Below are 144,179 nucleotides of genomic sequence, written 5' to 3' on the forward strand. Positions count from 1 at the left end.
TTAAAAGACTTGTTAGGGAAAGGGACTTTATCATGTTATATAAAGCCAAAACACAGACGTCTGGGGAAAAAAAAAGAAGTAGTGACAGGGTAATAAATAATTATCTCACACGGATTGACCTGTGCTTAATCAAAGTGAGTGTGGATGGAAGAACTGGAGCTTTAACGAGCCATATTTCATTTGTGAGCATAACTATTGTCCTCACAGTGCTGGATTCACAGAACTGCACATATAAGTTACCATTAGGGAAAACAGGAAAACTATACACTGTACTCATTAGTCTGATAGAGCTCTTTCCTAATTCACAGACATATGCTGTTTTTCCATGTACTCATAAACCATCTGCTCTGTTCTTTGCTTACATTTTGGCCTCAGCACAAAACAGCTTTTATTTTCACAGTTAAATACTCCCATATAGAGCAATATATGTGGGAGAATGGTAGCTGTCGATATCTGTTTATGAGATCAAGAAATAAACTTGTCTGTATAGATAATATTGCATTTTAATCATATTATTAAATCATTGACTATAACTTTCCTAGCCTTTTCACTTCTCGCAGGGACAGAAATTTTAACAGTGATAGCAGGAGAGAAAGCTAAAGGTAAGGTTTTAACATTACTTAACATGATTTAAAAGTCTTACAGTTTCAATAATTTACAGTAGTATTAGTATCAGATAAAGAATTTCTAGGAATGCACAAGAAAAAATTCTGCCCTAATATCTATCCTTGCAATATCAGACTTTAGCTCATAACTTTTACCTTGATAATATCTTAGACTGAGGCTGCAGCATCAACTATTGACTCATTTCTATACAGAGCTCTTTTAAAAGTGCACAGTTTCATCATAGGTGCCAAGTACTTCTTCACAGTCTTTCATTTGCTTAGTCAGAGAGATTTCTGTAAGTAAAATAAAGATGTGTTTTTGATGTGGATGCAGTGATATCCACATAAATCCTACAAAATGCAGTGTAGTGATGAACACAGTCTCAAAGTATTCAGGGTCCCCTAATCTTTATTCTGGGAGTACATGAGAAGGCAGAGCAAAGGGTCCTTTGAGGGGTGTGCAGGATATATCCAGGATCTCCTGCCCTGGATGTGAGCCACATGACTTTCTCTCAACCATTCTTGACTACAGTTCATTACCTCAGGAGACCCACCTATACTGTGTTTGTTTCCTCAGCCCCAAAGCCCCTGACAGTGCCCTTGCCCCCCTCCCCCAGCTGAGACCTGACATCCCCTCCACTTATGTCCCATCCACAGCAAGTCCCCCTTGAAGCATCAGTGAGATCAGGCCTCAAGACTTCTCCTGAGAACATGCCAAATGCCAAATTTCGATGGTTTCAACTCAAAACCAGGAATCTGACCAGATTTTCTTGAAAACGGGCCCAGTTTCATTTAAAACGTGTTACAGACTTCAACAAACAGAGTCTGGGTTTTGACTTTCTTGTGAAACTTGAAACCACATGTGTTCTGCATGGTTTAGGTTTTTGTTGTGAATATCTTACACAGCTCTATGGGAATAGCCTTTTCTTGTGGGCTTTTAGCATTTCCTATCCCAGCCAGAACCATAAAAAGCAAAGCCTGGAAAATATGAAAACTTCAATTATGTGGAAAAAAAGGGGACTTAACTTTTTAAACCTCAGACAGTGTTTGTGTTTGTTTAGAGTGGAGAGTGAAGTTTTGAATTAATTCATGTTTTATTTTAGCTGTTAGCCTTAATTAGGTACATTCAGGAGAAATCACTTCCCCTCTAATATAAAATCATGGAGCCTGTGACACATGGAAATTATAAACACTTTGAGTGACTTGGGAGATGGGTGTTGGTTTTGCAGCAGCCAAAGAGCAAATATTTACAGTACATTATGCTTTGCTTCACTTCTAAGTTATTATCTTCCCCTTTGGAATAATCAATTTGCCAAAGACAGTTTTCTACTAATGTTAGTGCCCTCTTCATCCATTTTGTTGCAGACAATTATTTTTCCCACATTTATATATTGAAATTTCTTGCCCTAGTTCTCTGCAGAGTCAAATGAAAACTGAGGAAATTCTTAATTTGTCATCTCTTTTGTCCCTGAATCACACCATGGCTTCTGATAAACTGTTCCACTTCTGTGAGTCTGTCTTTCTTTTTTCACAATAAAAACACAAATACTTAATTTCTCAACAGAGATAATAATTAATTCATCTCCATAATAGGATCTTAAAATAAAAATTTATATGTAATGTTAAGTAGTGGTATCATAATTACTTATTCCAAAAGCCCAAAGAAGCTGTTACTTCACAGATTAAAAATATTCCCATCTTTGGTCTCACAGTGCTCACTTATGGGAAGTTATATACAAGAAAAGTAATTCTATGACATAAAGGAGATGAAATAATTACATATGCCATTTTTATTCCCCTGATATAACTTCTGCAGAGCATGATGTGCTATTATGTGCTTTGCAATAAAAGTGCAGCAACCTGGCTTTGCGCTTACAATAGCTAAAACCATCTGCGTACGTGTAAAACCTTTGCTGGCAGGTTTCCATGTGCGGTTCATGCATTCCTTCGCCTATGCAATTTGAAGCTGTCAAAAACTAATTAAATAATTATGTGGTTGTTACTGCAGCTGTGTGTATTCTTCATTACGTTATAAGGCTGTGGTTTGAGGCACTCTCCTGCTCTAGGTTTCAAAATATTAGTAATGGAAGGTGTGTTGTCACTGCATGTTCAGCTGCTGCCAGAAAAAGCAGAGAGGGAAGGGAACAGCCTTTCATGTCAGTCTATCATTACACTTCATGCTGTATGTTCCCTTCATACAGCACAGAGGTGAAAATACAAATTGACTTCTTGCAGCCCCTTCTTGTTGGTCAGAATTTGGCATGGTCTGTCCTGAGTAGAAGATGGAGAAAAGCCATTGCAGTACTTCCACAGTGGGTGGGTGCATATCTGTAGCCTGTATGTTGTTCTGTAGTGCCCCTCAGCCTAGCAAGGTGATCTGGAGGCTGACAGCAGAAGGAGAAGAGAGAGGTTGTGGAGAAGATCACTTCATCACCTCCTTGGCCAAGAAGGACATTGCTGTCAGTCATGCTCTTGACTCACTCCCTGACACCAAGGAAAACATTCCATTGGCCCAACTGCCCTAACAGTAAATCATGGATAACTTTGTATTACCTCCTCCAAGAACACATCAGCAGAGCTTGGTAATGACAGTGATTCAGCTTGATCTAAGACTGAGGGTGCTACCCAGATGCAACATGGTATAACAATATTCTGTCATTGTCAATGATGCTAGATTACCACATCATCACTCAATAACACTAAATTTTTAGTTGAAGAATAAAGAGCTGTCACTGCAATAAAATAATCACCAGTCATTCCCTCACCCTTCTGTTGGAAATTATTCTTGTACACAGAAAAACAGATCTACTATTTACATTGAAAAGAATAGGGTATATGAGTACTGAGAGCCAGCCCTGCCTCATGTCTCCTGCCCACAGGAGAAAGAGAAGGGTAGCAGTCCCAGTGAAGAAGGGATCAAATCTCTTCACAGAGGAAGACATTTCTCAAGACTACTTGATGAGTCCACTGAGGCAGGTAAATCCAGCTAACACTGCTCTTTCCAGACCAAACCAGCCCATATCAAAGATGTTTTCCACTGCTACAAAAGATATGCCCTGTTTGCACATGCACTGTATAATTTACATTTGTCTTTTGGAGGAACAGTGGGTAACAGTGGTTTTACTGCTGCAAAGCTGCAGCAGTAAAATATGATAAATTGGAGACATTCTGCAGCAAAGCAGAATGCCTCAAATTTATCATATTTTTTGAGCTACTTTACTTTTGGTAAGTTTTTCTTCTAATTTATGGAAAGGTCTCATTATCTGCAGTTGTTTGCTTGGCTGAATGTTCAAAATACTAATACTGTTGAAAATACTAGTAAAGGGAAAAATCCAGACGGTAATTTTCTTAGTCTTATACCTGCCATATAATACATGAGTGAAGATCCCCTCCTTCTAACGTCTTCAGACGATTTATCACTATTAGTCCAGATGCTACACTGCTTTCCCCAGTGCACTTGGCAGCCATGACAAAGTGGCTTAAAATCATCTGTTATCTCTAGCAGCCTTTTTTCTAGAGCCTTTCTCAGACTTTCCTTCAGAAAGCTTATAGGTGAGTCATGGTAAAATTCCCGAAAGCTAAAATTAAAAGAAAATAAGCTACTTTTTCTGAAAACCCAAGCTGGAAGCTAATGACCCTTCCAGTTTCCAAGGGATACCAGGCAGCAATGCATGTCTTTGGGTCCCTCTTGTGGTCCAGCAGCAACTAGCTGCCATCATCAACATAGCTTTGCATGATCCCAAACACGCAGACACACAGAGAGACACACATGCTCCCAGAAACATGGCCCGATCCAGCACAGACAAAGAAAGGGAAAAGGTGCCAGTAATCTGTGGTCCATGTCCGTTTGTTATCATTACCAAAACTATTGAAATTCCAGGGAAATACTACGTACTACAGAGCTACTCCATTTTTTATTGAAGTCTTCTTGATTAATAATTAATAATTATTATTTATGAAACTATTATAGATTACAACACAACATGCATAAAGGGTATCAGGATATGACTGTGTTTCAGATAACTTCCAGATAAACATCCAAGATAGTATATCTGAGCTTTTGAATAGATGTATACTCAAGATTTTGTGCATTCAAGATTTGTACATGGTATATTTCTATATTCAAGATTTTGTAGGCACTCTTCTTCTGAAGCACAGCCTTTGGGATTACTACAAAAAAAGTCTGTTTGGGGCAATATAAATTTAGTTTTGGGGATATCTTTTCAATTATTAAAATATGAAAAATAAACTTACCCAATTTTTTGGAGTTCCAGTATGTTGGTAGCATAACAACCTCAAAAACAGCTTTAACATCTAGGCTATAGCTTGAAATCACAAACTTGGGAAAGACAAGAGAAAGATGGAGTGAGAAAATTTTCTTTAAAATGGGTGGCCCTGGCCAAAGCAGCAACCTCTTTTTGGTACCTGGCTCCATCCAAGCACCAAGAGGCAACCAAGCACCAAGAAAGGCAAATAACATCAGGTCCTGGGGATAAGGTGCTCCAAAGGAGATTCAGTAGTGTTGGCTCCTCTCTTCACCTGCTCTTGCTACTACTGCAGTTACTCAGAAGGCATAAAAGGGTCACAGAGATATAAAGCAGCATCTGGGCAAAGAAACCAGTGCAACATCTGAAGTCATAAAGGACAGCAGCATCTGGGATCAAAGTGTGCTTATGAAGGAGGCTAATCCCAGAAAAAGGCTGCTTGTTGCACCCTTGTTTTCTCCATCATCCAGCTGCCTGCTCTGGCCATACCAATGTTCAACCTTGCTAACTAATGGGAAATGTGACAACTTCACATACTTTTTACTGCCCAAATACCTGTCACCTCAGGGCCTCAGAGGTCTCCCACCCCTCCCAGATATAAGTGTACAGTTTTGCCCATATTCCTAAAAAAAATATATATGATATGGCACTCATCCCTCCTTGCCTTTGAACAGCTCCCCAGAACTCCCAAACACTCCTCTGAGCCCTCTTCTCCTAACTCCCACTGACCCCTCCCAAATTCCTTCACCTACCTGCACCATCATCCCCACCATCAGGTCTAACACTACCACAAAACCACACTTGTCTGCCCACAAAGAGTTCTTTTGCTTTCATCCACAGGGAAGTAAAATTCAATTTTGCCTGTGCCACACAGAAGCCTTTAACTACTCGGAGTTTATTTGTAATGTTGGCTCACTGTTACTTGCCACAGAGGAAACATTAAAGAAAAAAACTATTTTCTCCAGACTAAGGGCAAATGTACTAGTACATATATCAAACATCCATCAGTGTAGTGTGGAACAACTTGCATCTCCAATTTTGGCAACCAAACTCCCTACACACTTTCTTGGGAACTATAAACAGCAATATACATCAATATGTTCAGATAGAACCTCATTGTTTCTTTCCAAATAATCCTCTAATCCACATATCTCATGACCCAACATTAGAAAGACAATCTTAAAGCTTTTGGCTTAAGACTGTCCACTTTCCTAGCTTCCCCATTTCAGAAATATTTACATCTTCCTACATTCCTGATATACTCAAGGGGCTTTTTAAACTTGCCTAAATACAAATAACCTGATGCATGTGAAAAGATAATACAATATATTTCTAACACTGGACAGTCTGTAACACTGGACAATGCATATTTTGAAAGGAATAAAAACAAAAAAGCAGAATTAGTCTTTTATGTATTATTGTTGTTCTGCTTCCTTTTAGAGGAAGACCTTTCCCACATAAAGATAATGGGCCTCCACTGCTTGGAAAACCACGCCATAATAATGCTAACAATTCCTTAAATGCCAGAATTATGTAGTTGAGGCTGACTGGAACTAAACCTGCATTTCCTTATGTCCACTGCCCTCTTAAAATTACATTTGCTTGGAAGAGGAAACTAGTCCAAAAATGTTACCTTATTTCTCTTTATTCCTTGACATACTGCTTGTCAAGAGAGTGGATCTCATAAGTGAAGTCAAGACTGGCAAACACCTTGGCCACAGACACCACAAAGTGATTGAGTTTAAAATCTCTGTTGACAGGATGAAGAGTGCTCGCAAACCCTCAACTCTGGACAGGAGGAGAACAGACTTCAGGCTGCTCAGGCAATTAGTAATCAGGTCCCGGGGGAAAATGTTTTTGAAGTGTTGACATCCATCAGTACTGGCCACTTAAACATTGCCTCTTTTAAGAGCCATTCCCAACAGTCACCAGTCAAGCTGGAGAGGCAGAAAACCAGCTTGGCTAAACAAGAATGTTCTCTTGGAAATAAGGCAAAAAAGGAAAGTGGATGCCCAGTGGAAGCAAGGTCAAGTGACATAGGAAGAACAGAGAGGTGCTGCTGCTGCTTTCCACTTCAGGGAGAAAATTCATGCAGCCAAAACTCAGCTGGAGTTACAGCTGCCAAAACTGTGGGGAACAGTAAAAAGAGTTTTTTTCAAATATATTAGTGGCAATAGGCAGTATAAAATAGCATCAGCCCATTGCAGGATGAGGATGGTCACCTCACAAACAGAGGCATGGACAATGCAGGGGTATGTAATGCATTCTTTGCCTCCTGTCTTCAACACAGATGGACTGTTCTGGGTTCTTCGCAGGGAATTTGTTGCCAGAGAAATGGTGACACACTGCTGAAATGGTACTGTGGAGGGAGGGAATGGGGGTTTGGCAGTTCTCTGCTGGGGGTAGGCAGTCTTTGCCCGGCTTGGTGAGGAGATGGTTGTGGTTCTGGGTGCTCGACTGCTCCTGCTCAGGGGCTCGGTGTTGCTGCAGAATTCTCCTTGCTGCCTGTCCGTGAGCCCACTGCTTACAGGAGCTGCTGGCTGACCGGGACCTGCCATTCCCAGGGGACGCTCACCATCTGTGTGAGTGTTTCAGGGGAAGACTGGGCCCTCCCCTTCCTCTCTCTGTCCAGAGAGAGGGTCCCTGCTGTTGGTTGACTGGAACATCAGCAGCTGCCTTTGCTAGGATACTCACACTGTACACATGGGAATTACTGTTACTGCTTTGTTGTTGTTCCTTGCTCTTCTTACATACATATATATTTTCTACGTCTTCTTACATACACATATATTTTCTAGTAAAGAACTATTATTCCTTTTCCCATATTTTTATCTCAAAGCCCCATAGTTTTGAAATTATAATAATAATTTGGAGGGAGGGGATCATCTTTCCATTCCAAGAAGGTTCCTGCCTTCCTTGGCAGACACCTGTCTTTTAAACCAAGACACAGACCAAGGCGGGTCTCAGAGTCCTGAGATGGAGGACCATAACTGCAGGAATTATGAACTCCTGGTCAACCCTGAAATTGTGCAGGATGTCCTGCTCCAGTTTTATCCCTACAAATCTATGGGTCCTGTTGAAATTCATTCAAGAGTCCTCAAAGAGCTGCAATTACAAAATCTCTCTGGATGATTTTTGAGTGGTCTTGGGAAACCAGAGAAGTCCCAAATGATCAGAAGCTGGAGAACACTGACCTGACTTTCAGGAAGGGCAAGGAGGACCCAGGAAATGACAGGTCTGTCAGTCTCACTCCAGTGCCTGGTAAAGTTATGAAGAAGTTTATTCCAGGGGTACTGGAAAATACCTGAAAGACAACGCAGTTATCAGTCACAGCCAGCACAGCTCATGAGAGGGAAGTCCTGCTTATCGACCTGGTTTCCTTTCATGACTAGGTAACCCACCCAGCTGACCAAGGGAAGCCAGTAAAGTTTTTGATACTGTCTCTCACAGGATCCTTCTGGACCTAATGTGCAGCCCACAGCTGGATAAACACATCATGGGATGGGTGAGCAGCTGGTCACAGGTCAGGCACAAAGGGTTACAGTGAATGGGGTGACATCAGACTGGGGACCTGGCACTGCTGGGGTTCCACAGGGCCCCATCCTCAGCCCTCTGCTCTTCAACATCTTCATAAGTGACCTGGACACAGAACTGCAAGGGATACTGAGCAAGTTTGCAGATGATACAAAAATGGGAGGAGCTGCTGACTCCCTCCGGGGCAGGGAGAGGCCCTGCAGAGAGACCTCCACAAATTGGGGGTCTGGGCAATCACCAGCCATATGAAGCTCAACCGGGGAAAGTGCTGGAATCTGCATCTGGGATGGGGCAACCCTGGATGTATGGACAGATTGGGAATGAGGTGCTGTAAGCAGTGCCATGGAAAGGGACCTGGGGGTCCTGGCAAGTTGAACATGGGTCAGCAGCGCCCTGGCAGCCAGGAGGGCCAACCCTGTCCTGGGGGGCATCAGGCACAGCATCACAGCTGGGCAAGGGAGGGGATTGTCCTGCTCTGCTCTGAGCTGGGGCAGCCTCACCTCAAGTGCTGGGGAGAGTTCTGGGCAATAGTAAACTATTAGAGAGTGCCCAAACATGGTGAAAGGCCTTGAAATGTAGCCAAGGCCATTTGATCTGTTCAGCCTGGAGGAGACTGAGGGCAGACTTCATTGCAGTTACAACTTCTTCAGGAAGGAAAGAGGAGGGGCAGGATCTGATCTCTCCTCTGTGTTGACCAGTGACAGGACCCAAGAGAGTGGCCTGAAACTGTATCTGGGGAGGTTTAGGTTGGATATTAGAAAAAAGGTTCTTCACCCAGAGTGAAGGGTGGTTGGGCACTGGAACAGGATCCCCAGGGAAGTAGTCAGAGCACCAGCCTGATGGAGTTCAAGAAGCATTCAGAAAATGTTATCAGGCACAGGGTGTGACTTGGGGATGGTGCTGTGCAGGGCCGGTAGCTGGACTTGATGATTCTTGTGGGACCCCTCCAGTTCAGCTTATTCTGTAATTCTGTGGACTTGTGACCTCCAAAACAGGCTTTCTTCAATTTTCTTAGCTATGTCCTCTTGCCAAATCTGAAATCTTTTTGGGGAAGAGTTGGGGGACTTCGCATATTTACATTAGATTTTCAGGCATCCAACAGCCTCAGCAGAAAGCAGTGCTTGTTCACACCAGACACTACTGAAAATCCTCCACATTCCACTAGGGCACAAGGACAGCATCCATCCTCCAAGAGGATTGCAGCAAAAATCCCATCTCTCCCTGTTTATCCAGAGTGGCCAGAGACAGAAGCTACAGCTGTAGGGGCACAGGGAGTGTGCTGTCCTACCACAGAGGCTGAGTGCAACAGGACAAAGCACAGGTCCTTCTGTGATCCCACAGGCACCACTTCCAATACAGCTCTGTTCATATGTACCTGCACTGTGCAGCTACATGACATACTAAAGATACTGTCCAGAACTGAGTAATTTTCTGGGTCTTGTCCTACTGTGTAACTGTTATTGTCAGTGCTTCAAATGAGACTTTTAGAGGTAAAACATGGGAAACTTTTCCCCAGAAAGAACAATATTACAAAGTCATATTCTCTCTCATCTGCCTGTAGCTTTTCACTTTTAACAACTCATATTACAAAATCACAACTATAACTAGTTTACCTTAAAACTTAGAGCAAACATTTTCAGTTTAAATACATAAAGATAACACATGGGTCTAAAGATAACACATAGGCAGCCTGATTTTAGAGAAATTAAGGACCATCACTGAATCCCAGAATTGAAGGAAGATCGATATTTCTGACTACACAGAGTGCACAACTTTGAGCTCTTTACTGCCCAATTGTTACAGGCAAGCAACTTGAGAAAATCTTGATGTAAAAGGGACTTTAGCCCGTGCTGTTTGCTGAATTATGGCTGTTTTCTATTTTTAAAGTCAATAGAAACATATCTGTGCTAAAGAACTGAGTATCTGACTCCTCATGTTTACACATTCATATATATACACATATATGTAAGCACATGTACGTAGGCTATATTTACTGAAAGCATTTAATTCTTCTTACAAAGCAATGCTTCCTATAAACAGTAAATTAGAGAAACCAATACTATCTATACAACAAGAAATTTGCACAATAAGCAATTTGTCATGTTCTGTACCTATAATTTATTATAATATTCAAAAAATCCATTAACCTGGGAACTAAAAAACATGTGGGGGTCGTAAAACTATCCACTTAATAAAAGACTTACAATGTTTTTAGCTAACTGAGGAACTGGGATTTAGGTTGATGGAAAGGATTATTGCTTAATATTTTCCGTAACATCAGCAATCTTGTCAAAATCCCCTGGTTGCTCTGAGAGTAGGAGACATCTGTTTTACGGGGTGAGCACATATCCTGGAATGTCTGCCATCAGACAGCATCACAAACAGGCTTCATTATACCTTCACATGTTGAGCATGGTTTACACTTCACAGTGGCATGGAAAAATCCCATAGTCTACTTATTCTAGCAGAAGCTTTGTTGTAGACACAGTCTAACAAAGTCCCCTTGCCAGCATCCTTTAACTTATATGGTGAAAAATTGCAGACTGTATCAGCATGTGAACCATTTTGCCTTTTTCACTGCACCACAGGTTTGACATGTAACTTCCATCAGGAGGATGTGCCTGTGTAGCTGTCTCTCCTGTTCTAGCTTGAAGGTTGTGATCAGTGGTGCAGTCCAGTTGAAGGTTATTTTCTGGTGGCGAGCCCTATGGTTTCATACTGGAGCCCCTACTGTTTGATATTGTCATGAATGACTGGAACACTGGTATGCAGCGTGCCCTCACCAAGTCTGCAGACAGTACAAAAATGTGAGGAAAGGCTAATATGCCAGAAGGTCCTGGACAGCCTGGAGAAACTGGGTCACAGGAACCCCATGAAGTTCAACAAACAGAGTGCAAAGTCTTAACCCTGAGGAGAAATATCAGGGGCAGGTAAATGCTGGGTTCTGAACTGGCTGAAAACCAGCTCTGCAGAGAAGGGACTGGTGGTCTTATGCACACCAAATTTACTACAAACCAAAAATTTGAAGAAAAACATGTCAGCAGCTTCTGGAAAGGACATTACATGCAGGCTGAGGGATGTGATCCTTTCCTTCTACTCAGGCTTCATGAGTTAAATAGAGGTTTGGCCCAGTTCTGGGGTGCTCAAAACAAAAAAGAAGCATGGTCAGATTGAAGCCAGTCCTACAGAGGGACATAGAGATGATGAAGGGACTGTGGCATCTTTCATAGAGGAAGAGTGTGAGAGAGCTGGCCTCTTCATCTGTGGAAGACTCAAGGGATTTCATCAGTGTACATATGTACACAATGTGATTGTGCAGAGATGACAGAGCCAGGCTCTACTCAGTGATGTCACCGAGAGGACAAGCACATGAGCACAAATCAAAATACTGATTTCCATTTGAAAGTATTTTTTACTGTGAAGACAGTTAAAAGCCTGACAGGACTGCCCAGAGAGGCCACACCATCTCAATCCTTGGAGATACTCAAAATCCAACTGGATGTGTTCCTCTGTAACTTGCTCCAGGTTCCTCTGCTTGACAGAGATTTATAGACTAGGAAATCTCAAGATGTCCCCTCCAAATTCAGCCCTGCTGCAATTCTCCAACAGTAGTATTGACAAACCTTTGGAACTACACTGAAGTTTACAGATCCATGTAACTGGACAGACATGTCTTCTAACTCTATGTATATGAACAGAAGGTGTTACCCTTTCAATTTATGAGATTTTTCATCAGGACTTTTATTTCTCAAATTCTTAATTTTATAACAGATATAGGCATGTTTTCTGTCTGAGGGAAGTGACTCACTTCTGAGGAAAAGATCAGATAAAGAGGTCTTCTAGAGCTTTTTAAGAACATGATAGTTAGCTAAATATGTTTCACCTGCCTCTCATACAGTCTCCATACTTCAGAGTAAAGAAATTATTCAGGTGAAACATCATTAGAATAAGAAAGTCTTTCACAGAATGGTAAACTATTCTAATATATTCTGTTAGATGCTACTGACACAGAGGTCTTGGATGTGGTACATGCTAGCTGTAATCTAGTGATCCAGAGGAATGGCAGAAATCTCAGCCTGGGAGGGCAGGCAAAGCAGAGATTGCACAGAAATTGTGGCAAAAGGCTCTACTTACTGGATCAGTCTGAAGCCTGTGCTCCCGTTTCCCCCTGACCATGCATTGTCCTTATCCAGACCAGCTAAATTTTTAACCATGTTTTATTATTTTAACCATGTTTTATTATACTTTTATTTCACTGCAAAAGCATGTCTTTACATCAGGTATTCATGGGTGATTTGAGCTGTAATTTTCCAGCAATGTTTTTGAATCTGCTGCCATCTAGTGAGTAGACATCAATTTGAAATGTACGGGCTTTGCAGACAGCAGTCATTTTAACTTCTAGAACATGCAAGATTTTGTTCTGCTCTCCCTTCATATTAGTGTGTAGCTTGACCAACCTGATCTCCTTCTATGAAGAAGTGATGCAGTTAGGATGAGGGAAGAGCTGTGGCTATCTATGGAACTTACTAAAGACTTTAACATCATTTCACAAGGCATTCTGGCTGATGTCTTAGGTAAATGTACTGTTCACTGCATTAAAAACTGGCTGGGCCCATAGGGTGTTTGTGAGTAGAGTCATATCCAGCTGGCATCCTGTCACTAGTGGGCTCCTCAAAGCTCAGGGTCAGGGTCAGTCCTATTTAATGTCTTTGTCAATTATTTGGATTAGGAGATTAGGTGCACCCTCAGTCATTTCCCAGATGACACCAAGCTGGGTAGGACAGCTGACCTGCTGAAGGGCTGGAAGGCTCTACAGAAGGATGTGGACAGGCTGGATCATGGACTGAGGTAAACTGTATGAGGTTCAAATAATGTGAACTACCAGGTCCTGCCCTTGGGTCACAACACCACTATTCACTGCAACAGGCTTGGGGCAGAAAGGCTGGAAAGCTGCCTGATGGAAAAGAATCTGGGGCTCCTGTTCAACAGCTGGCTAAACACGAGCCAGCCCACGCCCAGGTGGCCAAGAAGGCCAATGGCACCATGGCTTGCATCAGAAATGTTGTGGCCAACAAGGCCAAGGCAGTGACTGTCCCTCTGTACTGACACTGGTGATGCTGCACCTCGAGTACTGTGTTCACTTTTGGGCCCCTCACTGCAAGAAAGATATTGAGGTGCTGGAACTTGTCCAGAGAAGGGCAAAGGAGCTGGTGAAGGGTCCTAGCACATGTCTTATCAGGACTTGAGCAGCTGAGGGAAGAGGAGGTCTTTAGCCTGGAGAAAAGGAAGGTCAGAGTAGATCTTATGGCTCTCTACAACTGTCTGAAAGGAGGATGTAGCAAGATAAAGGTTGGTCTCCTTTCCCAGGTAACAATGGGATAAGACAAGAGGAAATGGACTCAAGCTGCACCAGGAGAGGTTTAGATTGGATAGCAGGAAAAATTGCTTCACTGAAAGGGCGGTCAAGCATTGGAATGGGCTGCCCAAGAAAGTGGTGGAGTGACCATCCCCAGAAGTATCTAAAACACATGTAGATGTGACATGATTTAGTCGTGAGCACAGTGGTATGGGTTAACAATTAGACTTGATGATCTGAAAGGTCTTTTCCAAATACAAGGATTCTATGGATTCTTGGATTCTTTTCTTGTTCAAGGGAGAAGGTACCAGTGTACTCACACCACCACACAAAACGTGCAACCCTGTAGTTCTTCCTGCATGATAAAGAGAGAGAACATGTGGAAGTGGGACACTAAACCTACTTGGAGAGTAGGGGTACTGGAAGGAAAAGCAACAGCCAAAAAGCATTCACCCAGAACAATTACTGTACCTCTGTCTGTTGAGCCAAGTAGAAGGTGAGATTGTACTTTTGACCCTGATTAAGGGACTTCCATTTTGCAGTTCCAAAAATCAAGCAATAAAGATCCCAACCAGGAATAGAGGGGCCTTGCCTTCAGCCAGGCAGAGGACAACTGGTTTTACTGGACTGTATGCATTTGATGGCCTGTAATGTCAGCCCCACAGGAGTCTAAAGCTCTACTGGACACTGGTGCGCAGTATACACCAAAACCACCAGTTACAAAGAGGCAGAATCCGTCTCTGCATCTGGAGTAATGCAAGTATCCTGAGAGCTGTCCATGTTGGAGGCTGAGGTAAGCCTATCTTACAAGCAGCAATTGTGACCAGCCCACAGATCCATGTGTCCTTGCCATAGAATACCTCAGGAGAGAATATTTCAAGGACCCAAAAAGGTAGAGCTTTTGGTATAGCTGCCATGAGTACAGAGAGGATTAAACAGCTGTCTAGTTTGCCTGGTCATTCAGATGATCTTTCCATTGTGGGGTTGCTGTAGGTTAAAGAACAGCAGGTGTTAGGACAATACATCAGCTGCATACTGAACCAACAGAGACTCTGTGGTTCCCATACATAACCCAATCCAGTGACTGGAGAGTCAAGGAATCATCACTAAGACTCGTTCACCTTTTAATAAGTCCCTCTAGGTCAGAGCAAAAATGTAACAGAAAGCAGAGGCGAACAGTGGACTGCCATGTCTTGAATGATGCCACACTGCCACTGTGTGGTGCCCTATCAGACATACTAGAATTCCAATGGGAACTGGGGGCAAAGGCAGCCAAATGGTATGCAAACACTGATATCACTAATCTCTTTTTCTTGATCCTTTTGACAGCAGAGTGCAGGCCATAGTTCGTTTTCACATGGAGGGTTATCCAATACATTTGGAATCAACTGCTCCAAGGGTAGAAACACAGGCCTACCAGTTGAAGCAGATAGATCCAGCCTGGACTCAAACAAAGTGAGACCCCTGAAGACTTGCAATATATTAGTAACATTATTATGTGGCGCAACACAGACAAGGAAAAGTATGAGAAGGGGAGAACATTATTGCCAATTCTCTTGAAAGTGGGTTTTGCTATGAAACAAGGTACAGTCAATGTACTTGCACAGAAAATCCAGTTTGCAGGAATGAAATGGCAAGATAGGCATAATCATGTCTCAATGGATGTGATCAATAACATAACAGCTATGTTTTCACCAACTAACAAAAAAGAAACACAAGCTCTTGGGTGTTGGACGTTTCTGGAGAACGCATATTCTAGGTTACAGTCTGATTGCAAGCCCTCTCTATCACTTGACCCATAAGAAAAACAACTTTGAATGGGGTCATGAGCAGCAGTAAGCCTTCGAACAAACCCAGTAGGAGACAGTTCATGCATTAGCACTTGGGCCAGTCTGAAGAGGACAAGATGTTAAAAATGTGCTTTATACTTCAGCCATGGTTAATGGCCATACGTGGAGGCTCTGGCAGAAAGCTCTCAGAGGGACTCAAAGTTGACCCCTAGGGTTTTGAAGCCAAGGATATAGAGGATGTGAAAGCCATTGCGCTCCAGCCGAAAAAGAAATACTAGCAGTCTGTAAAGCAATTTGAGCCGCCAGTTGCTAATGAAGCACAGTTCCTTCTGGTGCAATTTTGATTGCCCATGCTCTTCTGAATGTTCAAAAGGAGACTTTCCTCTACACATCATGCAACTGATGTGACATGACTAAGTGGATCACACTGATAATCCAATGAGTTCACATGGGAAGCCTTAACCAGCCAGGAATCCTGGAAGTGATCATGGAGTGCACAGAGGGACAAAATTTTGGAGTGTCACTAGAGGAGGTGACTCATACTTAAGAGACCCCACTGTATAAGAAGTTACCAGAAAATGAACCAATATGCCTTGTTTACAGACAGATCCTGTCATGTTATAGGAAAATATTAAAGGTGGAAAGCTGCTGTGCTATATATTAAGTTGAAGAAACTGCTGATGGACAAGGTAAACTGAGTCAGTCTGCAGAAGAGAAAGCACTCCAGCTGGCTTTAGACACTACTGAAAGAGAAAAATGACCAGTACTTTATCTCTGCTCTGACTCATGGATTGTGGCAAATGCTCCAGGGGTGGCTATAGCAATGAAAGCAAAGCAGGTGGCAGAGCAGAATTAAACCCATCTGGGCTGTTGAATTGCAGTGAGTTATTGCTGCTCGTGTGGTGAACCTGGTTATAAAAGTACATCACATAAGGGTTTACGTAGCAAAGAGTCTGTCACTGAAGAATATCAAAACAATGAGCAGGTGGACCAAGCTGCTAAAATGAAAGTGACTCAGATGCATCTGGACTGGGAATATAAGGGTGACCTATGACATATATCTGATATGATATATCAAAACATGTACAAAGAGAAGAAACATACAAATGGGGCCATGATCAAGGCATGGATTTGATCACTGATGCCATTGCAGAGGCTACCCATGAATGCAAAGAATGTACCACAATTAAACAAGCCAGGAGATAAAACTTTTTTGATTTTGAAGATGATGGCTGAAATACCAATACAGGGAAGACTATCAGACTACCATGAACTTGCCATGGAAAGCACCATCTGCTTACAGTGATGGAAGTGACTATTGAATGGTTAGAAACATACCCTGTGATCCATGCCACTGCCGGGATTATTGTTTTGGGCCTTAAAGAGCAACTTTGGTGGTAACTGAAATAATTCAATCAGACAACAGGACTCATTCCAGAAGCAAACTTGTAGCCTGGTCAAGGGGCTCAACATCAACCAGGTGATCCTCTTTGCTACATTCCCACTTACGCACCAGCCTCCAGGAAAGCTGAATGGCTGTTAAAAACTACAGTGAGAGTAACAGGTGCTGGGACATTGGGCTGGTATGAAAGTAAACCAGTAGGAGAAATGAAGACCACCCAATTACCTTAAAAGACATTGCAGGTCAAGGTTACAATTTAATAGAAAGATTACAATAATGCAATAATACACATTAAAACTGGCTTAGATCCATAAAGTCAGACTACAGCCTGGAATCCTGTTGGCCAAGGTGGTGGTCCCAGTCCTATCAAGTGGTGATTGCAGTCCTGTTGAAGTGATGGTTGCAGTCAAAAGTGGTGGTCCTCCTCTGGATCTACCCAGGGGTGGTGGGGGTCCCCAAACACCAGAATTATACATAGTCAAGTTCAGATAGGAATGCTCAGTACCTCCCCCAGGGCAGGCAGTTTCACAATGGAATTATGTAATACTTTGAGTCATTGCAGCTGCCTGTTCTGCTAGTGCCATTGAGTCCATTATGGGCCATTGGCAGAGATGACCTCTTCAGGATCGGTGGGACTGTGCTGGTGTTTCCCCAGAAGGAGTTAGCATTGCAGAGTCATTTGTGAAGAAAAAGAAACCCTCCACTGCTCAGAGTGTTTGGCTCTTCTCCCTTATCTCATTTAACACCCAGCTTCTAGCCTGAGGTGTCAGCTGGGCAACTGCTGGGCATCTACTGGGCATCTACTGCAAACCCATCATTAACAGTTTGTCAGAACTGGTGTAGAGGGCACATCCCAGTGCTAAACTGGAATGCATCTCCAGTAACCAGGACATACATTCAAGCATTGTGAAAAACATTTAGCAGAAGCCACTTAGCTAGTTAATATTAGAGCATCTGCCACTTGACCTGCTGAATCAAGGTCCCTGCGCACTGTGGAAGAAGAAAGATCCAACCAGTATGTATGAGAAACTGACTAAAAGAAACAGTTATTCCTTCTTCAGGAAAGGGTAAACCTATTCATGGGATGGTTTTTACTCAGGGACCTGGATGGACTTGATAAACGCAGTAAGATGGGCAAGTGCTATGTGCACCTCAAGGTGATTTAATCCTGAGTGAAAATAATTCACTATTTGAGTTGTAAGATGGCAGTGTTACTCAACACTGTATATCACCACTGTACGGCTGCAACCTATTGAAGGTATTATAGCAAAAACCTCTTGCTGCTAGCAAAGCTAGAGACAAGAGCAGGAATTCATTGTCTTGTTAAAATTTACAGCCTAGTCCAAAGGGACCAGGGCTGGAGAATGTAATGGATGTACTTTTAAATTGTTGTAAAACGTGACTTGAGCTGGTTGTTACAGAAAGCCCTACAGCAGAAACTACTCCAAGGATGATGAAAGAATGAATACAATGAAGGATGAACATCATAAGAAGCAGTTGACAGGAAAAGATGTGTGGTAATGTCTAATCAAACAATTTGATGGCTGAGGATATGGTTGTTAATGTCTTTGAAATGGGTCTCAATGTTTCTACCAACCTCAAGCAGTGGGTTTGTTACATAACCTAGACAGATTGACTGTAGAATTTTAGGAAAATAGACAAATGAGTCCAGACCAAGTGTACTGCAGAACCTAGAAAACTTAAAATTTTGAATTTTGGAGGAAAATCACAGGTTCGAGGGGGGAAATATGTGGTAAGTGGTTCAGGAAACCTGTGCCTTTGCAGTTCTTCAGCCAATGGGGATAGTAAGAGGGCAACATGCCTCCTTTTGTCCTAAATGGGAATTTAGGACAAAAGGAGGCTTCATCCTCTAAAATCTCTAGAGAGAAACCTGATGGGGGTAGGCCCCAGTGGGCCCTTTCCCTTTATAAAATAAAGTTGCAGGACTCCTCTCTCCTTTGCGGACACTGGCTTTCCATGGTGTGATTTTCCACACACAGTGTGAGTGCAGCAGTGACCTGACCAGAGCTGCCTTCGGTGCCAAAAGACTCCAGGCAACACACTACTTCTCCCATCCTGAGTGACCACCATAACAGATGGAGCACAAAGTCAAACAACAAACAAACACAGTGAGCATTTTGCTGATAATTATGGACGTTTCACAAACATTTTAAGGGGAGGCAGGTATTTGATAAGGTGGGATCTTAAGATGACATAAATGATATGGAATAACTAGTGGAGAATGTTCTAGTTTGGGCTGGGGTAGAGCTAGATTTCTTCATGGTAGCTGGTATGGGGACAACGTTTTGGATGTATGTTGGGAAAAGTTTTGATAATACAGAGATCTTTTAGTTACTGCTGAGTAACACTTAGCATAAAGGCCTCTTCTGCTCCTCATACTACCCCACCAGCAAGAAGTCTGGAGACACACAAGAAAAAGGACACCGTATTTGGCCAAGTTCTTTTGGGGTGTAAATGGCTATATCCACTGTCTTCCGGAAAATCTCATCATAAAGTATCAGATAGGTTTTCTGATTTATCTGCAAGTGACACAGTCTATCACTGATGAATACAAAGAGCAACATTGTCTTCATCAGTCTATCACTGATGAAGACAAAGAGCAACACTTCCAACATTGCTTCTAGTAGCTTAGTAGCTTTTCAACATGGAGAGTGTTCCAACACTAAAATGCTGAGGTGACAAAGCAAGTATGGGGTGAGGATCCAAGAGCTGTCTGAGTCACAGTCAAAACAGGAGTCTACCTCTGCTTCCTACCAACTCTGTGCCTGGGCAATCCTATCCACATTAGCACAAGTATGGCAAAAATGTAATCCCAAACTGGCCCAGTTTGTCTCACAATTTCACATAAAAATGCAATCCTTTATTCCTTGGTGAACAAGCTTTCATAAAGGAAAATAGTATCTTTTCTACAACAGCAAAATAAAACAAAACCTATTTAAAGGATATATAAAATATTTCCTTTCTCAAACTGTAGAACAAAATGTCTGCATCAGATTGAAGATCAGTAGTCAAAAAATTCCAGAGACTACATTTCTTAAAAAAAAAAAAAATTGTGATGGCCAATTCTGTGTTTGTTCTTCAAGCTCAGTCTTATAATTTATATGCGTATGGCTGGTCTTACTTTATTTAGTGAGTTGTACTCTTTTACTATTCCTTAATTTCTCTCTCTTATTTAATTACTGATAAATTCAGAAAGAGCTGCTAGTTATCTTTCTTGTTTCAGGATATTTGTATTCCGCATGCTAAGTTTACTTTTTTTAAACAAAAACTGACTAATTGCATCTTCATGCTACCTATTTAGGAAAAAAAATCTCAGTGGATCAAAATTTAGGCTTTCCAAGCAAGCAGCATATGTGTTTAGGACACATGACACTTTTAGCCCATTTTCTCTTATTTTTGTCTGACCATAGAAAATGCTAGTATTTGAGTATACAATAATCCATCTAATTGAAATTTATATGTTAATCACTGACTTTTATAAAAATCATAGGAATTTTAGCTTCATAAAAATGACAAAAACTTTAGACAGTCTTGCATGGCTGCATTAGGCAGAAGCTTTCATCAGACCGAAGATTGTTTGACCCACCACAGCCACTATGACATAAGCAGAGCCTGACATATGCTGAGCTATGAAACATGCTGAGCCTGCAGCCACTCAACAATTTTATGGAAGAAGGAGGCAGGACAGGGTTCAGAAACGTTTTCATGTTTGGTATCCCAGCCACACCTGCTTACAGCAGTTGTTTTGGTAAGATATGCTATCTTTCCATGCCAGGCCCTTTCCAGAAAGCATCCTACCAGGAAAGGGTAATAGAAGGGAGGTCAAAAGTATATTTTGACTGTTAATGCAAAGCACAAGGCTGCAAGTTCTTATCTTGGAAAGGAACCATAAATTATTCTGGGAAGTCTCTGCTATTTACCAATCTTCAAAACCTATATACGTGTACACACATTTTGCTAAGGAAATTTGAACTGGAATGGGAAGGTGAATTCTCATGAGGACCACCTCGCAAGGCTTATTAAGAGTCCCTCTTTTCCATAAATATGAATTCAAAAGCATGGTAGAAAGAGACCCTTCTCAACAAGCCAGTAAATTAGGCCAGTAAATTAGCCAGTAAATTAAACTTGTTTTCTGGGAGAAAACTGCAATGTACATTATTCACCTCTTCAATGACCAAGAAGATCAATGGCTTCCTAGCCTCTATCAGCAATAGTGCGGCCAGCAGGACCAGGGCAGTGATTGTCCCCCTGTACTCTGCACTGGTGGGGCCGCCCCTCAAATCTTGTGTTCATATTTGAGCTCCTCACTGCAAGGGCATTGAGGTGCTGGAGCCTGTCCAGAGAAGGGCCATGTACCTGTGCAGGCCTGAGGCAGCAGAGTCTGGAGCACAAGTCCTGCACCACTCCAGGCTGAGAGAGCTGCGGGTGTTTTAGCCTGGAGCAGTCTCAGGGGAGACCTCTTTGCAGTCTACAGCTGCCTGAAGGGAGGGTGCAGCCAGGTGGGGGTCGGCCTCTTTTCACAACATCAGGTGCCAGAAGAAGAGGGCAGAGCCTCGAGCTGAGGTAGGGGAGACTCAAGTTGTACATCAGGAGTAGTTTCTTCACAAAAAGGGTGATTAGACGCGGCAACGGCCTGCCCAGGGAGGTGGTGGAGTCACCTTGACAGGAGGTTTAAGGAAAGACCTGACGCAACACGTCGGTGCTCGGCCACGCACGCTTTCCAGGCCCGCCGGGCCGGCTCCACCCCCGCGCCCGGCCCTGTCCCGCCCCGCCCCGCCCCACCGGGCACGGAGGGCGGGCCCGCCCGCTCTGCCGGAAGCCTCGCGTGGGTCGGGCGCGCCGGGGGAGCAGTGCTGCTTCCGTCGCGCCACAATGGCGAGCTCTGGGCGGCGGGCGGCCCGGCGGTAGCGGGCGGTGAGTGCCCTTCTCTTGGCGGCCGGCGGCGGGCCGAGGCCTTTCCCGGCGGCGGGCGGTGTCCACCGGCGGCCTGTGCCCCTCGCTCGCCCCTTTTCCTCCCTCTCTCCCTCCCTACATCTCTCGGTCCCCTCGTGCCTGGTCCTACCGCGGCCCCTCTGCTCGTGGGCTGTGTCCGGCTGAGGCGGCAGGTTTGGGTTATGCTGCGCCGCAGTCCCTCCACCGGAGTCGGGGCTCGACAGGAGGGGGCCAGGGACCCTCGTTAGCCTGTGGGAGGCGGAGGAGAAGTGAGTCGGGAGCTGCAGCGTGGCGGCAAGGGAGCCCTGGCCCGCCTGCCGTAGTGTGTTCCCTGTGCCGGTGTCCCAACCCCTGCGCCTGGGTCCCGCCGGCAGCCTGGGCGGCGCTGCCCGATGCTGCAGGCCCCGCTGGCAGCCGTGTCCTGCCCGTCTGCGACGCCGCTGACCCCCCAGGGCAGCCCCCTGCCCACACCAGGCTCGCACCTCCAGTCGCGGTCCGGAGCCGGAGACGAACGTAAACTTTGACTTTTCTGTTTCCTTCCCGTGCAGGGACGTGTCGCCATCCAGCCTGGCGGCAGGGTGTGGGCGTTGCTGCTGGGGATGACTCTAAAACAGGCTGGGTTTAGGTCACTCTGAAATTCGGGTTTGACAGCGTTTCTTGCCTAAAATAGGAATCAAGTGCACTTCGTGCGTTTGAAACTTTTCTTTCCGCTCTTAGTTGGAGCAGCTTCATTACCAGAGATGTACATAACTGGGTAAAATACTGTTCTTTAGGACAGGAATCCTGTTCGTTTTGTTGCTTGTGTGGGACCAAAAAACTACCTTCATTTTAAGAGGGTCATAAACACTAAAAGCCTCAGTAAAATGCAGACACTGAGTTTCTTAAGAGTGCCTTTGTGGCCTGCAGAACTTAAAAAAAATTAAAATGTGAAAAATCAGGTACCCTACTCCCATATTAATCATAACAGAAAGACATTTTGTGATATTTAGGTGCTTGAAAATGCTCTTTACAGTTTTATCTGCATTCTTGAGAATATATGTGTATTTTGAAAGAGAAAATCTGTTTTGTTTGGTTGTATGTGTCTATATTTAAATCATAAAATACTCAGTGTTGAGAAGACCACTGCCACTTAACATGTTTTACATAGTCTCTTCCTGTAGTTTCCTTTTCAAAGTCCACATGGTTTATTGACAGCATTGGAGTTAGACCTCTGGGGGAGTGTTTTGCATTAAGAAAGGGGGATGGATGTGCAAGCAATTCAGTGGTCTAGATGTTTTAGACAATGCTAAAATAATATGAAATAGGAGTGCTTAATACTGAGTGATGGTCTGCCTAAAATGTGCAGGAGAGCACATTGTTTCTAAGTCACTGTATCATACTTGCCTCATAACTATATTGCAACTTAACTTCGCATCTGCCTGTCTTCTGATGATCACAATTTTCATTCCTAACAAGGTTAACAGTGTCTACTGTAGGCAAAGAAGAATATTCTGATATGTAGAATGGCCTTGGGGCCATCCTTCCGTCCTTTTTTGCTTCCTTCAACCATTCTTCCAAAGCTTTCCTGTGCTAAGCTGAGGCTGATGTAGACTCTTAAAATTTTCTATCTGTTCTAAAGACCCTAGGGCCTGGAAAAGCCATAGGCTGTCTCTACATTTTATAAGCCACCCACAGGTGTTAAGACATACTAAGACAAGAGACCTAGCTGAGTTTTGGAGTGCCTTTTCTTGCCTTGGTTTAATCCAGGGCTTTGATTGTTGAGATTTCCATAGCAGTTAATACCCAGTGTTCATTCCTTGATTGGTTTTAAAATACAGCTTTTAACTTTTTGATTTCTAGGTGGGAATCGCTGAATTGAACAGCAATAACCATGGGAGATGCTGCAAAACCTTGCTTTGCCAAACAAAATAAGGAACAGGAAACTTTGTATCCAGAAGAATTAAAAGAAAGTCCCTTACAGATAGGCTACCAAGTCATGGATGAATATGGAAGTGGCTGTAGCAATAAAATAGATACCAGCCTGCAAAAGAAAAAGGGATCTCCAGGTCATTATGGAAGCAGTCCCAGGCGAGGGCCACGAAGTGTTTTGAGTAGCCCAAATTCGCTTAAAAACACAGCTTACTGTCAAGGGTCAAAGTTAAGTGATATCCAAAGAGACCACATGAAGAAGTGGGGATCTGATGATCACCATGGTACTTCTGACACCTGGAGAGAGTACCGTTCTGCTGCCTGGATTCCTGGGCATGGCAGGACAAGAAAGGACTCTTTTCACGAGGTTGAAGGTTCTGGAAACAGAAATGTAAGACGACAACTTCAGGAAGATTTAATGAGCAAAGATGTGCCGGACATGCAGAAAGGAAGTTCTGGTAATCACATTTCTTTGTTTTGCATAGCTATCCAGTAAAGTAGCTTACTACATGTGTTACTGAAAAGTAAAATTTCAAGATTCACTATTAAAGCAAAAAAGTGGTTTTGTTCTGTCATGTATTGCAAACTATTGACTGTTCTGTACTTCTAGCACTTCAGACAAATTGTTACAGCAAATAATACAGAACTTGTTTTATAGATTGTGTTGTCTTTATAGTTTAGCCTGTGAGTGATAGGAGTAAGTAGATTGCAGCATCTGTGTAGTGTCCCTGTTTGTTGTTTTTCCCATACAATTTGATGGATCTGTCAAGGCTGGTGAGAGATCTTTCAATTAAGCTGATAACAGGGTCAGATTTTTGGAGCTTCCAATGAGGTCTTTAACAATGTGTTGAAGATTGAAGGCAATGCCGTGTCAGTGTTGTGAGAACTCAGTACAGCAGTAACATGAGTCTAGTTCTTCGTATATATTTAACTTCCCTGTGAGCAGTTGGCACTAATACTCAGAGTACAAACCCAAAGCATTGAAATGTCAGGAACGACAGCCCTAAGGGAGGGTGAAGTGATTGATACAATAGTATTTTCATTGAATGCAAGTAAAGCAGAAAGAGGAAGCTTAAATAATATAGAGAATATAACTTGTGTGTGATGCTGCTAGCATGGAATGCCAGTTGACAAGAAACCTGTCTTATTTTATTTGAGTGGGAGCCAAAGACAATAGTGATCAGACCCTCTGCTGAGAAGAAGAGCTCTGGCTGGTTGACACTAGGAAGTCCAGCAATTAAATGTCCTTTCCTGTGGGAAAGCTAGTAAGCTGTCACTAAAAAGAAACTGCGAACAGATTCCCAGGGTCTCTCATTGTTAGAAGTAAGCTGCACACAGCTCAGCCTCATCTCTCTCATGAGGAGAGAGCAGGATGTTTTCACAGATTTTTTCTTCAGTTAAAGTTTTCTTTAGTTTCTTCTTTTACTGGATGTAATGGACTTTTTTCTGTGAAACTTCAGGAACTCACCGAAATAGATTTTTGGAACCACTGGCAATTATACTTGAGAACTTGAGAGAAGTGAGCTACCGATTACAGGAATGGGCATGTGTCTCTTAAAAGAGGAATTACAATAATTGGTGTGCAGTTTAAATCTTGGGGGTCAGATTTGGAACAAATAATATACTGTAAGCATTTGAAAGGTAACAAAGATAAGAAGTAGTAAGTATGCATTTTTTACTAAAGGTATGCCAAGCCCTAATTTTTTTATTTAAAATAGGCATCAGTCCCCTGTGGACATGGGAAAGGCAGTTGGTAGGTGTTGCTTGTACTAGTACTGTACTACTTTGGATACTCTTATGTGACAGTTCTGTAAGTAAACTAGTGGAAAATTGTCTGGATTCAATTAATGTAAGAGACTTGCAGAGCTAATTAGGTAACTATACTCAGAAACTACTGAAGATTTTGTCAGTTAAAGAAAGTAGTGAATGAACATCTAGTGAGTGAGGATTCTATTCCATTCAATGTTTGTTATACTACTGCAATGATGAATGAAGACAGCAGACCTATTAATAGTGTGCTCTGAAAATTGAATATGCTGTGGAGCTGGTAGGAATGGAATGCTGGAAAGCAGGAAGGTCGATTGAAATAACTTTGCACAGTTGGAGAAATGACCTACATATAGGATGAAATACAAAGGATATGTAAATGCCGTTGTTTAAGGCGGAATATTAGCTGTACAAATAAAGGAGGAAAAGTTACCATAAAGTAATATTTTTTTGGAGAAGAATCTGAAGTGATAGTGAATCAGAAGATGATAATGAGTAGTCATTATCATGGGGTTGTGAGACATGAAAAATGGCTCACAGTCTGAAGTACCCCTTTTTCTGAGTAGTCCTCCATCTAGTTTTGACACCCCACTTGTATGAATAAAATGGAAGCCGTGCAAAGAAAAGCAAGAAGGTTGTCAAGATATGTAGGAAACAGAAGCTATTCAAACTGTAAACAATGCCCAATATTTCTGCAAAATGAAGAGGGTAGGGAGGCATATTAACAATCGTCTGTGTAGGAAGCTGTAAAAAGCTGATGTAGTAAACTATATTGTTTCTTTCCAGTAGATGGGACACAAAGCAATGGGCCTAAAATTGAGCAAGAAAGATTCAGATGAGGAATAAAGGTCAAGTTTCTAAAGGTAAAGCTAGGGAGGTTCTGGAGAGGTTGTCTGGACAGCTCATGGAAAAGGTACTTGAAAGCCTTTAAGAACAGGTTAGGTGAGCATTGCTCAGATTTGACAGAGTTCGTTTCATCCTGCTGTGAAGCACAGGCATAGTATAGCTCACCTCTTGCGGTCCCTTCAGAAGTTCTGTGTCAAGTAGCAAAATTACTGAAAATGTTTCTTCTAGCATTTACTTGAAATATTTTGTGCAGTTGTCCTTTTCATTGCCTTCATGTCTTTTTTTTATTGTAGCTCATAAGGAAGCTTACCAAATCTCTCAGACACTAGTCTTTAGTACTTTATTTAATCATTAACCTATAATTAGATTGTCACTGTTGTACCTACCAAATATTAGAGGTATTTATTTAGTTTGTAAATTTTTTTTAAGTTACTTGGTGGCTACTGAAATAATTGATAAGTAGGTAGTTGTCACAGGCTTTTCTGTGAGAACATTGATATATACCTCCAAGTTCTATCCACACTGATTAGTTAAAAAATGTAGTGAAACAGATGTGGCCCATCTTAGGAATTTCAGCAGAAGTGTCGATGCAAAAATGTAGCATGTGGGGAAGGTTCAGAAGTTCGGACTTCTATTTCTGCTCCCTAGAGATTCCTTTGGAGTACTGCTTCTACACTCAGTTAGGCCTAAACTCTCTTTATTGCTGCTTAAACTTGTGCTACTGCTGAAAGAAAGAAATTATATTACCATCTTTGCCCTGATACTGTTTACACCACTAATACATGCATGCTGCATAGTGAACTGAATCAAATAACTGGTCACAAATACACAACTCTGTTGCTACCCTTTTGCCAGTCATTAGAGACAAAAATTGTGGTCATGAGAAAGAAATTTTTTAAAGGTATTTGGAAGAGGAGGGGTTTTTTTTTGCTTTTTTTAATTACTACAAATTAAATCCTCATGCTATGATAAAAGTTTGGGAGTCTAAGGAAGTGGCATAAACTTCCTTAGAAGAAGGGAACTTTAGAAATCCCAGGCATTGGGACATCCTGTATAGCTGTACAAGTGAAAGGCAAGGTGTGAAAATCTGATGTGTATATTTATTCCTGAGATGAATTTTACAGGTGTTGGCTTTGGGTCAATAGCAGCTTCTACTTCAAAAATTTGCTTAAAAGTAGAAGTGGTATTTAGCTTAATTTGTTCCAGACCTTTTGCTGTAAACACAGCAAGCTTTTTAAGCCTTATTATTATAATAATGATGACAGTTTTACATCTTTATTAAAGCAATATGCACATACTTAGCAAGTCCATTCTTTAGACTCTGTAGCCAGCAGTGGTGCTTACTTTTTTCCACTTGTTTATTTAATATTGTGAAGGTAGTACTGATCCATATACTGGTTTAGCTGAAAGGTAAATTACATTATCAGTGGTAATAATTCTTTGTTAATAAATTGTCATATATGAGCTAAGCCACAACAGTGCCATACCAGAGTGCTACTAGGTCATATAAATCATTCAAATTGGACTACACTTTTTAATTCTGTCATACTTTTAGTCTAGCTTATTTGTCTACCAAAGCCTAGCCAGGCATCCCAAAATCTTTGGACATATTCTGTATTATCGGTGTAATGACATACAGGTGTATCTATTGCATTTAGTTCTATTTTTTTTTTGCCAGTTTTAACAGAAGTATCTAAATAAGGTAATTTTCTTCAGTGGAACAAATTAATTTATTTATTTGTAGTTTGGGACAAAGGTACTATAGATTGTGATACTAGTATACACTTATCATTATCCAACTTGCACAGGACAAATTGTGAAACCAAACCAGGTAGGTGCATTGTGCTTTCTTTGACTCTCAAGTAGAATGTTAATTAAGGAAAAAAAAAATTAAATGCTGTGTGGCAATCTGCAGTTATTTGACATGTTTCCTCTCAAAATTCTTTATAAGAAATGAAGAAGCTTAGAAAACCAAGAAGATTGAGAAGAACGAGAAAAAATGAGTGTGATCATGATGAAGTGGAAGATCCAGTCATAGATGAATCTGTGCTGTCAGCAAAAGAACTTCTGGGACTGCAGCAAGCTGAAGAACGCTTGAAACGAGACTACATTTATAGACTGAAGAAGGTGCTGCTGTCTTTACTTGTACAGATAGACCTCTCCTATTTTTTGCACTTTTGTATATTCTAGATGGTACACTTAGTTACAGAAGTTTAGTTACAGAATTTAAGTAACGATATTGCTGTTAATGAATGGTAGAAAAAAGAGGGTTTTCCTTTTGGGGTTTTTTGCTAAAACATTGCTAACAGTTCAAGCTCAAAAAAATGGCTGCTCCTTTAGTTCTTGAAATTACATCAGATCTTAATTAAATTGCTGGAGTAGTTGTTTCTTCAATTAATATATTCTTCCATGGGCATTGGGTATTTTCTCCTGTAAACGATAAGGTGTTGGGTGTGATTGATATGATATCATTCTTCTGACATTATATTTGATGTGCAAACTTTTTGATGGCAAGAAGTGAAGAAAGCTAAAGTGAGTGAGTATACATTTCAGAGTTAATCCATTGAACTTAGCGAGAGTACTGAATGAAGTGAAAATAGTACTTTTATATCTATTTTAAGGGTGTTTTTTTACTATCTTTATTTTAGCAACCTCGAAGCTACCCATCAGCAAAATATACCTGCAAGTTGTGTGATGTTCTGATTGAGTCAGTGGCTTTTGCTCATAAGCATATTAAAGAAAAAAGACACAAGAAAAGCTTAAAGGTGAGTTTAGCCCAAGAAAAAAGTATAAATTGTAGTTTAATGAAACCTTTGTTACCCCATTAAAAATTATGAAACTGCACTACTCTTAAAACCATTCCACATTTAGCTTTTACCATGTTTCAATCTTTTTAAAATCTGTTGTATAGTGATACTAATGAAAACAGTAAGCTTGGGACCTGGACTTTGCAATGAGCAGTAGGAATAAGCAAATAAAGTTGGTATGGAAGAATTAGAAGCTATAGCTTATATGTCAGAATTAATATTTCAGTTCAGAAATACTGCAAAAATTAAGCACCTGTGGAGTATTACAGATTTGTTTATATGTAAAGGAAATAGGTTTGTTTTGAGCATAAGCTTCAAAATAACTTCCAGCATAACATCAATTTTACCTTTTTTTTTAACATCTACTTTCTCTGCTTGAAGTGGACAAAAATATGTCTTATGCAGATTTTCTGTTTCTTCCTCTTTAGCTCCTGCCTTTTCACACTTCATAGGTGTTGAAAGAATTGGTGATTTTTTTTTTAAATGTGCCAAATACATATACATATATATATCTCTGAATGTTACTGAAGCCTCCTGGAGTATCAGATTCTTTATTGCTTCCAATTATCTACATTACCTGGAAAATTTGTGGTGGTGGTATTACATGGGATGAGTTGTTGGCATTCATTTTAGCATGTAAAGCAACTCACGAAACTCATTAAAACATTGGTCTTATCTTGAAAGGAAAAGCAAGAAGAAGAACTGCTGACTGCTCTTCCTCCTCCAACGCCTTCCCAGATACAAGCTATTGGTGTTGCTATTGAAAATGTTGTGCAGGAGTTTGGCTTAAGTAATGAAGATCTAGAAGAAAGGCTTAACATTAAAACAATGATGGAAAACTTGCTGCGTCAAAAATTGCCAGGTATTATTTGCAATTTAAGTGCTAGATATGCCAACTTATTAAAAGCAAAATAACAACAAAAACTGAACAAAAAAGAAATCAACCAAAAAAAATCCCCAACAGCTTATGAAATGAAAACTGAATTAAAAACCTTGGCTCTCTAAATTCTAAAACAGCATGTTTAGTTACTAGTCGGTTGAACAACTTGATGTAGCAATATAAACCTGTTCCAGAATTAAATTACAATGGTCTTCGTGACCCAAACAGGCCTGTAGTAAAAAGTGAAGATAAAAAGGATGTGGGAAGGATTTGACCTTCATGATAAGCCTTTACCAACAATAGCATGGGAGGCAGGATTTAGTAACAGTTCAGGGCTTTGAAGACCTTTTTTCTTTTCCTGTGCTTACCAAAACCAGGTGTAGGTTTAAGATCTATTAGCAATGCTGTAAGTAGCTACAGACTTAGAGTTAGGCATAGTGTAAATGAAGTATAATTCTTTTTGTTGCAGAGTGTTCATTAAGATTATATGGCTCCTCCTATAGCAGATTTGGCTTCAAAACTTCAGACTTAAACATAGATACCCAGTTTCCTGCCAATGTAAGTAAGGCCATTTTATTAAGTATGTGTTAGTGGTTTTGAATGTGGTTTTTTGGGGTTTTGCATCTTCATGTAGACTATATTGTAAATATATTTTTATAGTGTGGTAGTAACACTTATTATAAAAGCCCCTTGGGTAAAACAGAGGCAGTCTGGTCTTAAAATAACATTCTTCATAGAACAGTAGTCATCAGGCAGTGTAATACATCTTTGTGTTTTGTTGAAACTTCTTCTGAAAACACTTAAAACATCTGTACTCTAGCAATCCTCTGAGACAGATGATTATTTATATTCTCTAACAGCTGGAAAAAATAACACTTCTGTGATTTTGTTTCAGTACTGATCCTGGCTTTGTACTGATATATTCACATATGCACATTTTGACTACTAGGTTATATCTGAGCCATGAAACTCATGGTTATTTGTATGTGGAGTAATTTAAGGTTTTTATTTGTCATGTTAATTGTTTTTATGCGTCTCTGTGCTTGAACATTGAAAAGGAATTAAGGACATGATTCCATACTTAAACTTACTCATTCTGTAGTTGATTTGGCAGTCACATTGTTAGAATTTAACATTTCCTTTAGGAAACCGAGAATGATCTAAGTTCATAAAGTGCATAGAATTCTAAAAAGTCATAATTCCAGTCTTTAACATGATGTAGGTCCACTGTGTCAGAATGCAGTGATATTTAAGCACACTGAAACAATAATTCTGTTGATGGGGGTTTTCTTACCATAACCAAATCTTTGATAGAGGAAAAAACTTCAGGAACAATTTCCTTCAAAGCAAGCAGAGCTCATGTTCCTTTTGATGCAACTTAATAATAGTGAAGTACATGTAGAGGTGGTTTTAAATTTGAGTTGTAGAAAATCACTCTCTTGACAGGTGGTTGATACAAAACCAGCTTTATTCCTTTTATTGACAGATGACTCAACCAGATGTTCTCTTAATTGTGCAAGAAAGTCTCCAGAACAGTGGTAAGAAAAAATTGCTGCCTTGTCAATTTCGTTAAACTATTCCTGTTTAGTATTGTTGAATTTCACCTCTGCTGAGCAGGTGTATCACATGCTATTTGTTTTTTAGAAAGATATGAGACTGAATAATACTGCAGAAAAGAATACATTAGGAAAACTACTTTTGGTTTGACATTCATTATTACAAGGGCTGAAGTCCTCTTATTTTTGATGATGTGAGAAATTTCTAGGGAGGCTTTCTTCTACATTATGAGTGAAGATGTCATTACACGTGAGGTAGACTCTGCTGTCCTTCCCCGCCTGCTCTATTAGCCATTCCTTGTACAGAAAGCAGCCAAAGTTCTTTAACATACGTAACAGAAACCCAGTAATGTACTTTCACATTGTGGTCTCTTTTCCTGTAATTACCTGCACGTGTCTGTCAGTGCACATGATGGCCTTGATGACTGCATACAGGCACATGGGTTTTTTCAGATAGCTTAGCTCTGCGCATTAATACAAGGAAATAAAGTTTAAGATCCTTTAAGAAACTGCCCTAACTCAAACCAATTCAAGCATATGCAGACAAGAAAAAAAAAGAAAATATTGGGCAGGGGGGAGGAAAACTCTATTATTTTTAAATGCAGATTGCAAAAAGTAGTTTCACTGTTTTCTTGCCTTGCTTTATGCCCACAGATGGGAAACCACACCATATGATTCAAAACATGTCTGTTTACTGACCTAGATTTTCGCAGTGGCATCCCCACCATCATTGTATGTGCATTTTATTATCTGGACCATTATGGTCTTTGAGAATGGGGTTATTTTTAAGTTTGATTAGAGGAAGAAGACCCAGATCTCATAAGAAATTAGGATCACTGTTGTATCACAAAAGCAAGTAATATTTGCATTAACATGTTGTGCAGAGTCTTCTCTGTGAGTGAGAAGATACAAGAATAGAGTATTAAATGTTTGATGTGCCTCAGCTGCAAAAGCAAGATAATTTTCAGTGAAATTAGGTGTCCAGTTGGCTAAGTAATATCACAAAAATATTGTCATTTCAGAATTTTTGAGTAAAGTATCTAAAATTGTTTGACAGTTTCCTCCCCTCCTGGCCCAGTGAAACCATAGTTTATCAAAAATTAAGTCTAGTTTGGATCAAATCAGCACCACTAAGAGAAGGGACTAGGGAGGCTGACAGCTGAATGATATAAAGAATAAGAAAAAAAAGAGAAAAAGCATAGCAAAAGGATATCATGTAGGAAAGCCTGTTCTATATTTACATAAAAGATTGTCAGATAACCAGGGAAAAGTTTCTTTCTATATAGTAGTGATGTAACACTGTTGGTTTTTTTTTTTTATTTTTCACACTAATATTGTTCCATAGGTGTTATAGGTCTCTCTGCATGCCTCAATTACTGAAGCCAGCTCTTAACAAAAATATACCTCCTTAATTTTACCTACAGTATATATATGAATTTTGAAAAGTTCTGGTTTTTCTCAGTGTTTTCCTAACAGTCCTTCATGTATAGACAATATTCTTCTTATCACATGTACTTTATTTTTCTCAATATAAGTCATTATATCAGAAGCTGAAATTCTACCTGTACTCCTCTAGTTCAGGTAGACGTATTTCATGATGTTGATAAAAAATACGTAGTTCAACGTATTTTTTATCAACATCATGCTTAATGTGGCTTCTTCTTTTTCTTTTTCCCATTTAGAATCTTTTACGGAAGTTGATGCAGATTTCCATGCTAGAGTACCAGTGGTGGTGTGCAGAGAAAAGCAAAGGTCTCGGTTGTCACTTTGTGTGTTCTAATAGTATATAGCAATGTAAATTATATTACCACCTGATAAATGACGTTTCTGTACTAAATTATTACAGTTCCATGGATCTTGAAACACAAACTAACACTCATGGGCAAGTCATTCCTAGCCTAGAATAAGAGGGTAAGGGTTGTTCTGTCCTCAGCTGTGTATTTCCCAACCCCTTCAACCATTATGGCTTCCAGCATGTACCCTTACCCTTCCATTTGGGATTATTGCTTAAGCAGAAACTTTCCTTTCTTATAGGTAGAGTAGATACCATATGAAATTATAGATTTCTGTAAGGATAAGAACAGTTTGCTTAGCTTCGCTTGTATTTTGAGAAAAGTGAAAAATATTTTATTTTGCCCATTTGATGAATGTCAATTAAGATTCATGAAACATTCTATGAACAGCTACTGATAAAAATATTACCAGTTATTTGGTGCTACCTTGATTTTTTGGTGTTTAAAAATATTTTATGTTATGTGAAAACAGCATAGAAACTGATGGTGGGTGTGGTGTGGGAAGACATTTTTGTTTCATGAAGGAAATGAGCACTGTAACTTTTTCAATTCAGTAAATTAATATTAGAAAAATACTTAAATTTGAATTGTATATTAAAGCACTTGTACAGAAAATTATAATCACATATTCTCAACCTAATTATAAATCTAATTAGTATTGCATGCTGCTTTTCATGCAGAGATGCTGTCTTTGAGAGGCTGTCAAGTCTTTCCCTACAGCCTTCTGCTACACTGTTCTGTGAGGTGTTTTCTGATCTGTGGATGTTACAAAACCTTAAAGATCTTTCATTTCTTTTTGGATTTTAGTGGCCTTATTTGTAAAGTGAGTGCAGGGAATGAGAATGCTTGTCTGACAACAAACCATTTGGCTACACTTGGAAAGCTGGAACCTACTATTGTACCTTTAGTGATTGCCTTCAGGTACTGGGCAAAGGTGAGAGTCATTTGTACTCCCTTATCTGTGAATAAATATTGAATTAACTTTGATATTATGCCTGTAGTTATCGTTTAGAAAATGATTGTTGAAACAGCCCTTGAAAAACAGTTGAAATAAGGACATAAGTTTTTATAAATCAATAATAGTATAATTTATAAAATGTACATTTTTGTGTGATAATGTTCCACTAAATTTCAAAAATGGAATTTTAAGCTTCTTTCAGTGGAATGCAGACTGTAAGTATCCTGCTCCATTACCAAACCAGTCAGAGGAATGTATAGGAGATGGAATTGCTAGTTTCTCATAAAAATGAAAAAAAATGAAAAAACTGTTGGTCTCTATTGTAGATGAAAACAACCTTGGGAATTAACATAACTTTTGAAATTGATGTGTCTGCAATTAAAATATCAAAAATTGAAAGACTACTGTATCTATGCAGAAGGAGCTATCATTTTTTGCAAATGTGGTCTATGCTGTCTGTTTTGCCAGTCTGTGTCCTAGGGCTCTTACACTGAAAATGTTATGGTAGCATGGCATACCATAACTGCAGTGAATATGCAGGCCTTGAGAAAAAATTGCATCTGGTAAGAGCTGAAAGATATCTGAGTTTCTGTAGTATTCAATGTGACTTCTGAACAGTAATTAAAACAATATTTTTCATAGTATCACTTGAAGCTTTAATGGCTGTACAATTTGTTTTTACAGTTATGCTGTGTTGATCGTCCTGAAGAGGGAGGCTTGTCACCTTATGTGTTCGCTTTAATGGTTATTTTCTTTCTACAACAGAGGAAAGAGCCCTTTCTGCCAGTCTATTTGGGATCATGGGTATGTGTACTATTACACTGATTAGTATAAATGAGAGGACCAGTTGCCTATGGTGGTATATAATCTGTCAGTTCTATGCTCCTCTGAGCAAGCCATAAGCAAGCCATTTCTGCAGGTTTTAAAAGTGTGAATTCATGTGTGAATTATCATCATTCAAGACTACACTTAACTTTAGTATGCCTGACTGTAAGGTTGCATTTCACAATCCTAGTCACTGGATTAAGCACTCTGTTGCCCCTTCTGTGAATAAGGGGAGGTGGGCATTGAATAATGCATTTTGCAACAATTTACTTCCTCATTTTTTTCAGCCTTTCCTCCAGACTGTTGAGAACTCAATCCACATAGCTACATCCCAAAACAACATCTTGGAATTTGCCATCTAATTCTCCAAAAAATAGACCATGGTTGGGGAACACACTGGTGCACTAATACCATCAGAAGGGATCGCATTAGGAGTTTACAGCATGTATTTCTTTGGTTTAAAAACCAAAATGCATCAGGAGTTGTATTATGGATGCCAATAATGAATCCAATTCTGGATTGACATCCATAATACAACTCCAATAATTCAATTCTAATAATTGAATTCCAATTCAATTATATTCATTGCACCCATTTTTATACTTACAGTGTCTTATGTTTAGCACACGTGTTCCGTTTCCTGTAACTAATTACAAGAACCTTTCAGTTAGCAATTATACCTACTACGTTCCTGACTCATTCAAAAGCACATGCACTTTCTGAACTGGATAAGAAAAATGTCCTGTTGTATATGTCCATATAATTATAAGATACATATTTATGCTTGTCTAATGTGCAAAGAAATGGTTACATGACACAGAATTACAGAATTTTCTGGCCAATCAGTTCCAGTGTTTGGTCATCCACACAGTACCTTGACTCAAGTTCTTCCTCATACTCAGGTGGAACATCTTGCATCAGTTTCTGCCCTTGCCTCTTGTCCTCCTGCTCAGCACCACCTGGATCCATCCTCTTGACACCCTTCCTTCCTTCAGACATTGATGAGGTTCTCTCTCAAGACCTCTTCTCAAGGCTGAATAAGCCCAGTTTCCTCAGCCTTTCCTCATAAGTGAGGTGCTCCAGTCATTTAATTATCTTTGTTGCCCTTTGCTGGACCCCCTTAACGAGCTCCATGTCTCTCTTGTCCTGAGGAGCCCAGAACTTGACACAGCACTCCAGATGTGCCTCACCTGGGCTGGGTAGAAGGACAGGATCACCCCCCTCACCCTGCTGGCACTGCTTTTCCCAATGCACCCCAGGACAACATTGGCTTTCTTGGCCACCAGGGCACACTGCTGGATCATGGACATCTTGCTGTCCACCTGGACCTTCAGGTCCTTCTCCACAGAGCTGCTTTCCAGCAGAACCACCCCCAGCCTGTGCTGATGCCTGGGCTTATTCCTCCCAAGGTGCAGGACCCTGCTTTTGCTTTGGTTGAATTTCAGACAGTTCTTTTCTGCCCATCTCTCCATCCTGTCAAGGCTGCACTCTGGGGTATTTGCTATTGCTCCCAGCTTTGTGTCATCATGACCTGCTGAGGAGGCCTCTGTCTCTTTGTCTCAGTCAGTGCTGAACAAATTAAACAACACTGAGCCCAGTATTGACTCTTGTAGGACACCCCTAATGACAAGCCCATGTTTAGACCACATGCTACTGATTACAGCCCTCTGGGATCTGCCATTCATCCATTCATCCAGTTTTCAAGCCACCTCACTGTCTGTATTTCCTCAGTTGTGGATACCAGCACACCCTTCCAAGAACACTGAGCTCTTGGGAGTTTTTTTGTAGAGAAGTATCGGGACAAGAGACAAAAAGGTTGGGGCATATTCTAGATGTGGAGCAGCTGTTTTTCAACTTTGGTCTACTGCAGTGTGGGGACTTAAAATTTAAAGTTCATGTGATGTTTAGCTCTATGTTTCTTTTTTTGTTTCCTCTAGATCAGAGGATTCTCATTAAACAAATTAACTAATTTTCATCTGAGAGAAGTCAAGAATGATGCTGTGGTTTGGGAGCATAACCCCACTGATGATTCTGATTTGCCACAAGAAACTTCCCCTAGAAGGGGCAAGGTCTGAACTTTTAAATTTGTTTCTGTAGTAGTCTAGCAGACACTGCTGTTCTCAAAAAAGGACAACTTTCTATTTCAGTTTTGTGCTTATGTTTCAAAACCATGAGCTGAACTAAGAGATTGCACACCTGCTTGCTTCAAGGTCTGTTGTGCTTAGCTTTGGTGCTAAGGAGCTGGCAGGAAAATAGATATAATTTCAAACTCTTTGATAAGACCTTGAATTTTAGTCTATTCGGGAGAATATAGTTTTATCTTGGAATTAGATTAAATATATGAAAAATATTTTGTCTTTGCTTTGAGCTGTTCTTGCAAATTATTCCTCTTCTAATAACTTTGTAGGAAAGAGTATCATGATGTGACTGCATGTTGTGAGAGTTAAAAATTCAGGCTAGACTTGGCTGAAAAACAGGCTGTATAATCCATTCTGTCCTGTGACATGAGATATGCTTATTTCTTTGAAATCTATGAATTATGGCATAAACATTTAAAGAAGCAATTTTTATTAATCACTGATGCTAGTCTTTACCATTGCTGCACTCTTCAATTTTGAAGCTTTATACTGTATCTTCCAATTTTTTAATTGCAGTTTTTATTGCAATTGCAGGAGTCAAGAACCAATGATAAATTCTGCCACAGTAGTTTGTGGATGACATAAAGGAAGCGTAGCAGTAAAACTGTTAAACACCTGTGTACTAAATATTATTTAAGGTTTTCTTCTGTAATTGACAGGTTCCCTTAGTGTTTGATGTAGGTCAGCAGTGTTCAGCACCTGTTGGTCAGCTGTGGCTTGAACTGCTTCGTTACTATGCTTTGGAGTTCAATATGGCTGATTTGGTTATTAGCATACGACTCAAGGAACCAGTGTCTCGTGAATTAAAGGACTGGCCTAAAAAGCGTATTGCTGTGGAAGGTATATAAATATCTCTCAACAAACTTCAAAGAACTGTAACTTTAATTTTTTGTGAGGTGCTGACTTGGCTGTTAATGTTGAGTGATACAACTTAGAAATTTTTAATATTGGACTGGTTATAATAGAATTATTTTTTTTTAAATCTATTTGATATTTCTATTGAGTATTATTTTAAACATTATCAGAAATAATTAAGTGAACTAAAAGATTGTTTTCAGCACAATTTGTAGATCTTGTGTCCCTACACAATATTTAAGAGTTACTAGCAATTCAGACTCTGTAAGGATGTAAGTGTATTCTTCTTTTAAGAAATTAACTCTTTCACTGCTGGCTCACTTCTTCTTTCTACTAGACCCATATTCAGTCAAAAGGAATGTGGCAAGAACTTTGAACAGCCAACTAGTGTATGTGTATGTTCTTCACTGTCTGAGAGCAACTTACAAGTATTTTGCCTTGCCTCACAAAAAAAGTGCAAATTGGAGCAAAATACCCTCTTCAAATGCAAACGAAGAGAAATCCCAAATGCTGGACCATGGAAAAGATGCTATAAAGCATGAAGATTCTGACTTGCAAAACTTGGTTGATAGAACAAACACGGCCATAATAGAAGATAGCATAACAGAGGATACACATATTCCCAGGGAACATAAAATTGGTCCTTCAAAACTGTGTGATGGCTCAGAAAGTTTCACAGAAGAAGAATTGGCTGATGATATAAGTCATCTGGGAATTACCCATGAAGACTCAGACTGCATAGTTGACGAAGTTATTTCTGGAGATAATGAGGATTTTAAACCTAGTTGTGAAGAGACAGAGAGTGAAAATGAAGATGAAGAAGAGGAGGAAGAGGAAGAACATGAACAACAAAAAAGACAGTGGCATACTATTTTGGCTGCTGAGCAGAGAATTGATGAAGACAGTGACAGTGGAGAACTCCCTGTTATGGTGAATGAGCATGAAGTAGAGACATGTAGGATTTCAGACTTAGAAGGTTTTCAACACACTGCACTTACAGAGAGTGATGAATTTGGCTTGGAGTGCAGTGGTATAACAGATGATAAGATCGACATTGATGAGTATAGTAGCACTGAAGGTACTGATGAGTTGGATGAATCCCCACAAAAATTCCTATGTTCAGCACAGAGTCAGATATCCCAAATGATTAACTCAGATGATGAAGAGGAAGAAGAGGAAGCACAAACTCTTCTAAATCAGAGAGAATGCAGTGCTACCATTAGAGCTGGAGCTGAACTAGATAACACATATACTGGATCTGGAGATGATGATGCAGTGTCAGAGGAAGAAGATGATTTTTCCATCCCTAGTAAATATGAAAAGAAACAATTCAAAGAAAGTGTAGGTGGACCTCTGAGGAGCAATTTGAGTCAAGAATATCATACTGAGAAGGGAAGCCATTCTGAAGAGACCACAGCAGTAGAGCAGTGCTTAGAATCTGAACTTTTTTATGAATTCAGTAAACAAGCTTTTACAAAGGGCAAGGTAAGCAAGCTGTATCAGAGCATAAATATATTGCTTGTGTTCTGTTAGAAGTTATATGAAAGTGTTGCTCCAATTTATTAAAGTACCATAGTTTTTAAAACTAATCTTGCTTTTTGTTCATGCAGTCTCCTACAGTAGTATGTAGCTTGTGCAAACGGGAAGGTCATTTAAAGAATGATTGTCCAGAAGACTTCAAGAAAATTGAGCTTGACCCACTGCCACCACTGCCACCCAAGTTTTCAGTTATTCTAGATCAAGTTTGTGTCCAGTGTTACGGTAAGTTTTTTCCTTTGATTATTGTGCTATAGAAAAAGAATCTGAAAAAAAACTGTAATGCCCACCGACTAGTGGTGTTATAAGGTGACAGTTTATTTCCTACATTGCCTCCAACTCTTGGATACAATTCTACAATTTGGCTTAATGGTAATGGCTCTTAAAGAACTGCTGAGTAGTTTTTATCTAGAGAACTAGAAAGTGTTTAGATTTTTCTTCCAACTAGCTGGTTGATTACTCATACAGGAAAATACATTTTCTGAGAATCTAATTTTGGGTGGACTTTTTGACTGATGCTTTTGTATTTGTCTGATTTGAATCATGTTGACTGTTCCTTAACTTGTAGTTTTCATAAAAAAAAACTTCAGTATTCTAGAAAAAAATGTGAAAAATATAGTTTTGTAACATTTCTCCACTTTTGTTCTTTTCAGAGTGACCCAACTTTCCTCCTTTCTCTCTCGCCATTTCTGACCAGACAAAATGCATTATTTGTCTAATTAATGTTTTTCTTTGAGCAGGTATTTCTCTTCTACTTCATCCTTGCTTTCTTTCCTTCACATGTGAATTTTCTCTTTCTCTTTCCCTTCCCCTGCCCCACTGTAAACCCCTCTCTATTTTCACTTGAATCTTTGCTCTTCGTGAAAACTAGTTACCTAAATTGTTGTCTTTTTTTTCTTCTTTTTTTAAAGATGATTTTGCTCCAAATAAAGTAGAAGATCATGCTCGGGAACATATAAGACAAAGCTTGGAAATCTTCATTAGACAGGAATTCCCGGGTAATTAGGCCATTTTATCTTCGTATTTATATTTTTGATTGTTCATACTTGAGTGTTTTCCAAGAAAACATAATTTCAGTACAATAAACACTTTAGTTTTGAATATTTAACCCATATTGTTGCTCAGCATTGGAATGCTTCATTACTTAATTTTTGTTCTAAGTCTTTTCGGGCTTTTTTAAATTTGAAATTTTTTCATTTATTATATATAGCACACATTAGTAGGAAGGAACAATGGCAAGTTAAGGAAGAAACAATCAAAGCAGAAGTGGAATAGTTTTACATTTGTTATTTTAACTATTAATCAGACTTATTTTTGTAACTGCTCTTACAAATAACAAGGTTATTTTAGTACTTCCTACTGAAACTTACTGGCCTTGGAATATTTTAAAATATGGGCACAAGATCTGGCCTGTTCACAGAACCTAGGCATTTGATTTGTTTTTCCTTTGTTTTTTTCTGGAGTTCTTACCTGTAACACCTGGACGTCAGTTCATGGTCTTTTAAAATTCAAAAAATACTTTTTTTTGGCTGGAGCCAGGTATATCCCTTTCCCTGAGAATCTTTGTACAAAACATTTTTCAGTCAGATGTCAGCTTGAACCTATATGCTGATGATTTAATTACTGGAAAACCTAACTTGTTTCTGGATTTGTCAGACTGCTTATTTGAATCAATAATACTAGAGATTCTTTTCTCATAAGCAAAGTTGATCAGAAAGTTTTCATGTACTACAGAAATACAATGTTTTCTCTCCTGTATTAGAATACATGCAGTGGTTTGCAGCTACATACAATTTGAGATTCTGTGTTATATATAATTTGATAATTTTTGTTGATATATGGATGTAATACAACCCATGCTTTACAGGAACCAAGCTGGATTTGTTTGGCTCCTCAAAAAATGGCTTTGGCTTCAAACAAAGTGATCTTGATATCTGTATGACAATAGATGGTCTGGAAACTGCTGAGGTAGGTTCAGATTTTGGTTTGTGGTTAAATAAATGCAGAATTTTCTTATATTGTGTATTTAGCATAACAAATTCATTATTTTATAAAAGCTTTTAATATTAGAAGGAAATACTAAGGTACCACTGAGGCAGATTATTTTGGGGGTGTTTACTGTTGCCCTAGGGATAAGAATGAAGTAGCCAGTTTTCTCCCAAATTCTGCATTTCTAGCTTTATTTGTGCAGATAAGTAACATTTTTGATTGCATGAACAACTGGGAATGGGAAACAATGGAAGAGCACATCTGTCTCCTTTCATGCTGAATATCAGCTTTTAAAAAGTTTCCATTATTACATTATCAGCTGTTGATTTTACATATGCCATTTTGAAAGAATTTCTTGTATTTGCATAATTCTGTATAACATGAAACATTTGATTATACAGCTTTAAGCTTAAGGGCACATAATAAAAGGTTGCCTAAAATACTTGCAGCAGATACAGCTTTCAGCTTTTTTTCTTAATGTCTTTTAGGGACTTGATTGCATCAGAATCATTGAAGATTTAGCAAAAGTTCTCAAGAAACAGTCAGGTAATTTTCTGGAAAATTAAAATAAGTGATTATAGTTTTGTTACTTCATTTGCTGTAATGACAGTGTTCTGGGGCACTGTGGGTGAAAGTCATTAAGATATAAATAGCATAAAAGAGTTTATGTTAGTAAGAGTGAAGTTGAATATTTTGAACGTTTGGGTTTGTTTGTATATATAGGTATTCAAGGTTATTATGTTATGGGACCACATCTGATCTGGACAGATAGTATGCTTATAACTTACACGCATAAAAATAATGATTTAAGACTTGAGGCTTCAGTTTAATAATTACGTACTTGTATGTGAAGTTGATAGTAAAAGATATTCTGATACAAGTCTGCAGTTTGAATCCTGCTTTTTTCTACAAGAAATCATGAATTTTATAGTGCTCGTTTTGGTGTATCTCCAATGAGTTGTAATGATCTATCATTTATGTCTTAAGCTTATTTCTCTATAAAGAAATTCTACACTCTTATTTAGACTATTTATTTTTTGAGGGGGCTAAACATAAATTTATATAAACTATGTTTATCAGATTGATCATGTTTGACAAATTTCTGAAATCAGTGTTGAAATGTAACTGAAATACAAATTTGGTGTCAACTAAGATTTTATTTTGTAGCCTTTTGGCTACAGTTGGAAGTTAAGTGATACTGTGTAGGACTGTATTGTAGCCATTCAGTAATAAAACATTTCATCCTAGGTTTAAGAAATGTCTTGCCTATAACAACTGCTAAAGTCCCAATTGTCAAATTTTTCCATGTCAGAAGTGGTCTTGAAGTAGACATCAGTTTATATAATACTCTGGTAAGGTTATCTCCTTTTTTATTTTATGTTGTGTAACAAAAAACTGAGAGTCTGTTTCTTGAGACTGAAGTGATGGTTTGGTTGAGGTTCAAAAAGCAACTGTTTCCAATTATCTGTTGCAGTTTTATGTTTCAAAGAAACCTTTTTGGTTTTGTTTGTTTGACTATGAGTGAGTCAGCTGCACAGTTTTGATTTCAGAGTTGTCCTTCCTAAGAGGTGTCCTTCCTAAGAAAATCTATTAGCTTTTCAGTAATAGTAAGAAAGAGTGCTTTAAGTATTGTAAGTCTTTTTCAAATGAGAGTCAAAATAAACTAACTGAAGATTTTTTTAGACTCCTCTTAGCATCATGGCTCTTGCCCAGCCTTGAGAACTGAAAGAGTGATTTTGAACCCAGCTTGCCTGAACTGTAACATATCAGAAAGTAAAAAAAAAAAAAACAAAAACAAACCACAAACAAAACCAATCCATGTATTCTTGGCCAAACTTTTTGAAAACAGATTTAGTTTATTTCAATGTGTCTAATTTTCAAAACCCTGTTCCTTGAAACAGCAAAGGAAAGTTAAGTCATAGAGACAATTTTTAGGCTTTCTGAAGGTTTTTTTATGAGCTCAAAGGAAGTCTTGAGGAGGATAACCACTAAGTGTGAAAGTGTTCTCCTTGAAGTTATGCTTTCATATGTGTCCATTGGTAGCTCTTACACATCTGGACTGAAATCTCTGGGTTCAAGTAGTTACCTTCTACCAAATATTTTGAAACTATAGTCAGAGATTAATGCTTCTTGTTTTGAAGTATTATTCTGTGAATGCTGCTTTGTACCACTTCCATACAGATCAAGGAAGTTGATAGGCTTTCAAAAGAGTGGGTGATAACCTCATTGTTGAGTGCTTCCTTTCTCAATATATATTCCTACTACACAGGGCTTCACATATGTATTAGTTGATGATGCACCTTAGAGTTTTTCTTTTTCATGTTTTCAGCTTATTTTCTTCATAACTTCAGAGCTTCTTTATTATCTACATGACTTCCTTATTTTTGTAGGCCTTGCATAACACCAGACTTCTGTCATCATACGCAGCTATTGATCCTAGAGTAAAATATCTGTGTTACACAATGAAAGTCTTTACAAAGGTAAGTATGTTTCAGGCATTCTAGAAGCAGTAGTTCCTTCAGCAAGGGATGGTCACCATGAAAGATAATAATCATGATTCTTTTTCTAGATATGTGACATTGGAGATGCATCTCGAGGTAGCCTGTCATCTTACGCGTATACACTTATGGTGCTTTATTTCCTTCAACAGAGAAATCCACCAGTCATCCCTGTTCTTCAAGAGGTACAGTATATTGTAAAGAAATGAGTAACTGGACATGGTATTGATCAGAAGGATGTCAGTGCTGAATGTGAAAGGCTCTTCTAATGAGTTTTAATATTACTCTTTCAGATCTACAAAGAACCAAAAAAGCCTGAAATTTTGGTTGATGGCTGGAATGTATATTTCTTTGATAAGCTAGAGGAGTTGGTGAGTAAATCAGGCTAATTGGAAATGTTGTCTGTAGCTTGGCGAATGAATAGAAATTCCTTTTAAAGACAGCGTTCCCTAATATAGAGGTTGAATATTGTGGTTTAACCCCAGCTGGCAATTAAGCACCACACAGCCACTCTCCCATTTCCCCACACCCCTCCCTGGTGGGAAAGCTAATTAAAAGAGAAAAAAAGTAAAATTTGTGGGTTGGAATAAAAACACGTTATTAATTGAAACAAAATAAAATAATAGTCCTCATACTTTTAATTGTTACAATGATGTTAATAATAACAGTAGTAGCAGTAGTAGTAATAATGGTAGTATTTAAAAGAGAGGGAGTGGACTATAACGCAAGAGAAACCAGAGATGCCCAACACAACTGCTCAGCAGCTGCTGACTGACGCCCAGCCCATCCCTCAGCAGCAGTAAATACCTCCTGGCCACTCCCCCTGAGTTCATGTACATGGTATGGAACATCCCTTTGGCTGCTTTGGGTCAGCTGTCCTGGTAGTGCTCCCTCCTGGCTTTCTGTGCTCCTGCTGGCTGGCAGAGCATGGGAAACAGGAAAGTCCATGACATTAGGGTAGGTACTACCGAGCTGCAACTAAAATATTCGTGAGTTATCAGTGTTAGCAGCATTATTCTTATGCTAAATACACAACCCAGACTATACCAGCTACTGAGAAAAAAATTCATTCTATCCAGAACAAATGCAGGAATAGAAGTGGAGTAGCTCCTGTTTTGAAAATCCTATTCCTGTGTCGTAAAGCTTTAGGAATATGGTTGGTCGTAATTCATCTCTGAAAAAAAAAACTCCAAAATCTGACAAAATAGATCACAAAATTATTTTAAGCTGTTAAGGATGATTAATTGTTCTTTGTCTCTTTGGATGAAGATAACTGCTACCACCTGTATATCTGGTCATATCTGGCTAATTTCCTTGAATAATTTCGTTTTATACAGACTCATAAAGTGAATTGATAAATTCTTTTCTTAAGAGGCAAAACCTAGTGCCAGAAGTTCTAGTAATTGTCCACTTTGGTTACTAATAGACTAAAAAATATACTGTTTAAAATCAATATTGGATTATGAATAAAAGTTATGAAAGGAAGTATTCTAGTGTAACTCCGTTGTTTTTCTGTATAAAATAAATGTTGAAAATATATAATGAAAATCATGAAAATGCTTAATGTAAGTACTGAATGTAACAATATTTTTGTCATTTTAGTCAGTTGTTTGGCCAGACTATGGGAAAAATACTGAATCTGCTGGGCAACTGTGGCTGGGACTTCTCCGATTCTACACAGAAGAATTTGATTTCAAAGAGCATGTCATCTGCATCAGGAGAAAAAATCTGCTTACAACTTTCAAGAAGCAGTGGACTTCCAAATACATTGTAATTGAAGGTAAAACCATATAAAATACAGGAATATACAGAACTTCTTTAATGTGAAAATTCTGCTTTTTTCACAAGGCTTATTTATTTTTCTATTACTAGATTATGAATTTTTAAATGCCCATGTTTTGAAAGCATCTCAAAATTGCCATTGAGTTTCAGTAGTGCTAAACATTATTCTTAAGGGATTTTTGGCTACTGAAAAGAAGTTGCAAAGCAAACTTTGCACTTTTCATTATTAAGTAAATGGCAGAAAAATAGATTCAACAAAATCCTTTGGCAAAGAAATTAGGTGTGATTCAATTGAGGTGTTCTCAAAAATACTAGGTTTAGCTGAGCCCGTATTTACTTAAATGATTCAACTCTCTATGATTACTGTTTATTATCGCTGTTTATTATCACTATGCTCTCTGACAGAGAAAATGCAGTTATATATTTTAGAAATAATCTGTAACCTGTTTTCTGGCCCATTTCATTTTCATGGAAAGAATTTCTACTCTTTTGTCTGCACATTGAGGAATGCCTATCATGTTATTTTCTACAGATCCCTTTGATTTGAACCACAATCTTGGAGCTGGATTGTCAAGAAAAAGTAAGTCTTCTGTTAACAATTTCAGTTACCAAGTGAAGATCTTGTCTTCAATATTATTTTACATTCTAGTTTGATATTTAAATGATTATTTTGGTTTGGGTTTTTTTTTCTTCCACAGTGACAAATTTTATAATGAAGGCTTTTATCAATGGCAGAAGGGTATTTGGTACCCCTGTAAAAATATTTCCTAAAGAATACCCGTCAAAAATGGTGAGTTACTTCTAAGAGGAGTATGTGTGAGCTCTTTGGCATATAACTTAGCGTTTGCAGGACTATGGCTACATCACTGTAAACTCTTTCTCTTAAATTTCCACACTACTCTGAATGTCGTGGGAGTTACCACTGAGTACTGTTTTGATGTTACTCGCATGTAAAATATTTTGGTATGCAGAATACTAGTCAAGTCAGAGCTTCAATTGTACAGATTTATATATTTTAATCCAAATCAAAACCACCTTAGCATTTCTTAAAAACTGCAGTTTTATAACAGTGTGCAGACCTGGTGGTGAGTAGGCTGCCTGTCAAAGAGATCAGTGACCAGTTAATTCATTAGATCTTTCAGGGTTCAGCTACAGACCCCAAGAGTATTCCTTTCTGTAACTCTTACTGCTGTTTTAACACTTTTGTATCTGTCTTGGTTTCCAGGTGTTTGGATTTTCATTTTAAATATATGATTTTTTCTACAGGAGTACTTTTTTGATCCTGAGGTTCTAACAGAAGGAGAATTGGCACCAAATGATAGATGCTGCAGAACCTGTGGTAAAATTGGCCATTTCATGAAAGATTGTCCCATGAGACGAAAGTGAGTATAGTATTGGCATCTGTGTGTAACTTTATTCTATTATTAACCTGAATTAAAATGTATCGGTACCTCTTTTGGCAGTGGTGGATAGTGTTGCTGCAAAACTGTTAAAGTATCAATACTGACTCTCCATTTTGTTAAATAGGAAAGGAGTAGTCACAGAGAATCTAAATATTCCGGAGAGCTGAATAACTGTGTGCTATGAAAAGTACATATGGATATAGTCTGTATTTTTATTTATTTAATAGCTTCTACTACCAGAATTTTGCTGCTCCTAGCAAGGCATGATTTTGTCAAATTCACAGAATCTTGCAATTCCTGTCAAAAGCAAGGCAAGAATGTCACAGCATTACTTTTCATAAGCACACATGTATGAGAACAATGTCCTGTTTTACATCCAAGAGAATGCTTCCTGTCCCTGAGTAGCCAAGTCCAATATTCAGCTCCTCTCTTCTGGCAACAGATGAATGGCGACGTGGCTTTTGCCATTCTTCCTCTTATGAAATGCCTAAACCTAAAACTCATCCTTTAATTTTTATTTTAGTTTAGTTTACTTATTTATTTTATTTTATTTTAGTTACAACAAAGCTCTTTAAGGACTTCATGTCTAAAAAACAGTGAAATCTTAAAACCTTTATGCTCACTTTTAAGGTGGATGGAAAAATCTAATCATTGTTTAGAATCTATTTATGTTAAAAGCTGTCATTAGAAATCATTTGCACTTTCCTGTAACTAAGTTTAAAAAAAAAGCTACTAACATCATGTTGGTTGAAGTGGCTGTTCCACTACACGTTAGAGACTTGTGAACTTACATTGTTGATGCTGTTAATTTGGCAATTTACTCAGCTTTAGCAATTGCAAGCACAGTAGCTGATGATAGTTTGAAATTAAAGAATGCCGAATGTGGTGTGAAAGTCTTCCCAACATCCAAACTGCTGTTTTAGATCTATTGATTTTTAATCTTGCATTCTGAAGTAAAACACCAGTTCATTACACATACTCAGCTACATTCTATACAACATTAGAGGAAAAGTAAATGGGATTGTGCATCTAAGAACAGAAACGCCCTGTGGGGTAAAACCACTGATACATTTGAATCCTCTGTTCAGCCATTTATTGAAAGAGGGAGTGCTGTCTATGAAGGGAAAACTTAGTTGTTTTCTGTAGTCTCTTCTCATGCATTCCCTCAGCATCTGGAGTTGCTGTATAAGAGATGTTAGAGCACATACCTACCTACCCTGCTCTGCTAATGCTCATTTGTGGACTGGACTCATTTATGATTTTGTCCTTTTAGTTTTGGGTTTTGTTTTTTTTCCTGAGCCTGATTCTCTTGGTGTCCTTAGCAGTCTCCTGTGGCAACCAGTTCTCTAAGTGCTCTGACTGATCTGTAAAACAGTGCTTTCCTGTATCTGTTTAAAGCTAATCTTAATAATCCAAGAACTTGCTGAGTGTGCATTTAAATCCATTTGCCTGTGTCCCTAACAAAGATGTTAAATAATATTGGTCACAATACAGACCCCTGAAGAACACCACTCATCACTAGTGTTGACACAGACATCAAGACATTGACCACAATGCTTGAAGTGAAACTATCTAGCCAATTACATATCCACTGAGTGGTCCACCTATCAAATCCATCTTTCCATTTTATAGACAAGGATTTTGTGTAAGACAGTGTCAAATGCTTTGCAGAAGTCCTGGTACATGTTATCAGTCACTTTCTTTACCCACCATTTCTGTAACCCTTATTTATAGAAAGCTACCAGATTTGTGAGGTATGATTTGCTCTTAGCAAAGGTATGTTGGCTGTCACCAGTTGCCTCTCTGTTTTCCACATGCCCTAGCAGAGTTTTCAGGAGGATCTGCTCCATGATCTTACCAGGCAGAGGTGAGAATGATCAACCTATAGTTCCCCAGGCCTTCCTTTTTTGCCTTTTTTTTAAAAAAAGAAGCTTTCCTTGAAGCTCGTGCCATTCTTTTGCCTTTCATTCAGTTTTGTGAAGTATTTTCCAAGTTTCTAGCCATTAGCAATACATCCAACTTGCCAAAGGATTCTGGTATCACCTTCAGATTTGGAGATTTCACTCCTGTCACCTTCTCTAGTCATGTATGACGTTAGATGAAACAAGTCTGATAGTGGTAGTGTTTCCTCACTACTAGACTTTCAGGTCACAGAATGTTAGAAGCTTCTCTCAACTGAAGAGACATTTAGAGTGAGTATGCAGTTTCAGAAGGAGAGAACTGAGTTCTGGTTGAGTCATACAAATAGAAAAAACCCAGAACTGTAGCCCTATTTTTTTGTACTTCTTTAGCAATTTGCTTGGTGTTTCTTCTCTTCCATTGTATGCAACTTAAGGAGACAGATTTTCAGTTGTTCTTACATTTTTTGAGTTACCATTATTAAAATTTAGGACTGTATTATCATCTAATTGTAAAGTTAAATTATTAAATACATGTAACATCATGAGTGATGAAGAGGAGCACTGTTTGGTGGAAGAGTCAAAGGAAAAGTACAGCAATTCGCTTTATTGATCCTGCTGAAGAATTATTTTGTCTAAGGATAGCACATGCGTTTTCTGTTTGGTCTTTTTTATTGAGTCTGTGTGTGAATGTAAGGAGTCTGAATTCTGCAGCACTTTTCTGCTCCTGCAGACTAAGACGGCGTCGTGATTATGAAGGTACACAAAGGTATGGAGAAATCAAGGAGAAAAAAAGCAAAGAGGACAAAGAAATGCAGAATAAACCAACAGAAAAGGAGAACTCAATCAAGGAGGGAAAGTTGCACCTATGTACACCTCAGAAGAGGAAACTAGCAAGGGTAATAGTGGAAACTGGGAGAGAGAAGACTCCCAGGCAATCAGCAGAGAAATGGAAGCGCCTGGAAGACAGAGACATAAGAGAAAAACGTTGTTTTATCTGTGGAAGAGAAGGTCATATTAAAAAGGAATGCCCACAATACAAAGGAGTTGCAGGTATGAAACTGATAAAGCCGAGTAGTTTAAATAGCACTTATGGGGTTTTTTTGTATTTTTAACGTAGTTGACTAACCGATAAGGTTTTTGCATCATGTAAATGTGGGAGGTTTTTTAATGTAGTCACATTTAACTATTTTCCCTTCATCCTCACCTTCCTTTCAGAAATGTGCTGTATCCTGGGAGATTTGGCATGATTTCTCTTAGCAGATAAGATAGTTGTAATAAAAAGGGTATGAGTATCAAATATGTTGAAATTGCTTTCATTGTTATCACAATATATGAGTTTGCCAACATTTCAAATTACTGGAAGCTTCTCTTCCAGTTCATCATAATTGCAACAGAAGCTTGTGTTACAGCTCTTCACATTACCTAAACCAGAGTGATTCTATATGACCCTGAAGTCAAAATGAAAAGTGTACAGACTTGCTCAGATTGAGTTTTGTGAATAAAATTAAAATGGTTTTGATTCAGCAGTTGAAGGGATACAGAAGTTCGTCTTATGGATCCTGACTGACAGACCTGAATGAAACACCGCTAAGCAAAAGTATATAATCATCTAAGTCATCTTTCAAATATGATTGATCACTCATCATGTGTGTTGTGAAGGAATACCTTTCTAAGATAAAACTGAGACTTAAGACAGTAGGTGGTATTTGTGATTAGCTTCCAAAGGAGCAAAGTATCACTGTTTCCCTGTAGGTAAACCTGGGTGCACTTAAGTTCAGGCTGGAAAAAATTTGTTTTACAAATTAGTCATAACTTGACCTCTTAAACGAACAGATTGGAGTCTTTTATATATTTTTCAAACCAGCTTTTCTCTACTTGCAGAAATATCCTGTCTGCCTTAGATCAGGAAACTCTTCATAGTCAGATGCATTTAGTGGAAGAGAGCATAGGACTGTGTTAAAATACTGGAAGAGGGAGGAAAATGGTGCAAGTATATTCAAAATTGTGAATATATTTAGAAGTATTCTTACTTTGATAGACTACTAGAAGTACTGGAGGGACAGAAGAGTTGATTAAAAATTGAAACCATGCTTCCTTCAGCTTCTAACCTTTTGAAGGTGTATGTCAAGTCTAAATTTAACTTTTGAGTTTGTTCATCTTTGACCTTATCTCACTAAACTTCTCTTCCAGCCATTCTGTTTGCTGTGATACTGAGTCTCTTAAGGTGGAGGGGAATACTCCTGAGTCTTTCATAGTCAATCATATTTAGCATTCATCACAGGAGAACTATTATTAGGCTGTACAGTATATATGTCTAAAATAATACATTCTGCAATTGGTGTTTTTATCTATGATTTGTATTTTGGGACTCAATATGTTTCAATTTGAAAGAATTGCTGTAGGTTGGGCTTTGTCTTTTATTGCTTGCTTACTGCCTCAAGTGTTCTTCCTAGTTGAATAAAGTACTACAAACAAACGGATCAAAGAGTCTAGACTTCACTCTTTGCATTGCTGCATTTTGTGAGACTATGGACACTTCACTTACCACCTTACCTTCATTCATTCTAAGTTCCCTGTCTTCTGCTGATTCTGGAGCAGGATACGAAGATTAATTTATTGTAGGTTCCTAGCTTAAATGTATGTCTCCACATTATGTGAGTTTTCCATGTTATAAAATTGAGGAAAATAACAATGTCCCACAGTCTACATTTTCTGATTCTAGATAGAAAATATTTTGGTGTTTTTCTGTTTTATGATAAGTGAAATGGAAACTAGTTTCCAATTAGCAACTCCTTCTTATGATTTTTTCAGATGGCTCAAAGTCAGAAGTGTTGTGCGGGTCCCCTTCTTTACCCACTGCTCTCAAACATGCTGGTAGATTAAATCAGGTAAACACCAAGTGCTACTTTGGTTTCATCTTTTACTTTTTATATGTTTTAAAGCCCATATAAAGTAATTAAGAAAAGCTTTACCTAAGCTTTCAAGGAAAAACTTCTATGTTGTGAAATCAAATACTTCAGTTTTGTTGGTTTATTGATATGTGAATGTTTTTATAGGGAGTGCTTATGCATGAAGAAAAAAAGAAACAAAAAGGAAAAGTATTTTTGAGTCCCCAGTCAGGTATGTATATCTTCATTTCAATTCAGAAACTATGTGTAAAAACCTGGCCAGCAGGGGAGGGAGGGGATTCTACCGCTCTGCTCTGCTCTGCTGAGAGCCCACCTGGAACCCTGCATCCAGCTCTGGGGTCCCAGCACAGGGAGGACATGGACCTATTGGAGCCAGTTCAGAAGAGAGTCACCAAAATGATTAGAGGGATGGAGCACTTCTCCTATGGAGAGGCTGAGAGGGTTGGGGTTGTTCAGCCTAGAGAAAAGAAGCCTTCAAGGAAGGCTGTTGTGGGCTTTCAGTTGTAAAAAGGGGCCTTTAAGTAAGGTGGGAAGAAACTTTTTAGCAGGGGATAGTAAGGGGTAATGTTTTAAAACAGAAAGAGGGTCAATTTACATTAGACTAAAAAAAGAAGTTTTTTACAACAAGGATGGTGAAACACAGGCACAGATTGCTCAGAGAGGTGGTGGATGCTTCACCCCTGAAAACATCCAAGGTCAGGTTGCATGGGACTCTGAGCAACTTGATGTAGTTGAAGACGTCCCTATAATTGTATGATTCTTCATCAGTCCTTATAGAAACTCAAGCTAATTTGCTGAACACAGTGGCAGCTTGAACAGGCTGAAGCCACCTGGAGAAGTGTACAAATTTTGAGTTTTGTATTTGAAGCAAAACTTAGGCATAACAATTCTGTGCCTTTATATCACTGACTCTGGTGGATTTATTTTGCAGCAGGGTATGGTGGACTTGTATCAATCTCTCCTGTTTCAGCTTACATGGGGTTGGTTCTCTGATTTTTCAGGGACAAAACATGCAATGCTTTCCTGTGAGGATTTCTTGCAGTAATTGTCTAGAATTATACATGATAAACTAACTTAGAGATTATCAAACCACATCCTTGGTTGCTAAAACGCAAAGTTAAAAATTACATTTAGAAGTAGCAGTGAGATTGTATTATAAAGGCCTTTATGTACTCCTTCTGAATCAGAAATGTTTTGCTTTAAATGCCTGATTAATAATGTAGCTTCCTTACTGCAATTTCACACACTTATTAACAAGTACAATGAAGATTTTAAGAATAGCTGCTTTTGTTTTAATTGCAATTTCTAGTACAACTCTGCAAACCTTTCAGCACCATGTATATGCATTATATACACTAATCTCTCTGCAGTTGGAGGGGGACCTAATTAGTTCTCTGAAATTTGTGAAGACTTGACTGCAATTAAGTATCTCAAATCAAATTATCAGTTTGTTGGGAAGACACGTTTTTTTGTCTTTCCTGGTGGGCTTTTTCAAATTTAGTTTGGGGATTTTGTAACCCAAAGTGGTTTGTCATAAGGTGTTTAGTTCAAGAAAATGCTAGTTCTCAATTTTGTATCTGATTATTTCCTACTTTCCTTTAGCAGGTAATGATCTTAAGTTGAACTGTGTGTCCTTTCATTGTAGTTTGACTTGACAGTAATTTTCTCCTGTCTTTTGTTTCAGTTCATTTATGTCCTTCTGGGGTTTTTGTGGGGGTTTTTTTTGTTTGTTTTGTTTTTGTTTGGTTTTGGTTTTTAAAAACCAACAAATAATACCTTTAAAGCATTATGCTTTTTTCCTCCCAATTTAGGCAGCCTTTCCAATAAATACATGACTCAGGGAAAAGCCTCACAGAAGAGGACCCAGCAAGAATCATGAGGGATATTAAGCACTGATAAATTGCAACACAGGCCCATTATTCACTTAAAAGAAATGTCTTTGGCTAAAGCCTCTGAATTCACAGGACAGCAGCATAGACAACCTTCAGCTTAAGTTCAATGAAATATGGGTGTTTTCTTTTAGATTGCTAGTACAAGCAACTGTGGATTTTAATACAGACTCCTGCTCTTTATAATAGATTGTTTGAGCATTTTAATAGAAAGCCATGATGTTTTGTATTTGTTTACTAGGTAATGCATTTAGAAAAGGGCAGGTACTAAAAATGAACTGTTTTCAGGGTTTTGTTGTTCCACCTGACCATTTTAAACTGCACTAAAACATGTGCTAGCCAAATAAATTATATTTTCTTCAAAAATGAATCTTTTGAAGGAGCAAATGATATTTATTAATGTTGATTGTTTACTGAATCCTTGTGTAAGTGTTTGAGATGTTTGTAGACTGCTATATTCTTGTTTATTTCTCCAGAGAACTAAAAAGATAGACACTAGTCATCATATTTTAAACAATCTCTGGACAAGCAGTGCCACTGAGATTTTGTGGGGTTGTTTTCTGTTCTGTGATTTTATGGGAGTTTATTTGCTGCTGTGCTCGTGTTCAAGAAAGAAAGAGAGATTAGGTAACAGGTCAGTCCTGTTTTGTTGCTGCTAAGAATCTTTTTCAAGGCCTTGGGGATACAGACAAAAATGCTTTAAGAAATAGAGGTATTATATTTGGCAACTGGGGAAAAATACATGTCCATTTTCATAGACTATGAAGAGGATCCTTGTACCAGTCAAGAATTTACATTCATTAGTAGTACAAACTTGAGTTTTACTTGAAATCCTTCCAGAGGTGGTAATGCACCATCTTACCTTGTTCAAAAGAGAAATAGTTATGTGTTAAAATTGAAACCACTGTTAATTTATGAATCTGAAATAAATTTTAAAAAAAAGTGAAAATCAGACTTAAGTCTCTCTTTTTTTTCCTGAGGTTGTAGTTTTCAATATTCCTGACATGTAGAAATGGATTTACTATAATTATCTGGATTTAGAACCATCATGTTCAATTTTTTTTCCCTACCTATTTTTATGGAAGCTGAAAGCTAGAATTGCCAAAGGGGTCTTAGGGAACTAGCATCCTAAGTCTTGTTCTGGTTTTCACCCATCTGAAGCCAGCTATCTATGAACTTCCAGATGTGTTGCTTTCACAAATAATTTCTTCTGTGTTCTTTCCTAAACACATTTTCAAGCATATTGCCTTTGTGCTTTATTTAGTTTTAAGAGAGTTACATCCAATTTTGCTGGTGGGATTGAAGTGTATAAACTCTTCTGAACCAGGTGTATACTCTGTCCTTCTTACTGATACGGAGGGACAGGCAGTTATTTATTTATGCTGCCTTTTTTATTGGAAAAAAAGTGCTGTCATCATATTTCAAAGGAATTTCAAATGCTTTTGATGTCTATGTTTCCAAAGCTGGAATATGTTTTATGCTGTGAACAGTAGGTTATCAGTGCTGAGAAATTTAGAAATATGATGGTTTTTCAGGTTTGCAGCACAGTTAACTTTCTTAAACGGGTAACTCAGTGTCATTTAGCTGTTTAACCATGAGATCACACACATACATTTTCCCTAATGTAATTGTTCTGGTGGGGTTTGTTTCCTAGCTATATTTAAAACTGCTTCCCCATCTGTTAAAATTTTACTTAAAGCTTCCAGGGCTTGAAATAGCTGCTTAGAATGGGAGTTTTCTAGCATGGAAAGTTGTTGGCTTTTGTTGTTGGCTTTTTCTTCCATACTGATACCATATCACTATTTCTTGAAATCTAACTTGAAATAGTTATATTTTAAAATTTATTTTTGCATTTATCCTGTCCTGGAGAAGGCAATTTTTCTAGCCCGTGTTCAGTCTTCCATGTGGACATATATTCAGGAGGCAGGGGACTAAGGATTGATGATTGGAGGCATCCTGAGGAAAGTTGTGTGTGCATAGTTGAGTGCAAATGATGAAGGAGGTATTAGCTGCATTTGTACATAAGCTTCCCCCCCTCAAGTGTACTGACTTCAGCTTTCAGCCCAGTAGTGCATTAAACCCCCCTTGCCCCTGAGAAGGTGTAGTTTAGTTGAGATGCATGCTCAAGGTGCATGAATTACGTGTGAAAAGACACACTCTTTGTAGCTAAAAAAAATACAAATTTTTTATACACCTGCTGTCTTTATATTTGAAGTAGTAGTACTGTGCCTCAGTAAAGAGCATAATTATGTATGTGAAAAACACCTAACACATCTGACTTACTACCAAGCTCTTCAGAACTACTAAGGCCAGAATCAGGGAAGTAAGTGAGGTGATGAGACTCAAATGTGTTTCTTGTGCTTGGACTTCATTAACAGGGATTTAAAGTATTATCTAGCATATTTAAGGATGCTGGAATGTGGAAATGAAAAATGAGTACTTGTTTACCTTCTGGCATAGCCATCATTCAACTTAAAGTAAGAGTCTCCCTGTACCAAGGCTGTTGGGGTTTCTTCAACGTGAAGTCGCTGCAGCCACCAGGAGTTGGGGAATGGCAGCTCAGTTCATCCAGCAGCTTTCACGCTCTCCTCCCACGCTGCCTCTGCACCAGGCAGGGATCAAGAAGGGCAGCTGGGCCCTGACCACTGCATGGCCATCCTCTTACTTGGCCCCAGACTGGCATGAACCCAGAGGAAAGGGCAGGATCCTGCTCAGCAGGAGGGCAGACACAATGCATTGTCTGTGAAGGTTCCAGGTCCTCTGCACTTTGCTCAGGGATTTGTCCAAACTGAATTACTCTACACATGCATTTTGCCCTCTGAGCCAAAGCTTCATATTGAGTAGTCATATGCATTATTTTAAAATGCTTGCCAGTGTGGCAGTCCATAAATATTCACATTCTGTGCCTGTATTTTGTAGGTGGGGAACTATGCACTCATGGGCCTCCATTGTCCTCTGGTGTGGGAAAATGTCTGGGGGTAAAAAGATAATGGTACGGAAATTGTAGAGGAAAATAGGATTGCTACTCCCTGGGTGGAATGTCGCCAGCGTGCCTGACTTCCCACTCACTGTACATGCTAAAGGTGGGTGGAGTAGATACACTATCACCAGGCTCTTGCAGAGGCTTGAACTTAGTGGTCCTTTCTGGCTGATAAGCTGCACAGCAGCTGAACACCAAGGGAGATAAAGGAAGGTGTCCTGTTGATGAATCAGCAGCTGTGGTGGAATCACTCTCCTTAGGCTGACACATTATGTATTCTGAGATACCCACCCCCAACCACTCCTCACAGGGTAAGCTATATGACTACAGCCACTCTAGCTCCATCTAAACATAAGCAAATAGTACAAAAGTGAATTCAGAAGGGTGAGAAGTTAGGAAAGACTCCATTGTAACTTCTGGAGTCAATTGACAGGCTCAATTTGTCTTTGCCCCTGTGGGGACAACTATGGGGTAAGAACAGTGTTCTGTGAATGGTAAATTGTTGTCTTGAGCTGACTTTTGTCAGGGATTCGAGGTTTTTAGTACAGTGCTTTGAATTAAAATAGTGCTCTGAATATGTTTTCACGGTCAGCTACGGTCACCAGCAATTCTTGCACCTTAAAATGTCAGAATTCTAGGTTGCATCCAAAGCAGCAGGACCAGGGAGGGGATTCTGTCTCTCCTGCTTGCCTCTTGTGCGTGCATCCAACTCTGGGACCTCCAATTTAAGAAGGATATGGAATTGTTAAGCGTGTGGCCTTCTCTGCAGTAAGCTGATAAGAGGACTGCAGCCACCTCCCTTTTGAAGACAGGCTCAGAAGGTCGGGGCTGTTCAGTTTGAAGAGAAAGTTAACTGGAGACCTCATGGCAACCTTCCTATATCTGCAGGGGGCCTACAGGGAAGCTGGAGACTTCGTCAGGAACTGTAGTGGTAAGACAAAGGGGTGATTTAAATGAGGTATTAGAAGACATTTGTTACTGTGAGGCAGGTGAGGCACTGGTTATGGATTGCTTAGGGAAGTTCTGGATAAGGCCTTGACCAATCTAGTCTAGTGGGCAGTGTCCCTGCCCACGGCAAAAGGGTTAGGACTAGATGATCTTTAAGCTCCATTCCAACCCCCTAGCACTGTAAATTAATAAAGATTGTTATTCCGTAACCTGTTAACTTGGACCTTCAACGGCGCTGACAGACCAATCATTGAAGGCTTTCAGGAAAAACCTCCCCTTTCCACGTGATACTGGGCGGCTGTTTTGCCGCGGCCTCCGCCAGGGCAGCTGAAGGGCAAGTAGGGCGTCCCGGCTGTCTTTGCCGCTTATCTGGGCGCGCTGCCCCGCCGCCTGCGCTGCCCCGCCCGCGCGGAGCCGCGGCCGGAGCGGGACCGGGCGCCTCTCCGGGGGTGGAGCCGCCGCCGCCCGTCCCCGCCCGCGGCCCGTGCGCGGTGGCGTCACAGCGTGCGGGCGGCGCTGCCCTGGCCGAGGGCGCTGGGCCATGGCCTCGTCCGTGGTGCGCGCCACGGTGCGCGCCGTCAGCAAGCGCAGGATCCAGGCGACCCGCGCCGCCCTCACGCTGGTCAGTGCCGCGGGCCGGCAGCGGGCGGGACGCGGGGACCGCGGCACCTCGCGGGTGCGGGAGCTGCGCCACGGGCAGTGAGGCGGGCCCTGGCGACAGCGGGGCGGGCGCAAGGACGGGGACGGGCCGGCGTCGGTAGCCCCAGCGGGGCGGCTGCGGCGGGCGGGCTGCAGCGGGCTCTTCTTCCCCCTGGCGAGCTGAGAGGCGGGCGGTGGCTCCTGCTCCGCGGCGGTCCCGCTGAGAGGAGGCCCCGCGCTCCGCCGCTCCGTCTGCGGAACCGCAGGGTTCCGGGGCAGCACCCGTGCGGCCCCTGCGAGCGCGGGGCCCGGTCGCATAGACACTCCAAAAAAAGTATTTGATGAAATTTTTTGGAAAAGGGTAATGCGTTACTTACCGAGGCTGACGCGTAGGATCTTTCCAAGAACGCTTTATATCCTGTTGTTAATAGTAAAGTGCGTGCATTCTGTACTAGCGGCCGTGCTGGAGAGGTCAAACTTGAAAACATGGTGTTTGGTCGTAGGTTGGACTCGGTGATCTCAGAGGTCTTTTCCAACCTCTGATTCTGAGAGCACTGCAGAGAACAGTACAGCCATGTCTCCGCAGGAACAGGGGCAGATCAAGTGCACAGAGCTCAGTCGTTTGTCAGAGCGGGTAATTCCTGCTCAGTAGTGGGTCTCTAACAACAAGAGTGGTAGTGGTAATTAGAAAGGATTTCTAAAGAAAAAGCAGAAAAGATTTCTGCTGCAAATCTACTTGAAGTTTGCTTTGTGTATTTAATTCGGCTCGTGGTAAGAGCTTCACATTACTAATGCTTTTCTCAGTGTCTTAGAAACTTGTGGGAATGTAATGGAAATTTCGACGTTTGCATTTTGTTCTTGCATTTCTGCATCAACTAGATCTGCATGAATGGTGAATTTTATCTGCTGTTAAGTCAGAGGTCCCCTTAAGGTTAATGGGGAGAGAGATGTAGGCTATAAGCCCTCTATATCTTACTGATTTTTATCTGTAATCGATATGTGACAAAAGTTTTACAAGAAAGAGTTACTTGATTGAATTATGATAGGGATTTTGGAAGAAAAAGTTGCAAAGAAACAACATGGATCTTGACAGGCTTGAGAGGTGGACAAACTTCATAAAGTTCAGCAAAGTGAAATGCAAGGCAATCCCAGGCACACCAACAGGATCGGTGGAGAATGGATTGAGAGCATCAAGAAGGACCTGGGTGTGATGGTTGATAAGAGGCTGGACATGACCCAGCAATGAGCACTTGTAATCCAGAGAGCCAAATGTGCCCTGGGCTGCATCCAGAGCAGCGTGGGCAACAGGGGAGGGAGGGGATTCTGCCCCTCTGCTCTGCTCTGCTGAGAGCCCACCTGGAACCCTGCATCCAGCTCTGGGGTCCCAGCACAGGGAGCACATGGAGCAAGTCCAAAGGTGGTAAGAGGACTGCAGCCACCTCGTTTATGAAGACAGGTTGAGAAGGCTGGGGCTGTTCACCTTGAAGAGAGGGTTGTCTGGAGACCTCACAGCAACCTTCCAGAATCTGCAGGAGGCCTACAGGGAAGCTGGAGAGGGACTTTTCATCAGGAACTGCAGTGATAGGACAAGGGGGAGATTTAAATGAGGTGTTAGGAAGAGTGAGGCGTGACACCGGAATGGGCTGCCCAGGGAAGTTCTGGATGTGTTCAAGCCCAGTTTGGGCTTGAACCAACCTGGCCTATGTCCAAGGCCTTGACCAACCTGGCCTACTGTTCCTGCTATGGCAGGGGTGTTGGAACTAGATTATCTTTAAGGTTCTCTTCCAACCCAAGCCACTCTGATATTCTAACAGCCAAAACCCCCACTGTTAAGTATTAAGGATAGAATTTTTGAGGCATCTGTTTGCTGGCAGTGTGGGTGAGAAGAGGTTGTGTGCTCTGTGTCAATTAGGTTGAGCAGACATCTGTTTTACAGCAGTACAGGCATCAGCTTTAATACATGCAAGCACTCATTGCAAATACACAAATAAGCAACAAAAAAAATCAAATTTATATGTATTCTTTTGTCTTTCAGACCCCTTCTGCTGTCCAGAAGATAAAAGAGCTTCTGAAAGATAAACCTGACCATGTAAGTGTAGATAGAGTCAGTCTGTAGGGAATGCTAAGATATTAGTACAGCTCATGATTGCAAAGCATTTCTGGCTAACTTAGAAGTTTGAACTGAACACTGAGGTGTTTGTTAGAGATGTTGACATATTTTTTTGGTGAGGAATGCATAAGCTTATTTATATATCCAGCTTTGTTTTGTTATAAAATGAAATGCCGGAAACAACTGACTGTAAAGACAATTCACTGTACAGTTACTTTTGAGATTAATGAAGTTGGAAAAACTTTAAGCTTCAGATATTTTTGAGCTACATTTTAATGAAGCCCTTTAGTATGACATAGTAATGATTTCTGATAGGGAGAGAGCTCTTCAGCTGTTATTATTTAAGTTCTTGTAGGAATTCTCATTGTGAAATATGCAGTAATAAAGTTATATTCATATGCATTGGAGAATATCTAATTCTTAGGAAACTTGCCAGACAATGTGGTTTTTTTAAGTAACCAGTGTTTCACCAAATAATGAGCTTGTCATCTTTTCTTCTTGAGGGAAAGACACACAGAGGCTTCTTTTATAATCATTGTAAAAACAAGCATTAGGGTTTTTTTTACAGTAAGTATTGTTCCAAGAAGAATATTTCTTTTATTAACCAAGGCCATTGTTTGTTTTGCTTCCTGCATGTTTGTAACTAGACTTATTTGTTCTAATGTTTTAAACCATCCTAAGGAAGCCGTGGGCCTGCACTTTATATGGTCAGTCGTTTCCTGACTTTAAATGGTGTCTGCATTTTTCAACCCATTATTTGTAGCAGTTCCTGTAGAGAAAGGCATTTAGTCTGAAAGGATCAGATGCAGTTTATCTTGAGAGCCCATTTAATGAAAAGTGTTACATTTTGATACATTTTTATCACAACATATGGACATAGATAGTGAAGTTTGGCTCTTCAGTTATGAAGCACTGGTGCGTAGAAGGTGATAGGGATACTTCTTAAAGATTCTTACACACAAATAGTTTTCTACATTGTTAAAACATCTTGATTTTCTCCGTACATGGATGCTCTTCTTGTCCGACTTGTTGAATGCTGTGAATGTTAGAAACATTGGCTAAGTTGGCTTTTAAGGCCAGTTAAACCAATACACATATACATACGTTGATTTAGGGAGGGGTTTGCTTCTTGGCAATAGAGGTAATGAAAAATCAATGCATGTTTTTCAGAACTTTGGTTTAAAGTAAGTTTTCTGACGGTGTCAAAATAAGGGCAGTTACTAGATTATCACAGAAGAAGAGTTCTGTGATAATCTAGTAACTGCCCTTATTTTGGCCTCACAGCTTTATAATTATGTTACTGTCATATGACCTGAATTAGCATCTGAGTAAACTGTAATTTGAAGTCACAAAATACCTGTCTTTGAAATTTGACTGTCTTTTTGGGACTTGGTTCCTATATGACTGCCTATGGTTCATTACTTCAAAAATTGTGCATACTGGAGGGCATGATCCACTCCAGCAAGGATCAGATGCATTTTTTATCTTGGCAGTCAAATTTATAAAAGAAAAAAGAAAAAGTTACCTCTTACCTGTTTACAGTAATTCACTTTTGCATTTAGGCAGTGGAGAAAAATAAATGTCAGCACTTCATTGTTCTGCATACTTTTTAACTTGATGTTCTGAATAGGTTTTAAAAAGGAAGTCATACATGTGGTGGTGTTTTTTGTTGTTTCTTTTTATTTAGGTAGGTGTGAAAGTAGGTGTTCGTACAAGGGGATGCAATGGACTTTCTTACACATTAGAATATACAAAATCGAAAGGAGACTCTGATGAAGAAGTAGTTCAAGATGGTGAGTTTCTGGTGCAGCAGCACAAGATTCTGTTTGGGGAGGGTATAAAACCTGGTCATTTTGAGAGAAGAAATCTATATTGTCAAAGTTTTTTATCTTGCTGGATTTACAGACTTTAAGAAGGGTATGGAATGGGTTACTGTCTGCTGTGCATGGGAATTGTGTACTCAAGCTGAGATTTGTTGCCATGTTCTACAGCTTATTTCTCTCAGCATCATTTTTTTGTCCCCTGTCAAAAAGCAGACATTCATGTGCACACATAAGTAACAGTTCCAGACTTCTGCCAGACTTCTATTGGTAGAAAGAAAATAGTGATTGAAGTGCCCCACATTAGGCCAGGGAAACCAAGTTGTACTAGTAGTCTTTATACTTAGCTTCCTCTTTTTTTATTACTGGTCAAAAGTGAATTTCAAAGTGAATGATGGTTTTGCTGTATGTAATTTCTGGTTTTCTGTTATTTTCAAGGGGTTAGAGTGTTTATTGAAAAGAAGGCACAGCTGACACTTCTAGGAACTGAAATGGACTATGTAGAAGACAAACTGTCCAGTGAATTTGTCTTCAATAATCCAAACATCAAAGGAACGTGTGGCTGTGGAGAAAGCTTTAACATCTGAAATCTCAGGATTACTTCTTTGACTTTCAGCAGCCCAAAACACTTACTATTATGACTTTCAGAAGTAAATGCATTTTCTTCAGGTTTGTAGGCTGCATAAAGTGGGGATACTATTAAGAAAAATAAAGTTACATATTCAAAAATATAAGCTGTGTGTTAAATTCCACCCTGCTGTAGTTACACTGTAATTTCTGATGAATTGGGATCTAAAAGGTAAGAACAGTGAGTGCTGCAGTAACATCTCTGTACTTCCACTTGCCAAGGAAATAAAATTTCACTGTTCTTTTCCTCTGTCATTTTCTTTGTCAATCCTACTCGTACTTCCCCATTCAAAACCCATTTGAAAGAATACATTGTGTTCTGCTTTGATTTGGGGAAACCAAACAAACTAATGGACAAAAAATCGTAACCATTTCTGTGTGAGTATTTATAAAGATTTATATATACAAGCACACAGTCCTTACTTACTTTGTACTTTTCCAATGCTTTCATCTTTTTACAAGTGCATTTTCTGGTGGTTTATTTTCCCTTAAATTCAGGGAAATAAAAATGTTGTTCATGTATTAATATAGTGAATAAGCTATGGTAGCGCCTGTTGTAGAAATGCTTGGAAGAGGGCTAGCCTAATTTAATTATTTTCCTTTCTTTGTTGAAGGCATAGTCCCTGCTGTACTTTGTCATTTTCAAAGCATGAGGTATCTGGTACTGGAGGGCTAAAAAGTGATACGCAGGCCTTGTTTTTCACATTTCAGTTTTTTATCTTGCCTCAATTAATTTGCAGAGGTGGCAAACTGCTTCCACATTCTTATTCCCCATCTTCACAGAATGTGCTGTGTTTGCATCTATGAAAACTTATTGAGAGACAAATCTCAGATTTCTCATTACTTTTTTTTTCTGTAATCATGCATGCTACTAATTTAGAGTTAGAGTTTGAACTCTTTTTCATAACTCTAAGTAGTAGATTTTTTTCACCAAAGTTTGTGGTCCCGTGTTTAACTCCTGTCTTGGATTTAACTTGATAACAGGAGAAAAATAATTTTTAATTATGAAAAACCCTTAGTATTTCATATTATTTTTAAATTAATCTAGGCAGTAATTAAAATACTGTAAGAGGCCATTTTTTCTTTGGAATTTACTTAATCATAATTTTGGTTTTGTAAACAAGTGTCTTTCAAGCTTATACAATCTGCAGCAATTCTTCACTGGTGCTGATACAGAAGTGTAGAAGTCTCTCCAGACCTTCCCAACCTGGTGTGAGAGAGAGAAACTGTTCCATCCTTTTATCTCCTCATTGTCCAGAGATGACATTGTGCAGCTCAGGTGCTCACTTGTGCAGAATAGAAGGTAACATGTCTGCTTGAGCAACAGATTTGAATAGCTGGTGAAAATAAAAAAGAGGGTGACAGTAGGAGTCTTGTAGGTGTTGAGATGGGAATGATCTGAGAGCATTAAGGCTGCGTGTTGAAAATCCAGAGATCATCTTGATGTGGACAGTTGTACCCCACAGACCTGTCACCAACTGCTGTAGATGTAGGATTGCACCTACATTTTCGTTCTTCCCTCTACACCTTTTCCCAGAGCAAAGGGAAGAATAAAAATGAAAAAAAAAAAATTACGCTTCATCTGCTTTATGTAGTGCACAGGAACAGAAGATCAGAGTTACTTACAGTCTAATAGTAAATACTTGAATTTTAGTTGAATATCACCTTTTGATGTAAAGACACTATTTCCTTTGACAGTCAACTGTTGCACACAGTTACTCCATATAGTGATTCAGGAATTAGTGGTAATACACTGGTGAAGTGCTTCTTTAGTGATGTAACTCTTTCACTCTTGCCAAACAAAAACATGGAGTTCATGTGACATAGTTGCATTACATATAAAACTCCAAGCTAAGGGCATTTCTTCAGATTGCATTTCTCTGCTTCTTGCTAGAGATAAGACTTTGAATGTGGTAACACTGGTGGTTGCTAAGAGTGCTGGTACTTACTCATTTAACTTGTTTTGGGGTGGAGAGCATTGGTTTGAGGTTTATTTTAGACCTGTGGCATGTATAGTAATCTTTTTTGTGTGTTTGTGTATGCCTTGAATGAAAGTTTGCACTTTTGTACTCCCATGAAGCAATCATCTTAAGTTGTCACCTCATTAAGACAACTAATGCACAATATGTTAAACTTCTGCTAAAGTGCTATTTACAATTGCATACAAACTGTATGGTTTTGTTGATTGGTCCATTATAATTTTGTGCAACAATGTGTGTAGAGTCCTCAATTACAATAAATATAGCCTGTTGGTAACCATGAAATATTCCTATCTTGAATGATTTTTTAAAGTAATAAAAAAAGCACTGGGGGAAGAACACGCTTGTGTGCTGGGGTTACAAAGTAGACACAATGCTACTGTTACCTGACTTCGTATTCCCCCAAAATATTAAACATTTTCAGATATTAACAGCATTAAAATGGCATAGAAATATATGGCAAAAAAATTAGTTAACTGTGTACACAAGATATTTATGCATCTGGGAGAGTGCACTGTTAATGCACAGCCTTCTATTAAAATTCATTTCACACTATTCTCATGGTAAAAATTCTAGCAGACAAGATGAATATATCTTGAAGGCTTTCACATACCAAAAATCTTTATGGTATGATTCAATGTAGGATAATGATTTTGATTGAAGTAACTGCTGACATAAAAGGTTTTTGGAGCTGGCTAGGCGTTTCCAGGATGAGAGTCAAAGGGTATTCTTCACTGTTCCACTTCAGTGCTGTATCATGGCACTCATATTCTATAGCGTACTATGTCCATGACACGTTTGGGGCTTTCTCTTAGATACAGTCTTTGCACCCCTAAAGGTTCCTTTTGCTGTTAGGTGAAGATTCTGAACAATAGAAAGTGAAGTAATTAATTCTGGAAAAATGTCAGAGGTCATTGATACAATTGCATATTCATGATTCTAGAGAGAGAGAGAGGAAATCCTTCATACAGTCAGGAGCCTTTCTGTTGGGAGCTCTCTAAGAACTTGTGAAAAGCCACTTGCTTGCTCAACCAGGTTGATATCCCTGTTCAACCAAGTTTTATAGCTCTTTATGAATGGCTCAGGAAGAATTTCTTTAGGAAAAAAATGAGTAGCTCAATATGCAAGTCAACTGGACATGAAGTGATGGAACAAAATTAATAGGAGCTAAAATAAAAAAGATTCAGGGACTTACTTTTTTCATGCAAAAGAAACTTTTTTTTTAACTTAATTCTTATATGCTCTATGTTGCTTCTATTGTTTTTGTTGGGTTTTTTTGTAATTGTAATTATTATTAGCCCTGTTTCTTTAAATCAGCACCTTCAATGGTGGAAAAAATCTCCACCTATACCACTTTGTGCTTAACACTGGCTGCCTGGCTGTTCATGACACAAATTTTTTATGATGCTAAAATTTTGCAGTTCCTTCTTTCAGAAGTATTCCATAGTTGTCTGAAGTGTCAGAATGTGCACCTCAGTCTTCAACCCAAAATAACCCTCAAAAGAGTGCTTAAATTTTAAAATAAAATCATACTTCGAAATTACTTTTTCTGATGACCCATACAACTTTTTGTCTGTGAAGTAATCTGCCAGCCAGTGAGCAGTTTGGGCTGCTGTGCACGTTACTGCCACTTTTAACACCTAAGAGATGTCCTGCTTCAACATGGTGAGGAAAATGTACATACTTAGTGCAATTCCACATGGATTTGGGCTTGAACAGCATTTGAATAGCAAAATTTGTATACAATCTCTGCCATTTTTCTTAAAGAGAGGTACAGCAAGGGAAGGTTAACCACTCAGTTTTACCAGGGTCTTTATTCTCCCCTTTTATGCTCCCTTTCAGTGGGCTGTGCCTCAGCCTGTCCGTGTCTTAGCCAGCAGCTGTGCACCCCAAGCTTCTCAAACAAGAACCCAGGGGCCCCAGACACTGTCTGTCTAGGGACAGGGTAGAATTCCAAAGGCTAGTTCATGGGAATAGATACCTTCTGACACTGGGTGGCAGCAAGTTTCCAGTCCACACGTTTCAAAAGGCAAATCGCCTCTTTCCTCATGTCCGTGTTCCAAGTTTCCTATTAGATTTCCCAAATACCAGAGTACTTCTGCCTATACAGGTGGAAAGCATTGCTCAGCTCAGCTGTTTGCCTTTCTTGCATTTTGTTCTGTGCTTTATATCTGTTCCTGACACCTGGCAAATGATCACAGAAATCGAAATGGCCAAACCATTTCCAAGTTGGAAAGAAAGCAGAGGAGCTTTCTGACCAGCTTTAGCTTTTGAAGCATTAGGTTTTTTCACCATTCATGCTCATTTTCACAACTTCCTACTAAGAGATAGGTTGGCATTTGGCTGACCTGGGTTCTGGACATAAACTCAGCAGAGATATACACACTGTTACAGCTTCCTAAAGCTCACTTTCTTCTTCTTAGTAATCTGTTTTATACATGTACACAGTGTTCCAGGCAAACTACATTTTTGAACTACTTTTGGGCCATTTTATTAACCAAGGCATAATGCAGAATTTTTTTTTCACAGAGCAGTTGACATCTGCAGTCTACTACAAATATTTTAAGATATGCATATTACATATGCATTCAAAGGAAATGTACTCATCATTATTGTGGACTGTTTGGGAACATGGTTGTCTCTCTCTTCTGTGATTTACTTTCATAATCAGCCTGTGATCATTTTTGGTTTAGATTTTACAGGTTTCTTTTGCACAGATGATTTGTTTGTGTTGTATGATGATCAATTGCTACCGAACTGCATATTTAACAAAACTTCTGGTCTTCAAAAAATTTAAGCAACAGAACAATTCAGTCATCCAAGTTTTATATTTTTACTGTCCTGCACCATCAATGTGAAGATGTTGGATTGGCAGGAGAAATGCGGCACCCAATATGAGTGATCAGCAAGTCTCGAACTTTATTGATAGTCACACATATTTATATTGGTGTTAATGAAGCTCATACATATTGCAAAGAAGAGCTCATTATTGATTAGTTACTTTTCAGCCAACTATGCCTACTTCTGTGTTCTTATGGTTATTGTGTTGCTACTTCTACATTCTTGTGATTATTCTGCTGAAACTATCCTCATATTTTTGGCAGAAGATCCTCTCCTCTATCCTGTTGTTGCACCAAGGGCACAATGTCCTTGCCCATCATTGGACACTGACTGCTGACTCCTAGACTTGTCTCCTTCTTGTTTAACCAGCGGTATCATGTCTACGTGACCTTTCTCAGCTAGCCAACTGTCTACAAAGCTCTCCACGCTTCCCCCGTTTTTCTGTTGAACAAGCATGGTCTGATTAAATGCAGCAGATATTATCTTTTGCACCATGTTCTGTAGGCACATGCAAAAACATGGCAAAATTAATACTACTAACAAAGCTATAATGCCCACTATAATGCTAACCTTAACAATAGAGCATAACCATGATCCCAGGCCTAAAGATTTGAGCCATTCATCAATACCAAAACCCAATTCTACCTGTAAGTTTCCAGTTAACCTCCGCAACTCAGAGACCTGGGCGTAGATGGATTGTGAATGGTCAGAAAGGTTCATGCAACACATGCCTTCAAATTCTTCACAACCACGGCCTTGTGCAAGTGAAAGAAAATCAATTGCAGCTCTATTTTGAAGCGTTGCATGGCGAATAGAATCAACATCAAGCAAAAGGCTAGAAAGTGCCTAAGAGGTGGCATTGGTTTGCTTAGCAAGCCAACATCCCAACTTATTCAAAATGGCATGAGCACCTGCTGCCGATACCCCTGGAGCCAAGAAAGATGCTGCAACTATGGCCTCTGGGGACCAGAATTTTACATCGTCCTTGCAGTCTGCAGCAAATCCATGAGCCATTCATTTATTTCGATGATGGCAGCAGCTCATGTTTATTATTATGGACGTGTTGGGAGTAAGTAGAGACAGCCGTCCAAGTGTACATGGCCCCCCTCACAGCATAGATGGGATACCAGGCCAGGCGCAGTCTCCACATATTAAAAAGTATCCTGCTGGCAATTGAATAGGGTCATTTGATGAGATTGGTACTTTCTTTGTGGTATAATTGCAGCAGGCTGTTGCATTTTGGTAGACAGCCATGCTGGAAGTTACAATAGTGGAATGGTTCTTGTCTGGCAGCTGGCTTCTATGGTTGAAATTAAGACATGCATCTACCATCACTGAACCTAACAGTTCCAATTCTTGGGGTTCCTGCGGTGCTATGGGAAAATAGGAAACCCATTGGTCCCAATTATCTACACTTGCCCTAGCGTCATTGGTCCTGCAGGGGGGTACACATGAGGGGCATGGCCAGGGATCCGCTGGTAACCCAACCAAACAGGTTGTAAATGGATTACCGGGAGAAAATAATGACAGACAAATAGCCTCCTGTTTAGTTAAGTTTGCCAGGGTGACCCAGATGTTAGTCCTGGTCTGAGGTGGGGCTCATACTTGATGGGTTTCCACTCTTCCAGCGACGTCTGCACTGTCTGTTAAGAGGGTGAGGATTAGTAAAGCAACAGCATAAGTCCACCACGTCAACCTGATCTTTCCAGGCACTGCTTTGAACCACCCAGACATTTGGGAAATAAACATGTTTCTCACAAATCATTAAAAATGTCTCTTCTTTCCTTTTCCCTTTCTCCTCCCTGATCTGCCCAGACTTAATCTCTTTAGGTCTCTTAAACAATCGTCCCACACTTGGTTGGGATCTTGATCTCCTGAAATCGGACCTATTACACTTGACTGTGACAGGGGAATACCCCAACCACACTTAGACTGTAAAATACACGACTGAGATTGCCCTAAAGCGCATTTGACTAAGTGCTGGGTTTCCCACCTAAACCATGCTAGAATATTCTGTTCTGGGGATTCATACAACTGTTACCCTTGGTGGCCAGGTAACCCTGTAAATGCCTGAAGTTCTGCTTGCCAGGAGCTCAACTGCAACTTGTCAACAATTGTAAATGGCCTTGCTTATATTGGTCGCGTACTAGTATATGAGCTTGTTCCAGACTTTTCCTTTTTAACGGCCATTGCTTAACCCACACTGGAATGTCAGTGGTCCAAGTTAGTGGGATTGGAAAAGTCCACACAATGGCCATTAGCCTAAAGGGTGCTCATTTGTCAGCACTACTCCCATTTGAGCCAAAATATCCCGACCAATGAGGCACTGCACAGTAGGGGGCAAAGGTACAGTTGAGAAAACACTCCGTAAAATTTTTCCGTCAATAGTTACGGATAACATGGGTGATTTTCTTGCAAGCGTTGGGCCTCCAACCCTGATAACTGTCACTGTGGTTGGCTGTAATGGCCAGTTGTGGGGCCAGAAATCTGGACTAATAATATTGGAGTCCGCGCCAGTATCTAATAAACCTTCCAAGGTTTGCCTCCCACCCTGATACTCTATTATTACAGTGCACTTTGGTCAATCATTCAGGTTTATTGTTAATAGAGTGAGTCCTCCAGTGGAACCAAAGCCTCGTTCCCCTCTCAACTGTGATTGATGAGGGGGTAATGTTTTAGTCATCTGCTCCAATGGAACCAATTGAGGTATCCTCTGTCCTTTCTCAATTCGTATTGGAGGAAAAGGAGTATGTACCATGACACAAATTTCCCCTGTATAATCAGCGTCTATTACCCCACGTAAAACAAATAATCCCATCATGGTGGCTGATGATCGTCCCAGGAGCAAAGCTCTCATAGGTTGTCCATCAATGATGATTGGTCCCTTTATTCCAGTCGGAACCTTTTCCGGTTGGGTGGTCATCAAGGTCACTGCTGCTGCAGCTGCCACGTCCAGCCCGAGGCTCCCGGCGGTGGCTGATTGAAGGGAAGCTAGGCTGAGGTGTTGACAGCTTCTTGTGTCTGGGTGCGGTGGCTGGTGGATGCGCTGGCCTTCCCATTTCCTGAGCGGCGTCGGCAGGCTCCGGTGTTGTGGGTGTCCGAGCGACAACTTTGGCACCAGACGCTGGCTGCTTGACAAGCCCGTCACGTATGTCCCATGTCTCCACAGCGGTAACATTTGAATCGGCCAGCAGGTGGAGCCCAAGGAGTATTTGTTGCCGCTGCTTGTAGAAGTGCAAGAGCAGCTAACACCTGACTCTGTGAGGCTGCTGCTTGTTTTTGTAATCCTACTCCTAACTCCTTAATAGCTTCTACTAACATTGCTTGATTTCCTACGGGCACATTCGCCAATCGTTCTAAAGCTTCTTCTATAGACCAATTAGCTCCTAGGATATTTAATACGTTCCTCATAGCCTGATTACTGTTCTGGAGTGTGCATTGTTTCAACAAAGTACCCTTCATGAAGTCAGGGACTCCTTCCTGCTCGATAGCATTGGCCGCCTTATTTATAAAAGATCTGAATGACTCATCTCTTCCTTCCTTTATTCCCATATAAGAGGGAATCCCCCCTGGCTCTTTTATCCTATCTATAGCCAATCGCATCAGGCGCATAGCCTCTCGACATTTATCAGGACCGATTAACGCTTGTGCTTCTGTCCGAAGAAAAGGCCCTAGACCCATTAGCTCCTCTAGGGTTATTCCGTGTAACGGGTCGCCTGGCTGCCGTGCTACTGCTACGCATTCCCGGCAGAGTGCCTGCCAGTGTGCATTAAACAAGAGCTGCTGATGCTGAGTGAAGATAAGCTTCGCTATTCCTCTGCAATCAGCCGGCAGTAACGCCTGAGTCCCCCCAGATATAATCAAGCATTTGTTTTGTGGGCTCACTGGTTACCCCGAATTGACTAACTGTGGACCGTAATTGCGACAACACCTTTCAGTCTAGTGCAGTAATTGTTGCTTGATACCCGCCCCCTGCCAGAGGAGAAAATATCACCGGACAAGCAACATCCATAGCTGCTGCTATAGCCTCTCTATCCCCCGAATCCATGATATCTTTTGCTACCGCTGCCCATGCCTCCCTTCACTCTCGTGCAATGACCCCCGCTAGGTCACTCTCCGACCTAGGGATCGGCTCATTACTAGGAGGAGGAGATGGAGGGTCTGGCCATGGTACAGGCGGTGAGGACAGTGCTGTTGTGGCACATGTGGGGGGTGAGTTGCTGCTTGAAGGAGGAGCTGATGTTGGTGGCAAAATGACTGTAGATGTGGCAGGGGGTAACAGACAATTATACCAGTCCCCATAACCCTTATTCTTATCATGCGCCACGCTAGCTTGCTGTGCAGCCTTCTTTTCTGCCTGATATTGTAATAACTCATTAAGCATGACTCGCTATAGCTTTCCCAACTTTTTTGCAGTTTTATCTTCATCTATAGCTGCCTCCCACAACTTGTCTCCAAATTTACGCCATTCCGTTAATTCATGTACTGTATGAGGATTTTGAAAAACTCCCTGTTCATACCCATAAGCTAACAACCCGGGAAGCTCTTTCTGCAAATCTATGCCCTTAACCTGACGCTTTTGTAAAAAGCAAGTAAATAAATCATATGCTGCTTACCTTTCTCTATCCATTTTGAAAACATCAGCGCTGTTGCAGCCCCACAAGGTCTCGGCAGCACGTATCAGCCAGGCTCTCCGTTGAGGTCACCCAGGGCGCGGCACCTTTCCCTTTTTCAGCAGTGCTTATTCGCCATCCTTGCTGCGACAGGACCCGAACTCCTACACTGATCCACCATGGTTGCCGTTGCCGGTATCACGTTGCTGGGGTCACCATTTTGTAGGATCGGGGGAGAAATGCGGCACCCAATATGAGTGATCAGCAAGTCTCGAACTTTATTGATAGTCACACATATTTATATTGGTGTTAATGAAGCTCATACATATTGCAAAGAAGAGCTCATTATTGGTTGGTTACTTTTCAGCCAACTACGCCTACTTCTGTGTTCTTATGGTTATTGTGTTGCTACTTCTACATTCTTGTGATTATTCTGCTGAAACTGTCCTCATATTTTTGGCAAAAGATCCCCATCTCTATCCTGTTGTTGCACCAAGGGCACAATGTCCTTGCCCATCATTGGACACTGACTGCTGACTCCTAGACTTGTCTCCTTCTTGTTTAACCAGCGGTATCATGTCTACGTGACCTTTCTCAGCTAGCCAACTGTCTACAAAGCTCTCCACATGAAGATTTTCCAATATGCTTTTCAGGAATTGTCATCATCTCTCACAAATACTAAAAATCAGCAGCAAGGTACCCATGTTTTCTGGAGCAAGCACAAATCTTTCTTCTATGCTTGTTAGCAGTAAGGTCTAACAATTGGAGTGCTACAGCATGTAACAAACACAGCTTGCTTTCTAATGAGCCTATTATTAGCAACTGCTCGCAAATAGATGCTGAAGAGCAAAATGCTGAATCAATAACAGCAGGAATAAGAATCTCACACAGTTCCATATCTGAAGATGTCAGTCAGTTCTCTTAAAGTGAAAAGTACCTGTTGCTGGAGGACACTGAGAGGTTGGTCTGTGAGCCATTGAAAAAACTTATACTTCCTTATGTGTTACTGCCAGTTTGTTTGATCCAAGACAAATATTTCAGGGCAAGATAGGGGAAAGAAATGTTGTGCAAAATAAAACACTTTAGGAAAGAGAAAAAGCTCCAGTCAACATTCAAGACTTCATTCATGTCTACATTACACAATTCTGATGGTGAGCAGTCTGTACTGATAATTATTTATGGATGTTTCAGAGTACTACAAATCAAATTATTCAGGAACCACAGAAGGAAAATTCTGAAGGAAAAGAAGGAAAAGTCTGTATTTGAAGAGTCAGCTAGTGGATATAGGAATTCAGACATTAGAGTCGGGAGAAATTTGTCAGTAATTGAAGCATGAATGTCTGGGATATGAAAAGGTATTTGTCAAAGCAGAGGTAGGCAAACAATCTGCTACATTTATTTACACAAAACAAGATTTTTTTCTACAAAATCATGACAAATATTAAAAACATATGCAAGCCCTACAGGCTTTTGGGAGCACTTTCAGATACACGTGCATACAGGCAATTGGTTCCTACAAAAAGAGCTTGTGAGTTGCTCCTGATGTTGAATTCAGTGGGAAACTTGTAGTAGATTTTGGTGGGATCTGGATTAACCTACACAATTTTCTCCTCTTAAAATCATGACACAGCACACCTATTGTGAAATGTATTAACAGGCTGTTTTTTATGAATCTGCTACAGCTAATGGCTTGCATATACTGTGACAATTTTGTGCAAAGAGGTTACCATACCAGTGCATCTTTAGTTCGATTTGAACAACAAAGGGAGAATCTGAGCCAAAGCAATACTTTCGATATATCTTCCCTCCTCTCCACCTTTATTACTACAAAGTACTTCAGGGTTGCATATGAATTTTTCATCTATTACCCTCCTCTGTGTGTGTATGCCTGTGTGCATGCATGTCTAAGCAAAACACCATAGCTCTGAGTGGCCTTTCTGCATAGCTCGGGAAAAACTAACTAATTGTTTTAGTTCTCGGCTTCTCAGATATAGCATCAAATCCTCAAGGAATTATTTGATGGAGGCTGTTGCAATACATTTGGGTAGGAGAGCCATCACTTGAAGACTGCCATAGCATCCCCTTCCTTACATCTCCCAAGGAGCTGACAACTGTTCATGCAGCTGGTTTTGGTTGGCTCACACACTGTCTCGGCCTAGATGTTCCTCAGAGGCCAACAGCAACAAAATCAGTACCTAGATGAAAAAGGCTTTAATAGGGGGACAGACTGAAACAAGCTGAAATAAGATCTGGTTTTTGCATCAAATAACAGATGCAACATAGGCAGCATCACTTCAAATCTGTCTTGGACCTGCCAGCAACACATCTTGTAAGAGCGTACAGTTGTCAAGAGCTGACATCTAGCCCTTGGCTTTGTGACTGAGACTAGCAAGATGAGTGCCAAGCAGTGATCATGTATTAGTTATTTTACATCATGACTTTATAATCAGTAAAAATCACTCCATTCACCGCAATGAAAGCAGAAGTAGGACTGCTTTTTCTTTTTTCTGCTTTGTTTTTTTTTTTCCTTTGTTTTTTTTCCTGCTAAGAAATAACAATAACAATGGAGATATTTATCAAGTGTAGGTATCTCACTGAAAGTGTTGGGTCCTGAGCACTGGTTTTAATTTCAACATACAGAGGTCAATGTTCTGCCTTTTTACAATGTACTCCCACTTATTATTGGGAAAATGTTGTATTATATGTATGTGTTAAAATAATACTTTTTTTGCCAATGTCACAAATACCTATGTGATTTTCCACAGTCTGAGAAGATTCAATATTTTTTTCTGTTTATCCTTTATATCCTTTCTGTATCATGTATTTAAATGGAAAATACTGCACTTCAGCAGAGAAAGCAAATAAAGCTGAAGTGCTATAGGCAATTTTTAAAGTTACCATTATTTTAAATTATTCTTCAGACTGTAGTAGTAGCTGGAAATTGAGTGGGAAGCATGACCTTCTCATGCTGTACAAACACAGCAGAAAAATATGACTCTCCCAAGGGTTTTAGTGTTCCTCAATGTGGAGCAGCTGGAGGGAAATATTAGCCTTCAGAAAAGCAATATGCTTATATTTCTTTTTCTCTGCTGGAACATAGTATAAATAAAATGTCGTATGCATTTTTCTGTTCAATGTAATTCCTAGTCTAGAGAGACTAGCTCAGTTCACTGCTGTCTGAGACATCCCTGGGTCAGATGTGGTCCTGAGAGCAGGCGTGTTCTACAGTAAACATCGCACTTAACTAAACAAGTTGTGCCCTGCCCAGACTAAGGAACTCAAGTCTGCCCTTCCTCTTCTCTCATCCTTTCATTTCTCTCTCTTCTTACTTTTTTTCTATTCAGCTCTCTCTATGTATTTATCCATTGTCTTCTACCCTCTTTACAGACAACATCTTAATATTTTTTTGATCACTTTTCCTCTCAGTCTACTCTTACTGGTCATGAAGAAGAAGTCCTAGCATTCAATGCACAGGGAACTGTCCTTTTCTTTTGTTCAGGAACACATATCCCTGTTGTATTCCTCCTTTCTCTTCAATTCTCCTTTAACTCATCAGACTCTCCTGTTTTATGACAGAATTCTCTCAGTTCTGATTACAAAGGAGGTCTCTCTGCCTGATCCACAATATGTCTCCAAGTGTTAGCAACATCTTTGGATTTCCTGGCTGCCAATCAGGAAATCCAATTTGTACAGAAGTGTTTCCTCAGCAAAGCCTCTCTTCTTGCTAGGTACCCAGAAACAACTTCAGACTACTGGGAAGTTGATCCATTGCTGGAAGCTTCCTGGTAAAGAGCTTCCTGTGTTCTTTATGTCTCTACACCATGCAGACAAATTATTCCTTGAAGACACATATGGAGACTGTTCAGCACAGTGACGAAAACAGTTATTTCAGCAAGCATGGTCCTGGCTGGTGTTTATGGAGATACCTGAGAAAAGAATGCTGAGCTGCCTTAGCTGCCATCACTAGCTGTTCTCTCAGAAATCCCTCTGGGTGAGAGCTGTGTAGGAACTTCTCCAGAGAATTACTATAAAACTATAAAGCCTTCTCCTCAGATGCATAAGTGGTATGGTACAAAGCAGAGTGAAAACCTCAGCTGGCTCTACTTTGCTCAACTTTAATTGTATCCCCACACAGAGGCTGGCAGCTGGGTGGTGAAGTGCTGCTTTGTGATTTTTTTAGTTTAGGTTTTTTTCTTTTTAATGATCATACCTTTCATTCAAAGTTAATGAAAGCCCCCAGGCTTCAGTGAACTTTTGGATTACAATCATGAAGTGTGGAATGGATTCCTTCTGACCTAGGAAAGATTACTATTCAGTGAGTATTCTGGCTATTTTCTGATAATAGCTGTTCCTGCTTTAGAATTATAGTTTGTAAGGACACATAGCTTGATTTCCCAGATATGTGTCCTCCCCAGACATGAGAAGGAGCTTACTGAAAAAAAATAAATGTACAAAAGAGTTCTAGCTGCAAGACAATTATATACATTTGCTGTAGAAAATACTTATTTTAAAGAAGGAGGGGTTTTATTGCTGCCCAAAGGAAAGGTTGTGCCTTAACTCCTGCAGACTCATATCTCTCCCTGATATTGGTGTAATACTGGAGAGTACTTCCCTTGCAAAGTGATCTAGTGAATCATAAAGCAAAAAACCTCTGATTCCTTCTGTACATAAAGCCACACTCAAAACATGAATCTCACATCTCTTTGGATGGGTCCATACTGCTGGACCACAAATATGTAACAGAAATTACAGCTTGTGTAGATCCTTGAGCAAGTGCTTACAAAACAAAAGAAAACCGGTGCTTGTGTTTCAGTGGTAGCACTCTCATACTTGATCACAGTCTGTAATTTGTAGGACAGACTTCCTAGTATAAAACAGAGATTGTGTAACTTCCAGGAGATCAGCTTAAGCTGTCTTTATTAATTATGTTTAAAATTCACAGACAAGCTAAACCAAATAAGAACCTTTGGAGAAGCTCCTGGGGGGAAAACAAATGAGAATTAGGAATGCACTCTAACCTGTGTTTTGTATGAATGTTTTCATTCATGTAGTAGTTCTTATAGTAAATAATTTAATGCAAATTATTTTTTTTATGTCAGCAACAATTATTATTATTGTTGTTGTTATTATTATTATTATTATTATTATTATTATTATTATGTCAGCAACATAATATTATTTTATGTCAGCAACATCTTTGCTGAAACTGAGGAACTAAAATTTTGTAGGAGACATATAGTCTATTTTTTCAAATTTTCAGTATCTACTACACTTACTGAGGAACAATACGAACTATTACTCCTCACTTCACCTCAGACATGAGACTTCAACTTTCAGTGATGGTTGTGACGCTCAATGTTTAATTCTGAAGTGCTTTATTCTACACAGGGTTCCGGAGCTGGCTGAATGCACTCTGCCTGCTCACTGCAGAGGAAACCTTTCTGTTTATTGTGAGGCTGAATTCTGCTATGCAGCAAGATGATTAAAGATGATATCTTAAACCTCTCCCCTCTGTTCCCTCTCCTCCCCCAACTAGCTCCAGTCAGTTTTTCTTTAGCTCTCTGATATTTCAGACTCACAAGTGTGGATTCTCGTGAAACAAATAGAATCTGTAAAAAAGAAAGATGTGTGGGGGAGGTGGCTTCTGCCCTTTTATGGCTGCTACTATCTCTAATCCAACAATGCAGTCACACCAGTTTTATTTGCTTTGTGATCAGTACTGTAACAGCTTGAGTTGCTAGAAATGTCTGGGTTTCAGTGGGTTGTTTTTTCTCTCATCTGAAGCACAGCTTCACTGCGCAATTACCATGGAGTGAACAGACCAGTCTCTTTTGAATTATTTATAAAACATAAAGAAACAGGGGCATTTTTACATTGGAAAGAAATGGTCCATCCCCATCAGGAGTTTATAATCCTCACTGATGTCTTTCTTTATCATTATGTTTTAAGAGTAAGGTGGAGCAATGGTGTGATGCAGCTGGAGTTTCACTCTGCACAGAGCAGAGCAATGGAGCCAGTGAAGGTTCTGGAGCACAAGTCTGATGAGGAGCAGGTAAGGAAACTGTGGTTGTTTAGCCTGGAAAAAAGAAGGCTCAGGGATGACTATATGACTTTTTACAGCCACCTGTAAGGAGGGTGTAGCCAAGTGGGGATTGGCCTCTTCTTCCAAGCAGCAAGTGGCAGGACATGAGGAAATAGCCTCAAGCTGCACCAGGCAAGGTTCAGGCTGAACATTAGGAGGAATTTCTTCATAAATGAGATTGTTAAGCATTGGAATGGGCTGCTCAGGGAGTTGGTGGAGTCACTGTCCCTGGAGATGTACAAGAAATGACTGGACGTGGCACTTAGTGCCATGGTCTAGTTGACAAGGTGCTGATCAGTCAAAAGTTAGGTGTGATGGTCGCAGAGGCTTTTTCCAGCTTAAAAGGTTCTGTGATTTTTATGCAGTAGAATAGTTATTTGCCTAGTACAGATTTGCTACAATGTCTATCAAGTTACAGTATTCAACAATTTATACTAACATACAACAAATTTCTACTGTTTGTTAGTTTGTGTGCCTGGTTCTAAGGTAAGGGTTTGGCTGTGGCAGTCCCTGACTGTGTTCCCTTACATTCATGCATGGATTTAGAAATCTGAATGGGTGGTTCACTGGCTGTCCCCAAGCTCTTGAGAACAGACACTTGGTGACTGAAGCTGTGATCATGAAAAGGGCAGAGTAAGAGAAAGTTTCAAAAATTTTTACCAGGTAATATAATTTTGTTGTTGTTGTTACTGGTTTTGTTGTTGTTATTTTTATTTTCCCACTTTGCAAGCCAACATTTCTGTCCATTTCTTTTAAGCTTGTAAATTTGGATTTTCTGTGATGTGGTTTGATGTTTCTGTTGTGTCATATGTTTGGTGCACATACACACACTGGACAACTACCAGTTTAAAAGGATTAGAGCCATTGTAAGGAACAAATACATGCATGGAAGCTCAAATATAGACACTGGTATCCCAAAGTCACATAGATGAAGTAACACAGCTGGAAATAACATTCAAGAGCTATTAACTTTAGTCTCTTTTTATTTGTGCCTTGTAAATAAATCATGCATAGTCCCAAAGGAAACACAAATTTTCCTTCTCTTGTATTTTTGATTCTTAAGTCCCTGTGCATTGCCAAAGTAGCATGACCAGAACTATATGTAAATGACTGTCAGAATTCACAGTTGTAAATTCTATGTAACACAGTTGCAAGACCTTGACTGTGGTTTCCCAAGGCACTGTAGAGAACAGATTGGGAGGGTGCAGCCTGTGGAAAAAATCATGAAGAAAAAGTCAAGAGCTGGAGATGTGGCATAAACCACAGCAGATGCACTGAGATGTGACAAAGCACAACTGCTTGGCAAGTGCTTCAAATTCCTTCATTAGATTTATCTAGATGGGACTGACTAAATTTGAATCAAGACACCTCAAGACAGTCTGGATTTTCCTTCCCATGACAAATGGCAATCTCTCAGAGAGCAGACACAGAAAAATGTTACAGATCATTCTTGGAAATCTCTATTTTCTCTAAAGTTTGGGAGATTTTTTTTTCCTGACAAGGTGGATTTGTTATGAGAAGATTGTGAAAATTTCCTTCTTTCTGTGATAGCAGTGTAATATCAGCAGAATGAATAGCACACAGATCATTCTCAGCAGTAAGGCTGAAGGCTTGGAGTACTGCTGAGCAGTCATTGTGGAGAGAGGAGGGGAAAAGTGAGAACCTGTTTATGCTCTCCCTTTTTCCCAGAGTATAATGGAACAGGCAAAGTTCTGTTGGCAGCAACAGCTTGGGAAATGGTTCTCAAGTCCGTAATTGCTTGTTCATGCAGCTGATACCAGGGTCTTAAAAATCAAATTCACACAATTCAGGAAGAGAAACAATCAAGGCAATTAGTTCCTGCTTACTGTTCCTCAGGCAGCAAAAGAAACAGTCTGTACTGAGCTATGCTCCAGTGGGTTGTCACAATCTTAGTTGAAGTATAGTATTCCAAACACATTATTTTTAGACCCTTCAAGTCTATAGATGCCTATGGATGTTGTCTCAGAGCCAAGTCTGATTGCACTTCTAAAAGTGGCATCCACAAAGAGCTATTCAGGGTAGTGCAGTGGGTGACATGCAGATCTGATACAGCTCTAGTCTATTTTGGGCCAGCTGTGCTTTTCTGTGCTGCAGAGCTGCTAGCTCATGAAAGGTGCTTGTTTATTGCTGGACCTAAGGCAGTCCATGGCTGTGCAGAGGACTGTGAATTTAGTTCAGGAATTATCCTTGGCATGCCATAAACAGGCAAAAGGTTACAGATTCTGTACACATAGTTATGTTTCAAAAGTTGCACAGACTCCTTTTCCAAGATACAGCAGCAGGATTGCATCACTGTGCCAAGGGTGATAAATTTATCACCGTTGTTCCAAATAGCCTTTTGCTGTCTGTTTCCTATACAAATTCAACAGTGGGATTAGCACTGCTAGCATTACACTTTCCACTACTTGTACTGTCTGTATAATTAGCCCCTATGAAATAATTTAATCTTCTAGAAACATGATGGAACATAATACTGAACAGTACCTCTTCTCAAGGAAAACTGCAGCCACTGGTGAAGAAAACAGGTGCAGATACCTGTTAAGTTCTGTCATACAAGGAAGGTAATAGAAGCAGAAGCAAGGGATTATCTATAATAAAGTTACATCTTCCCAGCTGTCAGAAAACAACAAAGCAATCCAGACAGAACATTATTTAATGTAGAGGCTTTGATGAGATCTTTTCATGGTGGATGCATACTTGCCCAACAGCTCTACTGGCTGCCTCTGGAGTATCAAGGGAGGAGGTACAAAAAAGACATCCAAAAAAGCATAAGGGCCAAAAAAGAACTTGAAGACAGTAATTTTGCAACAATTTATCCATATATATAGAACCCCAAACTGCTGTTTTCACATGTTTTAAAAAGCAAAGGATCCGAAACCATATCCCATGGTTCTGACACAAAGTATTTTAGAGGCCTGAGACATCTGGAAAATGAAGTAGCATTAACATCCTTTGTGTAGAGATGACAGTGATATTGCGAGCTCTCCAAAAGCTATCATCCTCTTTCCGATCAATATCTCAATTTTTGAATCAGAGAGTTCTACAAACAAAATGGCAGTAATTTTGTGGTGGTGATGGCATAGACTGGAGTGGGGTTGTCTTATTTTTTTGGGTTTTGTTTGTTGGTTTGGTTTTTTTGCTTTGGTTTGCTTGTTTGTTTGTTTGTTCACATCTGGTGGTGATAACCACTGCAGATGTAAGCTTTGGCACTTCACTCAGAAACAAAGGGCAAAGGAAGCTCCCAAAAAGCCTCATGCAGTCTCCCTTATATATACACTCAGCTTTAGAAAGACTTGTTTCCTAAATGTTATGTTGTCTTCATGTCTAGGGAGATTAGGACCACAGATGTATCACACAGTCCCTGTAGCTGTGTAAATCAGGGTCAGCAGAAATGTAATGAACTACAGATTTTGATTAGGAGGTCAGTATTTATTTTTCTATGAGAAAGGGTAAATTCTTATATTTGTCTAGAACAGCCTAGAGCCCAGGGTCTCACTGCTGCTTTGGTGATGGTATTAGCAGAGAGTCATGTTTGAAGATCCTGAAAAGGTTTTTTTTCACTTCTACAATCTTTATGCAGAAGCTGTTAGGCAGTTTAGTGAGCACTGGAGTCTTCTTGACTTTAGACTGAGGACAAAATTTGACAATTCAACAACCAGTTGTCTGAAGACTACTGTCAATCATTCTGCTGAATTTTGCAATCATTTTTGTCTCACTTGTCAGAAAGAACACTAAGAATGTGTTCTGTTAAGAGTAGCAAAGTAACCATGAAAGATATAACTAAATGGTGGGTTTTATGTAGAAAATTTTGAGTGGTTGCTCAAAATTTTATTTGTATTTTTATAGATCAGCTTGTTGAGCTCAGATGTTTAAACATGTACATGTGTGTTTTCTCTTTCAAGAAATCCAGTATAATTGAGAACACCTGACAGACATCTACACTATGTGTTTACTACCATCTGGTGGCTATCGCCATACTCTGTATTTTTATTTGCTAATTATTTCTGTCTCTTCAGGTAACAGTAGTGTAAAATTTATTTTTAATGTGCCTGTTGTACAGTAATACTTGTAGGTTTGCAGAAGGAAAAGAGTGTCACAGAGGCTGTGTCTAATCTGAAACTTCAGGATTTGCTGTGGTACCATATTTTTGGGTGCAAAAGGTGCAAATGCTGTTGATGTGATGTATTTCAAAGGTGATGTATTCTTATTCCTGCTGTTATGTTGGAAGTATGGAAACATTTGTTCAATTTCAGTGGCTTCCTATACATACCATCTTTGAACTGCTGACAAAAGGAGATTTGACACAGGTAGCCAGGGAGTTAATGTTGGGAGCAGTCTCAGCCCAAGAGTGAACAATTAGCTAGCAGCCCTAGTGGAAATGCTTTGCTTTGTCTTGGTGCTAAGTCACTGGCAAGGCTGTCACTCTGTACTACCTCCCTGTTCTGACCCGTAAGGTGACAAATCTGTTTCACACATAGACTCTTGTGCCTCTCAGGCACCAGTCCCAGAAACACAGCATTACCTTCACATAAACAAATATCACTGTATGAAACCTATGCTTTGAGCCTCTGTAAATTAAACAGAATATACTTCTCCTTTTGTCTTACTGTGCTGGATTTGTAGGTAGACTGCCTTGCTGGATACTTCTCAATTTCCCACCTGCATTTCCAAAGTAGTTCTAGCAATTCCCTTTATACATAACCTTTATAATTGTTTTCCTTTTTGCCCTGTACCTGCATATGTAGCAGGTGTTGTGTACAATGTAATGCAGAATCATGTAAAGAGGTGCAAATCAGCCTGTGCTTTATAGACACCTGCAGTGGTGCATTCCTCCTCTCCCCCATTCCAGGCTGTACTGCAGTCTAAGAAATGTTCACTAGGCCTCAGCCTTGGAAACAGCACCTGGGCTCAGCTCTTCCTGAGCTTATGAGAAACATGGTCTGCTCCCAGGAACTGTTGTCTAAGGAGCTGCTTTTTTCCTTGTGAATAACCTTGGAAAATATATTTCTTGCCTCAATGGCACAACATTCCTGTTCTCACACATTCAAAGAAAGAGCCGATCCAAACTGTGGCCAGGATGAAACATTATGACTAAAGCCTACTGTCTTGAGACCCTATAAACAGCAGTCCAAACGAAACCCTTTGAGCTCTCCTGGATCTCAGTGGGCTGTGACCAGCAGCCTCCCTCTGAGGGGGAAGCCTTTCTGAGACAGCTAACTCTCAAGTTTGCTATACTCGGAGGATCAGCAAGCAGCAACAAGTCTTGGTCTGATGTCCCCACTCCTCGAGGCCTGATCCTTCATCTGTCAGGAAATGCAAAAGCATCTGAAGTGAGTTTTTCACTGATCTCCAAGGGGAATTTTTCACAGGTACCTTGCTTGCACTGACTCTTTCTGTCTAGAAAGAATTGCATGCATGTGCGCATGTGCAACATCTGAGAGAAATGCTGCTTTCTTAGATGTTTAAGTACCCTGTAAGTTAGGCCCGTAAGTAAGCTTGTGACTTAAGACTTAACCTTACTTAAACGCTGATAAGTGTTGTTCTTTTGCTAAATTGCCCGTAAGTAAGGGCCGTAAGTAAGCTTGTGACTTAAGACTTAACCTTACTTAAACGCTGATAAGTGTTGTTCTTTTGCTAAATTGCTAAGTATAACTTTGAAGTTATAAATTAGGTTAAATGCCACTAAGACCTATTCCTCTGTTAAATTATTAAAGTTACATTATAAATTAAGTTTAAGGTATTTAAGTTAGGTATAATTTAAGTGTTGTTCCTTTGTTAAATTATTAAGTTTAAGGTATAAGTTAAGTTAAATTACTATTAAGTTTGAGTGCTGTTAAGGTTTTTGGTTGTGTTCCTTTTTATCCTTGCCATCACTGTCCTTTGTCACACATATCTAAACACACCCACACACCCATCCCCACACACACCCACACACCCAACCCCTGGCCATATACACACCCTTAGAGAGTTCTCCATTCATGTCTCTTTTGATTTTGGATTTTGTATGGTTTTGTTGTTCCTTGCCGTGCCTTAACTATCCTGCAAATAGTTGAGTGAATCTTGCCAATGAGCTTTGTCGTGATGTCATTTAATATTAAATCTGACTTTTGATGATACCCTCACCAATGATTTTTTAAGTGATCTCAAACATTTGTTTGTAACAACACCAGAGCTCTGTACCAAGGAGCTAGAATACTGTGCACCACTGGAGCTAGAATACAGTCACATACAGTCTATCATTACATTACCATATCCTCTTATAGGATGTGAACTCTGGTACTAAGAAGTGGAAAAAATGATCCTTATATATTTTATCTTCCTATAAACTAAGTGAGGCAAGTTAGCCAAAACTGCTAACTTGCAGTTACCATGTCAATTAACACTGCCCTTTGCTGCAGAATTGCAGTTTTGTATCACCGACAATTTTTCTAGAAAATACCACTGTTGACATTCAAGACCCAGAGAGAATTTTTTTCAACTTTTAAACCCTGTTTTATGTATTGGACTAGCCATGTGCTATCCCTAATAAGTTAAGCCTTTCAGTGCCCTCATTAGGTAAAACCAGCATTATTGTTCTGACTCGCTGAAGAACAGAGAAGACTGATTTGCTCTGTAATTGCACAGCAGAGATCAGGCTATATCCTCCACTTCATGAATTTCAGTCAAATAGTCCTAAGTTTTACGAATATCAGCCCATGCTCTAGGAAAACCAGGTTTAGCCTGTAACCCATGCATGGGACTGTACTCATACACACAAGGTTGTAGCAAATGCTTGCAAAACTGGCATCCTTCATTGCATATGCAACTGATATCATAGAAGGCTGTCCATCAATATAACAACTAGAGAAAATAATGTGCTCCATTCCTCTTACTGGCTTACACATATGGAAGCCAAAAGAGCTTGAAGAGAAGGGTCTTACTCTTTTATTTATAATTTTTGAAGAGAAAAGGTTGACTTAATTCTGACTCCATAGGCATCCAAGGTGAACCACCAAGAGTGAATACAGCCATTGCCTGCAGGTAATACTTTTCCCAAGAAAATGGCATCAACCAATACGGAAGATTAACATCAACCAATAAACCTCCTAAAGCAATATTTAGAGGCATTTCATGAATGAAAAGCCTATTTCCCAGAATAGGACAAGTTAGCTGCCAAAATACCAAAGACACAGAGAAAAAAAAGAAGAAAAAGAAGCCAATCAGTGAAGCTGACAGGTCATCTGGTAAAGATCCAGCTCTCCAAGTCAACATGTTCTTTTCTAAGGTGGCATTTTATTGCTCTTACAGTAGATGTTGATTGTGTCTTAGCAAGACTAACCTGCCTAACTGTAATTCCTACAGCTGGTCTGGATTTTTCATGAAGCTCTTTGGTTGCATATCAGAACACATTGGGCATTTTCTCTGAAAGAGGCAGTGCAATTAAGCAAGAGAACTGACACTGAGGCAACTTCTGTAGACCTGAAGAAGCCAGAAAAATGTTGCCATTTGCACAAGTTAAGCCCAGGGGCACCATTCAGAATCGCTCAGAGAAAGCACACAGAATCTGTGACAAGAAAAGAAAACCCCTTATCATTATCTGGGCTTCAGTAACACACGACTGCAGTAAGATTCCATTTGACAGCTTTTTATTCAGTGTTTCAGCCTGCACTCATTTTACTTCAAGATTTTTTGGATATATATTTTCAAGGCCAAATGACATCACTAAAGTGTACATCCTGAAAAAATGTAGGCCATAATTTGACATTCAGTAGGTGGGTGGCCTAAAAGGTTTTTTTGATGATAGGTCAGACCCTGAATGTGCCCAGAAGTCACCACACACTAAAAATAGGCATGCACACATGTTGTGCAGAAGAAGAAAAATCCCACATATTACTTTTTGTCGATTACTTTTTGTGCTATTGAGAAAGTTGTTGCAGATGTGATCTTTGAGATCCTGTAATATGCTCAGTACCTCTGAAGAATGTAACATGGATTTCAGATGCCCACATTTGAAAACAGGAGCAGAAGACATCATCCATCTTTCAGCTCCTGTCTTCAGCATCCCAGCCCTCTTTGGTTTTGGCATTTAGCTCTGACTTAGTGAAATTTGAAAAAAAAACAAAATAAAAAATCTCCACTGTCATTCTTTCGTGATAATTCAAAGGCAGGATCCTCAAACTCTACAATGCATGACATTGCATGGATAAAGAAGGTCAACAGTAGACAAAGATGTCTGACAATTTAAGTCAGTGCTATGTAGAAACAAGAGAATGTGTTAAACATAGTGAACATTTCCACTATGGGAAGTTAGACTCCTGTTTCTTGGGATCTTTAGAAGTAATAATATAGTAAAACACTTGACTTTACTCTCACCAACACATGACTAATGTCTTTCTTGAATAGTTTGAATTTTGGTTCCTCTGCTATCTGAAAATGATTTTCTGAAATTAATTTTTACATGGTTTTCCAGAGGGTAATCTCACAACTGAAGAAGGCAGAAATAGAGGCATAGTGCAGATAATGTCTGGCTTCATCTCTGGTGCCATCAAGAAGGCTTTGGTTTTTTTAGCAATGGATTGAACATCAATGACTGTAGCCTGTTAGGGAGAGATGGGATCCACTTGTCTAAAAAGGGAAAGAAAATCTTTGGCAGCAGACTGGTCAGTTTGGTGAGATGAGCTTTACCCTGAATGGCTTGTGGGGTCCAAAGTGGCAATGCTTATGCTTTTATTTCTTCCTGGAGAGTGGGCCATGCCAACCAGCGCTACCTTGGCCCCTCTCAAATGAGAATCATAGGGCTATTCTGATCCAGGGTGTATATTGTTATGGGGAATCTTGTTACACCTCTTCTAGGGAACCTAGGTGCTAGATTACCTCCCTGATGTGCCTGTACACAAATGCAGAGAGCGTGGGGAATAAGCAAGAACTAGAAATCTCTGGGCATGTGTGGCAGCAGCTCTCTGGACACAGTTTGGGTTGAACTGGATGATATCCAGAGCTCTCACAATTCCGTGGTTCTGTGAACTGTTTTAACAATTATATTCTACCAGAAAGATGTCAGTAGTTTTGAGGGAAAAGAAGCAGTATTGGATTTTCTAGTTAGATATGCTTTTGAAAGAGTAAGAAGAATTTGATTTCTTTAGCTTACCATTTGGCTTAAAAAAAAAAAAAAAAAAAGCAGCATGTTATTAAATACAATATAGTTCAAGGTAATCTATTTTTTCCACAAACTTTTGAGAGTTGCCCCTTCTCTTTCAGATATAAACAACTCAGGACTTACACCTCCAGAAGACTTCTGCAAATTGCTTTACTTGTAGACTTTTCAGGGACAGTAATACATTGCTTCCAGTACTAGTCCCAAGAGACCATGCTAAGACCCTTAGTTTTTCTGCAGGGTAGCATATGTAGATGTGCCCTTGTGTTTTTGTTAGTTCTTTGTTAAAATGCATGGCTATTTATTTTTTAAGATAATTATACCTTTTTTATTAATATTTCAGATCCCACTTGGAAATCAATTAATTCCCTAACTAGTGGGATGTGATCCATTGTGTACTTGTAAGAAAACTTTCCAGTTCTGGTCTAGACAAAGCTATTGTATGAGTTGTTTTAAAAAATAAATATATAATGTACCTTGATCAACTTTTAAACAGTCTTCAAAGACGGGAAGAAAACCTCATATATGGCATTATGTATTGATATGTAGAAGGTCACTTTTGTTAAGTTTGTGTCTTTCTTCAGGTAGAAATTTACATATATATATATATATATAAAGAAATTATTTTGTTTTTTTCAGCACCTACAATTACTGCTTCACTAGATTTTCTATACTGCTTAGATTCTGTTTTTTAAACTTCCACTTGCAAAAGCTAAAATGCAGAAACAACTTGCAGATTGTGTTGAAAAAGTTGTGGCTGCAAAAAAGAAGATTGTGTGGATGTCACGGCAGGCTTCCAGTATCTGGAAGAGGCCTACAGAGAAGCTGGAGAGGGTCTCTTCATTAGAAACTGCATTGATGTGACAAGGGGAATGGCTTCAAACTGAAAGAGGGGAAATTTAGAAAGGAAATCCTTACAAATCATCAAATTATGAAAGAAATTATTTACTGTGAGAGTGGTGAGTAACTGGAACAGGTTGCCCAAAGAAGTTGTGGATGCGTCACTCCTGTCAGTCTTCAAGGGTGGTTTGGAACACGGCTTTGTGCATCCTGGTGTAGTAAAAGATGTTCTAGGCCCATGGTCTAGAACTAGATAGTCTTTAAGGCTCCTTCCAAGCAAAACAATTCTATGATTCTACCTAGATGGTGGAAACTCCAGCTGACCTAATGGGAACCAGGTTTGAATAACTTTTCTTCTTTTAAAATGAAGAAAATACTAGCATCATCCATTTGGCTATCAGAAATAGGTATTGAAACAGCCTTCCTGAGTTTTCTGCCGCTCCGCTTCTGATTTCGGACACTCAGCTTCGCCTACGTGCCGCTTTCCAGAACTGAAGTGCCTGTGGTCAAGACAGGAAATCTGTAACTCAGCAGAAGCGCTGGTGAAGGAATGAGCGGCTCGGGCGGAGGGTGCAGGGTGGCACAGGCCGGTGTAGACATTCAGCCCAGGGCACTTCTCGGTCGGAGACGCCAGCGGGACGGCGAGGGGCTGGGTGGCGAGGGGCGGGATCGGCCCTGCGCCCCGCCCTGTCCGCCTCCTGCCACGGCTCTTCTTTGCCGCGGGCGGCGGGGACAACGAGAGGCGGCGGACCGGCTCTTGCTCTTCTGCTTGGCGGGGCCGCAGCCGGCGGCACAGTGAGGTGAGGCCGCCGGGCGGGGTGCGAGGCGCCCGGCGGCGACTGTGCCGGCTTTGCCCCGCCGAGCTCGGCTCGGCTCGGCTCGGCTCGGCCGGCGGCGCTGGTGGGGGACGAGCGGCGACCCCGGCGCGGGGCATGTGCGGCGGGCGGTGAGGGGCGGCCCCGCGCGGGCTCCGTCCCGCGGGCACTCGCCGTTCGCCCGGCAGTGCTCGCAAAGGTACCGGGCCGGCGTGGCAGGGCTTAACTGGCGTGCTTGCCGGACACTGATAGCGTTTCCTTGTTTCTTCAGCCAGCCTTCCCCCTGAAGGGTCTTGAGCCGGAAACATCTTTGAATATTCGCAGCGGAGGTAGAAATAATAATATTAGAAATCAACGCAGGTGTGAGATGCCTCCTCCCGGCTACCTTGCCCGGGAAGGGTCGGACTAGGTGGCCTCCCCTGGTTTGTCGCAGCCGGGCTGGTGACCTGAGATTGTTGACCATCCCCTCTTCCTTCCGAGCTAGCCCTGCTTTCCCTCCCTGCGGGCAGGGCTGCGGAGGCCTTACCGCTGCTCGGGGGACTTTTCAGAAGTTCGTGCCTCCAGAGGCCTTCCCGCCTCTGCCTGGAAAAGTGTTACCCCTACATCTTCAGAAATTTTGGTTCAGATGTTGGGTGCATAGTGGGTGCTGTGTTTATCGCCTACACGCATGAAGTTTGAGTTGTTTTACTTCATAGGACTCCCTTGTCAGCATGAAGATAGAAGGAGTTGGTCAGGATTTTAGAAAATCTTGCTCTTGAACTGACTTTTTTTTGAATGGCCTTTCATCTTGCATTTTAACAGCACTGTGCTTTTAAAGAACTATTTATATAGTTGAATTTTTTTTTCACTCTTAGTGGGAGGTCTCCATGTTTTGCAGTTAAGCCATATGTGTAGTTTTGTAGTGGTGGGGAAATGGTAGCAATTTACCGAGTTTTTAATCAAAAATCTAAACTTACTGTAACTCTGTTTCATAATCTCCATTTAAGATACGTGGGTGTCCTGTAAATTGTCATCTTAAAAAGCTGGTTCATGTTGTATGGGAAATATACCAGCAACAAAATATACACATAAAATAAGTGGTCTTGAGATAGTTCAGGTATATAAGTTTGCTTGTTTAATTTTGTTTTCATACACATTATTTTCAGTGGTAATACTGCTATCTAAAACTTCACCTGGGCAACATGTCCAGTATTCTAGAACATTTTATCAAGTAATTTTTAGTTAGCCAACTTCTGTCATTGGGATAGATACCTACTTTAAACCTCTAGCTTCTATTTTGCCACATACCTGTTTGGGAATTCTCTTTAATCAGCTAAAGGGCATTGAGGGTGTTTGGTGGTTAGCTTCTTGTAAAGCAGTCATTTGAAAGAGGAGAGACTTCTTGAGCTGAAATATGATTAGTGAACAAGTGGTAACAATGACCCTATCCTTGGACAGATATTGCATTTTTAGGGTTTTCATAGTTTTCTAATCTGTTACTTCTATTTTAAAGTGCTTTAGAAAAGGAAGACCTGACACCTGAATTGACTATCAAATAAATGGTTATTCCTGAGCAGGATGAGAGTGGAGTTGCTGAATGTGTTGTAGTGAAAATGCAGTTCCCTTCTTGTAAAGATTGTAGCTTGATAATTTTGGTAAATAGTGACTCTGTAACATTCATCCAAAATACAGAAATTTGAGTAGTGGCTGTCGCTGAATGTTTCAGAGTGTTTTTTCTTTTCTTTTTTTCCTGCAGTTTGTAAATCTCTGTGAAAGGCATATAGGAAGTTTGTGGTCAGCAGGCTTGAGTTCAGTGCACAAACTTTAAATCTCCAATGGAAAAATGTTTGTTAGATTTTTTTAACTTGCAAATTTGAAAGGAAGAACCCCTCAGACAGTGTTGCTGCGGAGGATGATAAGAAATCTGTATGCTCTGTTTTGTGACCATGTACAGTTCCTTGAGCCCTGTGTACAGTCTGTGCAACTTTGAAAGCATAAAGGTTGCTGCTGGCTGTAGCTGGTTCTCACCATGGGGCTGTGAATAGTGGTACTTGTAAGTAAGATCCTGCTGTGAGCAAGAACCAGCTGGATTTATCTTTCAAAGATAATCACTACTGTGTATTAACCATTTAGGAAATGAAAACTGAAAGGTTTTGACTCACTTTTTTCTGTGCTCCATTTCCACCCACTCAAATAATGGTCACCTTTATTTTTGGAAGACCGGGTGCACAAATGTTTGCTCTCTGATTCACTGTTTTAAGAATTATTAATTTTTCCAATTTCATTTAATTATTTTTAAAATAAAACTCAAGTTCTAATACCTTTTAGTCTGATTTAGTTGTATCTGGGTATACCTAACTAACTTGTCAATGGAAGAAGTTTTGATTAACCTGTTTGGTTAATACACTGGTTTAATTCAAACAGTCAGACATAGGAATTTCATGATAATAGCTGAAAAAAACCACAGTGATTTCTTCCAGAAGCTCACTGGGAGTTTGGAAAAGAATTTGCAATAGGTGGGGAAAGCACCACTGTCAGAGGGGCTCACTTGATATGGAGGAGGTTTCCCCGTTCTGGTCCAGTCTGTTTGGGATGGGATTGTGTCACCTCTATGCTGTGCATTAGCCCTTAGGTCCTTGTTGGGACTTTTTCTTTTTTTGTCTCTTGCTTCTGGTTTTTGCAGGGGTTTTAGTAAGGCTTTGTCCTTACTCAGAGTTGCAAGTACTCAGACCTCCAAGAAGCTGTGCCTTCAATTCTCAGTGTCTGCTTTGGCTGTGGTCTGTCTTTAGATGCTGCTCTGGCTTTGTACCATGCAGTGGCTGGATGGTGGAGGAGGTGGTTGGTAGACAGGTATGCTGGCCAGGGATAAGGGAACATTTTTCCTACACTGTCTGCTGTGTGTCTATTGAGTTTTTCACCTTTTCTGGTTGTTTCTGCTTGGCGGGTCTTAAGGAAGTACACAGAGCTGAACCCTGTGAGCAGAGAGACTTGGCTTTCCTTCTGGGAGTCTGAAATGCACCATTTTGTTTTGTCTTTAGAACTAGTGTATTGGTCTTGAGGCTTGGTTGGCAATGTTGTTGCTTATCTGTAGTAAAAGATTGCTGGATAACAGATATCCTACTTCAGCTGAGTACCATAAAAAGAATTACTTACTGTGGGAAGTAAAAGTATGTTGTGTGTTAATTTGCTTGAATATCTCAGTCTAAAACATCTCCATCTCAATGAAGCACCACTAGGTTGGAAAAACAGAAGGATGAAATCTTTTGTTCAGAAGTCAGGAATTTTACGAATATGCTTTTTTTTACATCTGCCATGGAGATTGTTGGATTTTATCTTCAGTAAAAATACTTTCTTACCCATAAAATCAGAAACTTATTTGAAATCCAACTCAAATAACTGTGCCAGACCAGATGTTTCCTGGAAAACAGCATGTGCAAACAGATTTTCGTGATTGAGCTGATTTGCTTATCTCTCTTCCAAATTATGTGAGTATGTATACCCATGGCAGAAAGTTAAACAGTTTTTATTTTTTAAACTAACGAGAAAGGGAATTTTGATATTGCAACTGAGGTAAAGTTTTGGGTCTGCAATATGCGAACAGAAAAACCTTCTGTATCTTTCATGCCTTTCCCCTTCCTTTTGCTTTTCCTTTTGTTCAATATAAAAATATATTCCTAATTAATATAAATGATTTAAGGATAAACAACACTGCTCTTTTCTAGAAAGAGCAATGTACTGAAGTCAAACATGCTTTAGTGAAACCAGCACTTACTTGCCTGTTTGTTTTTAACAGGTGAAAACAGCAGAAAAGGTGCTGATGCTGCCAGATTTGTCTACTATTTAGATGTATTGGCATTTTTTATCATGGTTTTGTGCCTGTGCTTTAAGCTGCATGGAGAACTCATCATTCTTTCCTTGAACAATATGGTTGCTTTACCTCTGAGCTAAACAGCTAGTCCCATATATTTATCTAGTAGATAACTACAGTGCAAGCTATTACTGCTGATAATGTGAACTGTTTTCTCTATTTCTGACAGCTATGAGGAAAATACCAGTTATTTTATTCAAGTCACACTTAGAATGAATCACTGCATCTTGGCAATGCTCTTTGTAGTTTTTCCATGTGTCAAGTGTGCCTACTATTACAGCAAATGACAAGATACAGATGACTTCATAATGGGTTCTGACAGACCTTTTTTGAAATACAGTATTGTATTCTGGTATGCAAAAGTAAATAGATTCTCTTGTTCTTTGCTGAGATTGCAGTGCTAACTCCATCATGCCCTTTGTGCTCTCATTTCTGCTACTCTGGAGATTGGAGGTTCTTGGTTTTCAGGGGTCATGTGTAAGACATGGTGGCTCTGTACTTCTCAGGTGCTTCTTTTAGGATGACGCAGTAGGATAATAGTCTGTGCAAGATGTATGTGTTTCTGCAATTCATAGCTTTCTACTGGAAATTTGTGCATGTCTCTGTATGTGTTTTTATCTACTGCGTGTTAATTTTTTGCGTTACAAGAAAAAAAAAACCAAACAACATGGTTCCTTTCTTTGCCTTTGCTTCTTAGTGTTGACCTTGCTTCATCTGTATGTGGCCCTGTGGGTGTCTGCTGGAGCTGTGATGCACGTGTCCCTTTGTGCCTTAGCTGAGTTTCCTTTAGGCAAGAAACTCAAGTCTCAGGTGCTAGACTTTGGATTGTTTTGTGGTGTGTGGGTGTTTATGAAGAGGCAACATTTTCAGGAAGCTGAAAATTTTACTCTTATATCCTCTGTATGTTCCACCCTCAAATACAAATTAGGAAACTTTTCAAATGAATACACGGATTTGAAACCTTTGTGAATCTGGCAGTATTATGCACTGTCTGCTGAGAAACGAGAAGTTATAATCTATCTTGACTGCAGAGGGAATTTTGCAGAGAATGCATGTGGACACTGAGGTATAGGTGAGCTGTTGAAGGACTTAAGTGCTGGATGTACAGTAGAATTTGCATTTCTGGGACCTGCGAACTGTTGGCATCACATTCTTCCCCTGTGCTTGCAGTGTATGTTCACGTGTAAATCCTTTGAGAGTTGCTACCATTTATTAATTTTGAAAACATTGCCACTTGTGTGTTGCAATAGTAGGGAAGAGGTTGCTTTGCTTAAAAATATGTACCTTGAGAGCTTGTACAATATATTACTAGTAAATGTATACATTTTGGATTTAACTAGTGTCTTGTGATGCATATATATTTGCTGACTGCCTGGTCTTCTGTGCTTATTTTTTCTGTCTTTTGACTGCTGGAGTGCAGAAAGAAAAAAAGTTAATCTCAGTTTATAAGGGAGCAATCTTCTACAAACTGCAGCCAAGATTCCTTGGAGTTTAAGGATTCATGAAGCTAGGTGCCATTAGGCTTATTAAGACCAGATTTCACCACACCATAAAATCAATGTAGCTTACTTCAAAGAGAATTGCAGCTACCCTTTGCCCCTGCCTATCTTTTAAGATGGTCTGTTTCACAGAAATAACACAAATCTCAATAACAACCAGTAGTATCCCTGGTACTGCTAATTCATTATTTATTTTCTGTAGGAGCAGAGAAAGCAGCTGAGCATCAAAATGGAGAACACTTAATGCAATGTAACATTGAAATCAGTGGAGTATCTGCTCATATTTATATTAATTGCTATTTTTAGGTTCTCCTTTAAATAATTTCGTTCAGTCTTATTTACGTATTTATTTACAGGCTCAGGAATAAGAAGTTAGAATAGTAGTGCCGGATAGAATAAGTTGAAATAGTCCAATTTTAGAAAGCACATTACTCTTCAAAGTGAATTACTCTTCAAACAGCAAGACTAAATTAATTTTCTGAGCAAATTAGGTAAAAAGCAATCTGTTCTCTAGCCCAGTGTTGTCTGCATGGATTTTTGGGTAGATGTATGATAAAAAAATGGCTGGTTCTGTTTATTGCAGATTTGCATTATATTATTAGGAGTATTCAAGACATCCCCCTCAAGAGCATGTGAAGCTTTATGTACAAGCTAATAGTGTACATGCTAAGATGATCTTTCTTTGTCTTTCAGATGGAAATATCTAGACAGGTCAACAGCAGTACATTCACCTTCCTTGCTGGGTGTAAGCCTATCAGCTGACAGCTGTTGCATTACTACAAACAGTAATGCAACAGCTGTCAGCTGTTAGGCTGTATTATACATTACTATATGTATAAAATAGCTGTAGTTGGGGATGCAGTATAATGTGCCCTTTTTAATTTGCAGGTTTCCATACTTGCTGTGATTAGTCGGATTTGTTCTCTTCTTGAAATGGTAGGACTAGGAAACAGCTGTCGCGGGATGAAGTCTCCACCACTCCTCGTGGCTGCGCTCGTGGTGTGCATAATTGTTTTGGGTTTCAATTACTGGGTTGCAAGTTCTCGCAGCATGGATCTGCAGGTAATGTTCCTTTTGCTCTGCATGTCACTTTGTACTTCTGCAAGGAGTAAACATAGTTCATGAGAAGGATGATTCTCCTTCATGTGGCAAGCCAGGAACTTCAGCTTGTTGTAGGAACTTCCACAAATTTTACAGCTGTTGCTTATCAGTAGTGGGGAAATGGGATGAATGCCTATTTGTACATGAGAGGAACCCAAAACTTGAACACACCTGCATGTGTGATAGTTGTTACTTCTGCTCTCACAAAACATTCAGCTGTCTTGTACTGTTTCACATTAAAGATGTGATAAATGCTGTCCTCTTTTGTCCCTTCCCAAGCACCCTCAATTTCCTTGCCATCATGGCAGTATGCAAAGGAGAAAAAGCCTTGGCTTTTGCAAGCCCTGCTCATCAATAACAAAAACATCTTTATATTATCAACCCTGTGTTCATCACAAATCCAAAACAGAGCCCCATACCAGTCACTGAAGAAAATTAACTCTATCCCAATCAAAACAAGCACACTGATATTCCTAGATTTGTCTTTGTACGTGACTGATAGCATTGTATACATACTGTACAAGGAAATCTGGCTTGTTCAGAAATGAAATCTGAATTTGTGTTTCTTAGTGATCTTTCTGAAGAAGGACATACAAGTCACATGTAGTAATTACCTTGCCTGATGATAACTATATTTTTCTGATTATAACTGTATTTTTTGTGGCTGTTGAGCTTAGGTTTTAATCCTTTCTGGACCATTTGTTCCGATATAGGATATGTGAGTCAAGTTTCTAATTTGTGACAATTTCTGCAGGACAGTTATTTTTTTCCCCTCTTTTTTTTCTCTTTTTTTCCTTTTCTTTTGTTACTGTTTTTAACAAGCTGACCTAAAAACTAACAACATGTTGATTAAACATGGCTCATGAGAGCTCCTTCCCAGTTTATCCAGTGAATTTGCATGCTCTTTGTAACTGAGCCAAATTTTAGTACTGAGTGGACAGCTGAGTACTGTCAACAGAAGGAGTTGAACTCCTGTTTCTTTCACCTCAGAACAGGCAGTATTCAAACAGGGCACTTGTGTCTGGCCATGTGGTTGAGGGTGTGTCTTATGACTTCTGAGACCCTGGTCATCCCTTGCTTTCCCCTTCAGTCAGTGGCCTCAGGATGGTGGCTATGAGTGGTAGTAACTGTGTCAGTACTACTGAAGTGTTCCTGCAAAGCCATGAAGCAGCTGATAGTGAGAAAAATATGCCACAGATTTATCTTGGTCTCCATAACCTAGAGGCACAAGGTCCTGAGATACTAGTACAGGTACACTGTGCCATCATACATATTTCTCCTAAAGTTAGCCTGAAAATTACTTCACTTTGGCATGGTCACACAGTCTGAATGGAATAAAAGCATAGCTGAACATGGATGGAGCTTCTGAAGCTCTCTCTAGACCCATTTGTTTGTTGGCAAGACTTTGCAGTTGTTATGACTGAAATGGAAGGAGTGTTTTTCCTTGCTATTCCAGCTAAACTGCAAGTAATTTTCCTTTTTTTTTTTCCCTCTGGCTCCTCTCCCTTTCCTTTATTTCTGTGGCAGAGAGGCAGGGTAGGTGGGACCTGACATGCTACATACTGTGGTGTAAGGAGATTTGGAACATTTTTTTGGAGTCTTGGAACATGCACAGTTTTTATTATATCTAATTTTTAGTCCACCTGGAATCACCAGGTCTTTTTTCATTCTGTTGATATCCCCAGCCCCCTGCATTTTTTTGTATTCCTAGTTGCTGCTGAAGAACAATTTTAATCCAAAATGTTTAAAAACAACGTCCTGCAAAACTAAATTGGTACTTACAAAAAAGAAGGGCGGGGGGAGGAGGAAAGAATGTGAAAACATCAGGCTTGATTCCTTAGCGTATGTCTCTTACAGGATGTGATGGTGTTGAATTTTCTTCTGACTGTAGCTGTTCTTTGGGCAGTCAAGAAGAATGATGATTTTCTGTTTATGAATGAATGGATTTTTCTCATATATGTCTTTGTGTAATAGCCATATGTGAATTGTTCATGTAAAAGTTGGGCAGTGTTGTCCTCCCTCTACCCTTTTCTAGCTCTTCCAGGGAATCAGATTGGTTTGAGAGCTGAGTTTCCACACTGAGTTAGTTTGAGAAGTGTAAAGCTGTCAGAACTGTATGGGCTAAATTTAAAAAAATTGTTTGACCTTGACTTCAGAAAGATTGTAGTCTCTAATCTTTTTTATGTTTATGTTTTGGGGTTTTTTTTATGCTCAAGTACTGAGCTTTTAATTTTTCTCATCTTTACCTGAAATTTTAGAGTCTTTACAAAATATGCACTCCTGTTAATTTATGTAAAACTACGGAAGTGTGTGTATATGTGTATGACTAGTATCCCTGGCTGACACAGGACTTTCATGATATCTGCATTGTTAGCGCTGTAAAATTTGCTATTCCTTGAATATATTGCACAAGATTCCGGCAAGGGGAAAGCATTTTTTATTGCTTTGGCTAATCTGCTCTTCCTCAGGGTCGAGTCATGGATCTGGAAGGCAAAGTCCGCAGGGCAGCAGCGGAGAGGGGTGCTGTGGAACAAAAAAAGAATGAATTCCAAGGGGAGCTAGAGAAGCAGCGACAGCAGATTGACAAAATCCAGTCCTTGCACAGCTTTCAGATGGAAAACGCGAACAGAGTACATCAGGAAGAGAAGGTAGGGCTTTTCCTAGCCACAGTTTTCTGTGAGACTGTAGTTTACCAAGACACACTCTGCAGTGGGAAGTGGTGCTCACGTGTTGCAGCTTACAGACAATGTTGGTGTGGCAAAACATTTTATATTGTATGATATTGAGAAAATGGACCTTGAATGGACATTTTAGCATTTGTTGTATAATTTTGAAATACTAAAAGCTGCAAGTAACAGCAGTTCTGAATAAAACTCTTATCCTCTCTATAAGTCGTTACCATACTTGGATTGTCCCTTCACTTTCTTTCCTATATAGTAATGTTTTAAAAACTAGGTAAAAGAGGACGATGGACCAAGAGATATATTCCCAAATATATTTGTAAGCATAAATGGTTGACATTTATTTCTAAATGCTTTACAAATTTTATGGCATCTTGGCTTTCTGCTTCAAAAACTTAATGGTATTGGGAAGATATGAGAAGGTGAGACTTCACAGCAGTGCTCCTGACAGTTCAGCTTCACCAGGGGGATGGTATTCCTTTGTGAAGAATGTGAACAAATCTTAAATCTTACTTAAATAGCAGATTTAAGTGTGTATGATTCCTGCTGTGTAGTATTTTGCAAACTGGTTTGTTGTGTATTTTCCTTGTGTTGCAGATACCACTTTCATTGAAGTTGCTAGTCAGTAATATCCATTTTCTCCCTATTCGCAGAAGCATTTAGTTGAGAGTATTCAATTGCTTCTCCCATAGAATCTCTTGACTGAAGTTTATAGATCAGCTTTCCAGGACTATTACCTTCAGAAGGCTGAACAGTCACATCTTGTGATGGTAATAGGTACTCTTCAGGTAGCAGGTTCACTATAAAGGAATGGTTTGCTCCTCAAAATGTGTTGCCTGAGAAAAATATAACCAGATTAATCTTTGAAGAACTTAGAGGAACAAAAATTGATTAAAAATGGAAGGTAGAATGGGTGCATCAATGTCATATATCATTAGTTTATTTTGAAATAATCTTTACCCCAAGTCTTCTAGGAAATAATAAACCAATTCTTTTTACCTCTTTTGAGACAAACCTATATCCTTGATAATTTCTCTCTTCTCTCTGTGTTCAGTCCTTGCATATACTTTTAAAAAGATGAGGTATAGTTTGTCTATTTATTTTTTCAATGCGTGCATTTTTAAAAAAGATATCTGAGAATATTCAGACGGTATTCAAGTAAGTAATCAAATCTTGTCACTTCTGCCTCCTGTTATTGGGTGTTGCTGCTGAATGCTGTGGAATTTTCTTGCCTTCTGCTTCAGTCCTACAGGGAGTGAAAACACATGCATGAGTGGAAAAAATAAAATTCAAAGGTAAGAAAAGGGCAAATGTAATAGAGTATTATGCTTCCTTTCTATAGGCAGATATTGCCAGAGCTACTAAAAGACACTGAAAGAGCTGGGCAGAGAATTTTCAGCACAGGCTAGCAAGAGGGGCAGATGTTGAGAGGACCTCATCCAGGAGTTTTAAGAAAGTTTAGTGAATGAAATGTTGCTTCTGCCAAGCATGATGTGCCATCTTTTTGCTTCAGATTTCTCGCATCAGATGAGTGTTAGGTAGCAGCATGCAGTCCACTTTCCTTGTGGTGTTTTTGAGCCTAGTGGGCATACAGGAACTGTTCATAAAATGTGGCCTCCATGCCAGGAGAAGTAGTAACAGGTATTTTGCAGAACTAGAACTGCTGTTGGACATGGGGTGGAATGTGGTGTCTGGGGAAGAGTCAATGTGGCTTCTGGAAAAGAAAGTCTTTCTTCTGAGTTATCTTGGAGTTTTCTCCTGAAAGAGCTGGTGATAAAGGCGAGGGAGAGAAGTGAAACACATTCACACCTGGAGTTGAAGTGGCTTGTAGAGATACTATGCAGCCGTGGGTCAGACAGTGGAATTGCAAGGGTGAATGACAAGGCAAAAGTTACAAAGCTGCTTAGAAATATACTGGGTTGATTGTTGTACTGTGGGGGGGGGGGTTACCAGTGGAGTTTTGAAGTGCTGTGAAAGGCATAGAGAGGAGAGCAAAGGTCACCAAATCTGTGCAGTAGTTTCTCTACAGGAATCCAGAGTATGGTTTACAGGCTGGACAAGGGTCAGCAGAAGAGAACCATCACAGTCATCTTCAGGATTCCAAATGGTACAGAAAATGTTTGTGGCTGGAGAGGGAAGGCAGGGTTGTCCTGCATTCACTGATGTGCCTCAAATGCCATCATCAAGTTGTAGTTCAGACTGAGCGGAAGGTAGTGCTCTTCATGCAATAGGTGGTGAAGCTGCAAGTGTGTGGCATCTATAATACCCAGTTACAGTGGGTCTGTGTAGGTTAACGAGCAACTGGATGGCCTTGGACTAACACCTAGCCCACTTCCAAGGTATTTGCTCTATCTCCATGTGTTCCTCAGACACATTTTTCCAAGCAGCTGCTGCTTGGAAAATTCTGTGCTTTATGGCTGCCTTGGAATTCAATTGGCATTTCAGTGTTAGAGGTGGGATGCTGGGAAAGGTAGATTTTGGGGCCAGTGTAGTTGAAATTCCTGCCTCCTAAGTGCTTGGTCTCTCTATCACCCTAAAATACAGTTGTTCAGTCTATAAAGCTTGCTTAGAAACCCCAGGAAGTGATACCCTAGGGAAGTGGTGCATTGGACTAATTTCCTGACTTCTGCATTCTGTGACTGGAGAAGAGCATGTGTCTCACTCAGGAGCCTGAAGTGGGAGGGTGAGCAGGTATGTGCCAGTGCACCATTTTGCATCAAATTCAAAATTTGCTTTTCTAGTGACACACCAACAAATATCCTGTGGATATGCTGTTTGTTTTGCTGGAAAGCTGTGCATTTGTCAAAAGAAGACATCAGCCAAGTTGCTATGGATTCATCCACTGTAATTCAGGAATGCCTCTGATAATGGTGGCAGGGAAGAGAGGGAAAGCTTAATTCTGCTTACTAATGACCTTTATTGGAAGAAGCTGTCTAGGATCAGAGGTTGTTTTACAGAGGGATATGGAATATAAGAAAAGACAGCATCTGAGTGATTTTTTTGTTTGTGTGTATCTCTGTCTATGTATAAATGTGTTTTGTATGTTCATCTCTTGTGTATATAAGATATGAAGGTATATACAGGATATAAACATATATCCTTGTTTTTTGACTCCATAGATTGCAGTGGAATCTAGGATTCCTGGGAGGCAAGTAATGAATTCACCCTTTCTGATTGTGGGAAGCTTGAACTTTTACTCTGTAAGGATTAGTGGCCAGTATTTACCTAGTCAGGAAGAATGAATGCAAATCTAAATCCTGAGACTCTCAACCCATTTTACAAGTATTTTACAAACTATAACTAACTAGAGATCTTTGAGTCATGAATAAGAGTTTGCTTAGTTCTTGCTGTTCTTAAAGAAAAATTAAAATGATTTCAGCAGTTCTATAGGAATGACTGGTCCCTCTCAAACCTCCCACTTTTTGAGGAAGAAATTATGGTTCTTTGGTCTGTAGAGGAAACTCACATATGAGGCTCACTTACACAATCTGGACTTCTTACCAAGAGCAAGTCACAAGTAACATTTGAGACACATATAACTGCACTTCATCTCTGCTCACTGTGTCTTATTACTCTGCTGATAAAACATTGAATAATTACAGTAGTGATTTACTTTCATCCCAAACCAAAACACCAGTAAGGTGTTTTGCCCAGTTAAAGTCATTGTCACTAGCAGTGCAGTAATCACTTTGAGTTAAATCTGCCTTCTTTTGTAGTAGAACTGTCTCTGTGCTACTTGAAGGATGAGGGCATAGAAGGTGGGTAGTCTGAGCCTGTTATACTGTGTGGGCTCACCATTCATTGGGGCAGTGTAGTTCTAGAAAATTACTGTTGTAGTTATTTTCTTAGGTCTGAGTGTGTATGAAACACTACTGCCACCAGTCTATTTTTAAAAAACCTGCTTTAATTTTTAAGGATTAGTGTAGATTTAGGAAATGGCTTCTGCAAGTCCATGCAGAAGTAGAATCATGAGACCAAGTAGTCTTACTTAACACTCATTAACAACAGTTCAGGAGTGCAAAAAGGCTGTTTCTAATCTGTATATTCTATGTGGTTGTTATTCAGGACTTGTAGCTTCTGGGGTTTACAGAGCTACAGAAGTCTCTTTGAGGAGCATAACAGGGCAACAATGTGTTTAATATCTCTGAAATGCATGAGTATGATTTTGCAGTTGGTAGTTTTCTTTGGATTTACATAAATCTTCTCCAGCCCAAATCTTGTTTTACTGAGAAGGGCCAAGATATGTATGTTCTGTGTGAAGCATGTCACTGTCCTGTTGCTCAGTATCTTTTAACACTAGCCACAGCTGCTCTCTGGTCCCCTCCCTCTGGGAAAATTTCAGTTCCTAGCAATCTTCTGGCACAAAGTACCTATTGGTATGCAGGGAGTCGACTCCACTCAGAAGGAATTACAGTAGTCTGTAGGAGAGAGTATAAAGGTACCTTTTCCTTTTCACTGAAGGCTATATATATTTTGGTTTTTGATTTTTTTTTTTCCAACCCAAACAGTGCTGCATGTTCTAGTTTTGGAAAAGTTTTGAGGTAGGGAAGCACTGCCTCATGTCCCGTATTTGCCGCAGCACAATATTACTAAATTATGAAGGGAAATCAGTATGCTTCCTCATAACTAGTACAGCAGAAGTCTAGAAGATCACCTCTGTTCAAAATATATCTTCACATGGTGGAAAGAAAAAAAAAAGGGTGGTCTGAGGCTAGCTAAACTAGAGGGGGAATTTAGTGCATGTGTAGTTTGAAGTTATCTATTGGAATGTTGCTACCTCTTCACAGCTAAATGAATGGACAAAAAGTCAGAAGGTGCATTAGATATATCTGTGGAAGTTTTATATTAATATTCTCGTATCATATGATTTTGCTTTGCTTACATTGCCTACTGTTTGGGTTTTTGTTAAATGTAAAATGAGGGAAAGTGAATAAAGTGAAGTGAATGTCCTGTAGTTTCGAGGGGCTTTTTTTCTCCAATCTACTTGCTGTTGCCCAGTACCTGTAATAGTAATTTTGTATTCATGTGTGTCAAATACCACCCTCTTGTGCTTAAACATTAAGAAACTAACTTTGCAATTTTGGTGATTTTGAAGACAGAACTGCAGCATGTCATGGTGTGCATGTCCTTGTGTCCTCTGTGACAAAACAGAACCTAGATTGCTTTTACCACAGGCTGTGATACAAGGTTGAGTGTCAGATTTTTGGCGGAACTACTGTGTAGAAACAGAGGTGTTTTTTTGGGTTTGGGTTTTGCTGGGTATGTGGGTTGTTCATTTGTTTGGTGTTCTTTTGTTGATTGGGTGGGGTTTTTTATGTTTATTGAGGAAAAGTGCAGTTTCTGAATGGAATTCCGTTTATTGGGACATAGGTTTCAATGAACAATATCTCCTCCATTTTGAGCTTGAAATTTGTTCTAAGGCTTACTTAATTGATGTGCCTCCACTGAAGTATAAGTGAGTGTGCAACACAATGATCAACCTTAAAGATAAATATTTCCTTAAAACCACATTTATTAACTTTTCCCCCATACACTAATACATAGTTTGGCTGTTAGTCTCTTGGCCTGGAACCAAAAAGACTTTTTATGGTAAGTTCTCATGTTTTAACACCAGCTGGCAAGTAAATATCATGCAGACACTTCCTCACTCTCCACATTTCCCTCTAGATTTTTGAAGAAAACTGTGTTGAGATAAGAACAGTTTGATAACTGAGAGGAATAAAACCCAACAGAAACAAGATATACACAATCCAGTTGCTTAGCACTTGCTGTATGGTGCTGCTCAACTTATCCCCCAGCAGCTATCAGTGCCTCCTGGCCAGCTCCCCCACTTTATGTCCCTATGTTCTGTGGTAAGCAATGTCCCTTTGGCCAGTTTGGGATGCCTGACAGAGCTTCCTTCTGGTTTCTTTTGCACCCTGCCAGCCAGCAGGGCATGGGAAACAGGAAAATCCTTGCTTTAGTGCAAGCACTACTGAACAGTAACTAAAACATGAGTGTGTTGCCAGCATTATTCTCATGCTAATGCCAGGGTAGTGTGGGGAGTTGTGGGAGCATGCAAGACAGAACCACTCTTTCTCTTTGCTGGAGAGACTTAAATCAGTTTGAGTTAATCATGAAATAAGTGCCCTCCTTTTCCCTGGTTAATTATAAATGTCTGTTTCTGCATGTATAAATTTTACCTTCCCATCCTGCTTTATTCACAGTGGGTTTTGTTCTTACCAGTTGAGTTACTGATTCTGTGGCTTATCTTTGTCTCCTTTGTGCTATATTTGTGTATGCAAAGCCTCTTTTTTCTTAAGTTTTAGTGTTTATGCTTATCAAACTATTTCCTTTCTTTTTTCTGTTGCAATTATGCTTTTTTATACATGCTCATTATGCTTTTACATCCACCACATACAATCAGTGTTAGAAAGGACATATGTCAGTTCAGTGTGCTTGGGTTAGCTTGGTTCTTGACAGTAGCAAATGCTGGATGAGTAACTGTAGTAATACCTCCAAGGAATATGTCTATGGAGAATACTGTTTGGCATTATTCAGATCAAATGCATTTACATAGTCCAAAGTATGCGCTCAAAAAAAATACTTCAAATAATTTTTCTCAAAGCTTCGTCATGCATATTTCTGCATTATGCTTTATTATTTTTAAACAGTAACTTTAGCTTTGTGTCTCTTAACTAGAATAATACTTATGTAGACATGTTCTGTGGTGAATAATAAACAAATCTTCAGCTGCTATTATTTAAAAGTTTGCTGTACAGCTGGAGCAATTTGTTTCCCACACTACTAGTGGAAGTGTGACTTTTGAGTTTTGATGTCTGAAGCGCTGCTCTCCACAGCATTGTCTCCAATCAAAAAATTTGGTTTTTTCCTCTTTGGTAGTCATAAAGACTTCTGTGCAAGCATGTTTACAAATAGAATAAGCTGGTGCTATATTATAGATTTACTGTATTACAGAATATCAGATTTTGGTATGGTGATAGGGGGATTTTTCAAAAGCTGGATTTTTTGCTCCTGGGGATTAAAGCTATTGTTTTGTGGCCTAAATGAAGTTTAAAATGTGATTTCCTTTCTAGCACTGAGTATTGGCATGTATCTGCTGAGTACTTCCCAGCAGTTTTCATTCTTGACCAGCATAGAACCCCAAAAGTAAATAATATTTGCTTAACTTACAGCCAAAAGGTGAAAATTAGTTAACACTTGAATGATAGGAGGAAGAATGGGAGGCCTGATGTTATTGACTTAGTGTGATTGGAAGGTGGCAGTTGCAGTACTGTGCTGTAAATGATTAAACAGTGTTTCCTGCTCAAGTTAAACAGCTAACTGGGATTTAACAGATTTTTGCCTGGACTGTTGCCCACACATTCAAGGAGATAGCTGTGGCATTGCCAAAAGGAAGTTTTATACGCAATCCATAAAGACCAAGGCAGACTTATTTTCTTCCCTGTTGTGATTCAAAGAGACTTTTTTTTTAATGTGGAAAGTAATTTTTCTTACTTCAGCTAATCACAGTTGTTATTATTGTCCTAATGTTCAAAGCATGTAACACTTGTATATTTTAGTGTCACATAAGTGATCCTGGCATTTAGGAGTTTGATTTTAAGGACCCCACTATTCCCTCCAATTTGCCCCTCCCCTTTCCCTCCAATAAATAGAACCAAAACCAACAAAGCCCCACAAAAAAAACTCTAAGAATATAAAATTATAAATTGGTCTATCATACTGATTTTTCTAGTCCACTGATAGTTTCTGGTAGTGGCCAATGCTGTATTATCCTGAAGGTGATAATCCTGGAACAGCCTGACTACATTGTCCACACAATTGCAAAACTTGGAATTTCCAGTGAAACATTAATTTCCTTTTCCCAATAAACCAGTGGGACAAAAAGAACTTCTTATTTACCTATCCTGTGAGAAAGGAGAGGGAGAGATAAACGATCCTACATACAAGTCCTTACTGGTTTTTGAGTTTCTTTTTGCTTCAGCATGACCCTTTTTTCTTGAGGTTTCATGGTGGTGTTCACAAAACAGCTGTACATATGGAATGGTGTAGAAATACTTAGCGACAGCTGAATGACCACCTCTGTGAAGTGTGACTCTTTAAAGGATCATTCAAAGACAAAGCTACTGCCCTGCTGGGTCTTGTTCCACTCAGATTTATTGAACGCTGCACTCATGCAATCAGCTGGCTCTTATTACTGTAGCCTTGGGAAGGAAGGCACCAACAATGCTGTCAGTGTTTCAGGGTGACTTGGGCAGACAGAGTGGATGCTGCAACTTCTTTTTGGGTGTGGACATACACACACATCAATACTAGAGCAGAAACTTTGGGAAACGGAGGAGTTGATTTTCTGGGACCATTGAAGAACCCCGAGGTTTCCCAGGTCAAGGATAATAGGGGAACTGACAATGAAGCTTGAGAAATGCCTTCCTAAGAGTGGACTGGATTGTTTCTGAAGAGTTAGTGGATCTCTTTTTTGTATTCTTAAGAACTCTTGTGCACCAGACCTGCTAAATGATGCATATGAATCTGAGTTATTGTGGCATCTGCCTCACAGGAATAATTTCAGTTAGCTGTGATTTGATTCAGTTTTCATGTGTTTTGGGGAATGTGTGTATATGAAATGGTAGATGAAGCTTGATGAAAGAATAGACGAAACTTGTTCCTATGTTGACTACCTCTTCAGAATGAGAGAGAGAACAAAGTGAAGGAGTGGAAGAAGGCCACTCCAACATGAAAGCAATCGAGAAGATAGGTTGAAAAGGGATACAATGCAAGGGTTTCACATTGCTTTCATGGAGTTACTTTATGCTGAATGATTAATGCTTTCATAGCTCATCTTGAATGCCTGAATGCATGTTTATTGATTCCTGAGTGAGAGGGTAATTGATTGTGAGCTGTGATGTTGTATTCTTCCTTCAAGAGATAAAGTCTGACTGTGACTCCAGTCATGAGATGAAATTAGAATAAAGTGACAAGCAATTTTCGTATCTATAAATTCCTTTAAATTCTTCCTCTTTTCATTTGTGTGGTGATATCTTCCCTCACTCCCTTATACTGGAAAATCTGGGTTAAAGTGAATGTTGTTTGCAGTAGGAGATCTCTAAAACAGCTAAAAGGTTTTGTTCAACTGTGACACTTTTAGAACCGTGGCACACGGAAAGTAGATCTTGTAACAAGTGCTTTGATAGGTGTTGTTTATAATGGTAATACAGCTCCTTTGCAATTAAAGCACTGGGGTTTTTTTCTGCTTCTTTCAGGCAGTGCTGATGAGTAACATCACAGTAAATGATCGACTGATTCAGAGTCTACGAGGTATGTTGTGGTACCACTGTGACTCTCATACTGATTTTTAGGCTCCCTGTTTTTAAGACTTGCATTTTTCTGTGGTCTTTTGAGAATGCTGCCTTTGTTCAAGTCATGGAGGTGGTACAAGAGCTGCCATGATTTAGATATTTCATCTACATAGTTGCAGTTAAGTGTCAGTCTAATCTGCCACAATAGTAGGAAGATTTGTCCATGTAGTGCTTGATGTAGTACTCCTGACTCCTATGATAGAATATCCACAGAACTAAGTTACTTCAGTTTTTTCTTCATTTTACCTGCAACATATTCTTGCATTCTTCCCTGAGGTGTGGGGTCATGCATTTTAGCACCAGAAGAATTCACAAATCCTATATTAAATAAAAAAAAGTCAGTCTAATTAATTTCTAATCATGGTAGTGCTTCAAAATTGTTGTTAGCAATGTATTCTGGAGGTACTTGGGAATAAATCCTATGAAGAAGTACGTATGTCGTGGTATTGTCTTCTGATGACATCTCACAGAGGTTTCTATCAGGAAGAAAACACTAAATCATAGATGCCTTTGTTGCTAAGGAACATGGGTATACATTACATAGTATTCAGGGAAGCATTGCAAGCTTGATAAATGTGAATGCTGTTTTATATTGTGCTGAGATTATGATTTCACAAATGTAAAGGTTTTCCAGACTGCAACTTAGCAGGGTTTGCAAACCAGTTCTGTGTATTCCTTAAGAGGAAAAGTAGGTAAAAATAAGTATTATACGGTTTTGGCAATATTTTATGCTGAAAAGTTATTCTTACCAGATCCCATGCACCCTCATTGAATAAATTCAACAATTATCTATGCATTTGTGTATGAAAAGCAGTTTGCATGACAGATGAATAAATTTAGCATTGTTATTACAAATTTGTTTCTTGATGTTTCTGGTTTAGAATCTATATGTATATGTGTATTTTAATGTGTATTTTAATCCTGCTTTGACCAGAACACTTGAAAGAGTTACAGACGGAATATGGAAAGCTACAGCTGGATGTTTACTGGTTTCAGAAGAACCAGACTAACCTTCAGAGGAAGTTCTCATATGACCTGTAAGTATGTTCTTTAGGAAAGATGACTTCCCAAATTGCAGGTGTCTTGATTATAACCCAGAGTACTCTTGTGTTAGCTATAGCTCTCTTAGTAAATACATGTTTTTAAAGAGATCAGTAACATCTGACTCATCTAAAATTGCTCACAGTTGATCTTGGAGAATAGCATTAACTTCCCACAGTTTTTCATCTCTGTGCCCAGAAACTTCTTTATATTCCTTCTATTGCATGAGGATAAAGGTACCAATATTATCACTTAAGAATTGTGTAGGAAAATTGAAACAGGAAGAAGTTAAACTGTGAAGAAGTTTGAATTAAGATAGGGGAATACCTGATGAGAAGCTGTACCTCATTGAGCTGACAGTGGTCTTGGGAATTTCTGGTACCATCAAACTCATGTGTTCTGCTTTACATGACATACCTAGTCATGGCTTTTTCTTAATATTTCCCACTGAATTTTAAATCATGGATAACTGAAAGTTACTTATCAGTATCCTTACACTAAGCACACATTTCTGATATTTCTAGGAATTTCTCCTCAGTTCTTTCTGCTCAGTAATATTCTTGTTTCTTCTACCTGCCTTCACAATCTGTAGTATCCCCTTGTTCATAGATATAAAAAAGCAATAGAATTTACTGTTTTCATAATGATGTTCCACCAAGAATGTAATTGTTGTGATAGGTATTTTTTCAGCAGCCATTGTTTAGCCAGGTTTGTAGAAATTACAACTGAAAGTGGAACATGACACTCAAATAACTTGAATTCTGCAGGCTACACTTGAAGTAAGTATTCTTATTTTTATTTTTCCCTTGACCTTAGAATTGAAGATTAATGTTAGTGCTTCTCTGATACTTACTGATTACCAGTTGGTTGTCACCTTTTTTTGGATTATTACTCATGCAATAAAGATTACCTAGATGGATTACATTAGTGGAGAATTTAAGACTTCTAACAGAAAAGTAGAAGGAAGTTGGAAACTTTAGTTTGTGCCTGCCTTTCAATAAGCTGTGTGTTAAGGGGCCTCTCCCCCCTGTGTTTGTTGTGTACCCTGGTTGTTAAGCACTGTCTGTTGACTGTTTACCTAAATGACAGACCTGAGACCCATGGACCTCTGTTAATCGTTCTGTGTTAGTCACTGAAGATCAGCAGGAACTGATTCTGAGATCAGCAGGAACTAATAGATCTGTATATAGCACAAATATCTCTATCTGCTGGACAGTCATGCTCCACATGAGAGGTACACCTGTTAAGCAGCAGATTGATACACATGTACAGGGAAGTGATGCATGGCAAATGTAGTTAGTCTGGCTTAGGAAAACTTGGAGGTTCATTACCCGTATCTGGTGAAGCGTTTACAAGCATGGCTGTGTTGAGGAAATCACTGACAGAGCACCCCTTGCTTGTGGTAGTGTACCATAAAGAATCCCTCTTTGTTTAACAGAGGAAGTTTGTATTCAGACAGCATAGCTCCAAGGTGTGGTCTGGCTCAAGGTGAAGAGCTAAGCATGATACAGTGGTAAAGATGGGTTTGCTTTTATGAGGGTAAGTATAGAGACAAGTGTGATAAATCAGCCATGTGGTAGTTGAACAGAGACTCAGCTAGCTGGTCTGCTTCTGGTTGGTCTTGAGGCAGGTGCACCATTCCCTGCAGAGTCTCCATGGGAGTCTGTAAAGGCAGTTATCTCAGCCAAGGAGCAATGCTGTCTTCACTAGCTTTGCTGCAAAATACTTGTATGTTCATTTTCTGTTTCTAGACTTTTTTCCTAAGAGTACAAGTGAGGAAAATAAACTTTGGACTCAAATTTTCATAAAATAATTTATAGCTTCAGTACTGTGCAGTATTCACACAGTTCTAGGAGGAGCATGTATTTTTAAAACATTGCTTGTTGTGTACCTTTGGGGAGGAAGTTGGAATGTTAATATTTCTCTGCTAAACTAATTTACATAACTAACTTTATATTGTGTTTAGGTAATTGCAGAAATGGATATGTGGTGGTGCTTGGCTACATATGTTCCTCTTTGCTACATGCTCACTTAATACTGTCACTTTAAATGCTTACAAACAGCCTTTTCCCAATGTGATTGTGGGCTTAGAAAAATAAGAATTATTGGAAAGACTCCAAATGTTATTTTTAATCTGTCTTCCTTCCTCCCCTCCCTATTAGGAATAAACTGCTGTGTTGCCTCTCTGTTCATCTGCCTTGCCAGGGAGGGGCATTAGACCTGATTATGTGCTTCTGTGTTTTACCTGGATTTGCATGGATGAAGGTTTTGCACCTTAGGTAGCAAGTACACTGTGCCCAGTGCAAAAATAGAAAGACCATATTATTTGTATAAAAATAATGAAAATGTTATAAAAAAATGACAGAAGTCAAATGTCTTTTTCAAACGGCACATTGTAGATCACTCTTCTTAAACATTCAGTTACTATTCTGTAGAAGACAGTAGTAAAAGCAGTTTTGCTTTTATGGAATATGGAATGCATAAGAACAAAAATCTGTGAACTTGGAAAAAAAATCATTGTTTCTTTTTGTACTGGAGTCTTGAAGTTTCATCTTAGCATTTTTTGAAACAAGCTTAGTGTTTTCCATGAAAAGTCAGCAGGAGCTATATTGCCTTACTGGTGTTGTGTGTGAAAGGAGCACGCATTCCTCAGCAGTCAGCTTCACAATGTACCCTTGGTGTGCACTGTGCCCAGTGCTGTCTGGTCACGGTTAGAGCTTCTACAGCAAAGGCTCACTGGCACACTGACCCTTCTCTCCTGCAACAGCCAGAGTGAAACAGAAGCCTCTGGACTCATCTTTTGAAATTGTTATTGAATACATTCCAACATTCAAATGCATTTTCGTTCCTAAAGAGCTTTGTTTGTTACATAACTGCGTGGATAAACTAAGGCTATCCCTGTACTCTAGAAGCTGTTGTAAGCATGAGTAGAGTACTCGAGTCTCATTTAAAAGAAGGGAATTCTGTTACAGATAATAAGCTTAAAATGGTGAGGGTTTGTCACAGATGTTAACTGAGCTTTATTTTCGTGTGCATTGTGGGATCAAAGTGCAAGCTTTCTCAAATACTCTGTCTCTGACATCAGGTTGTCTGTGTATTGCATCTTTTTCAAACTTGCAAATTGTTACACAATTAATATGTTCTTTTATTTCTTAGAAAATAGTGAATGTGAGTATAACTCAAGCCTACTCTGTTTTACTGTCTTTGATGTTCACCAGTTTAAAGCATGGCTTATTTGGTGACTCTTCCATGTATTGGCACTGTCAAATCAGACTTTAGAATAATGTCTGGTCTACAAGAAATCATAATAAAGGTAGTAAGTCAGTTAGCATATCTGTCTGCTACTGTTCTTCCTTTCTAGGTGTGAACTACCAAAGGAATTTTTTGCCTTTGAAAGGCAGGGTTGGAGAAAGGTGAAAATGCAATAACAATTAGTCACCTGCTGTGGTAAAGTGCACATAGCCTGGAAACTCCTTTGGATTACATAGTAGTTTATTTTCAGCTTGAGAAACTGCAGCACACCTGTCTGAAACAGCTGCTGTTGTGCAGAGGGTATTGACACTTAGAATAACACTGGTCAGAGCCAGAATACGGAGAAATTCACCCTCCTTTTTAGTCTTAGTGATGGGAACGAGAAACTTGTAGTATGTTGACCATGCTGTTGTATAAAGGTTGCTGGAAAAGATTTTGAATGCAGAAAGATGTGTTTGCAAGGTCTGTAGCTGATTGTGTATATAAAAACTGGAAGTTACATTTGAGTGGAAAAACAGAGGAGAGAGAGAGAAAGGAGAAAAGGTTTTAAAATCCCATAAAACTTCTTTGTTGCTAGATTAGCATGGAAAAGAAAAAGTGCTCTCCAGCCAAGAGCCTGCTCTTCCTTGGGCAGGCTCTCCAGGGCAGCGGATACTGAGGTTGATGTATTTTCCCCTAGTGTGACACATTTGCTATTGGGATCCACTCAAACTGCTGTTCCTGTTCACAGTGGGGAGAGAGCATACTTGGGGTCATATGATGACTAGTTTCTAAGGCTTCTGTGTGTGTATTACGGGATAATGCTTGTCTTGGTTTGTTATTCACTAGGTCTTGTTCTTCCTTTGATATAAACTGAAACTATAAAATGGCTAATGAAAAGAGTGGGAGAGAAAGGATGATCTTGCCCTGACTGCAGCCACTTGCTTTGAGAAGCAGATTGACAAAACTCCTGGGCTTTGCACAGAATCCCCAGCACATCCACAGAAGGGGAGAACAGTGCCCTGGCAGCTTTAGGAAAAACACTGCTGCAAACAGCAGACCTTAGCTAGGAGTTAGGGAGCTGTGAGGGAAAGGCAGGCTGCATGGATGCTGATAGAAGACTGCTGTCACAAAGGTTGAGATCCTGATGGTGCTTTGTAAGTATTAAAAGTTTGTAAAAGATACGCAGTGCTTGCATCTTTAGAATATATTCCTTCTGGAACTTACAGTAGCTACTAGTGAACTCCACGTCTGTAACATATGTTTTGTTACACCTTGCAGCACTGCACTTTGCTGAAATAATGAGGAGGTGTGTTCAGTTTGCTAACACTAGATTACATGTTTTCTATTTCAGCTGGTACTTTTCTGTTTTGTCTTTCTGGCTAAAATCAAAATATGAATTTCTGTAATCATAGTAGAAATGCTTCAAAGATCAAAATTGATTTTAACTTACCTGGACTTGACCGGTTAGCAAACACACAATGGAAAAATCATGTAGCTTGTTGAGCTGGTCAGACAAAATAGTTTACATTAATTTCTTCCAATAGAACTTGCCTGCACTATGAATTTGTCCTTAGGACTTAGATCAATGCTTCATTTTTTCCTAGTGACTTCTCAAATGTAAAACCAGGTAGTAGAATTAAGGCAATAATAAAACATAAAGAAAAGCATAAATATATGAAGGAAAAAAAATAAATTAGATATTTACAAAATTACCCCATAGAAGAGTCTAGATGAAACTTAATTGTGTTGTTTGTGTTTTTTCAGCTCACAGTGCATCAACCAGATGAAAGAATTAAAAGAACAATGTGAAGAAAGGATAGATGAGCTTAGAAAAAAGAATAGTGATGTACCACAAATCAAAGAAAACAAAGACATCGCAGAAGATAGCCGGGTATGGTTTGGATAATTTCTTCAAAATACTTTTTTTAAAATTCTTAACTGTTTCTTCAGCTTTCTGCTATGTCCTATTAGCATTTCTCCATCTCATTAAATTTTTCACTACTTCAGCATTTGTTGAATGTTTCTGATCTGTGGGAAATGGGGTGATTTCAAATTCAGAACATGGAGATGTCCTGCAGAAGATTCCAAATCGCTGTGTCTCTGAGATGAGCAGAATTTGAGAGGTGATGCCAGAAATGGTGTGGGTTCCATTAAGGAGTATTTACACAACTGAACTTTAGTTAATAATACCTTTTGACTTTGTTGAAGTACTTAGTTGCTTTGTGTTAAGGATGAGGATAAGCTGTGAATCACTTCAGAGAAGCAGCAAACCCTGAATATTGTAGTCCAAAGATCATCAGCTATGAATTTTCACAGAAGTCCTTTATGTCAGCATTTTACTGTAGGAATAAAGGGATAATCAAATATCGTAGCTGTTTGATGTCAGATATTCTGAGCCAAAGAATCACAAATTCATTGCTGAACCTATTGAAGGCTCACTACAGTAGGGCAGGCTTGGCAAATAGGTTGGCTGTGTGTTAGCTGGCTTTTTCTCCTGAGGGGCAGAGAGTGGCAGAAAATCCTGAGAAAAGGTAATTTCAGTTCATTCTGTTGTCATGGCATGTGATTTATTGATGCTTCTTCATTGATGTGGGATTTGGTCAGGGATAGGGTTGATTAAGCTATCAACCCGTAATGGATGGCCCTGGAAAGAGGCAGTCAGGCTCTTGTGTGGGAAAGCATCCAGTTTATTTCTGTACCAAAATAGCCCTTTCTTCAGGATTACTGAAGAAACAGAGGTTTTAGAAGTTAGACTTTTGACACGTGACTGCCGTGGGGCCTTTCCCTCTATCTGAGTGGCCTACTCTCATTACAAAGGCGGGGGAGGTTTAGTGGAATATACCCTTTTTTCTTTGGCTAGGAAAAGGCTAAATTTGATGGCTTCAGATGTGAAAAGGTAAGGCAGTGAGGAATGAATCTTGGTTTTACAAAGAGGTGAAAAAGCGTGTGAGAAAACAGCTAAAACATCTGCCCAGAGATTCCTGTAGGTAATGGTTTCAGTCTGTGTCCAGTCCTTTATGTAAAATGAGGGAGACAGAACTACTAAAGCATTGTACTGAAGTGACCTTTTATTCTGGGAACCCGCACTATGTGAAAGCTGCAACATGAAAGAAGCATTAGAAACCGGAAGTGCTGTCCAGTTATGCCTTAAAATAAAAGTTACAACTCTTGTCAATAGTTTTTATAAACAGTATCAACTAAGTAGATAAAAAGTAAATAATAAATACATCATTGTAAGTAAATAGAACTTGCATCATTTGGAGATGATATGTTAGTTTGTCAAATATACCTTGTTTAAGAAATTTGACGTAGGGAAGACCCTAATAGAGGTGGTCAACTTAATTTTTAGTGTGGCTTTGCAATAGATTTTAATTACAATAACGTGCACTAGATTCCTTTGCTTTGTTTGTTTCTGTATATGTGTTTGTTTGTTGCATTTTTGGGGTTTTTTTACCATTTCCAGTTTGGAGGATAAATTATCTGAGAAGGAACTTACGGAATTTTACTGAAGCCCCTCTGCAGGACAATTTCAGTCTCCTGCACAAAAGTGAATAGTTGGAGGCAATTTTTACTCAAAGCAGATATCTGTGAGGCAGGGCAGGTTATCCCTTATCCTTTTTATATATAAAATGGAATGGTCTCAAATGAGCTAATGGATAATACAGCTAGTGGCTAAATAATTTCTGTCTGTTTGTGTTCCCTAGTATCTGTGGCAGTGTTTCTTTGGCCAAGCTGTAACTTTATCAGTTTTTTGCTTACCCAAGAATTTCAACCTTTTGCTTTTATAAAAGCATACTTATAGTTTGTGCAAGATGACCATGACAAATCTATGTATGTTTTTGTCCAGTGTTTTAAGCTGGAGTAATTCCCATTTTTAAGATGTATGTGCTTATAATAGAAAGTCAGTCTTAAAACAGAAAAAAAATGGAGTGTTGGTTAATAACTAAACAGCTTTACTTAGAGCTCTGTAATTTGAAGAATTATGTATACTTATTGGCTGAAGAAAATACAACACATTCAATTACTATCTTTTTATCCAACTACTTAAAAAATCAGCATATACCCTTTGAATCTATTTGACATTAAGAATTACTTAGCTAGAAATATAAGGTAAGTAAAGGGATTTTGCATGTGTAATTAAGAGGTAACTTCTTGCTATTAAGTCCAGGCTCAGTATTTTTGCAGAATAATTCATGCCCAACAAAAAGTGATAAATGGTCTTTTGCTCATTTTCTGATGACTTCCACTACAGAGAGTGATCTTAAGGAGATGAATTATTTATAGAACAGAACCATGTTTAAATACAGCATTTTTGTTTTACTGATTCAAGGAAGATGGAGTTCTTCTGAATATCTTTATTGCAAAAACCAAATATTCTGCAGTACCATTTGCTTATCAAGCATCAGTAAGAGTTAATGCTAGATTAGTTGCTGATACTGGGCTTCATGGTGTTGACACAAAAAGATCTTGTTCTGCCTGGCTTTGATGGAAATCAAATGCTTTTCAAAACAGCCAAGTAGTCATGCTGCTACTCTGGCTTCTTGGTGACTTAGCTACTTCTTTCTGTGGTCATTTTTCCAAGTGACTGAATGAACATTTGACAACATAGTGTTTTGTTGCCCTTGTTTTACTGCCCTCCTTAGATAAATGGGAAGCTACACTCTTGACAGTACCAATGACAATTGGTAACAGAAAACAATTCTGTCAACTGTGAGACTTCCTATACCATAAGACTGCCCATTCATTTGTATGGTACCTGACACAAAGGTTTGTATCTCTGAATGTGCATATATGCTTGTTCTTTCTCTGCATATTTGGCTTTTTTTAAATGAAACAAAACCAAAAGTGCAACAAAAAAACCCCCACAGAACAAATGGATTTGTAACACTCTGGGTTTTTTTCACCAAACTGGTATAAGGTATAGAGCAAAATGGGCTCCATGTATATTTCATGTTCAACGTTCAATGTTTGTGTGAATTGAATTGACATAGTCCTCTGCCAATTATAGAATCATAACATGATTAAGGTCAGAACAGACCTGTAAGATACTCTTCTAAGTCCTACCATTAACCAAGCAATGCTGTGTTCACCACTCAGCTATGTCTCCAAGTGCCAAATTTTTGTGGCACAGCTTTGGAAAACTTCCAGGAATGGCAATTCCTCTGCTTTGACAAACTATTCCAAAGCCTGACCACACTTTTAGCAAAGAAAATTTTCCTAATATCCAATCTAAACCTCTTCTGGTGCAACCTGGGGCCAGTTCCCATTGTCCCGTCTCTTGTTACCTGGAAGAAGCTGATCCCCACCTTGATATAACTACCTCCTTTGGGGTGGTTCTGGAGAGCAGTGATGGTAATGCAGTCAGTTGATGATGACTAGGAGAGCATTCTGGTTTCCAATGACCATGGAAGCAGACATTTATTTGGAGTTAAGAAGTGTAGCTTCTTTGTCCCATTGAAGTCCCTGATGCAGGGCTGCCAGGCAGGTAACCCCATATCTGAGCTTATATTTTTGTTTTCTTATTCTGTCTTTTTCCTCTCAAGTCTTTCTCTTGCTTGTTCTCATAAAGTCATCCACAAACATCTCAGCTCTGCTCCTTCCCCACTGGCCCTGGCTTTACACCCTTATTTAGTGTTTCTGAGATGACAGTGGGGAAATAATAACACCATATATCAGGGCAAGCAGGGTCTTGACTGCTTTAGCAAAGACCATGAAGAGAAGAGCCTGAGTGCTACAAGGGGTACCATATGAACCCATAGGGCTACGTTAGGGGAAGGGTGGCCACACCATCTTTTCAAACGTCTTCTACCTCCATTCAACTCCAGAAACATGCTGTAGCTGCTGTAGCTGGAGAATCACCATTCTCTACAGGCAGCTTCAGATTCCTGTCCTAGAGTATGGGTGTTCTTAATTTCACCTGTGTGAAAGCCCCTGGGTACATCCCTCAGTTCACTGACCATCTTTCATTTTCACCTGGAATTAATGGTGAATCATAAGTTAAGTCCTGTGTCTCTCAAGAGGTATAGTACAAACCTACACCCCTAAATGCTTAATTAATGTAGTCTAGGAGTAATTTATGGAGAAGTGGTGACATGGCATTCCTGAGCTCCCTGTTCCCCATATGCTATAGATGAGGGACAGGGACAGCATCAAATGCAGGACTGCCAGCCACTAGATCCAGAGATGGGGAGGAGATGGAAGGGGGCCTCAGGTAGGCAAACATGCCAACTCTGTCATACAGGGCCATGTGAGGGAGCCAGTGCCAGTATAAGTAAAAATCATACATAAAATTTTAATTTCCCAGTGGGAAGATCTTCAAGATGGTGTACATCTTAGGCTTGATATCTAAGTGGGTCAGATGTTTACAGCAGTCTAGGACCACAATTTAGTACATTCTTAGGCAAGCTCCATCATGTTAAACAGGTATTATTTTCTAGTTGGTTAATTTACACTTTTCTTAATCCTGCATTTAATAGAGTTACAGACCAGTTCTATACAAGCCTTACTCAGCTGAAGCCTAATGATGACCAAATTCAGTTTTCTTGCCCTGTAGACTATTTAATAGTAAATGGCATCTGTTTATTTGCTCTGCTGACCCTGACACAGTAGCAGAACAACAGTGGATAAATGTGTGGTGTTACTGTTCTGTAACACTCTGAGAATAATCAAGGGCAGTAATCTCACCATTAGCTGCAGTTAAATTAGGTATGTTAAAATTCTCCTGATGTGCTATGCTGTTACATAGAAACACTACTGCATATTCAGAGTTGTACAGTACATCTATTACCAATAAAAATTTCAGTCCAAATATTTCCAAGTGTGTTGGGATTTTTTTCCCATGCAAAATTCTTACCTAAATTCTACTTCCCTTTAAAATCCAGGTGCAGTTATATAGACCAGTGCTTAATCTGCTGCATTCACTTTACAGGTTGGTACTCAACTGCCAGCCTTGAAGCAAGCAGGGTTCAAGCAGGCTGACTTGGAACAGCAGAAAACCGGTGAAGATATTCCTAAAGCAGTACCTACAGTAAGAAAGACAGACCTGATGCAGGTTAAAGGTGAGATGGAAATCCTTGTCTCACTAAGAACTGTTATTGAGAACAGTTCTTTTTCAGCTGAACATTTAGGAATGTTTTTGTACACCAGATAAGGGTGAAAAAAGTGACACCAACAGTCTGAACATCAATCAGGTTTACAGCTAAAGGAAAACTTGCTTGGATTTGTTGGTTCGGTTTTGTTGTTGTATGGCATGTTGCACATAAATAGAAATATTTACAATTCTGGAGTCATCTTCCTCATTTAATATGGAGAAAATACCCAACTTTTGGAAGGAAAAATTTTAAAACATACTTAAAATTTGCTTTCTTAATAAGTTTGACATATTCAACCTAGTACCCCTCTCCTCCCTGTGGAGTAGTTGAAAGGCTTACAACAAACATACATCCATACTTCCCATGCGTTGTCATTGAGCAAAATGCAAGTGAGAGAAATGATACACATGGGTTTAGGTTAGTTAGTCTAATGGTTCCTTTTGGCACTAAACTTCAGAAACTATTACTTTGAATGGATGTATCCCTGTGTGTCTGTTTTGCATTGTAGTGTGTGTGATAGAAATTAAATTCTTAAATTTAATTACTTTTACCTGCTATCTTAAATTACAATCTTGTGAGCATGCAACTCTCATTTTAGAGAGCTAGCAGCTGAAGACAGTGTCTACATATAGCTTAGTTGAGAAATCTAATTGGTTTTTTAAATTAAAAATGCAGATACATGAGAAAAGATATATGTTAATGTCAACTAAAAATTATAGCACTCCTGCACTTAACAAGAACAGGCTTGGATACTTGCAAATCTGCCTGTGATGCATTGTCCTGAGCTACTTTTGAACACCAAATCAATTTTATTGTTGGTAATAATAACAACAGAAATAATAATAACAGAAACCTAATGCTTATATACCACAATTTCTGTTTAAACCGCTCTGTTTCACTTGCCCAATTTATTAACCACACATACCAAAATTTTAAGGATATAGAAGCATGAATCTGTTGAAAGTAAATAAAATTCCCTTATTTAGCTGTTCCCAGTTAGGAACTAGGAACAATAAGTTGTCTTTCTCTTATCCCTGGTACTGATGTGATTAGAAGATACTCTTTCAGAGGAAAACCAATAATTTAGTGTGAAATACAAAGCATTCTTTATTAAAGGTTTTTAACGTGTGCCACTCGGGAAGGCATTATTTTTTAAACTCAGAATCATTTTTGTTGTTTTCAGAAAGAACAGACAGCCTAACTGACATGGGAAAACAGGAGCCTAAGGCAGAAGAGGAGCAGCTTTCTAGTCAGTTGGAAAAACCTCAAGAGTCGCTGAAGGCTGCTGCAGGTCACAAGGAGATGCTGCCTGTGTCAGAGAAGGAGCCAAATCCACCTGAGGATGAGAAACATGTAGCTGGGCAAGATATGTCAGAGCCAGCCGCAGAGCAGGCTGCCAGTGAGGAATTTGAGAGGGAACAGTTCCTAAGTTACGATGATAAGCAGGATGACTTGCTCCCTGGAAAGGCTGGTTTGTAGCATATCATGTATTGTTAAAAACAGTAACAAAATGAAAAATAAATTAAAAGTGTGGAGTAGGACGTAATTTCTACAACAGCGGTGGAAGCTGGCCAGACTTAGTACAAGTTTTCATAAAGGTCAGTGTGGTGTGAAAGGTGTCAGTCCCAAGCAGTCACCTACAATCCATGAGTTAAAGATGGAGGCTTCTGATTGTGCAAAACAAAGCTGCCAGGCTGAGTTCCTCTGCATCACCATAACAGCCCTACTGTCTTTACAGTGGCTCTACAAAGTGTTTAGGGGAAATTCACTCCAAAACTTTTTGGTATTGGGGCTTTAAAAGAATATGATGCATCTGAAAAGAATAAGATGTTAATCATCCAAAGCACTGATGAGTAGAGCACTTACACACGGATGTTTTGCAGTTAGTCAATTTACAATGTCATTGTGTGAATACTAGCTATTCCTATTTCAAAATAAGCTACCATGAGTAAAACTGGTAACTCAGACTTCAGGTATCTGACATTGACTGTTGTGAGTCTTCAAAAACATGGATTGTAAAGGTGCCAGTTTCTGGCATCTGTCAAGTGACCCTGAGCTACACATCTCAACAGCACCAAGCAGCAGAGTATTGATGCTGTGGCTAAACCTGACCAATGTCTAGACATTCCTCTTTCTTGAGGGATTTGGTCTCAGTAGCCCAGTGTAATCAAAAGGCAGCCTTATGGCAGTCAGAGCAGTAATTGATGCCCACAAAAAATGCTGTTTATGCTTTTCTAGTAAACACAGCCTTAGAATTTTAAGTTTCAGTGTTAATATTGTTGCTAACTAACTTGGCAGAGATAAATAATCTCATCTGCATTGCTAAAGCAGTATTTTTCCAACTGATCCATAAAGATGCTGGCCAGAGCATGCTATGCACCCCAAAGAGATGTAATGATAAGTGACCTAAACTGTTTTCATTTTCATGGAAGTAAATAGCAGAAAGATTAGATTTTTATAAAATCATCCAACAATTAGTGCAAGGAAAAATCTCTGCCATGCAGCCCATGAGAACTCAGTTTCAAGGGTCTGCATTTCTGTGAGCTAAAAAAAGGCTAGGAGGATGTTCTTCAGGCTTTATTGTTCAACCTTACTGCACAGGTTCCTTGTAGCCAAAGGAGCTTAAGGTACAAAGACTTCTTCAGTAGTCTATGGGCATCCTCTTTCAAGAAGAGCTGCTTCTGAAATTTTTAGACCTTTAGGTCCATAACTATAAAAATCTAATAGATGTGGTGGTCTGAACATGAATTACATAAAGCTTAAAATTTTCAGGCCTCTTTCTTAGCCACTTACTAACTCAAAAGTTTGTCTTAAGAATGTATAGAAGAGAGGCTGTGATCTAGTTTAAGTGAGGTTTGCTTATACCTCTCTGCTGTTACCTTTTTTCTGGTTGATTATTTGAAAAAGAAGGAGAGTAGTTTGGCAATCAGAAATGTTTCCATTTATATCTGAGTCTTCTATCTAAAGAAATCTGATACTCAGTAAATGTTGCTTGAGAGGAGTTAATGACTGGGTGAAGAAAATCTTCTGGGAGAAAAAAGTACTTTTGTGACAATTTGCCACATCATATAACATTTTACGCTCTAGTTACAGCATTCCGCTTGCTGGACAAGCTAAAACAAGAAGGGGTTTTCAGCAATTACTTCAGGTTTTGCCCTTCCTTAGGCTGTCATTTAATACACTCTGAAATTGTGTAATTTTTCTTTATATAAAACTATTTAAAATATTCTTTCTTTATGTTCATCAGAGGGCTAGCTGATTTTGCTATGCTTTGCAAATCCCAAAAGATTGTGTTTTATCTACTTCTTTTGACAGGATTTACAGCCAAAGTTGCTCTGAAAATTAACAGTTCAAAGAAAAAATAATATAAAACCTACTCAGAACAGCAATTCATTCAGCAGCAATGTAATTCTGTGGAAGATGTTTACAGTCACTCTTCTTGTGTGCAGATGGTATAGCATAAAATGACTTAATTTTAATCTTCCAGACAAACAGGAACGTGAAGAAGTGAACCAGGACAAGGATGTTGATTACAATTTAGATGTGAATGAAGCTGAATCAGAAACTGACAAGCAAGCAGCACTTGCTGGGATTGAAGATGGTAAAAAAGAAAAAAACCCAGCTTTAACATAAGTATCACATGCTTAAAATGTTAAGATCATATTTTGCATGGTATTCTGTAGCAAGCTATACGTAGCTAACTTCTGTTTGTTTCTTGAACTTTCCCTCATGTTTATAGTGTCACCTATTTTCTGTTTAGCACCACTAAATCTACTCATTTATGGGGGGTGAGGTATCCGTAACCTTACCATACTACATAGTATTTAACAGTCCTTACAAAATTTCTTGTTGTTTTCTAGATAGAACTTTCTACATGAAGAACTTCTGCCTCCTAAAAGAGATTTCTGTTCCTTTTCTTTCTTTTTCTTTCCCCATTAGTTCAAAACCATGAAGATATGAAGAACCATTTACCTGACAATGGTGAAGGACTACAGAAGTTGTGAACAAAGGAAGTTCATGATACAACTGAGTCACCTCTTCACCTAAATGCAGCCATGATCCAAGCAAAGTGATTTTAGAAGGTTTTGATTATTTTCTAAAGGCTTAACTAAGGACCCAAATGAAGTAGTATTTTCTTGTGAAGTTTTAGTACTGTTGCAGTGAGGAAAAGAGGTGTATCTCTGGAGGCTTGTTTCAAAGCAGTTTGGCCTCTGCAATGACTTTCTCCTTCCTGTCAATTATAAAATTGCAATCAGGTAGCAATAAAGTTAGTAACTTTGAAATTGGCTACCTTGTATGGTCACACTGCAGTAAGTGTATGTGTGGATTGGTGGTAGATGATGAGCAGTCCTCTGCCAAGGATGGATCTCTCTGCTGAGAAAGCACAACTGTAGTCCTCAGATACTGTGTGGAATGATATATGTACCTGGGCCTCTAAATAAAATTCCTAGAGTACACTGTTGAGATGTGTTCTTAGCTTCAAAGTTAAAAAAAACCCCGAAAAGGATTCTGACAATAGAAGCTTCTTGCTAAGAGATTAGCCAGGAAGATTGTTCTGAAAGCTTTGTTTGATGCCACAAGGTCAGTACTACAATTTGGTTTGGTTACCACTACTGGGCACAAGTTTAGTGTAAAAATTCAAACTCACAAACTTTTCATGACAGAAGCCCTCTGAAATGTGAACTACAACTGCCCTTTATTCCACCCAGCCACTTTCTTTTGTGAAAACAGAGGAATGCAAATGCTTGCCTTGTACAACAGCAATCTCAGCTGTTCAACATGACTAATCTTCTCTGCTGGACTTCTGACAGAGGTAACCAGACTATGCCTTTAGAAGACAAGGCAGTCTTCCAGAGGTGAGGCTTTAGTTGTTGTGAAGTTGTATGTTAATTTCAATGTATCATCTTGTTAATGTTCTGCAGTCTTTTCTGTTAAATCTAAACGAAACTTGTTAAATGTAAACTAAAATGTAAACTAAAAACTATTTTACTATTTTACACCCTTAACTGCAGTCCAACCACCATGTATAGGCAGCTGGTTTGAAGAAATTTTTGTATTTGTGTCTGCTCCCAAGACCGACACCTGTATTTGGAGCATTGTTTGTGAGTATGAACCAACCTCTATCAAGACAGCACAGCTGCCAGACAGCTGTGAGTAACTTGCCAACCAGCATTCCATTTAGGAAAACAAATTTGTCTTTCCCTTCCGTTAAAGCACTTCACTTTGTAACTCCTTTTGTGGTGTGTCATTCTTCAGTGTACTAGTTTATCCTGTACCTTAAGATAGGGCTGGCTCTTTTGTGTATGAAGAGAGTATGAGTTGTCATCAAGTGAAGGTCAGAGTTAAGTCAAAAGATGCCTGTTAAGTCTAACACAGAAACAGTTCACTAACAGTTTTTCACCATTTAAGTAGGACCTAACTGGTCTGGGCTACTACAGTCAACACAGCAGGGAAAACATGATTGTAAATGGGAGAGAAGAGGAATGAGCATCTGTTCTGACAAGTATTGGGAAGCTCTGGTTACTGGGATATTTTTTGCAAATAACGACATGTTTGAACATCAAAGTGTTTACCCATAATTTGGGTATAATAAAATAATAAAAAATATTAAAAAAATAAAATATAATAAAATAAAAAATATTTACCCATCTTCTGACCATTTTCCTAGGATTTAATCTGTAAACAATTATGCAGCTGAGATTTAATTTGATCAGGAATTTAATATTGATTGTTAAAAAGCATATATTTGAACAGTAAAAAATAGACAGTGAAACACTAAAATCAAGTTGTATGAATAGCTTTAGCAGTACCAAGTTAAAAATTCCAAAGAATCAAACACTTAAGGGTAATTAATATATTGCCAGAGGATTATTTTAAAACTATTTTTTTTGGCTATGCTTCTGTACATTTTTGGGCTTCTCCTAGCCAACTGGATGTTGTCCTTCATAAACATGCCCACCCCTCTGTACAAAGCATACTTGTAAACCTCTGAGGGCAAAGGGTCCGAAAACATGCATAACAGCAGTTCAAAATCAAGGACTACAGTTTTATTCACAATGACTTCAAGTGCTTCAATCTAACTTGGGTGGTAGGTTTCTAGTAGGCAAGAGGCCTGTATGTCTACTGTACAGAACTTTTGAATTAAAAGACCTGTAGCTGAACAAGAGATTAATTTGGAACTGTGGTGTACATAGTATTGTCTCTCACTAAAGTTTTTAGTTCTGTGAGGAATTACTACTTTTCTCTAAGCATCTTGGTGTTTTATTAGCACTTTGTTTGGTTTTCTTTACAACTAAACTTGATCCATTTTAGATAAGCATTTAAAAGTAATCTTCTCTGGTGTATTGATGTTATTTTGTACAATTCATCTAGTTCTAATTGTAATTAGAAGGGGAAATATTATTATTGCTATTTTCTTGGTTCCACAAATCACATGTAATTTGCTTTCTCTTTTACTTTGGAGAAATAAAAAAGGCTGTCCTTGAGCTACTGTCATGTAGTTCAGGATCTTTAAGATGGGAAGATTTTGTGACTGTTTACAGGAAGCCAGATGAATGTTCTGTGCCATTTTACCTCTGCATATTCCAGGCTTTTTATTCCTTTGGCAGCCATATGGAAGCATTCAAGTGTATTAATCATGATGATAAGCAAACATGTAATGTGATATGCCATCTCTTTAGCAGAGAATTTGGAAAAAAACATGTCTTCAGGACAGTACTTCTGCTTATTTCAGGAAGCTGCAAATTGCTGGAAGACAAGTGGGTGTTCTACTTCAGAGGTTACTCACTGTTTTCAAGCTCTAGCTCTGCAGTGCTTCTGCTCAGGGGATGAAGCTGAAGTGATATTAATCCACAGTAAAATCAGGTGATAGGATTAACACCAAAAATATTTTGTATGGCCAATATGGAGTTACAAGCTCATCCCTACAGTGGAAGTCCTTGTACACCAAAATGAAGATTTGTCGTGTCCAATAAAGGATTTGCTTGTATGGCCTAAGTATGACTTGGCCAGGGCCAGGTCTGCTTTTTTGAACATTTTTTCCTTGCTTGTAGCAAAGGAAAAACATTTCTTCCCTGGTTGCTTTTTTGCTACAACACAACAGCTTACCTCTATTATTTCACATCTGAAAGCTTGGAAGGCATAACTATTCCAGGAAGGCAGGGATACATTTGGGGCTTCTCCTGTTTTGGAAATCTACCTGAAAATAACTACAGAAGACAATAGGATGGAGCAGCCCCATTGCAGTCAAAATGGAGAATAAAGATCATGCAAATGTAGCAACCCCTTGTTTGCACAAACAAATACTAGGATTGTAACAAAGTTGCAGAGTTGGTAAAATAGAGTTTTCAGTGTCTGGTGCTATTGCTAGTGACTACTGGAGCATCTGCTGTGCAGATTCTTCAGCACTTGGAGAACAAAGACGAACAAATTCAAACTAGGAATCACTTACTCAATTGCTCAACGACTAATTTTCATCTGCTCTTGATCTCTATAAAGATCATTTTAGCTTGGAGGACGTGGTGAGAAAAAAAACTCCAACATTTCTCTACTTGCAAAGTGAGCAATTCTGATACAATTATACAAAAATACAGGAACTCAAAATTTCTCCAAGTGACTGCAAATGCAGAATTGCAGTAGCTTAGCTGTGCACATCAGACAAGAGGCTCTATTGCATGATTTTTATTCCGTTCCTAATGCACCACTTTGTCAGAACTCAGTAATAAAAATTATTTATGATGAAAATCTGTAATAATATCAACTAAGATACCATGTTCTTTAATAATACAGTTGATTAAAATCAGCTTCACGCATAAAATCCAATAAACTTTATACAAACCACTTTAAAACAGCAGTTGTCACTCAAATCACAAAAAGGCAGCAGTACAGATATTCCACGTGACAGTATTTTTATCCTGGATGTCCCTCGTAGTCCGAGTGCAGCACTAGTTATTCTGCCTCCTAAAGCTGGTATCTGCTACACAGATATTCTTCAGGTACTCTAAAAAAATGTCTTGTACTTCAAACAAGCTTCACAACTGGGAAGTATTTGTGAGGAGAGAAGTCGAATTCTGGAGGAACCTATAAAGAAAAGGTTTAAGATTAGACACTAGACAGCAGTACTACTGCATTTAATACTTAGTACGAGAACAACCTGCAGACAGAAAAAAAAATTTAACAGCAACAGATTGAAAAAACATTGTCCTTGTGGCAGCCAGCATTCCCATCACTTTGTTCACACAAGCTGCTGTTACGCTTGTTTGTTCCCACTATGGAGGAATACTCTTATAGTCTGTGTTGTCCAACATGTTTTTCCCATTTTTTTTCTGAAAACATTTACAGGTTAGAATATTTACTTAACTACAACAAACTATTTCCAGGAGAAAAATAAATTAAGTTACTTTCCCTGTTCTTAGAGTAACTACAGCTTGAATGTACTCATTTGGCTCTTAAGACATCTGTCGTGGCTTTACATAGAATTAGATGAACGATTCATGTTGGGAAATCTCCAGATCATTGAATCCAACCTTAATGTATGTGAACATTTTATATTCAATTGAGCTGGCATTTCCTTACCTTAGAGTCTTTCTTGTGGCCTCCTGCCAGCAGCTTCATGACCACAATATTGGGTTTTGCAACTTTTAGAATTCGATTGACCTAAACATAAAACAGAAAGAAGTCTTCAAGCCAAAACATTTGACCTCACAATTATTTCAAAGATAATACTGTAATGTTGATATTCTGTTAGCAATACAGGAGTTCTCTTACAGGATCAGTTTAACAGAGATCAGACTGTTTTGGATTTGTTTTTAAATACAACAGCTGAATTAATTAAATGTAATGAAGGGTGCATCTATTTTAATACTCACTTTTTAAAAAATTCAACAGGCCACAGAAACCACAGCTTTAACAAGTCTTGAACAAAAACATGGGAACTATGGCAAGTTCTGTGGCACTCACACAAATAAAGGTATAGATAGACTCTAGGCATCTTCAACATTGCAACACAATGGAAAGAGGAACTCATGTATGAAACTGGTGGCTTTTTGCATGGAAGTGCTCTGAGTGTGCTCAAAACTGCCTTTTAACTAACTTTGCCTCAGTTAGCTCATGTGTGAGTACCACCATGATCCAGAGAGGAGAAAGTGAGTCCTAAATTCTAAGGAGGACCTAATCCTGTAACTATTCTTAAATCTGCTTAGATTTGACAGAAAAAGCATCCTCCTTGCTCCAAAATAGAGTCACAGACACTTAAGGTTTTAGGCTATGGTCAAAAAGGGAGAAATTCCTACCCATGTTTACAGCTCAGTGTTGAGAAAACTGCTCCAGGGAACAAGTGCCAAACCCAAACCAAGACCAATACTGTTTTCATTCTAATGATACCGAAACCTGTTTTCTCCACCTCTCAGGAGTCCACCTGAATTACTAGATGCCAACCAAGTGCAACAGGCATGTTATCACTGTCTGATTACAAGTGCTGTGCTTTTAGAAAGGGGCTAGAAGGCAGCATGCAAGGAAATAAGCTGTTATCCAGCATCTCATGTCCTCATCAGAGAGAGCTTTTTTTAACTGTGAGCACAACTTTCTGCGAACTGCTGTACTGACACAGACCACTGTCTACCCCTTATTCAAAGCACTCAACTTTGCTCACCATTTTGATGAAGTACATTTTGGATCTCAAGGAGATGCAGCTGAAAAAAACCACTTACTCTATTTCGACCAAATACTTGTTTTCCTAGTATTGCAGTCTTACCTCATTGTCTGGATTCGGAATATTCTCAAGAATCATTTTAGCTTGCTGGTAGTGCTTGCTAGCTGCCATGTAGAGATCTGATGACTGAGGAGGTGGGCTATACTTATTTAAATCAGACATTTCCTAGTGTGTTACAGAAATACATAAACACATGTTAAAATATATAAAATTGAAATTTAAAATTGCCAGGATATTGTTTTTATCACATTACTGTATTCAAGAGAAGAGTTATGTCAACTAAATACTGTTTTAAAAATCAAAACTGAAATTGAAAATATTTACTAAAATGGCAAAACCCAAGCAACAACACAGTCCTCAACTATTACAGTGCAACAAAACATAATGAAATTCTCATAATCTTTATAAAACAGTCTCTCTCTTGAACAAGTTCACATTCATTTGCTTTAATAGTGGCACACAACAGGGTATGATATTACAGGAAAAAAGTAGATTAAAAAAGTGTATTGTTTACTCAAGGCTACAGCAAGTCAGATGCTGAAACTGTACAAAACTTTGTTTTATATAATTTTGATTCTTCAATTTTTTTTTGTTCTTGATTACAGATTTAAAAAAACCTTTAATGACAAGACCACGATAATTTCTTAATTTCCACTACAACAGTTCATAACATTAAAACTGGGGAGAGTAACTGGAATAGAAAATAGGACTGTTTCAGTACAGACTAACCCCACAAATGAGACTAATAACCAGCTGGGTGAACAGCAAACACTTAGTTCAATATGAGCCAACAAGGTGGTCTTACTACAAATCAGACAAGCCTCATATGGGATTATACAAGCAGGAGCATGGTCAGCATATCAAAGAAGGTTATCATCCTGAACTCAGTATTTGTGTTCTGTTATCTGAAATACTGCATCCAGGGCTGGATCCACTCAGTTCAAGAAAGATGTTGAGATGTGGAGATAGTTGGGCGCCTAGAGCATATAAGCCACAAGAAGAGGTCAGTGGACCTGGACTTTTTCAGTTTTATAGGAAGGATGCTAATGGGTAATTTTAATAGCAGCCTACAACTACTTCGAAGACAGTTATAAAGCTGTCAGAAGATAAAGATTCCTTGTTCATAATGGCATACAGCATAACATGAGAGGCCACAGGTTGTGGCTAATTCACATTGGGCATTAGGAAAAAAAAGGGAGCAATGGAGCCCTCAATCAGTTATCCTGTGACTTAAATGACCAGAAAAAAATAACCGGATCAGGTTTAACCAAAGAGGTTGGAAAATCTCCAACCCTGACTTTTTTCAGATTTGGCTAGACAAAGACACAGGTAATGTGATTTATAATGCCACTTCAAGAAGGAGACTGGACAAGTCTCCACTGGTCCCTTCTAAACACCACTCAAAATTAACTTTATTTTTCCAATTGCTAGCTGCACTAATAAAAACATGATGCTATTATTAACTACAGCCAAGAAGTCTTTCAATAGACTTACAAGAGATTTTATTTTCATGAAACTCAACAGAACCATCTTAAACTGCCATATCAGACCAATGCTAAATGTCTAAGTTTATAAAGACTTCAATGCAATACATCTTTCACAAAACTAAAGCCAGAAGTCCTTGCCATTGTGACATAGCTTCAATGTGAACTCTGAGGTTCTTTTTATCATGACAGTGATATTTAAAACAGGTGAGTAAATTACTTCTATAAAAGCATGGGCAGCATCATGTTTGACAATTACTCACTTTAAATTGCAAGTAGTGCACTGGAGGTGGTGTTATAACACTGTTGAATGGAGCAAATCTGTGCTCATACCGAACTTGCTCACTATCCAGTTCAAACTTAGGTTTTCTTACTTTGCCATCCATGTCAAAGGCGATCATTGTCTAAAAGAAAAAGATAAATATAGTGAAAAGTATTAGCTTTATGTCATATTTTGCTGTGAGGAAGATCAAAATTATGATGTAGGTATAAGTGGAAGGATAGAAAAACTGTAGAGAATTTACCATAGAAAATTATAAATTTGAACTTAATTTCCATTACCACAACAAAAAAAGAAGACAAATGAGTTACCTTGTACATTCCAGCGCACATATTTTGGTATGCTTGACTCATGGTGATCTCTCTGCTGAGAGGGCGAACTGCAAATTTTACATAAAAATACATTTTCTTACTTCAGTATAAGTACATATATTAATTTCAGATAGAGAAGTTCTTCCAAATTTCCACAAAGTCATTTAACTCTTAATTATATTTTAAAATAACTGAAGCATACAAAGCCTAGACATGCATTTCTGCTCACCTGACTCCTGGTTACATAAAAAAACCTCAGGACACCCCTACCAGTCACATGAACACAATCCTACTCTAAATGGAATAAACTGGTCAGTGGTATTCCCATGACATTATAAAACACTGAACAACAGCCTCAAACTTACAGTCTGTACGCAAGAGGCCTAGTTCAGGGATCTTTTTGACTTCCAGGGCTAAGAAGTTAAAGCACTTTTTATCCTTATAATCCTGAGAGCATTTCTTTTAAGTTTCCCTTTAGTTTCCAGTGTTTAATTAGAGCCAAACTGCCCAACACTTGGCATCTCAAGTACATTAGTAATTTTCTGAACATCAAGAGACAAGGGAATTTAGTTGATATGATCCTGAGCAATATCCAATTGTTTGTTCCCCTTGAAAAGGTGGCAAGGAAAAGAAACGGAAACTCACCATTGTATAATTAAGAAACATGCTTGAAGAACCTCTAAAGCCAAATAGAAATTACAGAAATATGCTGAAAGTCTAGTGTTTGAATCTAGTTTCAGTCACTAAAAGCATAATTCTGCAGGAATTATAAACTCTGAGAAGGTCCAACACATAACACAACTGATGAAACTATATATAGTGAATATAAATGAGTTTGTGTTTTTCTGAAAGTAAAAAACTAACTAAATAAATAGGAAACTTTTTAAAAGTTTTACATTCAGCCTCCATAAACATCAGGATATTTTTTCTACTCATATCAGTGTTCCCTGTTTAAATTTTGAATTTTAATTCTACATAGCTGCATGAAAAGGAAAAAAAAGGTGTTAACACTCTACACCTAGGTACCTTTCTTCTTTTTCTTCGTTTTCTTACTACTGCGGCCTTTCTGTTGTTCCTCCATTATCCTCTCCTCTGCCATCTGAGAGCTGTCGGCGCGGCTCAGCGTTGACATCAGCCAGGCATAGAGGAACTCGGAGAGGTACCTGCACAGAGGCCGCACACAGGAGCAGTTACGGCTGCAGCGCACTGCGCACTCGTGCTGCGCGCGTCCCGCTGACCACCGAGGCGCTTGCTCCAAGAGGTGAAGGACACGTCCTAGCAAAGGACAATTCCTATGGGCCGTGACAACTGTTTTGCATGGCTGGAATCAACACATTGGTCTACGTTCATGTTTTGGTTCAGATTCAACCACTAACAGCTCAAGGTATGCAAGCTTCTTACACATTTACTAAGGGAAGTCTAAGCTTCTTATTTCAAAACTCCTGTAAGACCAAATTTTTCTAGAACTCTTCTCCCACCAAATCAAGTGGGTTTTTTTAAAGATACTATGTTAATACCTTTTCTACTTTTGTTATGACCTGTTATTCTGAGAAACAATATAACAATATAACATAAAAAGCTATGGATTATTACATAAAGGGGCGAAGCCCACAGACCCACAACATCCATATGCAGTTCTTTCAGAGTTAAAGAGACAACTTTAGGAACATTTTTTAGAAAGTGGAAGCAAGTCCAGTAAATATCTTAACTTGATTTCAAATCAAAAGGAATAGGGGAAAAAGAATAGAAAAAATCTTTACAGATTTGGAGCACAATAAAAATGTAGTAATAGTTATTAAAATGTTGTAATCAGAAGAAAAATTACTGAGAAATTTGAGTTTCATTTGCACATTACCTCTCAGAAACTGCTTCTCCTTTTTTCTCCTCGAGTAAGAAAGCAGTGGACATGACAATTCCAACCAAGAGTGGTTTTATTAAATTTGTAGAGGGAAATATGGGCAGGTAGAAAATACTGTCTCATACAAAAGTTGTTATTATTCAGTTACTAATTGAAAAAGATTGCCATCTTCTGGTGACTTCTGAAATATTAATTTTCCACTTAATACTTAATCCACTGTTGAAATAACATAGAAATGCAATACACTGAAGTTTGTGTCATTTGCACTCTTATAATCTTTCCGTAAGAAGGCTTATGTCTTGCATAGAAATCTCCTGGTAGTTTAAAAAAAAATTTAAAATTCTCTTTTAGCACAAGCCATTAACTATGAAAAGTAATTAATGTGAATGGAAGTCGAAAAACAAAAGTATTCTGTTTCCAGATAATGTGATCATTTTCACTAAAGGTGGAGGATGTCTCTTCAAATATACCCCAGATAAGAAGTTAATTTTACCTAGTCAACTTTCAGATTACAGTTATGACTTAAAACTTTGCAGAACTTTCCAGAATACTAGAGATCAATAAGACTAGTGATCCTGATACTACAAGGGCAGAAAAGAATAAATTGCTTTTCTCCTGCATACCTCTTGTCTACCAAAATTAGCACACATTTCATTCATTGTCAATAAAAGACCCTCCGCGAAAAAGCTGAACAGAGTGAGAATTACTATTTCAGGAAAAAAGGTAGGCTATTTAGTAAGTTTAAAAAGCTAGAGACCAACAGATTTTTTTTCTCTCCTTGTAATGTTATAAATAGGTAAACCAAACACAGTGCTGATCAAGCTTGAGAACATAAAATCATATTTGAAGTCCCTCCTTCAAATATTATAGCTCTCTGGGAGCATCCCTCTTCAAAGAGCTGTCAATAAAGCATCTTCTTACCAATAGATGTAGTAATATTCATGCATACTGTAAAGTTCTAACTCAAAGCCACTGAGAAGATACTGTATCATAATACGAAGGTTGTGGTATAGGACCCAGGTGCCCAAGCAAGCCAGATGTTGCCTTTGTGGTTCCTGCTTCAGTAACATGCTATGAAGCGCTGCATCTACTTTCTCTGCCTGTTGAAAAAAAAACAAAGGACAAAGTAATAGATAGAGGAGGAAAAATATTTGACTGAAACAGCAGAAATAAAAAAAGCCAGAAATAAAATCTTAACAAATTGGGTTGGTAAATTTATGCTCCAGATTAAAAGATGGAAACAAGTCTAGAACTGTCAGAAAACTGTAAAGATACTCACCTAAGTAAATTCTGCTGCACAGAACAAAAATATTCTACACAGTAATAAAGCAAGAACATTAGATACATAAAATTGTAATTTTTAAATGTATTTGTATATAGATCACTAGCAGTCACATGAGCACAAACTCAGAACTCATTACATGCTGGTGTTCATTGTTCTATATTGGCAAGAATTACTTTTTTTTTAAAAAAAACTTAGCTGTACTGAAAAAATAAATTTATAAGCTTTATATGCAAGAAACACACTAAGTTCCACCAGAGTAACTAAAATATTGCCAAGACCAATTTTTTCTTAAGAAGCAAGCTGTATGGAAGACAAAGTCTCTCACTGTTGGAATACCATCAGTACGTCTAAACAGAAAAATCCATATAACCTGCTACAAAAATGAAAACAACAGTGCCTCAGCTACAATACTGCAACAAACTCAAACCATCTTGAAGAAAGCTGGAGCACACAAAATCTCCCTCCAAGTTCCTCAATTGTCCTCCTTGCCATATTGGGAAATATTTTATTATTATATGGCTCTCACTGCTGAGGAAACTTAACTTCCAGTAAGAGAGAATGTATTTTTTCTTCTCATCTCTCCCCATTCTTGAGAGATGTCCAAAAATCAGTCGGAACACATATTTTTAAGAGTTACGTTTTACTTTATAAATTATAAAATTTTGCCGTTTCCATTTTACATAGGTATAAGGCTGAATTTTCAAAGGTGTCTTGTAAGCACACCTTGTCTATCTCCCCCTGGTTACATCTTGCAGACTGATAATCACAAGCAGGATAGAGACTAAAAGCTGTGCAGTTACCATTACATTACATCACAACAGGTCATTCTGAAGTCTACTTATTGGACAAAGTAAATCTTAGAAAATGTATGTTTTTGTTCAACACATCTAGCATAAAGTTTTTGGATGCAACCTAAAAATTTCTTGTTAAATATGCTAAATTTTAGGAGTCCTTGTCTTAAGGATTTTCCATCATTCATTTAGAATTTAGTACCATGCTTCACTCTGGCATTAATATACCTGGACAGAAACTTTGCTGGCCTGCTGCCTAGGACATTACCTCATCTTGTAGTGTGGCAAATTCCTCAAGGATGTGACCTAGTTTATCTCTCTGACGAGCTCTGTTGTGTCCATGGATTTGAATCAGACTACAGAATGGCTGAAAGAAGCAAAGTGTAATTTTAAATTACCAATACAACTTTGAAACTACAGGAGAAGTACTATGATGTCTATTTAGGCACCTGGTTTATACATCTATATTATGAAGTGGGTTCCTTATTACTCCCTACAAAGTGCAAGTTAGCAGGAAAACAAACTCTATGGAGTGATGCAAGAGCCAAATTCTCTGCACACAAGCTGATGTGAAGTTAAGTCAGCATCCTTTAGGAAGTCACCAGAGTAAAATGCTTAGGGCTAAAGAGGTGTTTCTTATACCTAAATCCATGTGCCCAGGTGGCTAAGGTGGCCAATGGCATCCTGGCCTGTTTCAGAAACACTGTGTCCAGCAGGACCAGGGCAGTGGTTGTCCCTCTGAACTCAGTACTGGTGGGTGAGGCCTCGCCTCATATCTCATTATTTCTAGGCCCCTCACAACAAGAGAGACCTTGAGGGAGCATGTCCACAGAAGAGCAATGGAGCTGTGAAGGGTCTGTGTCAAAAGTCCTGTGAGGACTGGCTGAGGGAGCTACGGGTGTTTTTATTTTACCCTGCAGAAAAGGAGGCTCAGGGGAGGCCTTATCACTCTCTAGAATCACTTGGAAGGATGGTGCAGTCAGGTGGGGCTCATCTCTTCTGTCAATTGACAGGACAAGAGGAAATGGCCTCAAGTTGTGCCAGGGGAAGTTTTACTGAATATTAAGAAAAATTTCTTCACTATGAAATTTGTCAAGGATTGGAACCAGCTTCTCAGGAAAGTGGTTGAGTCATCATCTCTGGAAGTATTTAAAGGATGTGTAGTCGTGGCACTTAGGGGTGTGGTTTAGTGATGGACTTGGCAGTGCTGGTTTTGGACTCAATGAGCTTGGAGGTATTTTCCAACCTAAATAATTCTGATTTTCTTAAGATTTTCATCATGCCACATTCAAAAACAGAATCCTAAAAACCAAACTGAACAGAGTATTAAAATAATTTTGTTTTTATTAGTGATAGGCATTTGTGACATGAAACACTTTGTAAAGAGGTAGTAGATGCAGATTTCTTATAAATGCTAAATAAAAATCTGGAAGCAGAAGAAAACCAGCAATAATTACACCAGATTTTTAAAAGGAATTACCAATTTAAGATGGCCAACTTCTTCAATTTTGCTTTCATGTCAGGTGTGTAAAATAATTTGTCTCATTTTCAAATGTATGTACATCTGCCAAGTTCTCACACACACATACATGTTATAATTGGAAAGAACACTTACCCGAACACAATGTGTGACAAAGGAATCAATATAGTCTTTTGCCTGGTGGTTATTATAAAGACAACACCTAAAAAGGAAATATCCATGTACATACATATTTTTTATAAATGCCACCAGTCTACGTAGCACAAAACAAAAAAGAAACATGAGTGCAGCAACAGCAACTGAGTCAGTCATACGTAAGCACTACGTACAAAATGTATGTTTTTTGTACAATTGTGTTTGCTCTTGTAAGCAGAAATACGTTTTCATCAAACATGTAAACATATACAAGTACACTCAAGATCCACTTACTTTGGAGAAAGTACTGGAGGACTGACGAAAGATCTTAAGGCATCTTTTACCATGTCTTGCATGAGATGAGTGCCAAACACCTTCTTGTTATCTACTAGGAAAGTTGTCTAAAAGTAAAGATGTGCTTTTAGAAACATGTTTTAACATAAAAGTAATGCTCTAGAATTACTAATAGAAAGCTCTGGCAATACCTTTTTTATATAATAAAATTGTAAGATTACTTAAAGAATTAAAATGGTTCAGCTAGGTCCAAGGTTAAAGACTCAGAAATACTGAGACCTGACACTTCTGTGGTTCTCCCAGGACACCAAATACAGCTGTATTACTTGCACAATAGAGTGCATTCAAAATTGTTCAATTTCTTGGATGGTACATCAGACATTTCTGAAGATTAGCATAAAATATGTGCCTTCTCTGGACAAAGATAAGGATATATTCCAGAGTACTGTTGATGTTTTTCAATCCCTCTGGATGCTACTACTTCCATCAGTCATGTCTGATACTCATTTAACTTTCCTGCATGGGTGCTATGTCCCCTTCTTACATGGTTCTTCAGCAGTTGAAGAAAAAACTCTGCTGTCAGGCACCCACAGGGATTACACAAGCACATGTAGTGGAAGGTGAGAACACACATGCTAGGAACACATTTCACTTGCCCACATTTATAGTCCATTGGCTCTACACATGGTTTAATAGGGATCAAATGTGAAGAAATTCTGGCATCTAGGGGCATCCTATTATTCTGCATCAACCATCAGTTTTACTGTTGTAGCAATAGAAGCAGTCTGTACATTAAGTTCTGTCCAAATAGGGAGATGAATACAAATACCAGCCCCAAAATGGAAAAGTACATGAAGAGCAGCATAAAAATGTGTGTACAGGCACAGTTTTATGGTGGAGAAAAAAAAAATAAATGCGTTCTGTTTTAATTAGCATGTACTAAAATGATCAAAGCAACAGTGTTTAAAAATTATTTTAGAAAATAGATCAAAACATAAACCTATATATATAGAATCACAGAATGGTTTGCAGTGGAATGGACACTAAAAATCATCTAGTTCCAAACTCCCAGCCATAGGCAGGGACAGCTTCCTGGCCTTGAACGCTTGGTGGAGCATCCACAACTTCTCTGGGCAGCCTCTTCCAATGCCTCATCATCCTCATAGCAAAGCATTTCTTCCATAATGCTTAAATACTTAAATATCACCAGAACATTATTTACCACTTAACGATTATTAACTTACATGCAAATTATTGAAATATTAAAGAAAATGAATTTATAATGAATACAGAAGTATTTTAATAGTAGACATAATTAGGACTTGCCTGTAACAGGGATCTTGAAAGAACACATGGTGATTGCTCACTAAACTCACAGAAAAAGTCCTAACATATATGTAGGAAAAGAAAAAAACACAAATCAGGTTTATATGCCAATTTATATATGTAGAAATATACACCAAATTATTTTTACAGACACACACACGCATCTCTCCTAAACAAATATATACAGCTGTGTAAATACACCTACATTTTGTCTAAAGGCATACACAAACAGCATAGCTTACACAGCTTGTAAGAAAGACCATGAATAGTTTGAACAGAACAAAATATATTATGAAGACTTTCTGCAATTACTCGTTACCTAACAAGAAGGTTTCTGAATTTTCATATGCTACAACTAGAAAGTTGATAGTACAGAAAAAAAATACTGGGAGATTAAGATCATGAAGTAACTATACTAGGTATTGAACAAAACTGAGAATTTGTTTGAAAAAATTGATTGAAACCCAGGCAAGGTTTAAATGGTACCAGGCGCTTCATGCAAACACTCCCTTCATTAATTAGCAGGAAATAAGAAGATGAGAGGTTTGCTGTAACTGTATCTCTTTTATCAGCCAGTGAATGCATGGATACCAAAAAACATTTCAAGCATTTAAATGTCTTCTAATACATGTAGGCAGTAACTAAGAGTAACATCAGTTATTCAGGAAAGAATATAAGCAGGTGCTTAACTTTATGCCTATTTAGTGCCCTCCTGTGTTATAGGCATATGTGCAAAATACTGCTTAATGAATTTGAAAAAAAAATCAGATATATAGCAAAGAATTATGTTCTGTTGCTGTAGACACAGCTCCTCAACCAACGAAACTTGCTTGGTCTTGGCCAGTAAGACACATAACTATTTAATGAATTACAGGAAAAGTGAGCTGTTTGAGAGAAGAAAAGGTCTTTACCAAAAGAAGAAAAGTAGTAACTAACAGGAAAGATAGTAAATTTTAAAATTGAGCCTAACAGTTAAAAACACCAAATACATACATAATGCTCAGTTTTCTCTCCAGTGAGCAAGAGCATGCATATATGGAATGATTTTTTTTGCAAGTCACACTTTCAGATCTTATTTCTGGTATTAAATAAGAAATATTCATGCTTACCAGTATACAGTGCAAGTTACTTAAGTTGACTACTTCACATACAGTTCTTATTCGGTCTATTAGTTTGGAAAAATAATTGACCATTTCTTCCCTTTTAATAATTTTTGCATATCGAGGGAAAGTTGGTGGCAGCAATCTCTGATTAACAAGTGGCTCAAACCCCATCATAATAGGATGATCTAAAGAAGGAGGAGGGGAGAGAGAAAAGCTGCATGTGAGTTGTGTTTTCAGAACCCCCTTCAATAATATAAATTATTCAATTAGCTAAAATGAATTCTTTAAGTGACAGTTAACTTCCTGAGACTCCAACAAGCCAACTACAACAATGATTATTCTTTAAGAAACCTGAGTCCTCGTGTACAAGCAATGAAGTACTGTTCCCTATTTTAAAATGGCATATACACTGATTCCAAGTTCAATGCACTTAATCAAAAGTTCACATTATCTTTGGCTTTGAAATGACAGTGTTGATCTTAGGAGAACTACCACCTGGTAAAATAAAATCAAACAATGCAAATCTGTAACAACTTGCATAGCAAGTGTTTTACTTCAAAGTAAATAGTGATTTCAACTTTTTTTAAAAATACACAGAGGTATTTATGTTTATGAAGGGATCATATCCAGGAAAGGAAAAAATGGTGTAATTTGATACATACCTCCTTTAGTGGTATCATTCTGTGCCTGCATACCATGATGCAGTGAATTGTGTATGGCAGAGAGCAAGTCAGCTGCCTGAGTCATTAGTTTCTGAGCTTCTGCAACTGCACTCGTCTGAAAGGCAGGAAAAAATTATCATTACAAACCAACACATTTTGACTATCTAATTAATGTTAGTATGAAAAAAAAAGGAAGGGCATTAAAATTCTGATATTCTTATACAACCCAAGTTCTGAAAAAAACCCAAACAACCCAACATTTTTGTGTGGTAGCATATTTTATGTATCTGTACATAAATTCAATGCTGTATATTTTGCTGTGTAAGACTTTACAATAATTACAACTGAAAGTTTTGTACACCAATGCGTGAGAGTCTGCTTGGGGGAGCATGTAGTTCTAGCCCTTTGCCTTAAAACATAAGTTCCTTCCCCTCTCAGCAATTAGGAAATCTTACATCAATCCTCAAAAAACAGGCAAATTGTATGGAATGCTATTCAATTCCTCTTCTCTGACCAAAGATATTTAGATATAAATTCCCTATCACATGAAAGGAAAAGCATACAGTTGTTCTTATATGGACAAAATACTGTCCAGCATCAGGTAACTCCACAGGAGGGAACTGAACTCAAACAACAAGTTTTGCTCATGTGTGAAAAGAGTAATTAGAAATCCATAAATATTTCTAAACGTTTTGTAATGAATATTCTGTCTTTCTGCAAGGCCATAATAATGTCAGCTACTAGCCTTCCCTGTGTTTCCCACTTTGAACAAAAACTAAGTATTTGCCACTGGAAGGCTTTATTCAAAGCTATACCTCCATCCACATCAATTCAAATCTCATTAATCTACACAGTAATTTCCGGATCTTAAAGAATGAAAAATGGGTATTTCACAGCATCCCTATGCAAACACAGAAACGCCAAATGAACTTACCTCTTTTTTCGTAAAAGCTATCAGGACAGTGAGTAAGACGCGGGTAAACTTGACTCTGCTGAAGACAGCTAAACATTGTTGATGCTGTAATAAAGTAATACTGCTAATTACTTAGTAGTAGGTATTAGGTAATAGAATCATAGAATATCCTGTGTTGGAAGGGACCCAGAAGGATCATCCAGCCCAACTCCTGGCCCACCCCAAGTGGGCCAAATTTTGAGTGTGGTCCAAATTTTCCCGGACTCAGAGTTTTGGTGCTGTGACCACCTCCCTAGGGAGCCTGTTCCAGTGCCCAACTACTCTCTGGGGGAAAACACTGATCTAATATCCAACCTAAACCTCACCTGAGAAAACTTCAGGCCTTTCCCTCAAGTCCTTTCACTGGTCACCATCAAAGAGATCAGTGCCTGCCCCTCCTCCTCCTCACAAGGAAGTTTTAACTGCAAAAGGTCTCCCCTCAGTCTCCTCATCTCCAGGCTGAACAGAGCAAGTGATCTCAGCTGCTCCTCATACAGCTTCCCCTAAAGGCCATTCATCATCCTTATGGCCCTTCTTTGGACACTCTCTAATACCTTAATGGCTTTCTTGTATTGCGGTGTGCAGAACTCCCATAGGGCTCCTGCCCTCCCTGCACAAACTGATGCACAAAAAGCTTTGGCATGCCCTGCTGTTTTCCAGCTCTTCCCCATGCTCCTGGGTGGTCACATTTCCTGGCTGCTTCTTATATGCATGGGTGTGGTTACGCCATATTTAAATCTCCCATTTACATCCATGAAATACAGGAAAAAAGCAAACAATTCATTACTTCAAGTTCAACTTCTGGATCTCTCTCTTCTCCTTGTCGACTTCGGGTGCTCTGCAAGGTAATGTCAAATAATTTACTAAAAATTGCAAAGGGAAGCTACTGATAAAATCCCTTTGCCTTCGCTAAAACATCCCCCGTTAAATAACCCGAAAAATCATTTTTCAAATTCAAAATTTCTTAAAATATAATCCAGATACTTGAATGACTGTCCTATAGTAATAAGAACTATCTCATTAAATTCTGCAAATAAGCAAGAGAAGTGCATGAACACTTTACATTTTAAGCTGTGGTAAAGGAAAATTAAGTAACTTCTTTAACCTTACATGGTATATCTGCCTAAAACCTGAAAGTTAAATACCTACTTTCTGTGTCCTAGCCCAGTGTTATCTTCTGCATCATGACTCCAGCCTCTACTACTACTGAAGCAACTACTAAGGAGTTTACAAATAAAGTGAAGATTTAGCTAGAAGGCAAACTAAAAGCATGTTACAGAAACCATTATGGCAGTCCTTCAGAACCCCCACTATAATGACAAAACCCTCCTTCATTCCTCATAATCCAACTCCCTACCCCAAACCTATGTAAAGTATACCTGAAATATAATTGACGAGACAAAAATGAAAACAATACCTTCACTCGTCTTTGCATGTCATCTTCTACATCTTTCAGCATACCTGGAAAAAAAATCACAGCACGAGTAAAAGCTGAGAAGCATTTCTAGGCACACCTATACCACTCAGGGGAAAAGAAATTTTATGGGGAAAATCAAACTTAAAAGTGCTTTACATATCCATTAGCCAAAGACTAAACAAAAAATAATCTTGTGAGGAATGGTGGGGATGTCTTGGAACAACCAAAAATCAGAATATAGACCAACTGATGCAAAGCTAAAGTGTGCATAAGCTTTTCAAAAATATATCAATGAGAAGCTCAAATACACATTAAAAAATAGTGCATCATTAACATACATACTTATGTATGTACTTAATAACATATGTATTCATAGCTGTAGAACTACTAGATGGCTTTTTTTTTAAAGCAGCCTATTTGGAAGACAACAAATTATGAGGCAAAAAAGCAGAATTCAAGCAACGTACTTTCCATTGGTCTGTATCTTTACCATGTTGAGCTCATGCCTAGCCACTTCATTGGCACATTTAAAAGCACTTTTTCTGTTTCTCAGGGACGTAACAAGACAACTGAACCTTTTTTCCAAGGAAAAATGATTTTATCTCTTTTTTACCAAGTCGGCAATTTCCACAATAAAAACAAAAATTTAACAGCTGATACTCCTAGCAATTAATCAGATGTGTCTGAAAGCAATCACATGCTCAAAAGACAAAGAGGCTGCTGGACAGATACAAAGAAAGCACAGACTGTACCTGTAACTCTAAGATCTGTCACACTGTTGGCCATTTTAAATCCATAAGTCATTGACTGAAAATCTTCCTATAAAGAAAAATCAAAGAAGCAATATGTGGTGAAATATAAAAGCTGTAGTTACATTTTCAGATTGGGGTTTGAGATCTTCTTTTTGGTTTGGGTTTTTTAGGAGTTGTTTTCTTAATAGGTTTTGAGTCTTTTTGCTGGCTTTTTCTCTTTTGGAGGAGTGATTGGGGGTGTGCTTTTGTTTAATTCTATCATGTAGAGAAGTCCAGATTTATTCTACACAGCTGAATGCACTCAGAATGAATACACTGAATGACTTTCCCACCCAAATCCAGCTTCAGGTAATTATTTTCTGCATAAATCCTTAATATGCCCTTCATATAGTTCATGTAACCTACCAATAGGTTACATGAACTATAGCTGCAAAGTAGTATTTGATCCATTTTAGATATAGTCAGGAAGAGTGACTTGCCCAAGCTCAGAGGAAACAGATTGCTCTGAGCGCAGAAAACAGGACTCAGATCCCACTTGCCAGATGGACATTTTAGGCAAAATGCAATCATTACTATCTAACAGAAAAATTAAAAAATTAAACAGTTTCACAACTGAGACACATTTCAAATCGTTAACCACAAGACTTGCACTGCTTCTTGATTAAAATATTTATCTGGCTCCAGTATTCAAGGAAAATAGAGAAGAGAGCATGAAACCTTTTCCCCACCTTCAGTGGGGAAAACTGCATTTTAAAGGTATCCAGTCTAATACTTTTAGGATGGTGAAATGCTCTTCCTACAGTATCCTCGAATCAAACACTAACAAATGTCACTAATACATTGTTTTACTTGCATTATGGTATAATGTTGCATATTTAACCCCATAGGAGATGGGAA

The 144,179-nt window shown here is 39.1% G+C and overlaps 4 protein-coding genes across 13 annotated transcripts in view; 3 read left to right on the forward strand and 1 right to left on the reverse strand.

The window, feature by feature from the left end:
• The first annotated feature begins 21,744 nt into the window (after positions 1-21,744).
• On the forward strand, positions 21,745-62,588 carry TUT7 (terminal uridylyl transferase 7). Of its 7 annotated transcripts, none has more exons than XM_071424816.1 (30): positions 21,745-21,887; positions 23,745-24,271; positions 28,378-28,553; positions 29,075-29,191; positions 29,918-30,095; positions 30,583-30,671; positions 31,600-31,651; positions 33,352-33,421; positions 34,270-34,396; positions 35,105-35,224; positions 37,183-37,314; positions 38,043-38,223; positions 38,576-39,723; positions 39,849-39,999; positions 40,686-40,772; positions 41,642-41,742; positions 42,252-42,309; positions 43,012-43,115; positions 44,154-44,243; positions 44,333-44,446; positions 44,555-44,632; positions 45,864-46,041; positions 46,576-46,623; positions 46,742-46,833; positions 47,310-47,425; positions 50,078-50,397; positions 52,159-52,235; positions 52,404-52,467; positions 60,748-60,801; positions 62,510-62,588. In XM_071424816.1, exons 2-29 carry the CDS (start codon positions 23,776-23,778, stop codon positions 60,789-60,791), a joined length of 4,608 nt encoding a protein of 1,535 aa, XP_071280917.1. In that variant the 5' UTR covers positions 21,745-21,887; positions 23,745-23,775; the 3' UTR covers positions 60,792-60,801; positions 62,510-62,588. The 7 variants fall into 7 exon arrangements, 6 of the variants coding, with proteins under 6 accessions (XP_071280917.1, XP_071280918.1, XP_071280915.1 ...); XM_071424817.1 differs by having other exon boundaries at positions 62,514-62,539; XM_071424814.1 differs by lacking the exons at positions 60,748-60,801; positions 62,510-62,588 and adding an exon at positions 54,068-55,094.
• ISCA1 (iron-sulfur cluster assembly 1) lies at positions 58,388-65,533 on the forward strand. Its single transcript, XM_071424821.1, has 4 exons — positions 58,388-58,695; positions 60,748-60,801; positions 62,510-62,615; positions 63,081-65,533. The coding sequence occupies exons 1-4, from the start codon at positions 58,615-58,617 to the stop codon at positions 63,227-63,229; spliced, it is 390 nt and encodes a 129-aa protein (XP_071280922.1). The 5' UTR covers positions 58,388-58,614; the 3' UTR covers positions 63,230-65,533.
• A 23,813-nt stretch (positions 65,534-89,346) lies between these two features.
• Positions 89,347-123,905, forward strand: GOLM1 (golgi membrane protein 1). The gene is made up of 10 exons (XM_071424834.1): positions 89,347-89,578; positions 95,828-96,001; positions 98,509-98,688; positions 107,982-108,036; positions 109,012-109,114; positions 114,117-114,243; positions 119,281-119,410; positions 120,627-120,914; positions 122,931-123,044; positions 123,383-123,905. Exons 2-10 carry the CDS (start codon positions 95,873-95,875, stop codon positions 123,445-123,447), a joined length of 1,191 nt encoding a protein of 396 aa, XP_071280935.1. The 5' UTR covers positions 89,347-89,578; positions 95,828-95,872; the 3' UTR covers positions 123,448-123,905.
• Positions 123,906-125,143: 1,238 nt separating this feature from the next.
• The window catches only part of NAA35 (N-alpha-acetyltransferase 35, NatC auxiliary subunit), a 26,938-nt gene continuing 7,902 nt past the window's right edge, over positions 125,144-144,179 (reverse strand). For all 4 annotated transcript variants that reach the window (XM_071424831.1, XM_071424830.1, XM_071424832.1 and 1 more), the window contains 17 exons: positions 143,283-143,349; positions 142,531-142,574; positions 141,901-141,951; positions 141,096-141,179; positions 140,162-140,276; positions 139,506-139,684; positions 138,397-138,456; positions 137,071-137,177; positions 136,777-136,843; positions 135,430-135,528; positions 134,007-134,185; positions 132,254-132,390; positions 131,228-131,295; positions 130,900-131,040; positions 129,195-129,317; positions 128,018-128,098; positions 125,144-127,522 (listed from right to left, as the gene is read on the reverse strand). In XM_071424831.1, the coding sequence (XP_071280932.1) occupies positions 127,463-127,522; positions 128,018-128,098; positions 129,195-129,317; positions 130,900-131,040; positions 131,228-131,295; positions 132,254-132,390; positions 134,007-134,185; positions 135,430-135,528; positions 136,777-136,843; positions 137,071-137,177; positions 138,397-138,456; positions 139,506-139,684; positions 140,162-140,276; positions 141,096-141,179; positions 141,901-141,951; positions 142,531-142,574; positions 143,283-143,349 (1,662 nt within the window). In that variant the 3' untranslated portion in view covers positions 125,144-127,462. The remainder of the gene's footprint in view (positions 127,523-128,017; positions 128,099-129,194; positions 129,318-130,899; positions 131,041-131,227; positions 131,296-132,253; positions 132,391-134,006; positions 134,186-135,429; positions 135,529-136,776; positions 136,844-137,070; positions 137,178-138,396; positions 138,457-139,505; positions 139,685-140,161; positions 140,277-141,095; positions 141,180-141,900; positions 141,952-142,530; positions 142,575-143,282; positions 143,350-144,179) is intronic.

Source organism: Agelaius tricolor, unplaced genomic scaffold, assembly GCF_023055355.1.
Source record: "Agelaius tricolor isolate 1412-34295 unplaced genomic scaffold, bAgeTri1.0.p SCAF_4, whole genome shotgun sequence".
Taxonomy (NCBI): Eukaryota; Metazoa; Chordata; class Aves; order Passeriformes; family Icteridae; genus Agelaius; species Agelaius tricolor.

Coding starts and splice junctions, on each gene's coding strand:
- ISCA1 (XM_071424821.1), top strand. CDS start 58,615: ATGGCCTCGTCCGTGGTGCGCGCCACGGTGCGCGCCGTCAGCAAGCGC. Junction 58,696..60,747: donor CCCGCGCCGCCCTCACGCTG/GTCAGTGCCGCG, acceptor TTTGTCTTTCAG/ACCCCTTCTGCTGTCCAGAA. Junction 60,802..62,509: donor TGAAAGATAAACCTGACCAT/GTAAGTGTAGAT, acceptor CTTTTTATTTAG/GTAGGTGTGAAAGTAGGTGT.
- GOLM1 (XM_071424834.1), top strand. CDS start 95,873: ATGGTAGGACTAGGAAACAGCTGTCGCGGGATGAAGTCTCCACCACTC. Junction 108,037..109,011: donor ACTGATTCAGAGTCTACGAG/GTATGTTGTGGT, acceptor TGCTTTGACCAG/AACACTTGAAAGAGTTACAG. Junction 114,244..119,280: donor ACATCGCAGAAGATAGCCGG/GTATGGTTTGGA, acceptor TTCACTTTACAG/GTTGGTACTCAACTGCCAGC.
- TUT7 (XM_071424814.1), top strand. CDS start 23,776: ATGGGAGATGCTGCAAAACCTTGCTTTGCCAAACAAAATAAGGAACAG. Junction 44,633..45,863: donor TTGATAAGCTAGAGGAGTTG/GTGAGTAAATCA, acceptor TTGTCATTTTAG/TCAGTTGTTTGGCCAGACTA. Junction 47,426..50,077: donor GATTGTCCCATGAGACGAAA/GTGAGTATAGTA, acceptor CTGCTCCTGCAG/ACTAAGACGGCGTCGTGATT.